The following is a 136,607-nucleotide window of genomic DNA, read 5'->3' as shown; positions in this document are numbered from 1 at the left end:
ACCACAGCTCACAGCAATGCCGGATCCCTAACCCACTGAGCAAGGCCAGGGATCAAACACAAGTCCTCACGGATACTAGTCAGGTTTGCTACTGCAGAACCATGATGGAAACTCCAAGGCAGCTTCTTAAACCTACACTGTTGAAAATAGACAAGTGCATAAAAATAAGTAAGGAAGATAAAATTATGAAGGCCTGCTGTGACAGTGGTCAAGACCAGGGACCACCTTTAAATCCCCCAGGGATAGCCCAAGGCTAATTGCCTTAATCCTACCAGTCCCAATCTTGTTTCTGGATGAAAGAAGAAATTGCTAATTCCTTCAGTGGCTACAAGTTTCTTTTTCCTTTGAATATTAAGTATCCCCCAAAGTGACTTTTGTCCTGTTCTTTTCCAGCAACAACATGGACTTAAGATTTCTTTGGTGTTTGAAGTTTCTCTGTTTGGTAATATTTATGGAGCCATCATCCACGAACAGTTGCCCTTCTTTTATGTTTTATTAGACTAAGTTCAGAGAAGGGACCAAAAGAGGAATTTGGGTACATGAAATGTGAACTTAGAGTGTTGTTCCTATTCCTTGAGAACGAAGAGGAGAAAGGAAGTTAACGTTCATTGTACATCTGTTACATGCTGCCCCCTGTGGTTGGTTCTCTGTCATTGAACAATCTCAAGTACACATTCCCATCCTTGTACATCTGAGGCAATACAATTCTTTCTTTCTTTGAGATGATTGCCAATGTGTACTAGTGGGGTTACAGTGATTGCCTCAAACTAGTTCTTGATCTTCAAGTTAGAAGACCCACTGCATTCTGCCCAGGTTTCAGCTGTCCTGGTTGGAATGGACAGAGGTTGACCAACAGATAAAAGCTAAAAAAAAAAAAAAATTGGGGGGAAACTCACCCAGTGACTTTGTTCCTGTAGGGGTCTGTTCCTCTCCAGAACCTATGCTTTTGTTTTCTCTTAGCATCTTCCAGCAATAGTTCTTAAAAATATTTTCCTCTGAGTTTTTAGTGGTTATCCAGGGGAAATTATATCTGATAAGAGCAGCTTGACCATTATAAAATCAGGTCTAATCCTTCGACAAAGTTTCAGGAAATATGGGTAAAGTTTCATGAGTGGTAAGCCCTTAAACTCAAGACAGAAATTGCATAGGAACAGTGACCTTTAGGTGGTAAAAGCAAGTTTAGAACCCCTCACTAGAAATCTCCTTTTGTGCCAACTTAGAAGTCACATAAGAACTTGATCTCATTCCTAAAGAGTCAGTTACCGTCTCAAATGGGAGTGTGCATTTTCATTGCCCTTTTATTCACTTCATTCATTCCAAACTTCTTTCAGTATGTATCAGAAATTCCATTCACTTTCACAAAGATGTCCCACCTTAGAAAATATTTCAAAGCCCCTGAGCTATGCACTTTGGTGGGGTGTCCAATGGTGATATAAGCCACAATCTCCCAGGTGAAGGGGTCAAGTCACTGCCTAAAGGTTTTTTTTCAAAGATACAAACAAAAACTAAAATAATTTGGGTAGTTTCACAGAAGCAGGCTTTAATTGGGAAGGTGTATAAATGCACCAAGTTTCTTGTACAAAATTAAATTATTGGGTGTTTTTTACTTGCTGCAAGTTTTAAGTCTTTCTTATAAGGCTCTGGTTTCCTGAACAACAGTAGATGGCATTTACACAGTAGCAAGTGTTTGGAGTCTATGCTGTGGTAAGTAACGCACTAGTTGGGTTTATAGACAGAATAAAATGGGAGTTCCCTGGTGGCCTAGCAGTTAAGGATCTGGCATCATCACTGCTGTGCTTGAGTTTGATCTCTGGCCTAGGAGCTTCCACATGCCATGGGCATGACCACATGTCTCCATCTATGACAATCAGAACTTGGGCTATGCCTAGAGATCAGCTTGAAGAAGACACAGAGATGGCTAATGCTGTAGCAAGCAAGAGCCCCGAGCAAACTCAAAGTCTATCTTTTATTAGGATTTTGAACAAAGGCTACGTGTAAAAGTGTGGGGGGTAAAAATTTCAAAGAGATCATGGATAAAGCTTGCTAAACCAATACAGGAAACATATCTTATGAGGGGTGTATGATTAAGAGAGTTTGCTCTAACAATCATCAGATCTTATCTCAGCAAAGCCTTAACTTCTACAGCAGCCCTATTTGTTCCCTTCACAGGGACCATAAGCCTTAACTATCTTAAGATTTTTCCTAGCATAAGCTTCTTGGCATTCCGAGAAGAGGTCATGTTTTTCCATGACCTCTATATTCTATTCTCTGTCCTTACTCTAGCTGCATGCTTTCAAGTTTGAGGCTTATGGCCCTGTTTTCTTCCATCCACAGCCACATACGCACACACAAAATTTAAATACCTTTGTTTAGCTCAGGAAACATCCTAACCAGGCCCACCTCTGAATGACTGCAAGGAAGAAAAACTTAACACATCCCCCTCAAAGGCTGACTAGGAAATTTTGACTTTACTCACGCCCCTTTTAGTATAAAACAAGCCTGAGTTCTAACTCAGGCAAGATGGTTTTTTTGGACACGAGTCCACCATCTTCTCAGCCTGCTGGATTTCCTAATAAGGTCACCATTCCTTGCCCCAACAACTTGTCTTTTGATTTATTGGCTTGTTCAGGGGCGAGTAGGACTGGCTTGGACTTGGTAACACCTGGGCACCATCAAGATGTTGACCCAAGAAGATAACCTTGGGGAATCTGGAGAACAACAAAGTTAGAATAAAATAAAAGTGTCTAGGATCTTCCACTGTGGTGCAGTGGAAATGAATCTGACTAATATCCATGAGAGTGCAGGTTCAGTCCCTGGCCTAGCTCAGTGGTTTGAGGATCTGGCATTGCTGTGAGCTATGGTGTGGGTCACAGATGCAGCTCAGATCTGGCATTGCTGTGGCTGTGGTGCAGGCCAGCAGCTGTAGCTCCGATTCGACTCCTAATCTGGGAACCTCCAGATGCCACTGGAGCAGCCCTTAAAAAAAAAAAAAAAAAAAAAAAAAAAAAAAAAAAAAAAAAGCTAAAATAAAAGAGTCTAAGACAGAAATGAAAAAATGAAAAAAAGCAAAAACCAAAACTTTTCCACACTAATGACGAGAGTCATGCAGGGCCTGTTCAAACATCAGGAATTGTGCTTGTGCTGACAGTACAAGCCCATCCAGCCTCAGGAAAGTGCTGTGAGAAAGATGTTCATTACCCAGAGCCCTTTTCATCTACCATGTCCATTTGAACGGGAGGAAGCCCTCTGCAATACTGAGCCCCTTGGACTGCTGATCAATGGCAGGATGCCGGGGGAATTCTTTGTCAATCTCATGTCACAAAAAGGGACATGTTTTTCTCTGGCCTTTGATCTACCTCCTGGTGGAACCCTTGTGCAAGACTGAAAGGTGAGAAACTATGTTTGCAGCCCCTTCAGTCATGTTCTGGCCCCTGAGCATCAGATCTCAGATAGCGGAGAAGACTTATACCAGGTCTACACTAGGGTTTGAAAAAGTGCTAGCAAGGAAGCATTTCCCATGAAGTCTGCCCTCCCATGGTTAGCAGAGTGACTGACAGTGACCTGACAGGTGCCCTGCTTAGGGTTCTAGATTTAGATGTAGTAAAGCCATAAATGCCTCTATTTTCCCATTTTAATTTACCTGGTGGTTTCTGTTATGGGCATGGATAAGGTAAAATATTTAAATTCTTTGAACTATAAAGTAAAAGATTTTTCTCAAGTTATGTATGTTTTTAACTCATAAATCTACTGTTTTGATAGAAAACCATAAGTGGCATAGGTGTCTCTGCCTTTGGCACATTCACATGATAGATGCCTTTCTGTTTGTTTTCTTTCCAAATTACAGACTAAGTTCCTGAAGGACAGGGAATCACCTTAGTTTTCTGGGAACTCCATGTTCCTAGTTCTGTGCAGAACACATAGTTTTCAGACAATATCCTTGACTAGTAAAATTACAAACTATCAGTTATCACTCTCTATTTTTGCAGCAACCATGGAAGGCATAATAACTTTATTTTTACTGTTTTTTTTTTCTTAAAGTATACTTGGTTTAAATGTGCCAATTTCTGCTATATAACAAAGTGACTTGGATATATATTATATAGTAATCTATATTATATATAGATTTTATATACATATAGGGTTTTTTTTGTTTTGCTTTTGCTTTTTAGGGCCACACCCATGGCATGTGGAGGTTCCCAGGCTAGGGGTCTAATTGCAGCTACAGTTACTGGCCTATACCACAGCCACAGCAACACCAGATCCGAGCCGCATCTTCAATCTACATCACAGCTCATGGCAACAATGGATCCTTAACCCACTGAGCAAGGCTAGGGATCAAACCCACAACCTCACAGTTCCTAGTCAGATTTGTTTCTGCTTTTCCATCATGGTCTATCCCAGGAGATTGAATATAGTTTCCTGTGCTGTACAGCAGGACATCATTGCTTATCCGTTCTAAATGTAATAGTTTGCATCTAATAACCCCAAACTCAGTCTACCCTATTCTCTCCTTCTCCCTCTTGGCAGCCACATGTCTCTTCTCCATGTCAGTTTCTGTTCTATAGGTAGATCCATTTTTGCCATATTTTAGATCACACATATAAGTGATACTGTATGGTATTTGTCTTTCTGACTTACTTCACTTAGTATGAGAATCTCTAGTTCCATCCATGTTGCTACAAATGGCATTAACTCATTCGCTTTTATGGATGAGTAGTATGCCACTGTGTGTATGTACCAAATTTTCTTAATCCATTCATCTGTCAATGGACATTTAGACTGTTTCCTTGTCTTTTTTCTTTTTTTCCTCCTTTTTCCTTTTTTTCCCTTGTCTTGACTATTGTGAATAGTGCTGCTGTGAACATAGGGGGTGCATGCATCTTTTTGAATGATTGTTTTGTCCGGATATATGCCCAGGAGTGGGATACTGTGGGAAACTATGTTCTATTTTAGTTTTTGCAGGAACCTCCAAACTGTTTTCCATAGTGGCTGGACCAACCAACAGTATTTTGTTTTCTCCACACCCTCTCCAGCATTTTTATTTGTAGATTTAATGATGATGGCCATTCTGACCAGTCTGAGGTGATACCTCACTGTAGTTTTAACTTGCATTTCCCTAATAATTAGTGATGTTGAGCATATTTTCCTGTGCCTTTTGGCCATCCATATGTCTTCTTTGGAGAAATGTCTATTTAGGTCTTATGCCTATTTTTTGATTGGGCTGTTTATTTTTTTTGTTGTTGTTGAATTTTATGAGTTGTTTGTATATGTTGGAGATTTACGCCCTTGTTGGTTGCATTGCTTGCAAATATTTTCTCCCATTCTGTAGGTTTCTTTTTTATTCTATTTTTTCTTTTTAGGGCTGCACCTGTGGCATATGGAAGTTCCCAGGCTAAGGCTTGAACCTGAGCTTCAGCTACTGACCTATGTCAGAGCCACAGAAACACAGGATCCGAGCCACCTCTGCAACCTATGATGCAGCTTGCAGCAAAGTTAAAATACTTAACCCAGTTAGCAAGGCTGGAGATCAAATCCACATCCTTAGGGACACCATGTAAGCTTCTTAACCCCCAAGCCTCCTTCCTAGGTGTTCTTTTTTTAGTGGTTTCCTTTGCTGTGTAAATGCTTGTAAGTTTGATTAGGTCCCATTTGTTTATTTTTGTTTTTATTTCTTTTGACTTGGAAAACTGACCTAATAAAGCATTTAACATTTTATGTCAGAGAATGTTTTGCCTATGTTCTCTTCTAGTTTTATGGTGTCTTGTCTTATGTTTCTTAAGCCATTTTGAGTTTATTTTTGGACACAGTGTGAAGGTGTTTTAATTTCATTGCTTTACATGCAGCTGTCCAGTTTTCTCAGCACCACTTGCTGAAGACATTGTGTTTTTCTCATTTTTTTTCTTTTTATGGCCTCATCTGCGGTATATGGCTAGGGGTCGAATCAGGGCTACAGCTGCTGGCCTGTTCCACAGCAACACTGAATCTGAACTGCATCTGTGACCTCCGCCACAACTTGCAGCAACACCAGATTCTTAACCTACAGAGCAAGGCCAGGGATCAAACCCACATCCTCATAGGACAATGTCAGGTTCTTATTCAGTTGAGTCACAATGGGAAGTCCTCTTTTCCCCCATTTTATACTCTTTCCTCCTCTGTTGAAGATTGACTCTAGGGTTTATTTATGGGCTCTCTATTCAGTTCCATTGATCCATATGTCTATTTTTGTGCCAAAACTATACAGTTTTGATTACTGTAGCTTTGTAGTATTATCTGAAGTCTGGGTGAGTTATGCCCCTTCTTTGTTGTGGTGGTAGTTTTTTCTTTGTTTTATCCCTCAGGATTACTTGGACATTTCTGGGTATTTATGGTTCCATCTACATTTTTGGATTATTCTAGTTCTGTGAAAAATGTCATGGGTAATTTGAGAGGGATTGCATTAAATCAGTAGATTGCTTTGGGTAGTATTGCCACTTTAAGAATACCAATTCTTCCAATCCAAAAGCATGGGATATCTTTCCATTTCTTTGAATCTCCTTTAATTTCCTTTATTAAGGTTTAATAGTTCTCATCATAGAAGTTTTTCACCTGCTTGGTTAGGTTCATTCCTAGGTATTTTTGGGGGGGAGGGTGATTTCAAAAGTATTTTTTTTTTTTTACATTCCCTTCCTGATATTTCATTGTTGGTATACAAAAATGCAACCAATTTCTGAATGTTAATCTTGTATCCTGCTACTTTGCTGAATTCATTACTTCAAACAGTTTTTGTGTGGAGGCCTTAGGGTTTTCTATATATAGTATCATGTCATCTGCATATAGTGACAGTTTTACCTCTTCCCTTCCAATTTGGATATCTTTTTTTTTTTTTTTTTTGCCTTTTCTAGGGCTGCTTCTGCGGCATATGGAGGTTCCCAGGCTAGGGGTCCAATCGGAGCTGTAGCCACTGGCCTACTCCAGAGCCACAGCAACGCAGGATCCGAGCCGTGTCTGCAACCTACACCACAGTTCACAGCAACGCTGGATCCTTAACCCACTGAGCAAAGCCAGGGATCGAACCTGCAATCTCATTGTTCCTAGTTGGATCTGTTAACCACTGCGCCACAATGGGAACTCCTGGATATCTTTCATTTCTTTTTGTTTGGCTGATTGCTAGGACTTCCAATACTATGCTGAATAAAAGTGGTGAGAGTGGGCATTCTTGTCTTTTTCCAGATTTTCGTGGGAAGGCTTTTAGCTTTTCTCTATTGGGTATTATATTGGCTGTGGTTTTGTCATAAATGGCTTTTACAATGTTGACATATGTTCCCTCTATATCCACTTAGGTAAGAATTTTTATCATGAATGGATTTTGCACTTTGTCAAATAATTTTTCTGCATCTTTTGAGATAACCATGTGGTTTTTTTACCTTTCTTTTGTTAATATGGTATATGATGATTAATTTGCATATGCTGAACCATTCTCGTGAACTTGGGATGAATCCCAGTTGGCCGTGGTGTAAGACCTTTTTTGTGTGTTGTAGGATTCGATTGGCTAAAATTTTGTTGAGAATTTTTGCATCCATATTCATCAAAGCTATTGGCCTGTAATTTTCTCTTTGGTATCTTTGCGTAGCTTTGGTATTGGGTGGGGGGTGGCTTCATAGAATGTCTTTAGGAGTGTTTTCTTCTCAGTCCTTTGGAAGAGTTTGAGAAGGACAGGTATAAGTTCTTTGTATGTTTGGTAGAATTCACTTCTGAAGCCATCTGGTCCTGGAGTTAGGTGTCTAGGGAGTTTTTGTTATTATTATTACATATTCTTTTTCACTTCTAGTGATCGATCTCTTCAAATTATTTCTTCTGATTCTGTTTTGGTAGGCTATGTTTCTAAAAGTTGTCCATTTCTAGGTTGTCAAACCTGTTGGCATCTAATTGCTCATAGTACTCTTTTATGTTTTTTGTGTTTTGGCAGTATCAGTTAAGGTTTCTCCTTCTTTCACTTTTTTTTTTTTTTTTTTTTGTCTTTTTGCCTTTTCTAGGGCTGCTTCCACAGCATATGGAGTTTCCCAGGCTAGGGGTCGAATCAGAGCTGTAGCCACCGACCTACGCCAGAGCCATAGCAATGCGGGATCCTAGCCGCATCTGCGACCTACACCACAGCTCACGGCAACGCAGGATCCTTAACCCACTGAGCAAGGGCAAGGACTGAACCCGCAACCTCATGGTTCCTAGTCGGATTCGTTAACCACTGTGCCACGACGGGAACTCCTCTTTCACTTTTTAATTTATTTGGGTTTTCTCTCTTTTCTTCTTGGTGAGCCTGGCCAGAGGTTTGTCAATTTTGTTTACCCTTCAAAAGAATCTGCTTTGGTTTTATTTTTTTTAATTTTTATTTTTTTTACTATTTTAAAAAATCTCTATTTTATTTTCTCTCTGTTCCTTATTATTTCCTATTGCTGACTTTTAGGGTTTTTTGTTGTTGTTGTTGTTGTTGCTCTTTTGCTAATTCTTTTAGGTGGTAGGTTTATTTGAAATTTTTCTTGTTTTTCAGGGGAAGGCCTGTATCACTGTGACCTTCCAAGAACTGCTTTTGTGGTATCTCATAGGTTCCCCCCCACCCTAGGCATGTGAAAGTTCCTGGACTAGTGATGGAAACTGTGGCACAGCAGAAACGCAAGCCACTGCAGTGAGAACTCTGGGTCCTTAATTCCCTGTATCACAAGAAAACTCCCCACAGCACAAATTTTATTGTGTTTTCATTGTCGTTTGTCTTGAGGTATTTAATTTCCCTTTTTTATTCCCTCATTGAACCATTAGTTTTTTTCTCCTTGTCTTTTAAGGGCCACGGCCACAGCATATGGAGGTTCTCAGGATAGGGGTCAAATCGGAGCTCTAACTGCTGGTTCACGCCATAGCCACAGCAACTCGGGATACAAGCTGCATCTGCAACCTACACCACAGCTCAGGGCAATGCTGGATCCTTAATCCGCTGAGCGAGGCCAGGGATTAAACCTGCATCCTCACGGATACTAACTAGTCGGGTTTGTTAACCACTGAGCCACAACAGAAACTCTGAACCATTGATATTTTAATAGCACATTGTTTAGTCTCCATGTAGCTGTTTTTTTGTTGTTGTTGTTTTGTTTTTCTCATTTCTTTTTCCTTTGGTTGGTTTGTAGTTTCATGCAGTTATGGTCAGATAGGATGCTTGAAATAATTTCTACACTCTAAAAAATTTGAAGTTCCCATTGTGGCTCAGCAGTAACGAATATGACTAGTAACCATGAGGATTCAGGCTCGATCCCTGGCCTTGCTCAGAGGGTTAGGGATCTACCATTACAGCGAACTGTGGTATAAGTTACAAACACAGCTCGGATCTGGCATTGGTGTGGCGTAGGCTAGCAGCTACAGCTCTTATTTGACCCCTAGTCTGGGAACATCCATATGCCTCGGGTGCAGCTCTGTAAAGACCAAAAAAAAAAAAAGTTTAGTTTTATGCCTTAGTATGTGGTCAGTCATAGAGAATGTTCCATGTGCAGGTGAAAAGAATGTATACTTTTTTTTTTTTTTTGGATGTAATGTACTGAAAGTATCAAATAAGTCTGACTGTTCTATTGTATCATTTAGAATTTGTTGCCTTATTGATTTTCTGTCAAAAGATCTGTCCATTGCTGTGAGTGGGGTGTTTAAGTGTCCTAATGTTATTTTATCCCAATTTCTCCCTTTATGTCTGTTAGGATTTATGTATTTGGATGTTCCTATATTAGGTCCATATATGTTGAGGAATATGATAGTCTCCTCTTCAACTGATCCTTTTGTCATTAAAGTGTCTTCTCTTTTAATGGCTTTTTAGTCTATCTTGTTTTTATGAGTATTGCAGTTCCCACTTTGTCATTTCTGCTTGCAAGAAACATCTTTTACCATGCCTTCACTTTCAATCTATCTGTGTCCTTTGTCCTAATGTGGGTCTCTTGTAGACAGCATATTGTAGGTTTTTTTTTTTTTTTTTTTTTAATCCAGTCCTCCACTCTTTTTTTTGGGGGGGGGGGGGCCTCACCTGTGGGATATGGAAGTTCCTGGGCCAGGGATTGAACCTGAGCCACAGCGGCAACCTATGCCACAGCTGTGGCAGTGCTGGATCCTTTAAACCACTGCCCCAGGGTGGGGATCAAACCCATGCCTCCCGTTGACCTGAGCAGTCAGTTTCTTAACCCACTGCACCACAGTAGGAACTCCTCTATGTCTTTTGACTGGAGCATTCATTCCATTGACATTTAAGGTAACTATTGATATATATGTGTTTTTCATCATTTTAAACCTTGTTTTCCAGTTGATTGTTTTTTTTTTTTTTCTTTTTGTGGTTTGATGATTTCATTTTCTGCTTATATCTTCTTTTTGGCTTCTGTGACTCTATTGTTTATTTTTGATTTGTGGTTGCTCTATTTTTTCAGGTATGTTCACCTTTTACCTGCCTGCTTTAGATTGATAGTAATATAGGCTCAAACACATTTCAAAGTGTCTACATTTTCTTATTTTCCTTCCCCATTCCGATTTTGATGTCCTTTTTTAAAAATCTTCATATTCATCCTTGTGTTACTTGTGTTTATCACTGTTTTCACAAATAGGTTTTTCTTTTTGATCTGTATACTGGCTAATTTATGTTATTACTTTCCAATTTAGATATTATCCATCCTATATCTTATTTATTTTATATTTAGAAGAGAACTTTCAGTATCACTTTTAGGAGTTCCCATAGTGGCTCAGCAGAAACAAATCTGACTAGTAACTGTGAGATTGCAGGTTCAATCCCTGGCCCAATCTGGCGTTACCACAAACTGTGGTGTAGGTTGCAGACGCAGCTTGGATCTGGCATTGCTGTGGCTGTGGCATAGGCCAGTGGCTACAGCTCCAATTCAAAACCTAGTCTGGGAACTTCCATATGCTACGGGTACAACCATAAAAAAGAAGCGAAAAAAGAAAAAATTACTTTTAGGATAGGTTTCATATTGCTGTATTCTTTTAGTTTTTGCTTGTCTGAGAAATTTCTATTTTAAGTGATAATCTTGCTGGACAGGCTATCTAGGTTGTAGATTTTTCCCTTTCATAACTTTGTATATACCTTGGGCAGTGGCTTTTTTATTTGGTAAGCTTATGCATAGACTGTTGCTAGCACAGGGACCTTAAGGCCACCTAGACTCGCCTCCCCACATGTGGAGGAATGCTTTTGGAAGCATCAAGGTTTGTGGCTTTCTGTATGTTCAAATCAAAGAACGTCAGCAGCTGCTCACTACCTAACTGAAATGCAAAGAAAACAGCATTGAAATGAAATTTTTCATTAATCGTATTAGTACAGATTAATAATTACTGTGGGTAATGATAAATTGAAACCTTTAGTCCCTTTCGGTGATACTATAAATGTAATCCCAGAATACTTAATGCTTTTACTTTAGATCCCTAAAATATTCCTGTTATTTGATCCAGTTAACCATGGGATATTCATGATAGCTATGTCTATACAACTAGAAATTTAGAAAACATTAAAAATAGGAAAATAGGTATATAAAGTATGTGATAGCCACTTAATATTTTATTATCTAGTTAATGTATATAATAGATATATAATAGCTATAATATTGTAGAGAAATGCTTCTGGTAAATTCTATAAAGAAACGTCAGTTGTATAGATTGTGTATATAGTTATTCTTTCACAATTTTATTGCCTACTAAGTTCACTGCTATGATACAGTGTTAATAGTGGGTGTCCACGTCTTGTTTCTGACTTTAGTGAAAATGCTTCTAGAATTTTCCTATTGTATCTGTTTTTGTATCAAGCTTTCCTAAAGCTAAGTTGCTTAAAACTACAACAATCATTCCTTTTGCTCACAAACATGCAGTTTTTGAGAAAGTCTGACAGGAATGGCTTTCATCTGCTCCACATGGCATCAGTTGAGATGGTTCTAGTTGACAATGGATAATTAACTTTCAGTACAGATCATCTACAGGGCCGTCGAGTTAACACTGTCTATTAGCTGGCAGTTCTGCTGGTCCAGGGCCTGGGGTAAAAGGCCTTGCTGCTTTTCTAAGCAGGATTCTCTTAAGCTGTTTGGACTTCCTTACTGATTGATGGCTGAGTCTCAGAACCAGTGTCCCAAGAGATACAGAAGGGAGTGGTACTTTCATGTTCTATGCTTGGAAATTACATAGCATCACTTCCACTGGGCCTTCTTAGTTTGAGAGTCACACAGTTCTACTCAGGTTAGAAGGGAGAGGACGTAGATTTCTTCCAGCCATGGGCTAGTAGAAAGGTCACATTACACAATGAACATGTGAATGAAATTTTTTTTTCTTTTTTTTTTGCTGTGCCCATGCCATGCACAAGTTCCTGAGTCAGGGATCAAACCCCTTTGACAGCTACAACTTGAGCCAGAGTGCTAACACTAGATCCTTAACCCTTGGAGCTACCAGGGAATTCAGACATTCTTAGATTCTCACCTCTCTCATAGAGACATTCAGACACTTCAACATGCCCTATGCTTTGTATTTTGTTGAATTTTCTTATTCTACTTGGCTTTTACCCCATGATTTAGACATTCTATTGATTTCCATGTTTCACACTAAGGACTACTTCTCTAAAGCATCTAGCATAACTTTGCCTGTCCTTGAACTTTACAAGTGGAATCTCATAATAGGAATAATTTAACATTTTTGCCCAAACTTACGCTTGTTAGATTTCTGCATATCATTGCATTTGGCTATGCTTTGTTCATTTTCACCATGGCATGGGGCTTTGTGATAGACATACAGCAAGCAGCTTATGACCTGTGCTCTAGATAGACCCAGAGCTCTTTCCAGGTTTGATTGGAATTCCTGTCCACAAACCCTAATGCAAATATGCAGAGGTTTCTTTGGTGCATACCCAAGAGGATGTTACATATGCTTGTGTTACTAAATAATGCTAAACTATAGCAACTTATGTTCCCACCAGCCAGTAGGAGTTTCTGTTCCAAAGCCCTCCTACCATAATCTGATCTTGCAAGATTTTTTCCCTTTTTTTTGGGGGGGGGACCCCTGAAGCATATGGAGTTCCAGGCCTGGGATCAGATCCAAGCCACAGCTGCAACCTCAGATACTTTATCCCCCTGCACCAGGCCAGGGACTGAACCTGCATCCTGGAGCTGCAGCAATGCTGCTGATCCCATTGTGCCACAGCAGGTACTCCAGACTTTTCTGTTAGGTTTGTAGTGAAAAACACCTTCTTTAATCCTACCTAATCTGTGTGCTGGCTCTCCATGGGTCGGCCCCTTCAAATTCTTAGCTCTTAACTGCTTGACAAGGTCACACATGTGTTTGGCCAAATATACTGAAGGCCAGACAGCACATGCCTATACTAGCAGAACTCTGCATCTTCCATTTCTGCTTACAAGCTGCCTAGGTTTAGAGTTATTTCTTACAGGATTTTGTTTAAAGCAGTCAAACATGCCCCATGCTTTGTATTTGTCAAATGTCAACATAATCCACTGTTCAGGATTTTCCTGACCCTGTCCTAATGCCACAGATTTGGTCAGATTATAGTCTACCCTAATAAAGAAAGGGAGTTCCCGTCGTGGCTCAGTGGTTAACAAATCCAACTAGGAACCATGAGGTTGCAGGTTCGATCCCTGGCCTCACTCAGTGGGTTAAGGATCCAGTGTTGCCGTGAGCTGTGATGTAGGTTGCAGACACAGCTCAGATCCCACATTGCTGTGTGGCCCTGGAGTAGGCTGGTGGCTACAGCTCTGATTAGACCCCTAGCCTGGGAATTTCCATAGACCACTGCAGCCCTAGAAAAAGACAAAGAAAAAAAAAAAAAAAAAAAAAGGCGGCCTCCAAACATGACTGAGCATCTTACTACCATGTAATGCCAGGCAAAAGCATCTTAGCCTAGCCAGCTAGAAATCAGGGCACCTGTTACTACAGAAGAGATAAGGGACATTGGTAAAATATCAGCACTCTTCCAGTTTTATGGTATCACTTTTCTTAAACTTTGTTTTCTGGAGAAATATGGTGTCCTAATTCTTGGATAACAGAGTTGGGTTAATAGGTCCTTCTCATTCTGTTGTCTTAAGCTGTCACTGTAGATGGGGAAGTCAGGGGTCATTCTTCTACCTGGTTAATTTCAACACTTTTATGTTTGGTTGTTTCCATGACTCAACAAAGGACAGGTTTTTCTTTAAAAAATAAATGGATCCTACTTGGTACACACTGGAATCCCTGAATTTGTGGATTCATGAGTACAGAAAAATTTCAGACTTTTCAATACTGACTTTCCTTTTCTTCCTCTGAAACTCCAACTAGCTGTATCAAATCATTTTACTCTGTGTATCTTCTCTTCTTATTTCATTTTTCTAGTTCACCAACTCAAGTCTTTTTAATATTCCAATTGTGTTAACCACTACATTGTCTTTTAAAAGCAGTTTACAACACATTTCTATATAAAATGATAAACACTAATACAAAAAAAATTTTAAAGCAAACAGCAAGCCAGCCCTGTCATTCCTCCAGCCTTGAAATCTTGAGAGGCCCCTGTGCAGAATTTCGTGTGGCCACCATGGTCTGGATGGAGGGCTACTTTCCCACACTCAGAGTTGTAACTCTCTTGAAAATGACAAACAGAAGACACCCCTTGTGTTGGCACAGAGTACTGGGTGGAAAGAAATTGAGACTAGTGGCTGCAAGCCTTCCAGTGAGGACATGATGGTGGTGTCCGACACCTCTGGCAATGTTGAGTGCTCTGCACGTGTGAACTGTGTGAGCCACATGTGGGGTGGGGAGAATGCTCCTTGAGACACTGCCTTTCAGTGAGGGTACAGCAGGGTACGGAGCTGGGACAGATGTCTGTGCTGATACTTTCCTCTCTGGTCCCCAAGTTACTTCCAGAAGTATCTAGAAAAGGAGAAAACCTTTTCCCCCATGAGTTGTCCATAGCATGGACTCAGGTAAAGGCCCAGATCCCCATGGGGGCAGAACACCTCCCAGAGCTTGTCTTGGTGAGACTTGACTGAGACTCCTCCTTCCAGAGGGGTTTCTTAGGGGCTCTTCTGATTATCCCCAGTGACAGTCTCCATTTTTCTCTTCTATATCCTGATGCCTATGATTCTCATTTTAAACAAACCTTCAATCTATATCCTCACCTTTAATCGTACAGTAAGTGGTGTACTTAGTTACTGCCTCCTTGACTGAAATCTAACTGCCACAAGGTCACAGGCCTTGTCTCCATTCACTGCCCTACCCCCAGTGCTTAGAATATCTGTTCCAGAGTAAAGTTCTAATATTGGTCATCTCATCTTTGCCTTGCACAAAGGGTCTGCATTGCTCAGGTATGTCAGAAACCCAAGGCAATGGGGACATTTACTACTACATAACCCTTATTTAAAATAGGATTTCAAAAGGATCCCTAATGCTGTATGTGTTAACACTACTCTAAATTTTTCTTTATGGCTGCACTCATGGCATATGGAAGTTCCTGGGCCAGGGACCTGCACCTCTGCAAGCCAGATTCTGTGCTACAGTGGGAACTCCTGCTCTAAATTACTGAATCAATGTAATCCCAACTGGCTTTACACTGGTATAGCACTAGGTTTAAACAATGTTTATGGCAATGTCAAAGATCCACTAATAGCTACAACACTTGGAAAAAGGGAAGGTAAGATTTTCCTACTCATTACCATAGTGGATCATAAAACTCTTTACTAGAGGAAGGATAGTGTAGCATCAGCAGGGGACTGACTGGGGGCAGTGGGGAAGAGGCCAGGACCACACCTTGCATGGATGGAGCCTGCATTTGAGAGACAACAGTTCTGAGCAGGGAGCAGTGTTTTCAATAGAAAGTGCTAAAGGTTGTGGCTGTATTCAGATTTTATGACTGTGAAACCATTGTATCTGGTGAAATTAAGAGTTTAAAACCCAAGAGTTCCCACTGCGGCAAAACAGGATCAGTGATATCTCTGCAGGGGTGAGTTTGATCCTCAGCCTGGAAACTTCATATGGCACAGGGGTGCCATTTTAAACCCAGGATGGGGAAATTTCTGTGTACCATAATCTATCACAAATGTTCAAAGTAAGCTCTGTTGATAATGGCCAGAACATGGAAAACCCAAACTGCCACTGGTACACTGAGGGAAAGACGCAAGACACCCAAGACATGCTATGATCCCATTTATAGAAACTCACAAACTATGCTTTGAGTCCATCTACAGGAAGCTAACAAAATAAAACAATTCCTGGGAAGAGACAAGATGGTAGAGTAGAAGGACTGGACTCACCTATCAGGAAAACACCAAATTACAACCAACTGGTGAACTGTAAGAAAAAAGACTGAGACCTACCAGTAAAGATAATCCAAAAGAAACCATGAAAAGGTAGGAATCGAATCTCATGCCTGCCAGGTGGGGTGATCCACAAGCTGGAAAATATTTGTATCACGATAATCTCCTATAGGAGTGAGAGTTCTGATCTCCCCATCAGGCTCCCCAGCCTGGGGGTCTGGCATGTGGAAGACGAGCTCCAGAACATTTGGAGTTAAAGGTCAGTGGAGTTTGAGCACAGTACCTCCACAGGAATGAGAGATAGACTCCACTCTGGGAGGGTGCTCAAGGTCTCACTGGGTCCCAGGGCAAAGCGGGGATTCCATAAAAATCTGGGGCAGGCCGTGGAGGGTCTCCTGTGGCTCAACGTGGGGGGAAGGATACTGGCGGCAGAGGTCCCAGGAGATACTGATCAGTACAAGCTGTGCTGGGATACCTCAGGCCAAATACCCAATACGGTGGGAACACAGCCCCAGTCCTCAGCAGACAGGTAGCCTAAAGTCTTGTTTGTAAACCCACAGCTGCTGCTGCTGGGTTTTTCTTTTGTTTGTTTGTTTGTTTTTTGCTTTTTAGGGCTGCACCCGCGGCATCTAGAGGTTCCCAGGCTAGGAGTCTAATCGGAGCTACAGCTGCCAGCCTTCGCCAGAGCAACACAAGTTCCAAGCCATATCTTCGGCCTACACCACAGCTCACAGCAACCCTGGGTCCTTAACCCACCAAGCAAGGCCAAGGATCAAACCTGCAACCTCATGGTTCCAAGTTGGATTCATTTCTGCTGCGCCATGACAGCAACTCCCCCACAGCTGCTGCTTAACACACCCCTTGACTTGGACCTGCCCACCAGAGGGACAAGACCAGCTCCACAGGACTGCTGTTGGCAGGCAGAAGTCCCTCCCACCAGTAAGCCTGCACAAGCCCCTGGACCAATCTCATCCACAGCACATCAGCGGGATGACAATGACATCAGAAGCAAGAGGTACTATAGCCCTACAGCCCATGGAGAGGAGACTACAAACACAGAAGGTTAACAAGACAAACACCCTAAAAGAACAACTAAGTTAAGTAGAGATAGGCAATCTGCCTGAAATAGAATTCAGAGTAATGATCACTCAAGTCCAGGAAGTATGGAGTCCCATACAGGATAAACCCAAGGAGAAAACACCTGAGACACCTATTAATCAAGTTGACAAAAATTCAAAACAAAGAGGAAATATTAAACCCAACAATGAAAAAGCAACAAATAACATAAAACAGAATCCCCATAAGTTTATCAGCTGATTTGTCAGCAGACTCTGCAGGCCAGAAAAGAGTAGCACAACCTATTTAAAGGATGAGAAGAGAAAAACTAACAACCAAGACACTCTATCCAGCAAGGCTCTCATTGAGTTTCCAAGGGACAAATCAAAAGCTTTACAGACAAAACTTAAGAGAACTCAGCATCACCAAACCGGCTTTACAACAAATACTGAAGAACCTCTCTAGGTAGAAAATTTAATGCCGCCACTATGAACAATTACAAATGGGAAAGCTAACAAAGGCAAACAGTGAAGGCAGGAAATCATCCACAAATATGATTTATCAAATACAGCAATGTTGTGGCTCAGTAGTAACAAGCTAGACTGGTAACCATGAAAATGGAGGTTCAATCCCTGGCCTTACTCTGTGGGTTAAAATGGCCTTGCTGTGAGCTGCAGTAGGTTGCAGACAAGGCTTTGGATCCTCTGTGGCTGTGGCGCAGGCTGCTGGGTGTAGCTCCAAATCATCCCCTAGCCTAGGAACTTTGATATGCCACATATATGGCCCTTTTTTAACAACCAGCACAACCAGCAATTGTGAGGTACAAATGCAGGATATGCCAAAAGCATTGGAATTAAAAAACCAACAACTTACAACAATGTTGCATAAAGAATGCTGTATCAAAACCTTGGGTAACCTTTAAACAAATATCTACAACATACACACACTGGTCACCCAAACAGATGATCATCAAATCATAGGAGAAAAGGGAAGAAAAAGCTACAAAAACTTATCAATTAACTAAATGGCAATGAAAATACACACATTGAGAATTACCTTAAATGTAAATGGTTAAATGCTCCAAAATAGTTGATTTAAAAGGTTAACATGGCCAGGAGTTCCAGGTATGGCACAGTGAGTTAAGAATCCAACAGCAGTGGTTTAGGTCCCTGTGGAGGCCGAGTTGAATCCCAGGCCTGACACAGTGGGTTAAAGGATCTGGTATTGTTACAGCTGCTGTGTAGGTCATAGCTGGCCAGGGAACTTCCACATGCTGGAGATGCAGCCATCAAAAGAGGGAGTTCCTTCAGCTGTAAGGAACCCAGCTTTGAGAGGTCAGCAAGAAGCCATGCTAGAGTTCCTGTAGTAGCTCAATGGGTTACAAGCCAGACTAGCCTCCGAGTATGTGGGTTTGTCTCCTGGCCTTGCTCTCAGGGTTGCTGACAGCTATGACCTGGATCCCAGAGTAGGCTTGGGTCTGGCATTGCTGTGAAGTAGGCCAACACTTACAGCCCTGATTGGAGGCCCTAGAGTGGTAACCTCCATATACTGCAGGTGAGGCCCTAAAAAAAGATAAATAAAATGGTCAAATCAAAGGAATGCAGGAGAGGAGTGTGTGCCTTCAGGGAAGGAGGAGCAGAGAGGAGAATGGTGAGATTTTCTCAGGTCTTGGCACCTTCCTAACTTGGATAACCTGTTACAGAGGCTTTAACTTGATTCTTTTAACATGGGTGATGTCTCTGTATGATCATCTGCATGTATGATGCATCTGACAAAAAAATTTTAAATTATGTGCTAACAAAAGACCCTTTGATAGCATCAACGTTTAGCATCCCAGGCCTGCCCAATAAACTGAAATAAACACAATTTAGAAACTGTTTATTTTACATCCAACTCACTTCTATTTTTAGAAAATAAGAGTTCATGGAAGAACTTAAGACCACTCAGTGGTTGTTCCTACCCATTCAGTGGCCTGCGCAGTGGGAGCTGCAGACCAATCTTCAGTGGTAGGCTGAGCACTCCAATCTTCTGTTGAAGGGAGAAAAAAAAAAAGCCATCAGCCCCTTCCAAGAATATTTTTGTCTCCCCACATTTCAAAAGACTAAAGAAAAGACAGCATTTCAAAAAGCACCTGAATTCAATCTATCAGGTTATTGGCACAGCTATAGCACACTGGGATGAAAACCTTTCAATATATACATACACAGCCATGGAAATAATGAGTTAGATTAAAAACAAGTTCCAGGGAGTTCCCATCGTGGCGCAGTGGTTAACGAATCCGACTAGGAACCATGAGGTCGCGGGTTCGGTCCCTGCCCTTGCTCAGTGGGTTAACGATCCGGCGTTGCCGTGAGCTGTGGTGTAGGTTGCAGATGCGGCTCGGATCCCGCGTTGCTGTGGCTCTGGTGTAGGCCGGTGGCTACAGCTCCGATTTAACCCCTAGCCTGGGAACCTCCATATGCCGCAGGAGCGGCCCAAGAAATAGCAACAACAACAAAAGACAAAAAGACAAAAAAAAAAAAAAAAAAAAAAAAAAAACAACAAGTTCCAAACTACCAGCCTGATGCCCTTAGATCATGATACATACCAGTAGGGAATTGCTGGATGGGCACAGAAGGCACCTGCACACCTTCGGACCAATCTGCCACCTCAGGTTGAGTGGCAGTGAACTCAGGAGCTGGCGCAGTCCATTCACCCTGAAATTCCTCCTTGGTCACAGCCTTCTCAGCTGCGGCCTGCTCTTCCTTTTCAATCTGGGTTGGGGGAGGGGGGTTTATAGTCAATGACAGATTTTACTTGCAAGAGTAACGATTGTGTTCAATTTGCTCTTGTGACCACAAACCTTTGTGGTGCAAGCTCACCTCTTCAGGATCTCTGTAGAAGTAGAGGTCAGGCATGACTTCCCATGGGTGTTCCCGGGAGATGGTGCCACGCATGCGCAGAACTTCCCGGGCGAGCATCCACCACATCAGACCCACTGAGTGAGCTCCCTGCAGGGGTGCCAGATTATTATAAAGTGACACTTGGCCATTTCATACAGCAAGCACCTCCCATTCCACCTAACCTGTCGCCGTAACATTGAGGGAGGACCGCCTTTGATACCATGAGAACAGACATGTCTCTTAATCTGAACATGTTCATACAAAATTATTCTATTAACTCTGGTTCTCAAACTTGATTGCCATTGGAATCGTGGGGATTAATCAAGATGCCATGCAAGGCAAAAAATTTAATTACTTGGGGTCAGTGCCCAGACACTGGTAAATTAATAAAAACACTTTGCCTGGTTCTTTTGTGGAATTGCTTGAGACCAATGACAAACTGGACCAATTCGAACCATATGCAACCCACCTTTGAAGGATCTTATAGCAGGATACACCTAGTTGCTCTGAAAACAAAGGTCAAGTAATACCTGAAAGGCCCAAGAGTAAGAAATAATAGAGAAAAAAGCCAAAGAAAACAGACCATTTAAAAAAATGTTTTCATCCCTCCTTAAAACTCTCATACATTAAAATCATACTTGTAGCAAGTATTACTATCCAACTCCACTCATTGGGCCAGAGACCCTTGTGGTGTTAGCGAAAAACTTGCCCCTCATGTAGCACACTACCTACACTTGAGAGCTCATCGGCCAGTGGCCTCAACTCCAAGCTCTAACAATGTGCAGAGGAATGTCCTTCTCTAGAGCGTTTCTCGTCCAGCTTTAGATTGTAAAATTGTTACCTTGTTGTTGCACGGGATGGCAATGTCCACATAACGCAGAGGTGAGTCTGTGTTACACAGAGCAATGGTAGGCAGGTTAACATAAGAGGCCTCTGTGAGAGGCTGGTGGTCAGCCCTGGGATCAGTAACCACCAGAAGTCTTGGCTCCCGGAAGGCTGCCTGGATCTGGTTAGTGAAGGTTCCAGGAGTGAAGCGGCCAGCAATAGGAGTGGCTCCAGTGGCAGCAGCAAACTTCAGCACAGCTCGCTAGAAGAATTAAGAGTTAGCAGTGTGCTAGAGATGGTCCAATAGGAGTTCTGCAAGTATAAATGTGCCAACACCAGGTTTTGTAATCACATGAAGCAGCCTCTTTAGTAGAACCCCCACCCCAAACCCCTTCCTCAACAATGAAAGCATCAAGTAAAACACCTAAAACATCCAGTAACTCTTCTATATCCTCCATTTATTACCTGAGAAATACAGAGCTAGAACCAAAAAACATGATAAGCAAAGCCCCACCCCATACCCTCTGTTGGGGATGCTCTCCCCTCAAGTACCCGACAGGCTCAGAAGCTTCCTCACTTCTGCAGGATCCAGAACCAAACAGCCTAGTTCAAGTACCAAGTAGGCCACTTGTAATAAGTAACTGGGGCAATGAACCATGTGCTTCCAAGGTCCTCATAGGATTATAACAATTACATGAATCAATACAACATAAAGGGAGTTCCCATCGTGGCTCAGCAGTTAACAACCACAACTAGCATCCATGAGGACACAGGTTCGATCCCTGGCTTTGCTCAGTGGGTTAAGGATCTGGCATTCTGTGAGCTGTGGAATAGGTTGCAGACATAGCTCAGATCTTGTGTTGCTGTGGCTCTAGCATAGGCCAGTGGCTACAGCTCCAAAGGGACCTCTAGCCTTGGAACTTTCATATACTGCAAGTGTAGCCCTGAAAGACAAAAAAATACACAACATAGAACAGTACTTGGTATCCAGCTGGCACTTCTGTGCTTAGGTCAATGGTTTTTCAGAGCTAATGTACATAAAGCAGGAACACCCACCTTTCTTTACCCTCCCTTACTTCCCCCAACCCCCAAGCTAATTTCCTGCCTCCCTTCAAAAAGATTGCTTGACTGCTATATTCCAAGCACTCAGCTAGCACTGCCTGGGCCAACCTATATACTGAGTCAAGTTTTGCTGAGGGAAGCATACAGTGGCCACTACATTCCCTCTACAGTGGTAATTAAAACCATTGATGACTTCCCTTGTGGCTCAGCAGGTTAAGGATCAGGTTGGTCAATCTGGACATGGGTTTGATCCCTGGCCAGGAAATACCTGAGTGCAGCAGATGCAGCCAAAAGAAAGAAAAAAAACTCCCAGGGAGTTGCTGTTGCTGCATAGCAGTAATGAACTCAACTTGTATCCATGAGGATGTGGGTTGGAATCCTGGCCTCACTCATTGGGTTAAGGATCTGGCATTACCGTGAGCTGTGTCGTGTAGGTTGCAGACATGGTTCGGATCCTGAGTTGCTGTGGCTATGGTGTAGGCCAGCAGCTACAGCTCCAATTTGACCCTAGTCTGGAAACTTCCACATGCTGTAGGTACGGCCCTTTAAAAACAAACAAAAAACCTCCCACAAAAGTTGTCATAAGCCAGCCTCTAGGGAAATAACCTCCTGTTAAATCACATTCAGGAATTCCCCTTTGTGGCTCAGAGATTAAGGAACCCGACTAGGATCCATGAGAATATGCAGGTTCAATCCCTGGCCTCACTCAGTGGGTTAAGGATCTGACTGACATTGCCACGAGCTGTGGTGTAGGCCAGCAGCTATAGCTCAGATTTCAACCCCCAGCCTAGGAACTTCCATATACTGTGGGTGCAGCCCTTAAAAAAAAAAAAAAAAAAAAGCCAAAAACAAAAACCCCATATCTTCAGTTAATGGGACTAGGTATCCAAACAAGGAACTCCAAAAGGACTATCTTACTACATAATTTTTAAAATCTGTCAGTTCTCTAGCAGCTCAACAGGTTAAGGATCTGATGTCACTGCAGTGGCTCTGGTTGTTGCTGCAGAGTGGGTTTCTCCATGTAGAGGGGCAAAAAAAGAAAAAAACACAACCAAAAAACCTGCACATCCTGCCCAGGCCCACTTATGAAATAGTAGTGTTATGAATTAAATTCATTTAGGAGCTTTAATGCATTTACGGATTTTTTTTTTTTTTTTGGTCTTTTGTCTCTTTACAGCCACATCTGCAGCACAATGTGGTTCCCAGGCTAGGGATCTAAGCAGAGTTACAGCTGTCGGCCTACACCACAGCCCATGGCAACGCTGGATCCTCAACCCACCTGGAGAGGCAAGGGATTGAACCTGCAACCTCATGGTTCCTAGTTGGATTCGTTTCCCCTGCTCCACAACAGGAACTGTACACTTACAGATTTTTAAAAACTGGCTTTGATATTAGTTTTCTCAACAGAAAAAGAAAAGGGGAATATAATTATCAAAACAGAAATGGGACAAAAAAGACAAAGTTACTTCACCTGCCATTAAAAAAAAATTACATCAATACTACAGCAGAAATTGACAGAACACTGTAAATCAACTATAATATAAAAATTTTTAAGGAGTTCCTGTCATGGCTCAGCGGCTAACGAATCCAACTAGGAACCATGAGGTTGCGGGTTTGATCCCTGGCCTCGCTCAGTGGGCTAATGATCTGGTGTTGCTGTGAACTGTGGTGTAGGTCATAGATGTGGCTCAGATCTAGTGTTGCTGTAGCTGCGGTGTAGGATGGCGGCTCAGCTCTAATTAGACCCCTAGTCTGGGAACCTCCATGTGCTGCAGGTGCAGCCCTAGAAAAGACAAAAAAAATTTTAATATTCAGTTATCTTAAAAAATAAAGACAAAAAGTAAAAAATAATTCTTTAAAAATAAAACTGGGGGAGTTCCCGTCGTGGCGCAGTGGTTAACGAATCCGACTAGGAACCATGAGGTTGCGGGTTCGGTCCCTGCCCTTGCTCAGTGGGTTAACGATCCGGCGTTGCCGTGAGCTGTGGTGTAGGTTGCAGACGCGGCTCGGATCCCGAGTTGCTGTGGCTCTGGCGTAGGCCAGTGGCTACAGCTCCAATTAGACCCCTAGCCTGGGAACCTCCATATGCCGCAGAAGCGGCCCAAAGAAATAGCAAAAAGACCAAAAAATAAATAAATAAATAAAATAAAACTGGTAGGAGTTCTCATTGTGCCATGGGTTAAGAACCTGACTGCAGTGGCTCAGATTAATCTGCAGAGGCAGAGGCAGTTTAATCCCTGGCCTGGGAACCTTCATATACTGTGGGTGTGCCCATGGAGGGGGGGAATATGGCGAAGATTATTATTCCTGTTTATGAGACTTGTGCTACCCTACTCTTGGAAAACCATCCTGAAAAATTTAAAAGTTGGTACTTACTATTTGCTCTTTTCTTTTTAATGGCAGCACCTGCACCGTAAGTTCCTGGGCCAGGCATCTGAATTCCACCAGATCCTTTAATCCACTGTGCAGTAACCTGAGCCACTGCAATCAGATCCTTAACCTGCTATACCACAGCAGGAACTCCCAATATTTACTATTTTCTAACTTAGTATTTCAACATTTTAAATACAAAAAGCTCACTGCAGCAAAATGTGACCCTCAGTATATAGTAGCACAACAAAATACCCAATGTGAAAACATGAACCTTAACATACCGTCAGAAAAAAGCAATGTCATAAATGTTGAATTCTGACAATTAGTGTGACTTGGGCCAACTTCAAATGGTACCTAAACAATAGAATTATGAGTTTTTTCTTTTCTGCTGAATCCACAGCATATGGAAGTTCCCAGGCCAGGGATGAAATTTGACTGAGCCACAGCTGCGGCAATGCCAGATCCTTAACCCACCATGCTGTGCTGGGGAGTTGAATCAGCAGTTGATAGAGATAGCGCTGGACTGTTAACTACAGGGGAAACCCTACTTTTCTTTTCTTATACTTTTCTATACATTTCAAAACATCTTTTATTATTTATTTTTAACAACAAAACCCAAGCACATTATTCCACAAACCTGGCCAGTATTCCTGGAGGATATGACACTGACATCGGCTGGGTTTTCAATGGCAACGATGGCACGAGCCGCCAACAGAAGTTTCTCCCAGGTTCTCTTCAGATTTATGATGTAGATGCCTAGGTGAGGACACAGGCTGCGTTAACACCAGACCAAGCTTTCCAAGTGAATATTCTTCTAAAAAGCTTAATGCATGTGGCAGAGAGTACTATCAAACTCCAGTCATAGAGGCAAGCTCTACTGGTGTTAGCGAAAATCCTGCCATTAATATAGCACACTTCCGACACTCAGAAGTTCATTGGCCAAGACTGGCCTCTACTCTGAGCTTTAATAGCGTGCAGAATTGATTCAGTATGCAAAGTCAATCAATCTTCAGGCACCCCACATGGAATCCTACAAGCCCTTACCTGCTTCCTAGCCTCTTACCACTCTTTCCGTTATCTGTCCTGATGTTAGATTCATCCCAAACTTGTTTAAACCATGTAGCATACCAGCTTAGGTCATTCAGTGATTCCATCGCTAAGCCAAAGACCTTAATGACTTCCATATTCTCATCACAACCTACCTTCCCTTTTCTGATACAAAGCAAGCTAAATTCTTTATTCCCATCTCTGGCTCTACCTTCCTCTCAAAATTCAGTTTTACAAGAATTCCCATCGTGGCTGAGCTCATAATGTACCCGACTAAGATCTATGAGCATTCATGTTTGATCCCTGGCCTCATTCAGTTTGTTAAGAAATCTGGTGTTGCCATGAGCTGTGGTATAGGACAGATATGGCTCAGATCCCATGTTACTATGGCTGTGGTGTATAGGCTGGCAGCTACAACTCTGAATCAACACCTAGCCTGGTAACTTCCATATGCCTCAGGCACAGCCCTAAAGACTTTGGGGGTGAGGGGAACACACCAGAGCACTTTTACTTAAGTTTTTTTGTTTTGGGGCAGGTGTCTGCACCTACAGCATGTTTAAGTTCTCAGGCCAGGGATCAAACCCACCCACGGCAGTGTCAATGCCAGATTCTTAACCCACTGCACCACGAGGGAATTTCACCTTTACTGGTTTGTTTTTTGTTTTTCTCTTTAGGGCCACACCTGCAGCAGTTCCCAGGCTAGGGTCCAATCAGAGCTACAGCTGTCAGCCTACACCACAGCTCACAGCAACGCTGGATCCTTAACCCACTGAGAGGCCAGGTATCAAACCTGCAACCTCATGGTTCCTAGTTGGATTCATTAACCACTGAGCCACAACAGGCACTCCCACCTTTACTCTTTTAAATCTTCTTACCAATCTATAGTTTAACCTAATACTTCATGAGAGATTTTTCATATTTTAGAAATCACATCACCAGCACTACCAATCAGAATAGGATGGTTAATAATTGTCCTTCTAACTGTAATAAAGAAGGGAAACAAAAAAAACCTGAAGTGATGACTGACCATCACTTTTCCTTTTGTAGATGTACTGTTCCATTTGGAAGTCAAGGTTGGTGCCACCAAGGTGGGTTCCTGCTGCAAGGAACTTGAGGACATCCTCCTCTTTCATTTGCAGGACATCGAGGGCTCCGGACATTGTGAAAGTCTCCCTTTAAGTTACGACGGGAATCTGAAAAAAATTAAAAGGCCTTTTCACTGAGTCAAATGGGATGGGGTAACAAGTGCATCCTAACACCCCTCGAGTTAAATGACAATGTTTAAATCTCACCATGGACCACACTTCCTACAGAGGGATTAGTCTAGTGGAATGAGACAACATTAATAGATATACCACATCTTAAAAAACTACAACAGGGAGTTCCCGTAGTGGCGCAGTGGTTAACGAATCTGACTAGGAACCATGAGGTCGTGGGTTGGATCCCTGCCCTTGCTCAGTGGGTTAATGATCCGGCATTGCCGTGAGCTGTGGTGTAGGTCGCAGACGAGGCTCGGATCCTGCATTGCTGTGGCTCTGGCCTAGGCTGGCAGATACAGCTGATTCGACCCCTAGCCTGGGAACCTCCATATGCCGAGGGAGCGGCCCAAGAAATGGCAAAAAGACAAAAAACAAACAAACAAACAAAAAATTGCAACAAATCCTGTGATCTTTCTTTAGAAAGAGTGGTCTAGGTGTGAGTAGAGAAAGGGGAGCCATGGGCCAAATGGCAGGAAACCATCCATCACGTAAACAACAGGATTCCCTTAGAAGACAAAGAAAAGCAGCAATCTCCAGAATGACAGGAAACCACACATCTTGGAGACATAAGTGCCCTGGAGAAAAACTAAGAAAGGTGGGAAAAGACAGTAATTTCAAGGGTCTGAATGTAACCAGTTTGCACATTATACCTTCATTACAATGAAATTAGCCTTGCGGGTAAAAAGTTTCCATTATGCACAACTTTATGACATTTCAGGTAAAAACTAAATAAGGACAAAAATCCCTTTCTTTGGGAAGGTGCAGCTGGAATGAAAATAAGAGAACATGACCCCTCATCCCCCCCCCCCCACCAATGACTGTAACACCCACTCATTTGTATAAGCGCTCACAAATGGTATGCCAAATGCAGGGCATAAAGAAAGAAAACCATAAAACTCAGAGCTTGGCCGAGCTTGCGCAGTACTTATACTCAGGCTGTAGGTGATCGCCGTTACTATTTTCCACATTTTGCGCTTGAATAGTAAGGTGAAATGGCTTTTAAAGCGCATGCAGTGGCTCCAGGAGACACGCAGCAACAGAACAGAACATGATGTAGCCAGGTGCAATCAAGAACCCACCACAAAGCTCCCAGCAATGCATCTTCCGCCCCTAATCAGAAAAAGCGTTCCGTGCGCTTCTCACCCAGGAAGCCGCCTACATTCTTTGGGAGTACTTTCGCCTCCGCCCCTTAATAAACTGCTTCATTTCTGTCTACCCCACAATCTCTGTGACTTCTAATTTGCATTCCTTGTCCAAATTCTTTTGGACAGAACCTGGACCTTTTATTTAGCCTGTCCAGCATCAGAAATTCTAACTCCTGAACGGGGAACAGGGAAAACCGACAAGCCCAAGAAACTGGAGAATATCGGCGGCTAAATCTCTGGGTTTACCGCCGAATGTTGAAGCGACAACAACGCTTTGCGTAGGCCTAACTCTAGGCATCCTGCCCATCGGCACCCGGGGTCGAGGCCCCAGTCTGCTTCCGAGGCCTTGTGGGAACACACGGGCCCGAGTCCCGCCACGTGCAGGCCGCCCGACCCGAAGGGGAGCGCGCCGGCCCGAGACAGACGCGCTCCGTCTGAAAACTTCCCCCCCCAGGTCCCCGCACTGCTCCTCTGAACGAGAAGCTCGCTCTGGTGGCCTTGGGGGACGCCGGGACACCCACAAACAACTCACCAAGAACAACGCCGTATGGACCCCGGTCTGGGCAGCGCGGAAAGGAAGGGTAAGCGGAAATGACGTCCTTATATAGTCTGCTGCCAGCCAATGACAACCAAGAGCCGAGCGGAAGGGCGAACTAAGCAGGCAGTCGTGGGGGCGGGCCTTCCTCCGGAAGACCGGCTGCGGCGCTGCGGTGGACGTCAGCGAAGTCCCTCGCGGGCTGGGTCCTGGGAGCGCACGGTTTGTGTGCAGGGACGCGTCCGGGAAACCAGCCAACCAGCCAGTCGGGCATCCGAGTTCCTTCGCAGCTTTTCGTACCTATCAACTTGAGTGGTCTCTCTTGTAAGCTGCAGTTTCCTTACGTGCAAAGGGGTGTTGAACACAAGCTTGTTTTGGGTAAACAAAAGCTGGAAAACTCATTTTGATTTTTTTGGAGGACAAGTTACTGTGTAATTCAGATTTTTAAAAAGTTATCTTCACAGCATTGTAAACCAAGTATACTCCAATATAAAATAAAAAATTAACAAGTCTCCTAGGAAAAAATTATTTTACAGAAGTTTGGGGGGGCAGAACAAGACTGCAGGAATAGTTTGCATACTTTTTTTCTTGTGGAGTGAAAATTATAATATCCATTAATAGATTAGTTAGTATTTATTCCACCCAATACCATAAAGTCCTTAAAAAAATAAAATACTTTAGTCCCCGCTTTGGTGCAGTGTGGTCCGTGGGCATCTTGGGAGCGCTGGGACAAAGATTTGATTCCCGGTCCTGGACGATGGGTTAAGGACCCCGCGTTGCTGCACCCAGGTAGCCACTGGATGTCTGATCCGATACCTGGCTAGAGAACTCCATATACCACCTGGTGGCCAAAAAAGGAAAAAAATAATAAAGTGCTTTAAAAATAAAATGAGTTCCTATTGTGGTTCAGTGGTTACCAACCCAACTAGTATGCATGAGGTTGCAGGTTTGATTCCAGGCCTTGCTCACTGGGTTAAGCCCAGCTTTGCAGAGGCTGTGATGTAGGCCGGCAGCTCCTGCTGCAATTCAACCTCTAGCCCAGGAACTTCCATATGCCACAGGTGTGGCCCTAAAAAGCAAAAAAGTTTAAAAATTAAAAAGAAATACATTCTATGGTACAAAAGGGAGTTGCCGGATGAGGGTCATTATTTTGAGAAATTGAAACCCTAGGCATTAAATTATTGTAAAGAAAACTGGAGTTCCCTCCTGGTGCAGCAGGTTTAGGTTTCCACGCTGTCACTGCTATGGCTCCTTTCGCTGCTGTGGTGCAGATTCTCTGTATGCCCTGGTCATAAAAATCAATCAGTCTATCAATCAATGCCTGATTATTAGGCGTATGAAGATTTAAGCCTGGTTGCACTTAGAATTACTTGGAGTTTTTTCTGTTTGCTTCTTTTTTTAAAGGCTGTATCCCCGACTTGTGGAAATTCCACCGCTGCTGCAGCAACACTGGATCCTTTAACCTACTTCACCAGGTTGGGGATCAAATCCAAACCTTTGCAGAGACCCAAGCTGTTGCAGTTGGACTCTTAACCCTCTGCACCACAGTGGGAACTCCTTGGACATCTTTTAAACATATGCCCAACTCCAAACCAAAAAAAAAAATCTAGATTAATTTTAATGTGAACTACAGATACACAAGTAGAGAAACTGGTAGATTTTTTGGCCTCATTTTTCATTTTTTGAGATTTCTATGAGGAACAGTTTTTTATTTATTTATTTATTTATTTATTTATTTTGTCTTTTTGGGGCCATACCTGTGACATATGGAAGGTCCCAGGCTAGGGATTGAATCAGAGCTGCAGCTGCTCACCTACACCACAGCCACAGCCACAGCCATATGGGAATCTACACCACAGCTCACAAGCAACTCGAAATCCTTAACCCACTGAGCAAGGCCAGGGATTGAACCCATGGCCTCATGGATACCAGTCAGGTTCATTACTGCTAAGCTGCAATGGGAACTCAAAGAACAGGTTTTTAAATTGAAAGAAAACAAACCCCACAGCATTTAAATAAAGAACTGATAGCCAAGAAAAGTCATGGCTTTAAAAGCATCCTTAGAAACTGCCGAGAATATTTGCAGACATTTTGGCTCTCAAAAAAAAAAAAAAAAAAAAAATGTCGGGGGTAGGGAGAGAGGCTTAAAACCAATAGATGGCTTTTAGGGGCAGTTTTCTGTCATTGCAGGACTCCAAGGGAGGGTGTTCTGGGTCAGTCCCAAACTATGTCAGCAAAGAACCTCCAAAATACTTCCATTGTTAACAACTATAAAATTGTACTATAATTATGTTTAGGGTTTTTGTGTGTGTGTGTGGTTTTTTGGTCTTTTAGGGCCACACAGAAGTTCCCAGGCTGGGGTTCGAACTGGAGCTGGAGCTGCCAGCCTACACCACAGCCATAGCTACAGCAGATCCGAGCCACATCTGCGACCCACAGCACAGCTTACAACAATGCTGTATCCTTAACCCACTGAGCGAGGCCAGGGAACAAACCTGCGTCCTCATGGATACAGATTTGTTTCCACTGAGCCACAATGGGAACTCCAATGTTTAGGTTTTGTTCCTCTAAAAATATTTTTTTCCCCACTAACTTTGTCCTTGAGAAGTGATCTGCATGAAGGAAATTTGTGGCAAGGAAGTGGGTTAATTAAGCCCAAAGAGTAAACCATGGTGAGGAGCCCTTGGCCTAAGAGGCACTTGGCAAAGAAGGGCTATTGCTCCCCAGCCATCTGTCCTCCCCACCTCTCAGCCTCCTGGTCCTCTGCACAAGTTGCTCCATTATTTTTAACTCATGCACATCTTGAGGGGCCACACCCATGGCATAGGGAATTTCCTGGGCCAGGGATGAAACCTGAGACATGACAGTGACAATACCAGATCCTTAACCACTAGGCCACCAGGGTACTCCATCAATGCACATTTTTAATGAAAATCTCAGAGCCTTCTTTTTGTAAACTTTGGTTTCTTGGATCTGTATGTAAGGAAAAAAAAATTTTAACTGTTGTGGTTCAGCAGATTAAGAACCTGACTAGTATCCAATGAGGATGCTGGTTTGATCCCTGGCCTTGCTCAGTGAGTTAAGGATACAGTATTGCCACAAGCTGCAGCACAGGTTTCCATGTTGCTGTGGCTGTGGTGTAGGCCGGCAGCTGCAGCTCCAGTTCAACCCCTAGCCTGGGAACTTCCGTATGGCACCAGTGTGGCCCTAAAAAGACAAAAAATTTTTTTCAATATAAAGCTGTGCCAGGGACTAGTTTTGGGGTCTACATTTGGGCACTGGATGGCTAGGAGAGTCTATTCTTACTTGAAGTGAAGAGAATATGGGGCAGCTGGCTGGTCCTAGGCATCAAATCCATCTTGGGCCACCTACCTTTCTAACCAGAAGTCCTCCTTGCCTGTCTGGTATCCACTTGTCCCACAGTTCTCTCCAGGACTCTGACCTGTAGTGATCTGAGCAGGGTTCCAAAATCACTCCCCCACCCTTGTCCCAAAGCCCTCATGCCAACAGTTAAGTGGTAATGAGATGGTCCCTTCTGTCCATCAAAAGCATTCTGTCTTAAAACTTTTCTCTATCATTTGGCACTTTGTGTCTTGTGAATCTCAGTTTCACACATGCTAACTGTGACTCTGAACAAGTCACTTAACCTCTCCCAGAAAATATGAGCTGTTAAGGGAGTTCCTTGGTGGCACACCAGGTTAAGGATCCGGCATCGTCATTGCTGTGCTGCAGGTTTATTCCCTTTCCTGGGAACTTCTGCATGCTGGCCAAAAAAATAAGAAAAAAAAAGACAGCTGTTGCTATTTCAGCTGTTGCTGCTGTCCCCCTGAAACAAGGCTTTGTGCCCAGAAATCTTCCAGGATCTAAATGGACAGAGAAGGCTCACCTGATATTATTTATGAACCAGAGACATTTCAATGCTCTATAAACCAAAGGTACATATCAAATGTCAGAACTCAGAGTTCCCATGCAGTGCAGCAGGTTGGGGATCTGGCATTGTCGCTGAAGCAGCTTGGGTCACTGCTCAGGTGGTGCAGGTTCGATCCCTGGCCTGGGAACTTCTGTAAGCACGGACAAACACCCCCCCCCCAAAAAAAACCACCCCAAATTTCATAACTCAAAAGTTTCCAAAGTAAATTACATGTATTAATATTTGAAACCACAATTAACTAAAAAGGACATAATTATCCCTGAAATGGAGACAGGGCTGGAGATTCTGGATTGCTGAAGTCCATTTGGCTCTCAATCTTCAGAGTATTTCACCAAATGCCTACATCCTCACAAAGGCCCAAAGGCCATATGCAACCGCCAGCTTGATTCCCAAGGTTCAGGAACAGCCATTTCTGGAGGGTGTTCAGGAGCGAGTTCACTAAGAAGTCAAAGTTCACTGAGGTCCAGTGCGATGAGCTCTCAGGATCTGCTGAGCCAAGTCTCCTTTTATACAGATGAGGAAACCCAGGTCCAAATACAGTCTAGAGTTACACCAAAAGTTAGAACACAGTAACAATTAAAATTCATGCTCAGTCCACAGTGTGTCACTCTAAAAATACTAGTTTACATACAGGTTTTCTTTGTGGTGGGATGCAACCCAGGTTGCACCCTGAAAAATGCACAGTGAGAATGAAAGGCCTTTCAGGCAGAAAAGAGAATGAACCACAGTACGATGACATATGCAAGAGCATTCATCCACATTCCTTAATCCGTGAGCCCAATTCTGTGAGAGGATTATTAAGGGAAGGCAAGTTACCAGGACAAACATTAGTACATGAGTAGTGTAGGATAAGTCTAACAGAAAGACTTGGAATATTCTTCCAGGGGACTTGGGGGTAGTTCCTGCAGGCAGTGGGGAATCAAAGGATTATAAAGAAGGGGATAGGCTATATGAAGAGAATAGGGGAAACTGAAGTTAACTTCCAACTTGTTGAGTTAAAGCCGTCATGAGACATCCATGGCAGGGGGGAGGGGGCATGGGTAGCAGATGACTAGATAAGCACAAAGGTAACAAATAGGCAAGGTCTGAGTGATGGATAATGTTAAGACAGTGATCAGTCACTCACTGAATGTTCACTGCATGGCCTGTGGCCTAAGGCAGGTGGAGGCTAGGATACAGCCATGAACAGAACATATGGCCTCTGCCGCTGGCAGTTTACGACTGAACTGGAGAGACAGATTAAACAGCCACGGCACAGTTATTCCAATGCTACAGAAGAGCAGTAGAGGGTCTCTGAGCACTTAGAGCTGACTTAGCATGAGGGCTTGTGGAAAGTTTCCTGAGCAAGTGATGCTTAGACCAAACTCTGAAGGATAGAAAGGATTTACCTACGTGGGGTAGAACAGAAGGTTCAAGGTAGAGAGAACAGCAGTTCAAAGGTATATGGAGACAAGGGGGAAGCTGGGCAATGGGCAGGAGGTAAAAACATGAAGGCCTTAAGGGCACAGAGACATCCAGCTAAGACTAGAGAAAGGCATACAGAGTCAAAGAGATCAGACTGGCTGCAGACAATAATCTGGGGAAATAAGGAAAAACAGAGGACAAGGCCACACAAAGACAATTCTCGACTAAGCCAAGAAAATGAGGCTTAACACCAGCACCAAAACCAAACTGAGAACAGAGAGGGTGGGGAATAAGCAGCAAGAGAAGCACATGATCAATAGAACGCGAATGGAGCTGGACTTTCATGGTTTTCCTTTTTTTCGGGTCACACTCTTGGCATATGGAAGTTCCCAGGCCAGGGGTCAATCGAAGCTGCAGCTGCCGGCCTATGTCGCAGCCACACCAATACCAGATCCAAGCCACATCTGCAACCTACGCCACAGCTTGGGGCAACGCCAGATCCTTAACCCACTGAGTGAGGGTAGGGATGGAACCCACATCCTCATGGATACTAGTTGGGTTCTTAACCCAGTGAGTCACAGCGGGAATGTCTGGACTTGCATGTTTTGATAAAAGTTCAGGAAAGTTTTTTCAGAAAACAGTGATCTTAAAAAAAAAAAAAAAAAAAAGTCAAATTATTTACAAGTATCAAATAAGCATAGTTAAATTGTAGAAAAATAACATACACATATATTTACAGAACAAATTTGAGAAACACAGCTAGTGACAAGAATAATGCAAAATGGCAACCATTTGTACAATGCTACAAATGCTCCCAGCTCTTTACAAAGTCTGTTGTAAGGCAGGCCTTGTTTCTTTTCAATCTTCCTGATGTCAAAAGTATACAAACTTGGTTAAAGTTGATTCCATTACAAGTGTTACTTTTACTGGTTCCTTTTGGAGATTAAATTCACTGTGCACCACCCTGTTATTCACCTGTAAAATAAAAGCACAAACTGTCCAAAAGAATGTAAAGCTCCTAGCGAAAGCTTCTTAGTAAACCTCATAGAAGGAGATGGCAGAGTCCTTCGACTGCACCAAGAAAATGATGCAAACTGCACGCAGGTCCCAGCAAATGCTTAGAAGGCAGCACTGCGAGCTGGAAAGGGCACTGAAGCACACACAGACTTGAGTTTGAGGGTCAACCTGCCCCTGGGTCATACCGGGCAACATATTAAGCTTCTCTGAGCCTCATGGTAAAATGAAAGGGGTGGATTATGTTACGTACCAAATATACAACTGCTCTATTAATTCCAGGCTTGGTTGTAAGCACACCTGCCATCTGCTACCTCACTAAGCTATAAGTGCCTTTAATGCAGAGGCCACATTCTGCTCATTTTTGGACTTTCATGCCAGTGTCTACTCAGAAAGTGCTTAAAAAATGAACAGTGCTTGGAGTTCCCATCGTGGTGCAGCGGAAATGAATCCGACTAGGAACCATGAGGTTTCAGGTTCAATCCCTGGCCTCGCTCAGTGGGTTAAGGATCCCGAGTTGCCATGAGCTGTGGTGTTGGTTGCAGACGAGGCTCAAATCTGGCGTTGCTGTGGCTTTGGAGTAGGCCAGTGGCTACAGCTCCGATTAGATCCCTAGCCTGGGAACCGCCATATGCCACAGGTACGGCCCTAGAAAACAATAAAAAAATAAAAATGAACAGTGCTCATACCATATGACCCAGCAATTCCATTCCTGGGCATTTGTCCAAAAAAAAAAAAAAAAAAAAAAAAAAAAAACCCAAAAACGCTAATTCAAAAAGATACAGGCACCTCAATGTTCATAGCAGCATTATTTACAATAGCCAAGGTATAGAAGCAACCTAAGTGTCCATCAATAGAAGAATGGATAAGGAAGATGTGGTGCATGCATACAATGGACTATTACTGAGATTTTGCTATTTGCAGCAACATGGATGGGTTGTAGAGTATTATGCTAAGTGAAATAAGTCAGACAGGAAGATAAATATGGTATAATACCACTTATTTGTGGAATCTAAAAAAATATAACTAGTGAATAAAACAAAAAAGAAGCAGAGTTCCTGTCATGGCTCAGCAGAAACGACTCTGACTAGTATCCACAAGGATGCAGGTTTGATCCCTGGCCTTGCTCAGTGGGTTAAGGATCTGGCATTGCCGTGATGGTGATGTAGGTCAAAGACATGGCTGGGATCTGGCGTTGCTGTGGCTGTGGCGTAGGACAGCAGCTGTAGCTCCAATTTGACCCCTAGCCTTGGAATCTCCAAGTGCCTCAGGTACAGCCCTAAAAAGACAAAAAATAAATAAAGACGCAGACTCACAGATACAAAGAATGAACTAGTGGTTACCAGTGGGGAGAGGGAAGCAGGGGAGGGGTAATATAAAATTAGAGAGGCAAAAAGAGTTATAAAGGGATTGTATAAAATCATGTGTGTGAAACTTTTGGAAATTGTAAAGCACTATAGAATTTAAAGAATCTTTCATTCAATTAAAAAAAATCAGCTTTCAATTAAAAAAAGAATGAGGTTTAATAAAGACTTAACGAACACTGGTCAGCAAAATAGTTTTTCAGTTAGCTTTAACTAAAATGGATTTCTATTTATAGTTGGTTTAATCTGTCTTTTTTTATTACACATTCTTGAGACGCCGAGAAGAAACTATTTTCTCTTAAAAATTCTTTTTCTGTGTCTGACTTTTTTTTTTTTGCATTAATTTTTTAAATTAAAGTATAGTTGATTTGGGGAGTTCCCATCATGGCTCAGCAAAAATTAATCCAACTAGTATCCATGACGATGCGGGTTCAATCCCGGGCTTCCTTCAGTGGGTTAAGGATCCAGCAATGCCGTGAGCTGTGGTGTCGGTTACCGACAAGGCTCAGATCCTGCATTGCTGTGGCTGTGGTGTAGGCCGGTGGCTACAGCTCTGATTCGACCCCTAGCCTGGGAAATAATGTTGTGCCAGTTTCTGCTGAATAGCAACGTGATCAAAGAAACTATTTTCTTAAAGAGATAAACTGAGCAATATAAGAGATATGGGAATATGGTCGGAAAGACTGTCTATACATTATCTATAGTCCTTCCTGTTAACATTTTTCCCCCCAAGAGCTCACCTCAAAATGAGGTGAAAAAGTTTTGAAGGATCTTAATCATCATATGTAAACCATTAACATTAAATCTTTTTTTAAAGAAATAAGAGTTACTATCCCTCGGGGAGGTAAGGCATAAGTAAAATACTCCATAATTGTGATCAAGGCATGAGCTCCAGCAGCACTCTGCCTGGGCTGGGAGGCCAAGGCTGCCACTTCCGAGCTGTCCATCTGTAATAGGGGACATGAATCCCAATACCCACCCTGAGGGCTATTGTAAGACTTAAATGGATTCACATCTGTAAAGCGCAGGGAACAGCTCTTGGTGCAGAATGAGCTGTGCAGTGGGTAATAGTACTACTATTACTGTGCTCATTTACAACCTTTTCTCTCTTTTCTTTTCTTTCTTTTTTTTTTTAAATGGCTGCACCCACGGGATATGGAAGTTCTCGGGCAAAGGATCAAATCTAAGCCACAGCTTCAACCTACACCACAGCTGCAGCAAGACTAACCTACTGTACTGGGTGCGGGATAGAACCCACGCCATCACAACAACCCAAGCCGCTGCAGCCAAGTTCTTAATCCACTATGCTACAGTGGGAACTCCTACAATCTTTTCTAATTAGCTCTCTTTAGGTATAAAACTCCCAGATCAAGAAGAAAATTACTCTTCAGAGTTCCCTTCGTGGCTCAGAGGTTAATGAATCTGACTAGGATCCATGAGGATACAGGTTTGATCTCTGGCTTTGCTCAGTGGGTTAAGGATCCATTGTTGCTGTGAGCTGTGGTGTAGGCCAGCAGCTACAGCTCCACTTTGATCCCCAGCCTGGGAACCTCCATATGCCACGGGTGTGGCCCTAAAAAGCAAAAGCAAAAAAAAAAAAGAAAAAAAAGAAAAGAAAAGAAAAAGAAAATTACTCTTCAATCTTGATATGATAAACCACTATCATCGGGACCTTCTCCAAACTATGGTTCCTATATTAACCCACCGCAGTCCTTGGCCACTCATATTCATTCAGTGAACATTTACCATGGGCTGCAAGCTGGGCAGACAAATGTGAGCCAGTGTCAGTCCTTAAAGAAGCCCTCGGGTTCTCCCCTCCCTCGGGAGAGTTGAGTCAGGCAGGCAGGACCACTGAGCAGGGAGGATCTTCAAAAGCTCACCTGATATCCACCTCACTCATGTACCAGTGAATAGAGTGGCCCTATCAGTTTCCCTCGGCCGAGAATTCTGAACAAGGCTGCCACGGTTCTCTAAACTTCCCATCAGCCCACTGTTTCCAAGCAACTCAGCAGCATCACTCATGTTCTCATGGCTAAAGTCAATCTTCTCATGAAAATGTTCTCAAGGGTCTTATTCGCTTTAGACTGATTGGAGCACACGTTTACTTGGAATTTACTTACTTTGGTGAAGAAGTCAGCAATGTGCCACTTATTTCCATACTCTTGAAAGACGTTAGACATTGCTCTGATCATCACAGAGCCGGTATGGGGGTCCCGTAAAGCAACATGAGCTACAAAAGAAAAAAAAATTTCGTCCATTTTCCTTCTCTAACTAGCAAGTTTGCATTTGTTCTTTGATCCACAGTTAAAACCTAGAAAATGGCTTTGAACTGAGAATAAACACTTGCATTATGGAAAAGAATCTAAAAAAGAGAAAAATTTACTGTACACCTGAAAATTAACAGAACATTGTAAATCAACTATACTTTAATAAAAATTTTTAAAAAATAAACACTTGCCTTAAGACATGAGACTCATGTGACCAATAGCACATAACCTCAGAAGGACATTTTTTTTTTTGGCCACACTCTTGGCAGGCAAAATTCCTAAGCCAGGGACTGAACCTGCCCCACAGCACTGACAACTCTAGATCCTTAACTGCCAGGTCACCAGGGAATTCCTAGAAGGACATTCTTTTTTATGTGCTTTTTTGTGTGTGTGGGGGGTGCACCTGTACCCAATGGACATTCCCAGGCTAGGGGTAGAACTAGAGATGCAGTTGCCCAACTACACCACAACCACAGCAATGCCAGATTTGAGCTGCATCTGCAACCTACACCATAGTTCACGACAAAATGCCAGATCCTTAACCCACTGAGAGAGGCCAGGTATTGAACCCGCATCCTGATGGATACTAGTTGGGTTCATTTCCACTGAACTACAGTGGGAACTCCCTTTATATGCATTTTTAAAGCATAAGTTTTCAAATATACACAAAAATAGTAAGCAAAGTTTAATAATCCCTGCCCCACATAATCATCCTTCAGATTTAAGAGTTATCATTTTGTCATATTTATTTATCCCTTTTCTTTCTTTCTTTTTTTTTTTAATTTTCAGGGCCACACCCAAGATATATGGAACTTCCCAGGCAAGGGGTCGAATGGGAGCTACAGGTGCCAGCCAACACCACAGACACAGTCACAGCCACAGTCACGTGGGATCTAAGCAGCATCTCTAACATATACCGCATCTCACAGCAAAGCTGGATCCTTAACCCATGGAGTCGGGTCAGGGATCAAACCCATGTCCTCATGGATACTAATCAGGTTCATTACTGCTAAGCCACAAGAGGAACTCCCCTTTTCTATTTTTTTATTGCTGACTTTTACACTAGAATTTTAAGCTAAATAGCTGTAAATACATCCATATGGAATTGATTTGGAGGTACTCAAAAATTTAACTACTATTTTTGTTATTAAATTAAGAAACATAAATGTGTCTAGTATGGAAACTCAATGGGAATATCAAAATTGCATGTTTTCATAGTAATTCTGGGTTGGCATAGAAAAAATATGGGACATCTTTACAACTTCAAGGTAGTCAAAGGTTTCTTAGAACACAAAAAGCATAAATCATAAAAGGAAAAACTGATAAATTGAAGTTAAAATCTAAAATGTTTGCTTTTTGGCAGCTAAGAACTCTACCACTGAACTATCAATGCTTCAAAACTTTTGCTTTTGGGAGTTCTCGTTGTGGCTCAGCAGGTAAAGGACCAGATGTTGTCTATGTGAGGATGCAGTTTCAATCTCTGGCCTCCATCAGTGGGTTAAGGATCCAGCATTGCACCTATGCCATACCTGTGGCTTTGATCTGATCCCTGGCAGGGGAACTCCATATGCTGTGGGGCAACAAAAAAAAAAAAAAAAAAAAAAAAGAGAAAGCCAATCCAATATAAGATTGGGCAAAAGAAGGCCATCAATGGCCAACAGGCACATGAATAGGTGATCCAAAAAAAACCCATTCAAATTGAAAGAAAAATATTTTTATTTCATTGCTAAATTACTAGTGGGATGTGTACCCCTGTTGGGCACTGCAGGACTTCTCAAGCTAGGACACCACCATAACACTGGCTCTTTATCTCAGCAGTCCTCCAAAGCCTAGCTACCCCTGAAAATGATAACATCTAAAAGAGTATATGGAGTTCCCATCGTGGTGCAGTGGTTAACGAATCTGACTAGGAACCATGAGGTTGCAGGTTCAATCCCTGGCCTTGCTCAGTGGGTTAAGGATCCGGTGTTGCCGTGAGCTGTGGTGTAGGTCACAGATGCAGTTCGGATCCCACGTTGCTGTGGCTCTGGCGTAGGCCAGTGGCTACAGCTCTGATTAGACCCCTAGCCTGGGAACCTCCATATGCCGCGGGAGCGGCCCTAGAAAAGGCAAAAAGACACACACACACACACAAAAGAAATAAAATAAAATAAAATAAAATAAAAGAGTGTAGCACGATCTAATTTTTGGAGCCATAAATTACCTGAGCTAGTGGTTCAGAAAAGTAGAGCTCAACTGGGGGACCACAGCACTAGTGTGTATACCTGGAAGTGAAACTGCTGGGTCTTGGAATAAACATACTTTTTACTTTCTAGGATCACACACTGCTGTCCAAGGAGGCAGTATACCTGTCTCTCGTCGATGGGAGATAAAGGAACCCACTGTCCCACCTCCCCACACATATTTGGTACTGCCTCATCCGATCAGGTAAAAGCGGGGGACCCATAAAGTTTCACTTTAACACACAGTCCAGTTTCCCACTTTAGGCACTAGAACTTTTATATACCCCTCCAACGATAAAACCTGATTCTTTTTATATTTTTTCTTTAGGGCCACACTTGTGGTATATAGAAATTCCCAGGCTAGAAGTCGAATCAGAGGAGCAGCTGCCAGCCTACCACACAGCCACAGCAGCAGAGGATCTGAATTTGGTTCGTGAACTACACCACAGCTCATGGCAATGCCGGATCCTTAACTGACTGACCTGGGCAAGGCCAGAGATCTAACCTGCATCTTCCTGGACACTAGTCAGGTTCGTAACTGCTGAGCCACAATGGGAACTCCAAAACTTGATGCTTGACTGGAACAAAATTTTAATGCTATTCTGAGCTGAGAGGAATTAATGGAAATCCCCAAAGCATTCCATTCCTCCAAATGAGGAAGTTGAAACTTGAGCTAGGAGCAGAAAGCAAACCTAAAAACCAGAGTTGCACTGTGCCTCAGGGGAAATGTCTACTCCAGTGGAAAGTAAAGCTGGGAAAATGTGCCTGGGAGGTAGGGAGATGAATTTAGCATTCCTGCATTAACCAAGAGACCCTGAAGAGAGAGAGCCACAGAGGTCCATGTGGTCGATGATCCCCTTTAAAAGAAGTATTCCCAATGTATGCCCCCAGGAGTACCAGAGATTAAAATTCTACAGAAGGAGCTAACAGCTCAAACACACAAACTCCCACAAGTGACAGGCAGCAGAAACAACCAAAAGAGCAACCCCCCCCCCAAAGACTTTAGATATTGGAAACATTAGATATAAAACATAAAATAACTGCATGAAATATTTAAAGAAATAAAAGATGGCATCACAAGAAGGAAACGAGCAAAGATACTGTCACATGATCAGCCACATTTGGGTGTAAAATGAATTTACCACCTACAAATCTTCCTTAAATGAATTTCTTTCTTTTCTTTTCTTTTTTTTCTTTTTAGGGATGCGCCCATGGCAGATGGAATTTCCCAGGCTAGGGGTCCAATCCAAGTTGTAGCTGCTGGCCCCAGCCACAGCCACAGCCACAGCCACAACAACTCAGGATCCGAGCCACAACAGCAACCTACACCACAGCTCAGGGCAATGCAGGATCCCCCCACACACATCCCCCCATCCCCCGCCCCCAACCCACTGAGCGAGGCCGGGAATCAAACCCACATCCTCATGGATACTAGTCAGATTTGTTTCCACTGCACCACAATGGGGAACTCCTCCTTGAGTGAATTTCTAAAAGATATACTTTAAGTAAAAAGAAAATGACCCCAGAAAAATGATCTGAGATTCAGGAAAGAATAGAGAACAATGAAAATGGTAAATACAGGGGTAAACAAACAAAGACTGTATAAAATGTTACAAAAATATTCTAAATTGTGGGGTTTTAAAAAATGGACAGGCATTACCTAGAATAATGCTTGCCACCTTAGTACATGCCAACCTAGTTGATGAAAATGTGTTGATTTAATGTCATTTCAGAAGAAAATCAGGGTGGAAGGAGTGTAAGAATACATAATAATTTCATATACTAAAAGTTACAAAAAATAGGGGATAAGAAAAAATGTTAAATAATAGTGCTTAAATGTGGAAGGTGGTAAGACTTAGTGTTCTAAGATTCCATGTATCATCAAGAAGTACGGATAAGCTTTGTATTAACTTGAGACTAAAGACATGTGAATAAAATTTCATGGGGAACCATAAGGAGATATGAAATGCATACCTTCCAAGTCAGTACCAGGAGAAAATTTAAGAATAACAACATAAATTCATAATCAAGCAGAAATAAGAGCAATAAGACTAACATAATATTGCACACAGCAACTTTACTTCATTGTTTTAAGTGGAATAAAGGGGGGGAAGAAAGCAAATAAAAATAAATAGCAAAAAGTAAAATGGTAAAAGTGTAAATATTTGAATGCTAACAATAAAAGTAAATTGTCCTGGATTTCCTGCCATGGCATAACGGGATCAGTGGTGTCTTGGGAGCACTGGGATGCAGGTTTGATCCCCAGCCTGGTGCAGTGGGTTAAGACTCCAGCATTGCCACAGATGTGGCTTAAGTCGAAACTGGGCCTACATCTGATCCCCGGCCTAAGAACTCCATATGCTGCAGTGCAGCTAAAGCAAAAGAAAAAAAAAAGGAGAAAAATGGAAATCTGGGCCCAAATGAATGAAATAAAAAACAAACATAATACTAGAGAGGATTAACAAAACTAAAAATGGATTCTTAACAGAGTTCCTGTCGAGGCGCAGTGGAAACAAATCCGACTAGAAACCATGAAGTTGCAGGTTTGATCCCTAGACCCCCTCAGTGGGTCAGGGATCCAGCATTGCCATGAGGTGTGGTGTAGGTCGCAGATGCTGCTCAGATCTAGTGTTGCTATGGCTGTGGTGTAGGCAGCAGATGTAGCTCAGATTCAACCCCTAGCCTGGGAACCTCCATGTGGCGCAGATACAGCCAAAAAAAAAAAGGATTCTTAACTAAGTAAGCCACTGACAAGACAGATCAAGAATAAAAGAAGCGGGAGTTCCCGTCGTGGCGCAGTGGTTAACGAATCCGACTAGGAACCATGAGGTTGCAGGTTCGATCCCTGGCCTCGCTCAGTGGGTTAAGGATCCAGCATTGCTGTGAGCAGTGGTGTAGGTCGCACACAAGACTCAGATCCAGCCTTGCTGTGGCTGTGGCGGAAGCCAGCAGCTGAAGATCTGACTGACCTCTAGCCTGAGAACTTCCATATGCTGCAGGTGCAGCTCTTAAAAAAAAAAAAAAAATACACGCACTTTCATCTCTCTTGGGTGAATAAAGTTACATTTAACTTTAACATAGACATTTTCATTTTACATTACTGTCTTTATTTTGCTTTGCTTCCATTTATTCACTAACATTTTATCTTGAATTGCACACATATTTGCAAACTGCTTCAATTCTTTTTTTTTTTTTGCTTTTTAGGGCCACACCAGAAGCATATGGAGGTTCCCAGGCTAGGGGTTGAATCAGAGCTACAGCTGCTGACCTACGCCAAAGCCACAACAATGCAGATTCTGAGCCTCATCTTCGACTTACACCACAGCTCATGGCAACACCAGATCCTTAATCCACTGAGCGAGGACATCAAACCTGAAACCTCATGGTGCCTAGTCAGATTTGCTTCCACTGCACCACAATGGGAATTTCTACTTTAATTCTTTTTGAAGAAAACCAAGAAACAAACAGCTAAATAAATGCCCTTGACCACATCTATCTTCTCTCTAGATTTTCCTGTTTCCCTTCATGACTGAGTCAAGTCCACCCCTTCAGCACAGAAGATTCTTTGGGATTTTAACTTAGTACTAGTAATATTACTAGCAATAATAATAATATTATCAGCATAACATATTGGTTAATTTCTTTTTAAAACTTATTATGCCAGTTATTATGATAAGCACATCTGTATTACATAATTTAATTTATATAATATCCCAATGACATAAATATATTTTATCTTATTTTGCATAAAGAAACTGACACATCTAGAGGCTAAGGAAATTGAAGGACTCAAAGACAGCAAGTGACAGAACTGGCTTTGGATCAAGATCTTTTTCACATGAGAGCCAATCATCTTATTTTATTATGTGATACTTTGCAAAGAGGTTGGTGTAGTCCCACAAGAAAGAGATGAACAGATGCAAACCTGCCATCTCTGAAAGTGGGTCAGTCCCTTCCCTTCCTTTCCCTTTTCCTCCTTCCTCCCTGTCTCTCTCCCTTTTTTCTTTTTTTCTTAGGGCCACACTTTCGACATACGGAAGTTCTCAGGCTACAGGTTGACTCGGAGCTGCAGCTGCCAGCCTACACCACAGCCACAGCAACACCAGATCAGCGTCTTGTCTATAATTTACACCACAGCTCATGGCAATGATGGATCCTTAACCCCATTGAGTGAGGCCAGGGATACAACCCTCATCTTCATGGATATTAGTTGGGTTTGTTACTGCTGAGCCACAATAGGAACTCTCTTTTTTAAAATTTTTTGGCCTTAAGGACCCTTAACCCAGTGTCCCAGGCTGGGGATCGAACCTGCATCACAGTGCGCCCAAGATGCCACCAATCCTGCTGTGCCACAGCACGAACTCTGTGGAATAGTTTCTAAAGTGAGATGGATGGGTTAATGAAAATTTCTCCTTACATACATCAATTTGTAAAGCACAGATAATATCTTTTTAAAAGGATGAATATGTTTCTCACTATCATCAAACCTCACTGTCTTACCTGCCCGGGTGGGGTAAATGATGAAATAATCACTGAATGTAGGCAGCCTCTTCTCAGATACATCATCTGAGTCCATGGGTTCATCATCCGTTTCCACACCAATGTCTCTTCTCTCTATTTTTTGATAAATGAAAATACAACCTATGATAACATACCATTGATACCAGTAACCATCGACAAAAGTTTCAACAAGCCTGTGTCTCCACAAGAGAGAGAAATACCCACTAAAGTTACATAAGTTCAGTATTAGTCCCATGACCCACCTAGAATCACACAAAGGATGGGACATCCCCCCTCCCAGGAAACTGCCCACCTCTCTCTCAAATGTGAGGTTTCCTGATCTGCCTCATGAAGTTAATGACTTACACCTTCCTTGGCCTAAAGTAACTATCCTATCCCAGGTACATTTTCCCACTGTCCCTTCCTCCCAGCTCAAAGTCCCTAGCATACTACACAATGAAAGCTGTGCCTGTGGGTCCACTAATGTAAAATAATTTTATTTAAAACTTCCTTTTCAGAGTGTCTGTCATGGCTCAATAGAAATGAATCTGACTAGTATCCATGAGGATGCAGGTTCAATCCCTGGCCTTGCTCAGTGGGTTAAGAATCTGGCATTACCAAGAGCTGTGTTGTAGGATTTGGCTATGGCTGTGGTGTAGGCCAGCAGCTGTAGTTCCAATTTGACTCCAGCCTGGGAACCTTCATATGCCATGTGTGTGGCCCTAAGAAAAAAAAAAAAAGACATCCCCCCCCACAAAACCACAAAACTTAATTTTCTTCCTCAGTCATCAATATGAGAATTTCCTATTTTCTAGAAACAGAGCTATTACAAAGAAGTCTCTATTTACCTCCTCTGCAGGCCTGGATTATAAAGATTTTTGGTTTCTCATGAAGTGCTGGACAGTTTTTATTGTTAAACATTTCAAAGATGCCTTCCAGGCTGACTTTTTCACCATTGTTCATTTTAAGAAAGCCTTCTTCTCCATGGGACATAAGAGTAACAAGGCAACAGCCAACGCCATCTTTAATTTCATTTAGTCCATCACGAAATGATCTTATTTTTTCAAGTAACTCCTGTAAAACAGGGTAGTGTATTAAAAAGAACTGGAGGTAGGAGGGAATTCTCTGGTGGCCTAGCAGTTAAGGACCTGGCACTGTCACTGCTATGACAGAGGTTTGATCCATGGCCCAGGAATTTCCACATGCCATGGGCACAGCAAACAAAGGAAAAAGGAACTGAAGGTAGAAAAAGTCAGAAATACCAGAGATGGGAGTTCCCATTGTGGCATAGTGGAAACAAATCCAACTAGGAACCATGAGGTTGAGGGTTCAATCCGTGGCCTTCCTCAGTGGGTTAAGGATCCAGAGTTGCCGTGAGCTGTGGTGTAGGTTGCAGACGTGGCTCAGATCTGGCATTGCTGTGGCTGTGGTGTAGGCCAGCAGCTACAGCTCCAATTAGACCCCTAGCCTGGGAACCTCCATATGCCCCAGGTGCGGCCCTAAAAGACAAAAAGACAAAAAAAATAAAAATAAAAAAGAACTTTAGTGAAGAGGCAACATAAACAAACCATGACATGCAGATGTTTTTGAGATGACTTAATACTATTAATTTGCCAATTAACTCCAAATTAACCTCAATTCAGTGTCATGTCAATCAAAATCTCAAAGGATTTCTGTGAAACTTTACCAGATGATTCTCAAGGTCTTAGAGAACAGATGCTCAAGAACAGCAAAACGAACATTCACAAGTTAAAAAGAGGAGTTGCCATTGTGGCTCAGCAGTAACGAACCCAACTAGTATGCAGGTTCAATCTTGAGCCTCATTCCATGGGTTAAAGATCCCACATTGCTGTGGCTGTGATATAGGCCCGCAGCTATAGCTCCGATTCAATTCCCATCTTGGGAAATTCCATATGCCTCATGTGTGGCCCTAAAAAGACCAAAGAAAAAAGAAAGAAAACCAAAAAACAATGAATGGGGGATAGATCATATCAGACATCAAAATAAAACTATAAAAGTCGTGGTGAATAAAACAGTGATATACTAGCATAGGTATAAACAAATATATGATGGACTATTTTAATATTTTTTATTATTATTATTTTTTAGTCTTTTTGTCTTTTTAGGGCCGCACCTGTGGCATATGGACGTTCCCAAGCTAGGAGTTTAATCAGAGCTGTAGCTGCTGGCCTACACCATAGCCACAGCAACACGGAATCCAAGCCATGTCTGCCACCTACACCACAGCTCACGGCAATGCTGGATCCTTAACCTACTGAATAAGGCCAGGGATCAAACCTGCAACCTCACGGTTCCTAATCAGATTCGTTTCTGCTGCGCCACGATGGGAACTTCAGAATGGACTATTTTAGAATCCAGAAATTGATCCAAGTATACACAGAGATTTAATTAATGGTACGAGTGGAATTTCAAAAACTTAGGAAAAAGATGTATCATCAACAAATGAGTTCCCTTTGTGGCTCAGGGGTAACAGACTTGACTAGTATCCATGAGGTGGGTTTGTTCTCTGGCCCCACTCACTGGGTTAAGGATCCGGCGTTGCCATGAACTGTGGTGTAGGTCACAGACTGGGCTTGGATCCTGCAGTGGCATAGGCTGGCAGCAATTTGACCCCTAGCCTGGGAACTTCCATATGAAAAAGAAAAAAAGAAAAAAAAATGAGATGACTGGCTATCCACTCAGAAATAAAGTTAGACCACCCACTTCACTGTCCCCAAAAATTCCAGCAAGTAGAAGGCTGACCTTAAACTATTTTTTTTTTAAATGTAGACAAAATAATTTAAAAAAATTTAAGTTGGAAAGGCATGGGTTTAATCAAGACAAAAACCAAGAAGCTGACAAAAAGAAAGACTGACAAGTTTCCTCACAAAACCTCAAAGAATTCCATATGGCTTAACAAAATGTCAAAAAGCAGGTAACGAGGTAGGACAAAAATATTTACATCCTATTTTGTCTAAATGAACTACAGAATAAGAAAAAAGAAAATCCATCAGGAAAAATGGCTAAGAATACAAATGGGTAACTCATAGACGAAAACAAATAGCCAATAATGTTCAACCAAAACTAATAATCAGGAAAATGAAACTTACAACAGTGAAATAGGAAGTTCCCTTGTGGCACAGCCAGTTAAAGATCCTCTGGTGTTGCCACAACTATGCTGTGGGTTTGATCCCTGAACTTCCACATTGCTGCGAGTACGGCAAAAAAAAAAAAGTGAAATAATTTTACCAGTAACATTGCTCAATTTTTTTCATGCTGTTTTTTTTTGGCTTGTTTTAGCTTTTAGTTTTTTAGCCACACCTGAAGCATGTAGAAAATTCCCAGGCCAGGGATCAAACCTAAGCCACAGCATAACAACGCCAAATCCTTAACTACTAGGCCACTGGAAAACTCCCAAGATTGTTCAATATTTACAAATAAATGTTGATAGGAAGTAGAGAAAAGAGGCTGCTTCTGGACCTTTGGGAAAATAAACCAGAACACTGATAAGATTTGCCATGTGAATGGAAGACTAGATTTAAAAGACTGCCTAATGTGGAAGAGATTCTGGTACATCCCTTGGGAAACATGAAGGGATCTGTTTTTAGCTTTGAAATAATAAAATCAAAATTTATTGAGCATTTACTATCTCAGTTACTATTCTGAGAACTTTTATACAAAGCAGCTCATTTCATCCTTACCACAGCCCTACAGAATCAACTACTATCATCATCCCCATCCCCATTTTAGAGAAGAAAGTAGTCATTTAATTTCAGGCAGAATTTCTAGAATTATTGCACTAGTGACACTTCAAGTCTGGTCACTCTTCACTGTGGGTGCTGGCCTGTACACTGTAGGGTCTTCAGTAGACTCCCTGGCTTCTATTCTGGCATCCAAAAATGTCCTCAGACACTGTCAAATGTCCTGAGGGCAATGGGGACAAAATCACTCTCAGTTAAGGTAACAACTAGGAAGGGGCAGGATTCCTCCTCTGCTATGCTGTTCCTTGATATTCCTGAGGAGTGACTCCTGGGGTCTATCAAAGACTTTCCTAAATTATTATCCCCAGATAAGGGCAAGGCTAAGCCAGGATTCAGCTGGAGTCAGAGAGGTCAAAATGGAGTTCCCACCCACCTCCACTTCTTTGTATTCCCGTGTCACCTCACCTAACTCAATCCCAATGTAATTCTGCCCAGGGCTCTCAGCAATCCCTCTCCCTGTTCCACCCACTGTGCCAAGGAAGTCCTATTAGGACCTTTCAAAGCCCCTAGGCTACAATGCTGCTGGGATGCTGAGATTCCTCTGGGTTTTTTTTTTTTTACTTTTTAGGGCCAAACCCATGGCCCTAAAAAGCATATGGAAGTTCCCATATGGGGTTGAATCGGAGCTGCTGCTGCTGGCCTACACCACAGCCACAAGCCCAAGTCAAGTCTGCAACCTATACCACAGCTCAAGGCCATGCCGGATGCTTAACCCACTGAGTGAGGCCAGGGATCGAACCTGTGTCCTCATGGATACTAGTCAGGTTTGTAACCGGCTCAGCCCTTAGCCAAGACTGAAACCCAAGAGGTCCCTGCTGGGCTCCAAGCAGTATCACACACTTAACATGACAAAACCACCTATATCTAATAGGTAAGCTGGAGAATTTCATCAGGACATTCACATCCATTGCTCAGCAGGCCCTGGTTCTAACCAGGTCATAAAACTCAATTTTTTAAATTTATTTTTAAATTATTTATCTTTTTACTTTTTCTCTTTTTTGGCTGTCCCTAGCATATGGAGTTCCTAGGCCAGGGTCAGATCCAGGCCACAGCTGCTACCTATGCTGCCACTTCGACAGCTCTGGATCCTATAACCCACTGCACTGGACCAGGGATCAAACCTGTGTCCCAGCACTGCAGAGACACTGCTGATCCCATTGTGCCACAGCAGGAAGGCCCCCAAATGTTGTAAAAAAGAAGAAAAATTATCATATCCAAGCTACAAATTTTTGCTTTTGTATTTAACTTGCTACCATCTTGTTGGGATCGATGCACAATGTACGTTCAAAATGGCACTGGTCAAGCCATTCCTCCATCCACTGGATATCTTGCTCAGCACCTGGCCTGTTCTTCTGCACACACATGAGGAAGGCCTTCCGACTGCCACTCAGGTCATAGCAGTCCTGTTTTCAAAGACAGCCAAGAAACAATATTTAAATGAAACCAAACTCAGAAATCCAAATATGCCACATATGTGAAATGAGTGTTTTCTAAGGTTAATGATGAGGTTTCCCAGTTCAGAGAAGGAGCATAACACCGATTTCCTCTCTCATCAGTTCTGGGGCGAGGCCTGGCAAGATCTGTATTTCTTTCAAATACCTTCTCAAACTAGGATGAATAAGCCGATCTCATTTTTACTTATTTATTTATTTTTATCTTTTGGCTTTTGTCTTTTTAGGGCCACACCTGCAGCACATGGACGTTTCCAGGCTAGCGGTCCAATTGGAGCTGTAGCTGCTGGTCTATACGACAGCAACATCAGATCCGAGCCATGTCTGCAACCTACACTACAGCTCACGGCAATGCCGGATCTTTAACCCACTGAGCAAGGCCAGGGATTGAATCCGCAACCTCATGGTTCCTAGTCAGATTTGTTTCTGCTGCACCACGACGGGAACTCCCAATCTCATTTTTAAATGCCTATACACACCCATTACCACTAAAGGAAAATAGTAAATGACAACACAGGGCAACAGTTATTAAAATCCAGAATGTGAGACATTTTAAAAGCGAAATAACCTGGTTTTGTCAACAAATAAGAGGTTAAAGGGAGAGATATCATAAATTAAGAGTCTCTTAAGAGACAAACCATCAAATGTAATTGTATAGACCTTGTTTTAATCAGATCCTGACTCAAAACAATCCAAATGTAAAAGGAACCAGCCAAGGAAATCTGAAGGCAGAAATCTCCTGGTGGCTCAGCAGGTTAAGTTTAAGTACTACTTTCTCTCTCTCTGACACTACTGTGGCTCGGATTCAGTCCCTGGCCTGGGAACTTCCCCATGCTAAGAGCACAGCCCAAAAAATAGCATCTTTTGCCAAGTTTAAGGAATTTGTTTCTAGGTAGAATAATGGTATTATGGACTTCAAAAAAAAAAAATCTTTCTTTAGATACATTCTAAAGTATTAATATGTATGAAAGTGATATGATATCTGGATTTGCTTTAAAATAATGGGGGGGACAGAAGAAAAAAGATTGGCCACTTGTTGCTAATTGTAGAAGCAGGGCAGTAAGTAGGTTGGGCTGGAGTTTGAAGATTCATTTTTCTATTTTCTCTACTTTACATTTCCTCTACTTCAGTTTTACATGTTCCTAATAAAAGAGGCAAACAAAAATGAAAAGAGCCCGAAGCCAGCAACTTCTGTAGTTGCCCAAGGCCATAACAGCCTGCAAAGCCCTGATTTGTAAAATGGAGATAATAACAGTGCTTACCTCATTTGGTTAATGTATGCAAAGTGGTTTAACTGGCTCATGTTTTGCTTTTACTATTGATGACAGGAAGCATGGAGATCTGACCACTTGAGAAAACCCCACAAATACTTGCCTTCAACCCAACTGAGGCAGCACAAAAAGTGCAAATGGTGACTGACCTATCTGCTGACCTGTGTATAGTGTCGGGGTAAGAGTCAAGAAACTTACCAATTCATCTTCCATACAGTCATAACTTCTCTTTGCCATCTTTCTTGGAATCACTGAATGAATTTTCATGAGAAAACAATAAAACAGAAAAAAAAAATTTTTTTCCCACATTTTTCTCTTTTTAATCAAGATCTGCTGTCATTCCTGTTAACAAGGTGCATCTCCCAAGGAATTCAGTTGCCTCTTATGTTTTGGGGCCCGGCAACCTTCAATCTTGCTTTAGAACCGTTTTCTAATAGCCTCTCCCAAAATCAGGAGGATGGAAACTTAACAAAACTCCCTTAGACCCCAGTCAGGCTCAGGGACAGGGAGACCCAGAGCAGAGGTGAAAAGGTTAAGGACCAATGAACACGACTGCACATGCGCCTCCTGAAAAGGAGACCAAGACATCAATAAAGAGAAAAATGAAGTCAAATAAACTGGACCCTATTTGATTTTTTTAATTAAACAATCTCTTAGAATTCAATTCAAATATTTATTGGGTTTCTATAGTGTGTAGTCATCGTACTGGGCAGTTTGATTCTAAAAATAAACAAAGGAACAAAAGAAACCACTGTAATTGCAAGAGACTCACAGTCTAAAGGAGTGATGAGAAAAGCATGATACATCAACTAAGCCTAGAGAGATACTATCATAAGTGCTGTGCAGCTGAAGTCAAAGGAGAATGAAAGGCTTCACAGGGCAGGTATTCCTCCTACTGACCATGTTTTGAGGTGGTTTACAGTTGTCATCTAGTAAAAACCTAAAACAATTGGCAAAGGAACAAACCTCAAAACTCAACCAGATCATAAGCACGGGACTGGCAGAGACCAGCAACGGTTTATTTTAGTGTCTACCTCAATGCGCCCGGTTTAAGAACTGCTTTCTCTCTCTCTCGCCTTCTATGTATACACACATACACACACTCGCATATTACAAACGCATACGTTTATTAAATTTGTGGGGAGAAACCCTAACCTCCCCAGCTTGTTACTATTCCTTGATCCTAAGCCGCAACTTCCCAAATTTATGGCAAATGTTCTAATGGTATGAACGTGTTTCAGAGGGATTCCAACACTGGGTTTCTCACATCATCTTTCCCTTCTCCTTCCCACAATCGTTAAGAGGAACTTGTTTAAAATGCATTTCAAGCCTGCTGAGTCAGTGATTTCTAAGCCCGCTCCAGAAGGAGTTGGTAGACTCTAATGGCTACTCTTTGGTCACTTGTATTCGGTGCCTGGGAACCATCTCTCTCCTGGCCGCTTACCCAGGGCTCCCATCTCCCATCGCGCTTTCACTCGGTCCCTAGCAGCCCGCAATCTTCCAGCTCCGCTCCCTTGGCGCTCACCTGGACGCCAGGGCCTAACCTGGAGCTCACATCCGACCCTTCCCCCGCCAGTCCTTTCTCCCCTCTCCAGTTCCCCTTCCCTCAGCCCCAGAATCCCCGGGCTGTGTGGCCTAATCCCGCGGTCACCGAGGACCCGCTCCACTGCCCCCGCCCCTGGAATCCCCGCGAGCTCACCCTGGCCAGCCGCGACCACAGCAGGGGCGGCGCTCCGCCAGCGCGGCAGCAGGTCGGCGCGGGGCAGCTGTTGCAGCACCTGAACCATGACGCGCCTGGCGGCCTCCGAGTCGTAGTATTTGGCGAGGAGCTGGGCCAGCCCCGACGCGTTGCCGCCCTCCAGCTCCAACCGCAGCTCCTTCACGCGCGGCTCCGCGTCCACATTCTTGAGGATGGTACGGAAGTCGCGCAGCTCCTGCGGGGACAGCTGGTCCAGCGTCTCCTGCAAGCGGATCGGCAAGGGCGGGAGCTTCAGAGGCGTCCTCCAAAGGTTCCTCTCCAAGTGCCGGCCGCTTCCCGGGCTTTCCTCCATTGTTAGCCTACGATGCCGAAGAGCCTGGGTGAGACGAACCAACGTGAGCCCTGCGCGCAGCACACGCCTCCCGCTTCTCTTTGTTTTGAAAAATAGAGGCGTTTCCGCTATCCTACAAAGCCCCGCCAGAGGTAGGTTGTCCGGCGGCCTAGACGCTCCCGCCTTATCCTCTCAGGCCAAAGACACGCCCCCGTCCCGCCCCCGTCCTGGAGCCACGCCCCGCATCCCCCAGTCCCTCCTATGCCGGCCCAGAGAAGCTCCTGCTTTAACCCTTGGAGCAGCGCTAGGCTGAAGCTGAGCTGTCAGGCCTTGCAGGCTCCTCAGTGGTTTTCTACCTTGGCAGCGCATTAGGACCACTAGGGGGCGGAGTTCCCGTTGCGGCTCAACAGGTTACAAACCCGACTAGTATCCCAGAGGATGCGGGTTAGATCCCCGGCCTCAGTCGGTGGGTTAAGTATCTGGCGTTGCCACGTTAGGTCACAGAAACGGCTCCCATCCCGCAATTGGACTCCTAGCCCAAGAACTTCCATATGCCATAGGTGTGGCCGGTAAAAGGAAAAAAAAAAATCACCAGAGGGACTTTTGAAACTCCTCATAACCAGGCCACAATCCAAGCTGAATTACCCTAGAACCTCTGGGCGGCAACCCCCGGCACCAATGATTTTCAGAGGTCTTCAGAAGATTCCAATGTGCAGCCAAGTTTGAGAACCATTGATTTTAGACTCCAGACCGGGATGTGGTGAGAAAAGCTGTTAACCTGACAATATGAAGTCAGCAAGAAGTTAGAAATGCACACTGCTCTGGCCTGGGGACCCTGGTAGGAGCACTGCCTTGGCCAGCAGATCTCAGCTTTGCAACCCCCAGAGTCCTTAATTGCTAGGTTCCCTAACTTGATTGGGCCCTTAGGAACTAACTAATCCTGGATTGCCTCAAAATCACTTACCATTTAGAACAGCCGGTGAAACAATCTCAGAACTTGTTTGAATCCTGACTCAAATAAGCCAACTGAAAAAACCATTCTTGAGACTATCAAGGAAATGTGAATATGGGCTGAGTGTTGGATAAGCAAGAAAATTGTTAACTTTTTTTCAGGTGGGATAAGAACGTTGTAGTTATGTAAGAAGAATGTCCATAATTTTTAGAAATGCATTGACGTGTGAAGAGTGGAATGGTATGATGTCTGCAATCTCCTTAAGGAAAGAAAAAAGGAGGTGGGGGAGAGGAGAAAGACAAGCAAAAGTGGTTAAATTAAATCCTGATAATTGTTCCATTTGAGTGACGTGAGTGAAGGGGCAATGTATCATTTACTCTTGTGATCTTTTGAGGTATTTCATAATATATTCTTGGAAATTGAGTATAACACAACTTGAAAGCAGTGTTTCTGTCCTTGTTGCCTGGAGCCTTACTAGGTCTTATCTCCAGCTGCCAGATGACTGTTTACTCCCACAAAGCCCCACCCCTAAGTAATTTGCTTCAAGTCTGAGGCAGCCAAGAACGAAATCAGTTTTTTTTTTTTTTTTTAATATCTTTGTTTTCTTAGGGCCGCACCCACAGCAATATAGAGGTTCCCAGGCTAAGGGTCAAATCAGAGCTACAGCTGCCAGCCTACACCACAGCTCACGGCAATACCGGATTCTTAACCCACTGAGTGAGGCCAGGGATCGAACCTGCAACCTCATGGTTCCTAGTCGGATTCATTTCCGCTGTGCCACAACGGGAACTCCAAAATCAGTTTTATTTAAAAGGGCACTGGGCAGTGTTCCCAAAGCCAGCTGAAGCTCATCAACCACTTCCTTTCTCAGCTTTAATAATTGTGGGAGACTGCGGGAGCAGAAAAAACAAATTCTTGAGGACTGGGATATGCAGACCACAGACTTCATAAAGGCAAGTTTCAGATTGACCCCATTTCGAGAAAATGAGACTATTTCTCCAAATTTTAAGATTTTTTGGGGGGAGGGGATGTGCCTGGGCTGTGGGATGGAAATCCTGTGAAATCAGATTGTTATGATCATTATACAACTACAGATGTGATAAATTCATTTGAATAATTAAAAAAAAGAAAAAAAAAGATTTTTTTGCCCCCAAAAGAACAAATGCGGAGCAAGGAAGGGGACTCTGGTGGCTGGAATCCACCAGCTGTGTATGAGATAAGCTCATCTGCATTGGAATGAAGCCTGTACCTCCAGACCTCAGGCCTCATCTCTGCCCCAACCCCAGCCCCCCACCCTAGCCCCCCAGCTCCCACAGGGCCCTCAATGGCATCAGCCTCCCATCACCCCAAGATGAGAGTCAAGGAAGACTGAAGAGATCAAGACACCTGAACACCCTGCCTCACAGGCAGTGATGAATCATATAATACATATTTTAAAAATTTTTAGCTTTGAGGACCTACACAGATCAAAAGCCAGCCACCTTAGACTGTTTTGTTATTTTGGAACAGTGATGACACTTGAGGTTTTTCAGTGATAAAGTGCTTCACTTTATTTATCGCAACTTCAGCTGCAGAAAAGTGGCAGAACAACTAGGAGTTGAAGCAGTGCAGGGGCCAAGATCAAAAAGTATTATTTGGATACGTAGAGGCTAGGAAGTCATGGTCTCCCTGCACTGGAGCCTCTGAGAAATTGATTAGGAACCAAGTGGTGCCATCTTTTCTTCCTTATCCTAACATCCCCTCAGATGCAGATCCAGCCACTGGTGACAGTGGCTCCTCTCTGTAGATCCAGATCCCTGCTGGAGTCCTCAGCCCACAGCGTCCTTGGTGTTGCAATTCCTTGCCCAAGAGCAGTTCCAAAGAGGAATCGTGGTGTAGGTGGCTGTGCAGAGCCACCTGACAGAGCTCTCTCTGGAAATACCTTTTCAAGTAGCATTGCAGGGCATGCAAACCCTTCTCTTAACTCCCCACTGTGTGTCCGTATCAGTGACTCCTCTTCTGGAGATTTGGAAGGCTTGAGTCAAGGCCCACCAATTCTCTGTTTGAACTGGGTAAGTGAGGGTGACATGTCTGCCTGGCTTTCCAGGTAGGACTTCATCCTGTTCCTGGCTAGTGAGATGAAGTGGCCCTTGGCATAAAACAATATGGGCAATAGATCCCATCTCTGCCCAGTCCCCACTTGGTCAGGACTTTAGGCCCATCTTGGCCATCATCTCTTCATAGACTGTCCACGCCATGGCTGCCACCAGAGTCCTGCGGAGGGTCCGAGGAACACTGCCTTGGAAGAAGCCACGCAGCCCATAGTCCTGGGAAGAAAACGGAAGCAAAAAATTGGGGGGTATCATTGCTAAACTTAAGGTGTCTTCTATCCAGGGGAAATTTATTTCTTAGATGACAATCTTATAGGGTTACTATATACACTGTACAGTGGTACAGCTTATACAAGGCACAGAAGCCCCAAACCCCAAGCGGCAGCTGAAATCCAGATGCAGGTCTGCTTGCCAAGCCCTGGGCCCTGGCTCCAGGCTAAAGAAGAATGTGCCTTTTTGGCAATTTGCTTGTCTGGGGGGAGAATCTTTTTTTTAAATTCACTGCATGTTCTTGGTTGCCTATATAGGAATTAAAGACAAAATGCCTCTTAATCTGGATGGTTCCTTCCTATTGTTATCATTCCTGCCATTTTCACATATACTGAAAAATAAATTTTCAAACTTCCCGATTTTAGGTATGAAGAATAAGAAATCAGGCAACCTAAGCACTTGTGAGGAATATGATCAGATTCACAAATATTTGCTGATATCTAAGGTAAGACAGATACTTGCTGCATATGCTTACATGTTTCCTCTGCTATGTAGAAAATTTTGAGAAGTACAGAAAAATCTAAAGATCTAGGTGGCAAATTTACCTTGAACAAGAATATCTGGGAGGTCCCATTGTGGCTTAGCGGGTTAGTATCCATGAGGATACAGGTTCAATCCCTGGCCTCAATCAGTGGGTTAAGGATCCAGCGTTGCCTTGAGCTATGGTGTACGTCACAGGTGAGGCTTGGATCTGGCGTTGCTGTGGCTGTGGCATAGGCTGGCAGGTGCAGCTCTGATTCAACCCCTAGCCTGGGAACTTCCATATGCCGCAGGTGTGGCCCTTAAAAAAAAAAAAATCTGTTAAAAGTACATGTTTCCAAAGGGCCAACTGGGTGGCTTTTAAATAGCATTTTAGTGTCCTTTACATCTACTGTACTTTTTATCTTCAGTACCATCTGTCCATCTGATTTAGAGCAAACTCCAGAAACAAACAATGTCCTTCTGGGTTTTTTTCCTCCTAGCTCCTTAATTAGGTTAGTAAGTCTGCCCAGATCTCCTGATTCAGTAGGTCCGGGTAGAGCCCAAGAATATGGAGTACCCTGGTGGCTCAGCTCTGGTTACTTCTGTGGCTGTGGCACAGGTTCGATCCCTGGCTCGGGAACTTCTGCATGTGGTGGGCACCACCACAAAACAAACCCATGTGCATGTTTGTTTAGCAAACATCTCGGGCTATCCTGATGAAAGGCTCCCTCCCTAAAAATCCAAACAAACAAACAAAAAAAACAACCCATAACTATAGATTTTTAGCAGTGATTCTCAACCTTGGAAACATATTGGAATCATTAGGGGAACTTAAAATATTGACACCAGGGTTTCATCTCCCCAGAGAATCTAATATGATGAGTCCAGGTTCCACCCTGGGAGGGGGATTTTTCAAAGCTCCCCAGGTGATTCTAATGCGTAAAGGCTGTGAGCTATGGCTTTAGAAAGCAGGTCTTAATATGAACCAATATTTATTCTTTCTTTTTTTTTTTTTTTTTTGGCCTTTTTAGGGCTATACCCGTGGCATATGGAGGTTCCCAGGCTAGGGGTCCAATCAGAGCTGCACCCACTGGCCAACGCCACCGTCACAGCAATGCCGCATCTGTGACCTACACCACAGCTCAGGGCAACACTGGATCCTTAACTCACTGAGTGAGGCCTGGGATCGAACCTGTGTCCTCATGGATACTACTCAGATTCATTTTCACTGAGCCATGGCAGGAACTCCCCAATATTTATTCTAAAGCCTTACTTTGAAAATGAGTGTCACTGCCTGGCCAATCCACCGAAATTTCACCGGGGAGAGCTGCATGTGCGTCTTGATAACATCTGCGGGCTGAGTGACCAGTGAGGCCAGAATACCAGCAAATATCCCACAGCTGAAGTTTGCAACAGGTACAAGGACTGCATCCAACTGGTCTGAAACGAACAAAGGCAACATTCAGCTATAGATAAATCTCACAGTCACAGATAAATAGCAGTGCCAGTGCCCATTAATTCTTCCTCAAAGCCAGGAGGGGCTGGGATTCAAACAAAGCCAAGAATTTAACATTTAAAGGTATAAATAGAATGCAAATAGAAAAATGGGACTAAAAATTCACCTTTTCACAACCATGCACATCATCATTGATTCAGGCAAGAATTGTTGACTGATGCTAAAATATATGGATGATAAAACAGGGGGGTTTATATAGATTTATATAAATTCAAAATATCTCCCCACAGAGATACTTACAAATTACAAAAGAAAAAAACTATTGGGCTTTCAGAGGAGATACAATTTTTATCGTGTGATAAAAAGTGACAAAAAGTTAACATCACCCACAGTGGGTCAAATGGATGTCCTTAGCTTCCTGATATAAGGTACTGGGATCAGTTATGGCTCCTCTTGCTAAAAAGGTACAAATGACTCTAGTCAAGAGCAAATATCAGATAAACCCATACTAAGAGTATGAAGTTGGCTTATACGCTTGAAAATAAATAAAAATTGCTACAAAGTACATTATTGGGAAAACTGGAGAAATTAAAGACTATAGGTTGGGGAGTTCCTGTCGTGGCTCAAATCCGACTAAGAACCATGAGGTTGCGGGTTCGATCCCTGGCCCCACTCAGTGGGTTAAGGATCCAGCGTTGCCGTGAGCTGTGGTGTAGGTTGCAGACGCGGCTCGGATCCTGAGTTGCTGTGGCTCTGGTGTAGGCCGGTGGTACAGCTCCAATTCAGCCCCTAGCCTGGGAACCTCCATATGCCATGGGTGCACCCCTAGAAAAGACAAAAAGAAAAAGAAAAAGAAAAATATAGTCTCCCAGGTCTTACTCCAAAGCTTCTGACTTAGGAGGCCTTGGGTAGGACCCAGAAATCAAGATCGAGCAGATGTGGGGAGTATCAGCACAAGGCCTGTGCAAAACATGCTTCATTCCACCCCCTCCCTGACTCAGGAATTACATCAGTCCTCTGCCTTAGTAAGCTATCAACACAGAAAGGTGGGGACCATGCCTGTCATGGCCACGGCTGTATCCCAGCATTGGCCCCATGCCTCACACAATGCAGACATGGCTTAATTCCTAAGACTAGGCTTAGAATCTGGAGCTGCTAAGAACAGGGATAGTCTCCCATCTCAGAGAAAGTGGTGAGAATGTGATCTCTCAAGGCGTATCTCTTCCCCCCACACCTTCCTTTAACCGTACCATGGAGCACAATGTTTTTGGTCTGGTTGTAAAACATCAGGTAGATTCCAGAAAAGGGGGCGTCACGAAGGAGTGTTGCTGTCAGGCCACTGAAGAGGCCCCGGTACCCCTCGCTGTGATAGATGCTCCTCAGGGCTGAGTAGATGCTCTCATAGCCGTACCGCCCACTCTGCAAAGGAAGCACAGAACCAGCAGCTGGTAGGTGGACCTGGTTTGCGCCCTGAACCATGCCACCCTCAGGGTACCTCCCTGGACCAAGGGGGCTCCGGTTCACTTGTGGCTTGGCCTGACTACATAGATGGGTTCTCTGACCATGTCGGCCTTTCTGTTGGGTTCTAAATTGGGAGTTGGCATCAGTGGCCACTTGACTCAGAGCCCGGTGTCTTGTTTACTCATCCCAAGGGCCCGAAGTTGTCGAGCTCACCTCATACCGTGTCTTGATCACAGTGATGGGTGACATGCAGACCCCTGCAATTGAGCGGGAGCCCACCCCCAGGATAACTGACTCCAGGGCGGTGGGGGGGTGGCCTCGCAGGAAGTACTGCTTCAAAGAGTAGAGCGAGCCGAAGTAGATTCCAACTCCAGGGACACACCTGACAATGGACTGCAGGAAGAGCCAGAGGGAGGAAAGGAATCAAAGACCAACGTGGAAGACCCCAAGCTGAGCTGGGGCTTCCCCCAAAGACCCAGGATGTGCCTGCAAGCAGTTGATTGAAGGTGTGCCGGGAACACTAAAGGCAGAAGGGAAAGGAGATGGGAAAAGGGTGCAGCATCTAATCAGTTATCGCCCTGGGCAATCCCCTTGGGGGACACTGGGAATCAGTGTTGAATGCCTGGCTTATCCCTCCACTTGAGGGAAGGGAGGTTTTAAGAGCCTCTTTCACAGGTTAGGGGTTGCTGTGGGGTTGGGGTGAGCGTGAATTCCTCATTTCTGGCAAAGTGAGTTCCTAGGGCAGAAAAAGCCTTCCAGGCAAAGAAATGCAGGTATAGAAGCACTGGATGGGGGAGGGTGAGGCCCTGCTGACGCCCCTGCCTGCCAGCTGCATCTGCTCAAGAGACTAAGTCATGCCCAGGGCACCCAGGGTGACAGTGAGAGAGCCAGGCAGAACCACAAAGGCCCTCCCACCACCTCCAACTCTAACGCACCCTTAAAAGAGGGTATGTGCAAGGTGGGTGAGGAATGGTTAATTATAAAAGGAGAGGGTGCAGGAGAAGACCCAGAAGGCAGCTTACAGGAGACATCCCTTTCCAAAGGCCCAGCAGACTCTCTGTGCGAACCACATTCAAGAGCAAAGCCAACATCCCAACGCGTCTGGATCTGAAGGCAGACAAAACAGAGGCAAGGAAGGAAAAAAAACACTTAGATCAGGTCCTCATGCAAGAACCCCCCTCTCAAAGACTTCTCTGTATGGACTTTTTTCTGGAACACTTGAACTTGAGAATCTCCACAATGCATCTTGGAATTACCTGGAGTTCCCATGTGTTCAGGATGTGGCTCGTACATGATTATTTGTCTATCCACAGTGCAAACAATGGGATGATCTCTCATTTGACACACATTTGGCACAGTGCTGAGCCCAACAAGGGGGCACACAAGAGACAATATTTATGTTATTTCCAGAAAACCACCCACTGCCTGTACTAGGCAGCTCAATTATAACATTGCAGGCTAGCACAATAAAATACAAATGTCACCAGGGCAGATCCCAGGAAGCTGCTCAGGGTATGACCCCACTTAACTAACATGAGATGTAAATGTGTATATATCCAGGAATTCCCTGGTGGCCCAATGGTAAGGAGTCAGCATTGTCAGTGCTGTGGCTTGGATTTGACCCCTGGGAACATCCACATGCCATGGGCGCAGCCAACAAAAAAGAATATATACAAAGCACAGGAAAGTTGGGCCAGGCCTGGGTTTCTCTTTGAGCATCCAAGAGAATGGAAGTTGACTTAACCCACTAAAGATACTCCCATGTCTGAGAGAAGTTGTTGAAATCAGTTCCTCAGTGAACTCGGGGACAGCAGGCCTTACCCATGGGCTGAGGGCTGGACAGTCTGCAGGCGCGTTTTGAGGAGATCCAGGGGTTGGAAAAGGAGGGCGGAGAAAGTCCCACTGATGGAGCCACATAAGAAAGCTTTGACCACTGGCTGCAACTGCAGGGCAAGAGAACAGCATGTCAGCATTCTTTGCCCCACCTTTTCCCACACCTGGGCAAGTCCTTTCTAAGGAACTGTTAGATACTCACCTGGTGGCACCCTGTATTATCTTCAGACTTCAGAGAAGGGAAAAGGGTAGCCAGGAATGAACAGAGTTGGAAAGTTGTTGAGAACACAGCACACTCCCAGGGGTATCTCTCTGGTCTTATTGATAACAACCTTAGTAATTACCTACAATAAAATCTTACTGAGAATAACTTTGCACCTACTAGACACCATGGCTATTTCCATCTGTGAATGATGCCATAGGCCACAACCCCCTATTTGTCCTGATGATAAGTTATCAGCCGACTCCTTCCCAAAAGCAAAATCAACTGAACACGGAGTTCCCATCATGGCACAGTGGAAACAAATACAACTAGGAACGATGAGGTTACGGGTTTGATCTCTGGCCTTGCTCAGTGGGTTAAGGATCCGGCATTGCCATGAGCTGTGGTATAGGTCAAAGATGTGATTCGGATGTGGTGTTGCTGTGGCTCTGGCATAGGCTGGCAACTCCAGCTCTGATTAGACCCCTAGCTTGAGACTCTCCATATGCCTCAGGTGTGGCCCTAAAAAACCAAAAAAAAAAAAAAAAAAAGAAAAAAAAATCAATTGAACAGTGTTTGAACTCTGAACTGCTGGTTTCAGGTTCCCTTGGTGGCAGGACCCGCAGATTTTTTAGAGGAGTAAGACAAAGGAAGTGAAAGCATAAGTGAGCAAATGCATTGTGAAACCTATGTACCACTTCCTGTAAACCCAAGCATTTCCAGAATTTAAAACTTTCCCCTCTGGAGTTCCTGTGGCTAGTTGTTACCAACCCAACTATTATCCATGAGGATGCGGGTTCAACCCTGGCCTCGCTCAGTGGGTTAAGGATCTGGCATTGCAGTGAGCTGTGATGTAGGTCGCAGATGAGACTCGGATCTCGCATTGCTGTGTCTGTGGCGTAGGCCGGCAGCTGCAGCTCTGATATGACCCCTAGCCTGGGAACACCCATATGCCACAGGTGCGGCCCTTATTAAAAAGAAAAACTTTCCCTTTCTCATTCACCTGACTGAGACCTAAACAGATTGCAGAGGCACTGTAAGCCTGGGTTTCCTCTACTGTGCTTTAAGTGTGGAGAGTCACACATTCCAGCTAATTTAGAGGCACCATCCAGAAGGGCAGGACTTCCTCTCGGACCAACTTCCCAAACACACTCTCAGTGGTTGCAAAGCAATCTAGCCTCTATCAAATGGTTGTGAAAAAGCACTTTGAAAAATCCAGGCATAAAGAAAAGCCCAAGGAGACAGACACTTGGCAAACACCATCCAAAAAGCGCTCTCCTCATTAAATGGCATTTGCACTAATATTTTCTTTCTTTCTTTCTTTTTTTTTTTCTTTTTTTTTTTTTTTTTTTGGTCTTTTTGCCTTTTCTAAGGCCACACCCGCAGCATATGGAGGTTTCCAGGCTGGGGGTTGAATTGGAGCTATAGCCACTGGCCTACGCCACAGCCACAGGAACACAGGATCCGAGCCGTGTCTGTGACCTATACCACAGCTCAGGACAATGCCAGATCTTTAACCCACTGAGCAAGGCCAGCAATCAAACCTGCAACCTCATGATTCCTATTCAGATTCATTAACCACTGAGCCACGACAAGAACTCCTGCACTAATATTTTTTGATAGATGGCATGCTGTTGGCCTAAAGATGAATTAAGATGAATTCTCTCTCTCTCTCTCTTTTTTTTTTTTGTCTTTTTGTCTTTTCTAGGGCCACACCCATGGCATATGGAGGTTCCCAGGCTAGGGGTCTAATCAGAGCTACAGCTGCCAGCCTACACCACAGCTCACGGCAATACCAGATTCTTAACCCACTGAGCGAGGCCAGAGATCGAACCTTCAACCTCATGGTTCCTAGTCGGATTCTTTAACCACTGAGCCACGACAGGAACTCCATGAATTAAGATGAATTCTTAAGATGAATATGAAGTTGCCTGTTATACACATCACACAACTACCTACCAGAACCAAAATGTTTGTAATCTGTGGTATTTGTTGCACCGAGAAGAGAGATTATTCCACATTCTACCAAATGAGCAAAGTCTTAAATTATAACTGGAGTCCCTTAAAAGGACTAAATGATTTCACATTATGTATGTGGGAGTTTACAACCACATTCAAATAGCTTTTAAAGCACCAGAGGAAATTAACAGAACACTATGAATCAACTATACTTCAAAAAAATTTTTTTTCAAAAAAGCACCAAAGGTTGATAGAATGGGTAAGACAAGTATAACCAAGCAAACTGGGTATTCTTTGTCAGGTGCGCCTCAGAAGGGGCCTGCTCCTTCTGCTTAACCCATATTCCTGTGAGTCTTTTGTTTCTCAGCCTCATCCTAGATAGATTTTATGGCATCAGTGAGTCCATCTCCCCTGCACACTCAGCCTCTTACTTCCTACGTCTTCTCCTCTGACTGGAAACAAGCTCAAAAGCTCCCCATCTTTCCAGCCTGATACTACATCAGCTCCACTCCCTCTTCACTGCTCAGCCCTCAGGTCCCCAAAATTTGCCATCCAGCGAAAGCCTCTCGGCTAAAGCTGCCCCACGTGCTCACAAAGGCCCTGCTGCCTCCCAGGACCCCCTTCCCATCCGTGGCCTTTTCTTACTTGGCCTCTCTGGTGCATTTGAGACAGCTGACTGCAGCTCCTCTTTTTTGGTTTCTCTCTCCTCTCCTAGCTGCCCTTCTAAAAGTTTCCTTTTCTCAGTCCACAGATGTTGCTGTTCCTCTTATCTCCTTGCAGCTGCAGCTTCTCGGGGGAACCTCAACCCCACCCATGCCACGCTTCACACACACATGCTGGCAACGCCCACATCTACAGCCCGGTCCAGCCTCTTTCCAGACTTTACTATCCCCACACCTCCCCCACCTCCCCTCCCATGGTGTGCAGCCTTCTCCAGCTCCACAGCCAAAATGGAAACTCCACAACGTTCTCCACAAGCTTGCCTCTCCAGTCCACACTGAGATGTTCCAGCAGGACATTCAGGAGACAAATAAGACTCCTTGATCTGCCTACTGTTTCATCCTCTCTTTCCTCTCACAGCCTGCCTCCCCACCCCCACCCATCTGCCCCAGTGACCTCCTTGGGGAGTCTCCAGCCTCAGCAGTGCCAGCCTCCCTCCCAGAGCAGCACAGTGAGGCATCCATACACATCACCTGGAAACCTTACAATACTTTTTTTTTTTTTTTGCCTTTTTTCCTAGGGCCACACCTGCAGCATATGGAAGTTTCCAGGTTAGGGGTCAAATTGGAGTGACAACTGCCAGGCTACGCCACAGCCACAACAATGCCATATGCAAGCCCTGTCTGCAACCTACACCACAGCTCACAGCAACACCAGATCCTTAACCTACTGAGCGAGGCCAGGGATCGAACCTGCATCCTCATGGATACTAGTCAGGTTTGTAACTTGCTGAGCTACGACAGGAACACCCTTACAACACTCTCAAGAGCTTGATGGTCAAACCCACTTTACAGTTGAAACTGGAGCTCAAAGAGATGACAATGTGTCCTAAGTCCCAGGGTTCGAAGCCACTGCCTAGGACTCAAAGCTCACACTTTTTTCACCCAGTCTCAGCAACAGTTCAGGGCATTTGCCAGGGAGCTCAGCACTGTTCCACTGTTGGCTGTTGACCACTACCAGCTCCTCTTTGAAGTACACTCTGCCTCTGGCTTCTCAGATTAACACTGTCCAGGTTTTCCTCCTACTTCCCGGGCCTCCCCTCCTTCACATGCAAAGAAGCTCTTCTTTTCCACTCTTCCGTCCACGTTAATTCACCCTGGGAGCCTCTGCTTAGATCTCAACTGACTGGGAGAGACCCTAACACGGCATTCTGCACTCCTCAGTGCTTCCACTGTGCCCTGGCCCACCTCCCTTAGGACTGAGGGTCCAGGACAGAAGAGGCACTGACCATGGAGGCCGGTCCACTGCAGGTGCTCAGTAGTCAAGAGTGAGTGAATCCTGTCATCTAACAGGAAATCTGCACATGGCTCTCTGCTGAATACAATTCCACAGGATAAAGCTGAACAGGCCCTGCATACCCCATCCCTGGACAGGGTACCTCTCTATGGAGCCCTTTGCTCCAGTAAGGCTGTAGGAATAACCTGCAGTTACAGCTTCTAAGCTGTTCTCTTCACTGGTGCTTTTTCCCATGCTCTTTTGGGGATTGCAGGGACCTACCCATACACACACACACACACACCACACCCTTTCCCATTGCAGCAACTATCTCCTTTATGTTTTTGTTTTTATTTGCTTGGACATATTACTGGCTCAATAAATATTTGCTGAATACATGAATAGAGCCCATAACTTTTTAAACTTTGTGATTTTCTAGGTTCATTAGCATAGAGCAGATGCAAAATATATAACAGCAGTATAGACTGACCTCTAATAGTTAAAATTCAAAAAGCACCTGGCAATATAAGCGTAAAACAAAACAAAAACAAACCCCCCACTTTTTTTCTTTTTTTTTGCTTTTTAGGGCTGCACCCCTGGCATATGGATGTTCCCAGGCTAGGAGCTGAATTGGAGCTGCAGCTGCCAGGTATAGCCACAAGCCATAGGAATACAGGATCCAAGCTGAGTCTTTGATCTACAACACAGCTCATGGCAAAGCCAGGGCCTTAATTCACTGAGCGAGGCCAGGGATCAAATCTGCATCCTTATGGATACTAGTTGAGTTTGTTACTGCTGAGCAACAAAGGGAACTCCAAAAAACAATTTTCATTTTGAATAGTCCTTTTTTTTTTTTTTTTTGGCCTTGTCTGCAGCATGTGGAAGTTCTCCAGCCAGGGATCAAACCCTGGCCCCAGCACCAACTCCAGCCGCTGCAGTGTCAACACTGGATCCTTAACCCTCGGGGCCAAAAGAAAAGAAAACCCCGGAATAGTCTTAGCGTATTGTCAATGGTAGATGGCACATCCTTTAAGCTGTGCTTGCTGTTTCTTTCTTTTTTTTTTTTTTTTCTAAACGGCCCAAAGTTATTCAAGGTAAATAAACTAAGTGATACATCTGGGTTTTGTTTTGTTTTGAGAGGGGGTGGGCAATAAATACAACCAAACATGATGTTTCGCATGATGCGTGTGCAGCACCCCCAAAAAACAAAAAAAACGAAAACTAAAACAAACAACCCAATCCAACAATAATACACGGATACATAAAGGCAATAAGCAGCACTTAAGTAATTAGCAAATAAGTTCCCAAGCAACTCCTATCCTCCTTTAAAAAAAAAGAAATCTCTAAATCCAATTCAAATCTCCAGGCCGGAGCTGGAAGACCCAGAGAAACAGGTAAGCATGTGTTCAAAGATATAGACGTAGAGAAGACACCACAGCCTTGGCTTAAAACAAAACAAAACAAAACAAAAAACCACACTCCAGCCCTGCCCTGAGCGCAGGTGGACCATAACCTTGACCTCAGAGAGGAAAGCTTCCGCCGCCGCTGCAGACCAGCGCTCCCAGCCTAAGGCCAAGCGGCAACTAAGCCTCGTTTCACCACGAGTAGTAACTCCGCGGGACCTTCCTCCTAGCCCCGCCTGCCCAGCCCCGCCTCCGCCCCCACCAATAGCAGCCCCGCGACACGACCATGGCAGCCAATCCAGACATGGGAGGGGCGTGGCTTGGAGGCTCAAGCAAACAGCAACTGCTCCAGGCAAGCCGCGAAGTGGGGGATACCCAGAGGGTCCTCTCGTCCAGCTTGTGGGAGCGGTACAGTCCGAACCCACCTCCCTCGAGGACCGACCGCTTCCTAGGCTTAGCGCTACTACCAGGCCTTGCAATGGTCCAAATATCTACCCAGGTGTCCTCCCATCTGTCACTTTAGACTTCCAAATCAAAGCAACTTCCTGTAGCACTCGCACCTCATTCCGGGCCACACGGGCACATTCCCCTCATACCTCCCAAGGCCCCAGCAATTCCGCCTATCTCTACCCAATGTAGTATCGAGACCTCTGCTTGCCTGTCCCAAGGGTTGGACTGCAACTTCTTTCCTTCTCCCTCCCTCTTTTAATCTTAGTCAAACTCCATTTCTGCTGCCAGGTCCCCAACCTGTTATGCGTGTATCTGGGGCGCAAAAAAAAAAAAAAAAAAAAAAGGTTCACCGTGGGCTGCTGAGCCTCGGCAACCTTCCACATTTCCCTCCCCAAGCCGACGATGCAGGAACCCCTGCCTTCCCTTCCTCGCACTTTACCATAAGAGTTTCCACTCTGTCTCCAACATCCTGAGGCTGCAGCAGCGCCGGGCGTGACTTCTGGATCATTGGAGGGGAGGCCTGCGAGTGTACTGGGCCCGGGTTGCCGACCGTGGGAACTCAGGTCCGACCCTGGAGGTCCTGGAGAAGACAACTCGATGGCGGTAGCCAGGCGACGCGTTCTACTGCGGGGGCCTCTTTGTAGTCTGCGCCAGTCAGGGGTCCCGGCCTGCGAGCCCACTGCCCTTGTGTGCTCCAGGCGCCTCTCTTCACTCGCTTCGCAGACTCTGCGGCCCTGCTGTCCTGCCCATCATGCCCTGCTGCCGACTTGATGACTTGAGAATATTAGCCTGGGTGCGACCGGGAGGTGGAGAAAGCGGGAGGAACTGGATAGAACAGCTGGATTTAGCTTCCGGGGTTGGAAACGCGTCACGCGCTGGCGAGGGTGTGCTCTTTAGTGCCACCTGGTGGAGAGATCTGAAACTGCAGGATTTGTGGCTTTCTTGTGCCCAGAGCTTACTAGGTCGGTCATCTGCGCCGACGTATGCTTTTGAGGGCCCGGTTGGAGAACAGCTACGGTCGAGACCTGCTGTGACCTATAGGGTTGCCAGTAGCCATCTATGGCTGTATAACACTTGAAATATGGCTAGTGTGACTGAAGACCAGAATTTTACATTTCATTTAATTTTAATTAACTTTTTTAAAAAACCAAAGCAATGTGGAATATTTTCCGGTTAAACAGGAGTTTTTTGTTTTGGCACATCCACATTTCCCTTTAAACGCTGAAAACTTCACCTCAGAAATGTGCTGAAGAGATTTTTTAAAACATGGCGAGGAGTTCCCATTGTGGTGCAGTGGTTAACGAATCCGACTAAGAACCACGAGATTGTGGGTTCGATCCCTGGCCTTGCTCAGTGGGTTAAGGATCTGGCGTTGCATGAGCTGTGGTGTAGGTCACAGACGAGGCTCGGATCCCCCTTTGCTGTGGCTCTGGCGAAGGTGTCTACAGCTCCAATTCGACCCCTAGCCTGGGAACCTCCACATGCCGTGGGAGCGGCCCAAGAAATGGCAAAAAGACAAAAATAAGTAAATAAATAAAACATGGCAATAAGATAAAATAATCTCCTGAGTAATCTTTACATTATTACATAATGAAACTGATACTGGAAAGATGTTACCTGAATCCAGGTTCTTATTCAAGGGAGGGGAAGAATGAACCTCACTAACACACAGGTAGCAAGCCAGCCAAGTCTTTATTACAGGAAAGCAAACAACTCCCAGGACAGCTGGGAGGGAGAAGGAGTCCCCCCTTCCTATTGTCCTATAGGGGTTTTTTATCCCTTAAAGATAGGGGTTACCAACATGGGTTCCAGAAAGATGCAGTTTTCTCTCATTGGCCTTGCCCAATTACTTATATCAGTCCTTGTCCAATAGGGGTTTTAGGGGTGGAAATGTCCCATAACGCTCAAGGTTTCTTTGCCCTTCTCTTCCCATAGACTGAGTCACTTGGGGTTAGAGATTAATGTCCATCTGGGCATAGGTACACTCCCTGTAGTAAACAAGGTCTGTGGGGATGTTACTCCCTGGAGCCCTTAAACCGTAAATGTTAATCGATAGCCATATCAAAGAATGCATCGAAGCCCATACTCCTATACTGACTACCTGAGTTATTATTCCACCTCAAAACGACATTTTGGGTGTATTGAATGAGGTGAAATAATTTTCAAAATTAATTTTACCTCTTGCTTTTTTAGTGTGGCTACTAGAACACTTAGGATTATACTAGTGGCAGAGTTCCCGTCAGTGGTTAATAAACCCGACTAGTGACCATGAGGTTTTGCATGCAGCCCTAAAAAAAAGATTATACTAGTGGCTTGAACTACTTTTCTATTGGATAGCAACTGGTCTAGATTATTAAGATTATGGTTTTATCTCTTACCTGGACCCCCAACTTCCCATTATTCCCGACTGGCTGATCCATGGAAAACTCTTACTGCTGGGGATTCTGATCCTCTTGTTGGAAAAGACAGGCACACACCTCCTGTGGTCCTGGTTGTCTGCAGGGTAAAGTCCAGTCATAGTGACAGCCTTCACCGCTTTCCACCATCCATTCTTTACCTGGAAATCTAGGGCATTAGGAAAGAAATTGATGAAGCAAGATGCTGTTTTCTGGCTTTGTTTGTTTGTTTGTTTGTTTTTGGCCATTCCCACAGCATGTGGAAATTCCTGGGCAAGGAAAGGACCAGGAATGGGCCAGGAATTAAACCTACACCACATCTGCCACTCAAACCGCGGCAGTGACAATGCTGGGTCCTTAACCAGCTGTGTGAGTCACAGAGGAACTCTAAGATGCTGGGGTTTTTTGTTTTGTTTTATTTTTGTTTTCTTTCCTTTTAGGGCCACACCCGTGGCATATGGAAGTTCCCAGACTAAGAGTTGAATCTGAGCTATAGCTGGAGCCTATACTACAGCTAGAACCACGCCAGATCCAAGCCAGATCCTCGACCTACTCTGTAACTTGTGGCAACACCAGATCCTTAGCCCACTGAGCAAGGCCAAGGATCAAACCTTCATCCTCAGGGATACTAGTCAGGTTCTGAATCTGCTGAGCCACAATGGGACCTCCTAAGATGCTATTTTTTTAAGGTTTAAATTCCCGTGCTACTGAGGCACAAGTGATAGGCAAGAAAGTGGATCTTTCTCTCCAGAGGGGATTAACCAAGTCCTAAACATTAAATATACATATACAGGAGTTCCTGCTGCAGTGCAGTGGGTTAATGATCTGGCATTGCCACAGTTATCTCAGATGAAGCCCAAAATCCATACCTGGCCCAGGAATTTCCATATGCCTTGGGTGTGGCAGAAAAAGAAAAAAAAAAAAACTGTTTAGTGATCATTGTATACTTTGCTACCCCTAGTTCTAAGCAGCAAGCCTCATTTTCTTTGTGCAGTATTGAGGCTTAAACATCTTTTTATAAGAAAGAACTATTTATAAGAAAGACCCCATAGGGGAAGAAAGACCTACTTTCCTACTTATGGTGTATTTTATTTTACTTTTTGGCCACACCCACAGCATGCAGATTTTCCCGGGCCAGGGATCAAACTCTTGCTACAGCAGTAACCAGAGCCACAGCAGTGACAAGACCAGATCCTTAACCCAGTAGGCCACCAGCAAACTCCTGGATTTGTGGGGGGTTTTGGGCTTTGGGTTTGTTTGGGCTTTGGGTTTGTTTCTTTGGGCTTTGGGTTTGTTTCTTTGGGCTTTGGGTTTGTTTTTTTAGGGCCACACCTGTGGCATATGGGAGTTCTTAGGGTATGGGTCAAATCAGAGCTACAGCTGCTGCCCTACACCACAGCCACAGCAACCCCAGATTCGAGCCGAGTATGTGACCGACACCACAGCTCATGGCAAGGCCGTATCCTTAACCCACTGAGCGAGGCCAAGGGTCAAACCCGCATCTTCATGGATTCTAGTTGGGTTTGTTTCTGCTGAGCCTCAATGGGAACTCCCGGATCAGTGTATTTTAGAGGCTGTTCTTTGCCACTTTGGAGGTGGTGGCAGAGGTGGGGCACAGATTGAAAGCTTACTGCCCACTGCCCCACTCTCGGCAGGTCTGTTGGCTTGGCTCTGGGTTCAGCAGAAATGGGCTGGCTTTCAAGGACAGTCAGTGCCTGCCAGGTTTTCCTCTTCTGTATTTGTTCCTGCCACACTCACAACCCCAGAGCCCAGAGTTTCCCCCATCCCCTCAATCCTCCCCCCAAGTCCCTGAGGATGCAGAAATATACAAGGTTTTGTGAAAGGAGCATTACTGTGGGTAAAAAGTGCTGCCAGCCATGTCAAGTTAACAAAGGATGTTTCGGCCATCAAGCCTGCAGCCAGTGCAGCGGCCCTCAATTGTGTACCTTCAGGAGGTTCCAGATGAAGAAAAGCAGGATACTGGCCCTAAATAGTAAAGGTGCATATCAAAGGAATAATTTCAATGAACCTCAACTCTTACATTTTCCCCATACATAGAAACACATTCCATTCATTAACTTGAGATGTCTGCTTTTCTTTAATAGTAATATTTGGACTTTCCAATGACCTGGTTTTTATTGCAAAACTCCTATGTATCCTAGCTCCTCCCTAAACTCTTCCCCGCAGTCCCTTGGAGTTGTCTGAAAGGCTGTCTTCCAGGCTAAAGTCCTCAGTTTTTCTGCTGAATAAACATAATTCTCAACTTTCAGGTTATGCTTTTTTTTTTTTTTTTTCCCAGTTGCCATTGCTCATCAGCACATGAGTGCAGGTTTTGGAGCAATGCTGCCTTAATGACTGAACTTAGAGGAGTGAATTAAAAATAAGAGGAAAAATATCTGGTAGAAACATGCTGTGTGACTTCAGTTCAAAACTGGGTCGTTAACATCAGGCAAGACTTCCCTGACATGTTTGCAGCTGGTGGAAGGTGATTTTGCTTCTGTGACCTTACTTCCTCCCACTGCAGTTACACACTGAGTCTCTCAATCCAGTCTGGTCCTTTTTCTTTTTTCTGAGTTGAGTGTAAATGCTGCATGATGCTTTCCCATCTCAGTGACCACAGACACTCTATCCAGGGAGAAATACACACATGTCAGTTGGCATATATGACCCCCTTTTTTTTCTTCTTTTTTGGCCACATCCGCTGTATATGGAGCTCCCCCGGGGAGGGATGGAATACGAATTGCAGCTGAGACCTATGCCACAGTTGTGAGGACAACGGATCCTTAACCCACCCCACCGGACTCAGAAACAACGCAGGATTCTTAACCTGCTGCACCTCAGGAGAGCTCCCACAGGACGCCCTCTTAGAACTGTGCACAACAAGCATTGACATCTGGAGGCGTTTCTACCATCCAAGAAGGAAAGGGCCGTAGTAAACATTGGAAGCTGGAGATGAATGGGAGAGACAGAGTCTGGGACAAAGGAAGCTTTGGTTTCCCGTCCTCTGAGATAAGCTTTACGGTGCCTGGCACCTGTGTCACTTCATTTGGAAGAAGATGACTGGGATGGCGAGGAGCACACAAGGGAGATGCTCCCTCCTTCCCCCACCGGTGCTTCCAGGAAAACTAGTTCAGAGAGACCTTTCCTGTCTGCTTGGAGCCAGAGCTGCCTCTGGAAATATTTAAGTCTCCTCTATTCTTGTCAAAGCAATGAGCCTGCTTTTGCCCTTTGGAAGCCAGGAGGGAGTCAGGAGGGGGAGAGCAAGCACTGTCTGCTGCCACAGCCCCTCCCCTCCATCTTCATAAGCCCCTTTGTGATCTGGGCCTCCCAGAGAGGTACATGGCTGTGTTATAATGGCCTCTATCCTATAGCCAGTAGAGGCACCTCTCCATATAAGCACTCCTTCCAGCCCCAAACACTAAGCCTTAAGAATCTCCCAGTGCTGGTAGTTCCCATCGTGGTGCAGTAGAAATGAATCTGACAAGTATCCATGAAGATGCATGTTCAATCCCTGGCCTCACTCAGTGGGTTAAGGATCCAGCATTGCTGTGAGCTATGTTGTAGGTTGCAGATGTGGCTTGGATCTAGTGTTGCTGTGGCTGTGGCACAGGCTCGCAGCTGTAGCTCCAATTCAAACCCTAGCCTGGGAACCTCCATATGCCTTGGGTGTGGCCCTTAAAAAACAGAAAAAGAAAAAAAAGTCTCCCAGGGCAGGCACTGCTCTCAACAGTGGAAGTCACCCTCTGTGCCCTTGGTCAGCAGTGGGCACACAGAAAGGGGAAAAAAGAGTTCTAATGGCTTTACCAGAAGCTTCAGCAAAGAGGACAGTCCTGTCACTGCTTTGGGCTTTGCAAGAGAGAAATACCTTTCTTCCTTCCTTGCCAGTGACCTTGGCCTGAGAATGAGCAGGCTGGGGGGGAGGCTGGTAGGCTAGTCTCCGAGAAAGGTGTGGAGGGCCCTTTGAGGGGAGGGGCTGCCAGAGTGGGGGTCCTGGGATTCTACTTCAAGGGCTGAGATATCAGGGGCAGTAGAAGAAAGGGGCCATAAAGCAATCCGGGTGGTGTGGCATTTATGTTCATTATCATATAGAAGCTATAAACCACACCACCAACATGGGAAAAACCTCCTCTCCATCCACTGAAAATATCAAGCTCTTCTCAGTAACCCTGAGAAAACTGCTCCCAGGAGGCAAGGGGGGAGCTAAGACAGAGTTGTGCAGCAAAGGGCAGTTGGTAGGAACAAAAGATTACTGCTAATAATAGAAAACCAGGTATCTCACTTTTCTATCTGTGGGAAGATGCAAGGCCTGGGCTCAGTGAAGTCATTCCTTTGACATGCACCTCAGCTATCCTATGTTTTCACATCCTGAGTTTCCTTACGGCTTACTTTGGGAGTGGCTGCAGTCTGGTGGCTGCTGGATGGCAGGTATTCTTTGTTTCCTTTCTGGGTTCCCTCAGGGCTCACTGGCTCGTCCTTGGAGGGGGCTGTAATGGCTCATGACTGGTGAGGACCTTTGTTTACTCATATGACAGGCAGTATCTTATTTCTCACTGTCATGGTCCCAAGTGCACTACTGTCCTGCAGGGACAGACAAGGGGAGAAAAGGAAAGAAAGAGTCACCCAGGACTCCACGCTGCATGACAGGTTCCAGTGAGTTGATATGCTGAGGGGTTTCCCATCATCCAGGAACAAATTCTTCTTTTTTTTTTTTTGCTTTTTTTTTGCTTTTTAGGACCATACCCGCGGCATATGGAGGTTCCCAGGCTAGGGGTCATTTTGATGCTACAGCTGCCGGCCTATGCCACAGCCACAGCCACGCCAGATCCAAGCTTCCTCTGCAAACTACACCACAGCTTATGGCAAAGCCAGATCCTTAACCCACTGAGCGAGGCCAGGGATCGAACATGCAACCTCATGGTTCCTGGTTGGATTCGTTTCTGCTATGCCACAACTGGAATTCCAAGAACAGATTCGTGAATAGCTCAGGCTCAAGCAGAGAAGTGAGAGCAAAACAAACGCAGGGGAAGAAAGCAACGTGTCTGAAGCAAGTTGCACCTGCTTAGATGAGAATGAACTAAAAGCAGAAGGCCCCCACCCCACTGCCAGCCCCAACCACAAATTCTGTCCAATCTTGTGTTCCCTCTGGGTTGGTCTCCAAGGGAAACTAGAATGACACAGTGAAGAAGCATGGGCTTTGCCGGCAGAGAGACCTAACCCTAAATCCCACATTTCTAGCCACATGACTTCAGTCATACAACCCCTTGGGCCATCTGTTTTTTCATCTATAAGATAGAAACAAGGAACATCTCCTAAGAAATTTTGTGAGCATTAAATTAAGATAGCCAAAGCTCTAAGTACAAGGACTGGTATATGCTAGCTACCGAACAAGAATGCTTTCCCCCCCTTCTCCTTTCTAGTGTCCACTGTTTACTCCATTGCCATTTAGGAGGTTCATATCAGTGAGGAAGAAGTCCCTAACAGGGAGAGGCCACACCTCTAGTGGGTGCCTGAGGGCCTGGTGGAGCGCCCCAGCCCAGGGAGCCAGTAGGAATGCGGGTTAGGCTCCTCTGGGCTGCAGTAACAGAGACCCCGCTGAAGGCAGCCATGGACTCGCCAATGGGTGTCTCAACTCCTCCCCCTGCTCTTTGACCAAAAAAAAAAAAAAAAGTCCCTCTGAGCTGCTAGCTGGGATGGTCCTCTGTGCCTCACCCAGGCAGGCCTGCCAGAAGGAGTCTGGGCTGGAGCAAGCAGACACACTTCTCCGAGTCACTGTGCAAGACGACACAAAGCTGAGTGTCTCCATTTCGTGATCCAGAGAAAGAGGTGAGCAGGCAACTTCTACCATTTGAACTGAAGAGAAGGGTTGAGTCAATGGGGAAGCCCTCTTCTTGGGCTGGAGCTGGCGTTCTCTAGGGCAAAAAGCATCGGACCTGAGGAGGTCCTTGGGAAAACCCACTGCCCTTAGCCTTCTATCTGCACCCCCTGGGTTGGCCCCATAAGCCTCTGGAGGCAAGGAGCAGCTTCGGAAGAAGGAGTAATACTTGCAGTGTGAGGGACAGTAAGGAGGAATAATCAGCCCAGGGATTCCGGGTACTACGTATAGGGACAGAAGAGAATAGTTACATAGGTGGTTGGAGAAGTCCCTGTAGGTGACTATAGATAGAGAGGGAGACCAAAGGAACTGTAAGTTCACAATTGCTCAAGAAAGCCATCAGAACATCTTGGAATGAAGCGAGCTTGCTTAACTATAAAACCACAAGTGAAAATACAAGATATGCCTCAGGTCATTCAGTGAAAGATAAAATGAGGTCTGCATTGAAGTTTAGCAAGATAAGGATCCTTAGGACCAAGGACAGAAATTTAAGGGAAGGATGACATTCCAAAGTAGGAGACCTTCATTATACAGAAATCTGAGATGATTCAACATATTTTAATGTATGTTATCACCCTTCTGCTGATTTGAATAAGCTCTATGACAGTCCTAGTTTGACCTCATAAGGTCAAATACTCTCTTACCCAATATGAAGGAGGAGCTAGCGATGTAAGCCTGACATCTACTTGAAAAACGAGGAAGAAGGTGGTCTTTTCCTGTTCCCCACTTTCCTTAGATTACAAAGTGGGCTGACGGTGGTAGATCAAGGAATAAGCAGGCAAGAATATTTTCTGTAAAACAAGCATATAATGTCTGCTCCTCCTGCCATAGGTCTGAGATTTCAGTGGGATTTGTTTGTACAGTGTGACCTCCAAGGGAAATGGGGAGTTTAGAGGCCCTAACTGAAGGTCAAGGGTAAAGCCTCTAATACACTGAATCCAATACTCATCAAACACTTGTATTTTTCCCAAGATTCTCAAAGCAGAATTTTGAATGACAGCTTAGGTATATAAAATTAGAAGAATTGCAGCTAGTTCCGACTGTCTCTTTAAGACAGGATCCCATCACCTACCATTGTTTTCCAGCCATTATCCTTCACTTGTTCAGGCGCTCTGCTCAAACTCACCACTAGAGGGAGTGCGAGTCTTGTTCTCAACAGGTTCTGGCTCCTGGCCTCAGGAGTCACTGGACAGCAGCCCACTAGCTACAGCCTCGAGGTACCAGGCAGTGCCACTTCCCTCCATCCCAGGCAGTGCCACTTCCCAATTCCTCCCTCATACCGCACCTTTCTGGTCCACAGGAGATGGTGGGGCCAGCAGGTATAAGGAGACACCATGAGTGACTGCAAGCAGGGGTGGAGAGAGCCCTGACCCGGGAGTCAGGAATTCCTGATTCTAGTCCAGGCTCTGCCGAAAACTCACTTCATCACCTCTCTAGGCCTCAGTTTTCTCATTTGTCAAAAGAGCAAGTTGAGCTAGGTGGCCTCCACGTTCCTTCTCTGGCCTAATGCATGTGAGTCTGGGATCACCATGTCTAGACTCTCAGACCAATGCAACCTACGCAGGAGGTGTGGGAACTGGGCTGGGGCACAGAGCTCCTCATAGAAAATGCACACATGTGAGCAAAGTTTTGCCAACAGTTCCGCATGATCCTTCCAGCCCAGGTTAAGCACTCCTGGTATAGGGGTGTGAACTTACCTGGGAAAGCGTTAGTGATCCTAGCAAAGACTGCCTCTTCGAGGAACTGCACAGAGAGCTAACAACCCAGAAGTCATGTCCATGTCCCTTCCATGGTCTTCTCCATGAATTCATTATATAGCCCCATCATGATGGAGCTCCAGCTGGTACCGGGGAGGGGACACATTTTGTATCAGAATGGAGGTGGCTACTTGAGATCTGAAAAGTCCAAAAGAGGTATCAGACTATGCCTGGTCTGATTCCAATTTGATGTATTTATTCAAGTATGTATTTAATAGAAGGGCCCATTTTTACCAGGCAGAGCAAGTATAAATGGCCAGAGATGAGAGAGAGCATGTCAGGTTCCCAGAACCGAACAAGTGGAAATGTCTGGTTGTAGGGAAGGAGGGCGAGAGAGGAGGACAGAGGGAAAGACTGGGGACCTGAGCTGCCATGTTAAAGGATTTGAGTTTTATCCGGAAAAGTTATAAGTAGGAGAATGAAACAGTCAGATTTGCACATTAGGCGGTTCCCTGCTTGCACACCGGAACTTGTACTCTGGTCAGGCCTCAATGACATTGGAAGTCTGGCTGATAAACAATTTGAAGACACAGTCTTTTCCTGGCCGTTTCCCTCTCCTGCTCCTCCATGTCCTCCAGGCTCTTCTCTCAAGATGGTTACACCTCGGCTGACTCTCTGGTTTATTATGCCGCTTTGCTGTCTATTATAACGGGGCTCAACCAGAGATCCCCATTTCTGGCAGATGACAAGGAGACTAGTTCTAGGTGCTCAGCCCTCCTCCCAGGATTTTGGGTAATCTATCACATGGCAACATCTTCTCGTACCTTCCATTTGGTTGTCGTTCATATTTACCTGTGCCAAACGGTCCTTCCTGCTCTTGGAGTTTCTACTTTTTTCTGCCTCAATTATTGGCTTACTCACAGTTCCCTGTGTATGCCTTTCCTTACCCACACGGATGGAGGAAATATAGATTCTTATATTGTTTACCAACAGAAAGACTCTTAAGTGGAAGGGGGTATCTTACAACTAGGAACAGTTCCCCATCCTTATTGTCCTCCTGCAGGGAGCTCTTTTGCCAACTAGTAGAGAGTAGAGTGGCATTTGAATTCCATATTCATAATCTCTTTCCACTAATACACTGCCCCTAATGCTATTTGCCCCTTAACTGCTCTGAACATCAGTTTTTGTTTTTTGTTTTTTGTTTTTTTCTTTTTTTTTTTTGCTGCACTCATGGCATATGGAAGTTCCCAGGCCAGACACTGAATCCTAGCCGAAGTTGTGACCTGCACCACAGCTATGGCAATGCCAGATCCTTAACGCACTGCACTGGGCCAGGGATCAAACCCGCACTGCCACAGAGATAACACCAGATTCTCAAACTGCTCCACCATAGTAGGAACTCTTGAGCATCAGTTTTTAAATCTGTGAAATGAGAACAATGCCACCTGCCCTATAGTTTGCTGTGAGGACTGCATGAGGTCATGACATAGGAGAGTACATGGCCCAGAGCAAGCATTCCAAAATGTTCGTTCCAATTGAATCCAACAGGATAAGTCTCCTCTTCTCTAGTTTGATCTCAAAGAGTTCTTCTCTAGTGCTGACCATGTAAAACCAAGCCTGGGCTCAAATATTTTTGGAATGAGTTTACTCATCTTATAACAATGAAAGGGGTGACATCCAAGTGAAGCTACTTTTTAGCACTTAATTTGTACACAATTCACTTTTTTGGGGGGGCTCTTTTCAGGGCAGCACTTAAAGCATATGGAGGTTCCCAGGCTCGGGGTCAAATTGGAGCCACAGCCATTCACCTACACCACAGCCACAGCAATGCCAGGCCCGAGTGCATCTGTGACCTACACCACTGTTTATGGCAATGCTGAATCCTTTAACCCACTGAGCAAGGCCAGGGATTGAACCCACATCCTCATGGATAATAGTTGGATTCTTAACCCTCTGAGATACAACAGGAACTCCCACAATTCACTTTTAATTATGCTTCTTTTTTTTCTGTTCAGAAAATGTCTCATTAAAATGTAATCAGTTTCCCCTTGAGTTGCTACTAATCAGATTCTCTTTGCTTGATTCTGCTCTTACTGGGAGTCAGCAACCCAGCTTTCCAGATGGGAAATGTTCTGCAGAGTCTGGAAGCCTGGAGGGGCCCCCAGATGTTGTCTCTAAGCCCCCGTTTGATGGCCCCTCCCTTAATATAGGACACAGTGGCCAAGAGGAATGAGCGTTTTCTAAGAATCTGGAGTCCTGGCTCTAACGCTCTGGTGTGGCCTTGGGCAGACCATCTTGTATCTCCAGGCCTCAGATTTCCCACCTGTCAAAGGAGAGCAGCAGAAAGGATGATGTCTAAGCTCCCTTTCATCTCCCTCAATCTGGAACACAGACCATACTCACAGCTGCCTGGCATCTGTAAGTGATGTGGGGACTTACTGTGATGGGTAGGGCTAGCATACAGACTGACCTGAGGGCTGGGAGAAGGGGTGCTCCCTGTCGGTGCCTCTCTAGCCACCTGAGACCTCTCTGCAGCATGACATCCAGCTGAGATGGCCAACTGAACCTCCTTACCTTGGTAAGACTTCTACCTAGGTGGCATTGGCCTGAGGCTCAGACTCAGCCACAGGATGTGTTGGTATCCTGAGAGGCAGAGAGAGGAGGGCAGCAAAATCCCCTCCCTCTGCCATGCCAGGCAAAGCGGCAGGGAGCAGAACTACAGGGGATATTAGGCAATCATGAGTTATTAAGTTACATAAGCATTTGATGTGGGGAGCTGCCAGATGCATTCTTGGTTGCCTAAACCAGGTGCCTGGAACAACTGCATCAATCTCAGAATATTCTGCAGGCCAGGGTCACCAAAACAACCAGCAATGACAGGAACTGGAGTGAATAACCTGGGTCTCTGCATGAGAACAGGGGGCCCTGATACATCACCCAGGTTCTTAACTCTGTCTTCTTTCAGGGGCCAGTTCATTCATTCATCCAACAAATGTTAATTTAGCATCTATTATGTGCTGGGACTGTTCCAGGCTCTGGGGATACAGCAGTGAATGAAACCAATGAAGCTGCTGACCTCCTGGGGCTTACATCCTCATAGGTGATGACATTAATGTTCTACTTTCTATACCCAGGCACTGCCCCAAGTGTTTCTCTGTTTTATCACTTTTAATACTTATTTATTTATTTATTTATTTATTTATTTATTTATTTATTTATTTATTGGTCTTTTTTCTATTTCTTTGGGCCGCTCCCGCGGCATATGGAGGTTCCCAGGCTAGGGGTCAAATCGGAGCTGTAGCTACTGGCCTACACCAGAGCCACAGCAACTCGGGATCCGAGCCACGTCTGCAACCTACACCACAGCTCACGGCAACGCCGGATCGTTAACCCACTGAGCAAGGGCAAGGACTGAACCCGCAACCTCATGGTTCCTAGTCGGATTCGTTAACCACTGCGCCACGACGGGAACTCCACTTTTAATACTTATCTAACTACTTAGGCTATCTCATATACAGTCCAAATTCAGACTTCACCAACTGTCCACAAACAGTTCCTCATAGCATTTCCGCCCCCAAGTCCAGAATCCAATTTAGGACCATATATTTCAGTTAATTGTCATGTCTTTTGAGACTTCATTAATCTGGAACAATTATTCAGCCTTTCCTTGACAGACACACCCTTTATTTTTCTTTTTCCTTTTTTTCTTCTTTTTTTTTTTTTTTTGACTGCACCCACAGCCAGCAGAATTTCCCGGGCCAGGGATCAAGCCAACACCACAGCAGTGACTTGAGCCACAGGAGTGACAATGCAGGATCCTTAACCTCTAGGCCACGAGGGGACTCCAACAGACACATTCTTTTTCCTTTTTTTTTTTTTTTTCTTTTTTGGCCACCCTGCAGCATATGGAATCAGGAATCAGATCTGAGCCACGACTGCAAACTATGCCTCAGCAATGCTGGATCCTTTAATCCACAGTGTCGAGCTGGGTATGGAACCTGTATCCTGGTGCTGTGGAGACGCCAATGATCCTGTTGCACCACAGTGGGAACTCCGACAATCACATTCTTAACACACCACACATACACCCAGATACACACAGGAATGAGGTCCCATTCTTTCTGTCCTAACTTAGGCAATTCTTGTTACTGCCAGTGAGTGAAGAGTTGGTGGCATCTGAACACAGCTTCATAACCTTGTATAACCAGCCATCTCACAGGAATCAGAGATATGCATTATCACTACCTGTATTATACAGGTAAGGAGACCGAGGCACAGAACAGGTGAGGTAAGTTGCCCCAAGTTACACAGCCAGTAAGAGGCTATACGCTGTGTATTTTTATTATAGTAATAATAATTAACCTTTTATGTGCACAAAGATGTTTACAGGTTACAGATGGGACATGAGGCAGTTCTATAGAGCAGGCAAAACAGGAGGCACCACAATCATTATCTTCAATATCCTCTTACACATGGCTGCCTTTGACACTTTAGGCAGGTGTGTAAGTGAGAAAAAGGGTCCAGGAAAGGAATTCCGAGGTGTACTTTGCAATGCTCCATCAGGAAAGGATGATATGGTTCAAAAAACAGAGGTATATTCACTCCTAGCCTGGGAGCCTCCATATGCTGCGGGAGCGGCCCAAAGAAATACAACAACAAAAAAGGAGTTCCCGTCGTGGCGCAATGGTTAACGAATCCGACTAGGAACCATGAGGTTGCGGGTTCGGTCCCCGCCCTTGCTCAGTGGGTTAACGATCCGGCGTTGCCGTGAGCTGTGGTGTAGGTTGCAGACGTGGCTCGGATCCCGCGTTGCTGTGGCTCTGGCGTAGGCCGGTGGCTACAGCTCCGATTCGACCCCTAGCCTGGGAACCTCCATATGCCGCGGGAGCGGCCCAAGAAATAGCAACAACAACAACAACAACAACAACAAAAAGACAAAAAGACAAAAAAAAAAAAAAAACAGAGGTATATTCTACTTCACAAGTGTTGTCTGGGCCTAATGGTTTCTGCTGCCTTGGAGAGAGAAAAGTCCTGGCAGGCAGCAGCCCAGCAGCACCTAGAGGAGACCCCAATTCACACACCAACCACATACCAACCACAGAGCTGATCCAATCTGGCAGTGCCCTGTGTGGTGGCCCCTCCCAGGGGACTGGCTGAACTCAAGAGTCGTGGCCTGCAGAACTCAGTATGCTCCAGACCAGGCAGTGGGGCAGCCCAGCTGAGGAGCACGGGGCACCTGTGAGGAGAAAGTTTATACCCAGAATAGGCAGTTCCATGGAGAGAGAGAAGATGAGGGCTTGGGGAAGGGGGCGAGGATGAAGAGTGATCACTTAATGGGTTTGGGGTTTCCATTTGGGGTGTTGAAAAGTTCTGGAACTAGGGAGTTCCCTTTGTGGTTCAGCAGGTCAAGAACCCTAGTTCCATGAGGATGTGGATTCGATCCCTGGCCTTGCTCAGTGGGTTAAGGGTCCAGTATTGCCACAAGCTGTGGCATAGGTCAGGGATGGAGCTTGGATCTGGCATTGCTGTGGCTGTGGCTGTGGAAGCTCTGACTGAAACACTAGGAGGTGTGCCACCGCCCCCCACCCCGCCAAAAAGTTCTAGAACCAGGTAGTAATGATGGTTGCACAACATTGTGAATATACTAAAAGATACTAATTGTACATTTCAGAATTATTAAAATGGTGAATTTCATATTATGTGAATTTTACCTTAACAATAAAAAAAAAGGAGGTCCCGTTGTGGCACAGCGGAAATGAATCCAACTAGGAATCATGAGGTCGTGGGTTCAATCCCTGGCCTTGCTCAGTGGGTTAAGGATCAGGCATTGCCGTGAGCTGTGGTGTAGGTCGCAGACACGGCTCAGATCTGGTGTTGCTATGGCTGTGGTGTAGGCCAGCGGCTACAGCTCTGATTGGACCCCTAGCCTGGGAACCTCCATATGCCATGGGTGTGGCCCTAAAAGGACGAAAGACGAAAAAAAAAAAAAAAAAAAAAGGAGGTAGGAGGTCAGGGTGGCTTAGCAACTCAATGATATGAGATCTTTGGGTTGGTATCTATTATTGACAGGATTGGATTCCAGTCTACCATTTTGCTATTTCTTTTGTATTTAGTTTGTTTGTTTTTTGTTTTTTCTAGGGCCGCATCTGCGGCATATGGAGGTTCCTAGGCTAGGGGTCCAACTGGAGCTGTAGCCACCAGCCTATGCCAGGGCCACAGCAACGCGGGATCCGAGCCACATCTGCGACCTACACCACAGCTCACAGCAACGCTAGATCCTTAACCCACTGAGCAAGGCCCAGGATTGAACCCATAACCTCATGGCTCCTAGTCGGATTCATTAACTGCTGAGCCATGACGGGAAGTCCTCTTTTGTATTTATTACAGCTGTTTCTTGTTCCTGTCCTGCCTTCCTTTGGATTAATCAAGTACCATTTTAATTCATTTCCCTTCATTGGCCTATAAGTTATATATTCCTGTATTTTTTATTGATTATCTTAGAAACTTTAATAGTCCTCTCTGTTTCATTTCAGCTTGCCTTAAGGTAGGACTTAAACACATTATTATTATTTGGCTTCACACTTGTTGAACTACACAAAAACCGTATAAATGTATGACTCCATTTACACTCCCATTTTGTGCTATTGCTTCATATATTTTTATTAAATGTAAATGAACTAAACACTCCATTTTAAAAGACAATGATAAGAAATACAGACTGTGCCACCCTCGAGTTTCTAGTTGGAATGCTCATAGATGGGGCTATTGTGAATGTGGGGTTCTATGTGCTGGGGTGCTAAGTCCGTCGCTCTTCTGCCCACTCACCAAGCTCAGGAGATCTGCAATGGCTAGGAGTTGTGCAGGCTCCTTGTGCAGGGGCACATGGCTCCAGGATCCAAAAAGTGTTTCAAGTAATACACCAATCAAATTTGGAAGGATGGGAATCTTCAAAATGTCTGAGAAATCAGCTTGGACACTGAGCATCATAAGATTCATTTCTAAATATATGTACTGGTATAAATATAAGAAATTAATCCAAGAAAACAGAGGCGTTAACAAGTACTGAAAAGACAGAAGAGATCATAATGAAGGTTGTACAAAGACAGATTTCAGAGATGAATAGAAAAGGGAGTACTTCCCAGCATATTTTTGGAGGCCAAACCAGGCCAGGACATTATAAGAAAGAAAAATTACAGGGCAATATCTCTCATGAACACAGATATAAAGATTCCAAGAGAATCCAATTATTTTTTTTTTTTAAATGACCATAGCCATGAGGTCATTTTTTTCCGGGGAAAATACAGGTTGATTTAAAACAAGAAAATCTATCAATGCGGTTCCCCAAAAAATTAACAGAATAAGGGAGGAAAACTACTACATGATCACCTCCATAGATAAGGGAAAAGTAATGGATCACATTTAAGTTGGTATATGATAAAGACATTCCAACAAGTAAGGGGAAAAAGTCTCTACACCCAACATTACAATTTGGGGTTAAAGACATAGACTGTTTTCACAAAATAGTAACAAAGCCTTTGAGAGTTGAGAAGGTCCATTTGCAACAGTGGGGATTCATTTAATGTCATGAAATAAATCTTGTGTCTGCAGCCGAGTTTCCTGGAGTCTCCCTTCGTGTAGCCTCAGACTGCAAGATGAATCATTTTTAGCTCCTGCAAGAACACAGGTGATGAAGCCAGAGGCCCGCTTGAGGGCAACCTCCTCACAAAATGTAGTCTACGCTGGAGGAACGGGAGGAGTGCTGACAGGAGGATGACCTTTCGAAGGCCTCCCTAGAGATGCTCCTCCCTAGGTAGAGGAAGACGTGGCTGCGACTTTTCTGGAATATTTCTGAGAGGTGTTTCTTGAACTTCTCGCCCATGAAGGCATAGATTATAGGGTTCACACAGCAGTGGGTGAAGGAAATGGTTTCTGTGACATGGGTGGCATAGATCAACCGCTGGCTCATGACACATCCATCCAAGATGTGCATGCTGTGGAGGGAAGTAAGGAAGAGGACCACATTGAACGGGACCCAGAAGAGTAAAGAGGCCACCACCACGATGAGCACAAGCCTGATGGCCTTGGTCTTGTTGTGGTTCTGGCAACTTTTCAGCTGGTGCAGGATGCTAACGTAGCAGAACATAAGGATGGCGAATGGGATCAGCAGGCCTAAGATATTCATTTCAAAGTGGATGAAGATCTTCCACTTCAGAGTCTGTTGATTGTAAGATGAATAACATTGGAGAACGCCATCTTCAGAGGCCACTTGGTAAAACACGAGCAGCGGGCTGGTGGCCACAAGGGCAATGAGCCACACAGCCAGACTCAGGACAGTGCCCACTCTGATGGTCCTCACCTTCATGGCATACACAGCACGGACAATGGCCAGGTACCTGTCCACACTCATGAGGGTGATAAAGTACATGTTGCTGAAAAAGCCAATGTAGTAAAAGCCAGAGACCACCTTGCACATCACAGACCCAAACACCCATTGGTCCAGCTGATAGTGGGTCTGAAAGGGGAAGGAGAAGACAAAGAGCAGGTCAGACAGAGCCAGGTTCAAGAGGTATATGTCTGTGATGCTCCTCAGCTTCTTGCAGGCGACAAGGACCAGGATGACCAGGCTGTTTCCCAGAAGACCACATACAAACAGGAGGCAGTAAAAGACAGGAAGAAGCAAACTGTTTTCTTTCTGGATAAGTTCCCCATCGCAGGGGCTTGAGGTGATGTCAGGATAGTAGTAGTCGTCAGTTATTGCTGCCACATTGGACTGGAGTGTAAAATCCATCAATGCAGGAGGACCTTGCCGCAGAGGCACCTAAGAGAGACACATTTCTTAAAAATATTTTTGCTTAACAATAAGAGCTGAGACTTCCCGTTGTGCTCAGTGAAACGAATCTGACTAGCATCCAGGAGGACACAGGTTCAATCCCTGGCCTCTTTCAGTGGTTTAAGGATCTGGCTTTGCCGTGAGCTGTGGTGTAGGTCACAGACACAGCTCGGATCCTGCATTGCTGCCACAGCTCTGATTCGACCCCTAGTCTGGGAACTTCCATATGCTGTAGGTGTGGCCCTAAAAAGCCAAAAACATAAAAAAATAAAATAACGAGGGCTGAATTGTGCCCCCGCACTCAAGTTCATAGGTTGAAGCCCTAAAGCCCTGTTCTGGAATCAATGTGTCCTTCCAAAATTTGTGTGTTGAAACCCTACTCCCATTGTGATTAGGAGCTGGAGTTTTTGAAAAGAAAATGAATTAGAGGTCATGAGAGTGGAGCCCTTATGGATGGGATGAGTGCCATTATAAGAATCACAAGAGGAGTTCCCATCGTGGCGCAGTGGTTAACGAATCCGACTAGGAACCATGAGGTTGTGGGTTCGGTCCCTGCCCTTGCTCAGTGGGTTAACGATCCGGCGTTGCTGTGAGCTGTGGTGTAGGTTGCAGACGCGGCTTGGATCCCGTGTTGCTGTGGCTCTGGCGTAGGCCGGTGGCTACAGCTCCGATTCAGCCCCTAGCCTGGGAACCTCCATATGCCGCGGGGAGTGGCCCAAAAGAAATAGCAAAAAGACAAAAAAAAAAAAAAAAAAAAAAAAAAAAAGAATCACAAGAGAGGAGTTCCCGTCGTGGCTCAGTGGTTAACAAACCTGACTAACATCCATGAGGATGCACATTTGATCGCTGGCCTAGCTCAGTGGGGTTAAGGATCTGGCATTGCCATGAGCTGTGGTATAGGTTGCAGACAGGGCTTGGATCCCACATTGCTGTGGCTGCGGCATAGGCTGGTGGCTACAGCTCTGATTTGACCCCCTAGCTTGGGAGCCTCCATATGTGTGGGTGGGGCTCTGAGAAAAAAAAAAAAAAAGAGAGAATCACAAGGGAGGAGTTCCCTGGTGGCTCAGCAAGTTAAGAATCTGGTGTTGTCATTGCTGTGGCATGGAATCCATCCCTGGCCTAGGAACTTCCACATGTGGGGCCAAAAAAAAAAAAAAAAAAAAAAAACAACAACCAACACAAGAGAGCTTGCTTCCTCTCTCTGCGCTAGGCTTTGTGAGGATACCATGAAAATTTGGCAGTTTGCAACGTGGAAGAAGGCTCTCACCAGAGCCTGACTGTGTACGCCCCATGATCTTGGACTCTGCAGCCTCTAGAACTGTGAGAAATACATTTTTGTTGTTTATCAGCCATCCAGTCTGTGGTATTCTGTTATAGGAGCCCAAACTGACCAAGACACCCCTAATGTCACTATATTTGGAGATAGGTCATTAAGGAGGTAATTAAGTTTAAATGAGGTCATCGGGTGAAGCCCTAATCCACCTGGACTGGTGTCTTTGCAAGAAGAGGCCAAAGTGAGGAGGTAGCCAGTGGGCTCTTACCAGGAATCCAATTTGTCAGCACCTCACTCTTGGGCTTCTAGCCTCCAGAACTGTGGGAAAATAAATTCCTGTCATTGAAGGCACTCAGCCGGTGGTGTTTTGTTTTGGCAGCCTAAACAGACTAATACAGGAGCTTAATGGGACCTCTCTGACTTTTCTACTCAAATTTTCTCTAAACCTAAAACATCTCTAAAAAGTAAAGCCTGTAAGCACTTTTAAAATTAATTTTTTAAAATTTTTTTCTTTTTTATTAGAGTATAGTTGATTAACAGCGTCATGTTAATTTCTACTCAACAGCATACTGGCTGGCAGATATATATATATCTTTTTCTCATACCATCATCCATCGTGTTGTATCCCAAGAGAATGGACATAGTTCCCTGTGCTGTACAGTAGACCCCCATTGCTTATCTGTTCCAAATGTAACAGCCTGCATCTATTAGCATTTTTTAATAGTTGAAAACTGCCCAGGCTGACAAAGATGGAGGGATTGGGTGGGATAAGAAAAGCCAAAATTTGCAAAGTACACTTAAATACCTGCAGTTCCTTCTCCCAGAATTAGCAACTGCTAACATATTATATTTGCTTTGGATGCTTTTCTTTCCTCCCCTCCTCCCTCCCTTCTGCAACAGAGATGAGGCTAAATTCCCTTTAACTACACAATTTACCCCCCACACCCCAGGGGGTTTCACAGTTTAGCAATTACAACCAGTTTGGGATGTATCATTCCAAACTGTTTCCCCTTTTGCTTGTGCATGTTTATATGTATCCATAAACAATATAAAATATTGTTTTGTGTTTGCTTTGAACATAAATGATGTACTATTACAACTCTCATTTTGTATCTTGCCTTTGTTCTTCCCACATGTTAAACAGTTACAGAAATACAGCCACACCATACTAAAGAGTTCAGTTCCTTAACTGCTTTCATAAATAGCTAATTTAAAAATGCAATAGAAAAAATAATTCCAGTCATACTAGCAACAAAAATGACTAGGATTCCGCGGAACAAGCCTGATAAAAACAGCAATTCAATTATATAAAATATCATAAAACTTTGTCGGAGGATGTAAAGAAGACATGATTAAAAGGAAAATATGTACTATATTTATGGAAAGGAAGACAACATTTAAAACATGATCATTCTGCTCAAACTGATATTTACATTCAAAAGCAATTTCAATCTAGACTTATTATTTTTCCAAGGCATTTGATCACTGGACATTCAGATATTCCTTCCCACCATGCTACTTTTCTATAATTTGAAACGCCAAGCAAGTGAGCCATTTTTGATTATATTAATTTCATTTAAGTATGTATGCAAAATAGATTTTAAAAACAGTTTCTGAAGTATGGAGGTGGGCCTCCTTTTTGTGTGTGTGTGGGCAGCATCTTTAAAAACAACAGTTTCCCCTCCTACATCTTCCTTCCTACTTGTCTCTTACAGGTTTTTTGTTTCTTTTTTTTTTTAAATAATTTTCAATTCACTTTCCTTCTGTTCTGCTCTCCTAATATCCTGGAATAGAGGAGATCTTCAACGCATTCTTTCCCCAGATCCTTCCTACTGACACCCACTTCACACTTCCCCCATCCTCTTTTATCATTAAAATCTATAAAAAGTATTAACAGTCTCTACCATTTATTATACTTGCAGAGGCATCACCTCATTTATTCTTCTTCATTCCCTCTGAAGCAGGCTCTAATATCTCTCCTTTCTATTTCTGGAGTTACTATTATACCTCAACCTCAGCCTCTATCCAGAGCCGAAAGTGACACAGAGACTGAAGCAATAGAGCCAGGACTTGAAACCACATCTATCTCCAACCTTGTTCTTTTCCACATTTCTCTGTTTTGTGGCTTAAAAAACAAACGAACACAGTAAAAAGCTCCAATCTTTTGGAATCCAGACCACTTGACTTTCAAATTCTAGATTACTTTGTAGCAGAGTGAACTTGGGCTTATTTTTCAAACTGGGTTTCAGTTTCCCCTTCTGTGAAAGGGGGTGAATAACGACGTGCCTGAGACCCCTAAAGTGAGCATCTAGTTAGGGATGCCTTTCAGTTCGTTTGCTTGCCAGCTTTGTTCCTTGAGAACAATACCCACATGCATTCCCTTTATCCCACAGATGCATCATATGCAGCACAGACTTCCCCCAGATACCCGGTGAGAGAAGAGATTTTATCTATCTTCCCCTTCTTGGAGGATCCTACAGGGAATCCTCCCAGCATCCTGCAGAGAAAAATGGCATGGCTTGCTTTTCTTGGCCCTGGGCAGCCACTAAGACACAGGTAGGGTTGGTGGACCCTGGGGATACCCAAAGAGAAAAAAAAGTCACTACTTCTGACAGGTTTCTTCCCTTTATCTCCCCACTGAGGACATAAAATTGTTCCTGCTTCATCCCATCCTTCTTCCCCAAGGATGCTTATTAATACATACCTTAGTTAGAGCCTTCCTTCTGGAGGGGTTCAGTGTTGCTAATTCTTTGATCTCAGAGTCCGCACTGTCATGTGTGTGCAGCTCAGTGGAGAACAGCTCATCGGCAGGTATCTTATCTCTCTGTGGTGAGTGACAGAGTAGGGGTAGGTCTACTATTGCACCCCACAGTGATTTAAAAAGTTAAAAAAAAAATGATCTCACAGAGGACAAACCAGTGGTTACCAGTGGGGAGAGGGAAGTGGGGAGGGGTAATACAGAGGCAGGGAATTAAGAGGTATGAACTATTAAGAAAGCTACAAAGACATACTATGGTAAAACATGGGGAATAGAGCCAATCTTTTATTTATTTATTTTTGTCTTTTGTCTTGTTGTTGTTGTTGTTGTTGTTATTGTTGCTATTTCTTGGGCCGCTCCCGCAGCATATGGAGGTTCCCAGGCTAAGGGTTGAATCGGAGCTGTAGCCACCGCAACCCAGAGCCACAGCAACGCGGGATCCGAGCCGCGTCTGCAACCTACACCACAGCTCACGGCAACGCCGGATCGTTAATCCACTGAGCAAGGGCGGGGACCGAACCCGCAACCTCATGGTTCCTAGTCGGATTCGTTAACCACTGTGCCACGACGGGAACTCCCAATCTTTTATAATAACTATAAATAGAGTATATCCTTTAAAAATTGTGAATCATTATATTGTACCCCTGTGACATATAATATTGTACATCTACAGTTCAATTAAAAATGCTTAAAAGTAAAATCATGGACTTGCAGAAGAGACTTGTGGCTGCCTGATGGGAGGGGGAGGGAGTGGGAGGGATCGGGAGCTTGGGCTTATCAGACACAACTTAGAATAGATTTACAAGGAGATCCTGCTGAATAGCATTGAGAACTTTGTCTAGATACTCATGTTGCAATAGAACAAAGGGTGGGGGAAAAAATGTAATTGTAATGTATACATGTAAGGATAACCTGACCCCCTTGCTGTACAGTGGCAAAATAAAAAAATTATTTAAAAAAATGCTTAAAAGTCACACATAGTGACAATATGTACGACTTTTACACACCAAAAATTAAAAATTAAGAAAGTTATCTCATCGAAGAACACATCCAGATGGCAAATTAGCATATGACAAAAATGCTCAACACATTATTTCATTACGGAATTGTAAATGAAAGCAACAGTTAGTTACCACTACACATCTGTTAGAATGGCTAAAATCAGAACACTAAATGGAGGAGGTGGAGCAAGAGGAACTCTTTTTTTTTTTTTTTTTTTTTTGCTTTTTAGGGCCACACCCATGGCATATGGAATTTCCAAAAAAAGTGGTCATATCAGAGCTACAGCTGCTGGCCTATGTCACAGCCATAGCAACGCGGGATCTGACTTGGATCCTAGTCGGGTTACTGCTGAGCCCAGATGGGAACTCCGGAACTGTCATTTATTGCTGGCAGGAAAGCAAACTGGTCCAAACTGGTAGACACTTTGGTACTTTCTTATAAAACTAGAATAGGCTTACCATATAATCCAATAATCACGCTCCTGCAAATTTACCCAAATGAGTTGAAAACATATCCACACAAAAACTTGAGCATGAATATAGCAGTTTTATAACTGTCAAAAAGTGGAATCAGCCAAGATGTTCTTCAACAGATGAATGGATAAACAAACTATGGTAATGTATACAACAGCATGAGACTCAGTAATTTAAAATAACCAGCTATTATCTGGTGCAACGGGGATTGTGGTGTCTCTGGAGTGCTGGGACACAGCTTCCATCCCTAGCCAGGCTCAGTGGGCTAAGGATCTGATGTTGCCACATCTGTGGTGTAGGTCACATCTGATCCCTGGCCCAGAAACTCCATATGCGTGGAGTGGCCAAAAAAACCCAAAAGCCAAAAACCAAAAAACCACATGCACAAAAACCCCAGCTATCAAGCCACACAAAGACACCTTAAGTGTATATTGCTAAGTGAAAGAAGCCTGTCCAAAACTACTATATGTTACATGATTCCAATTATAGGACATTTTAAAACAGGCAAAACTATAGAGTCAGATATGATCAGTTATTGCCTGGGATTCAGAGGGAAGGGGGGCTAATGTTTCTAAACCAAGAGCACAAGATGTCTTTCCATTTCTTTGAATCATCTTCAATTTCTCTCATTGATGTTTTACAGTTTTCAGAGTACAGGTCTTTCACTTCCTTAGTTTAGTTTATTCCTAATTCAGTTTTAAGTGGGATTTTTAAAAATCTTCTCTTTCTGATATTTCATTGTTAGTGTGTAGAAACGCAGAAGATTTCTTGCTTACAATGATGAGACTAGGCATTCCAGGAGCAGAATTGTGAAGTGAAGCATACGTGGCTTATTCCTGATGGTTGAAACCTGGCCAGTGGGCTAAGTTCAGTCATGAGCACGGAGGACAGTATTTTGCCTCAATATCAAGAGGCAAGAACCTAACTAGTCCTGACAAAACCAGATCCACTTGGTCAACTTCCAGAAAGGTCTACAACTACAAACACCTTTCCTCTGGAGTTCAGTGTATCCCAAGAAGGCAACAGAGAGATGGGGCCCATCCCTCTGGTTTATGTGGTATAATGGATAAGTTAACAACCATGGAAGCTCATCCTCCTCCAGTGAGGAGAGGTGGAACCAGAGCTGGTCCTTCCACTACTGCGCCCCCTCCTGGAAAAATGTGGAAGAGCCTCACAGAAACAGTGAAGAAAGAGTTCCTGCCAGCACTGTTAACATTTCAACTTCTTTCTTCGGATGCAATTTTGAATGGTTATGCATTCTTCCACATCTTCCTTCACGACCTCTAAATCTAAAGTTTCATCTCTTAGAAATATCTGCTGGTGCCTGAGTTAATACCTAGGTAACTCCCCTCACCCACATCATTCATGCGCTGACGCAGTTTGAGGAAAACCTCAGGTGTTTTATAAGAGTTTTGTATGTGATAAGCAAAGAGCAATGGTTCACAGAGAGTGGAACTCAGGGCCCACAGATACTGCTGATTCACATCATGAGGGTGGAAATTATGATACCTGTTTCACCTTAAGTTCTGGAGGAGCCGTACCCCTCTCTGGCTGGGCAAAGTGGGCCTAAGGGTCTGACGTGGAATTCCCCAGAGCTCAGCTCCCGGGTTGGGCTAGAATGACAGCACAGGACTTGGCACAGACGTCCTTGCTTTGTGCAAGGTAACTGAGCCCGGGCCAAGGGAGGTTGAGGGGGAGTGGGCTGACCTCCACCCTGCATGTCTCCTGAATTCCACAAAATTGGTCCACTTGCTAGAGGCCGAGTTTGCACAACCTGACCTGGGCAGAAGCAAGCCCTGTAAGCAGAAGGGCTTCTGGGGCTGATTTATACACCAGAATCCCTTGAGATCCTCTTATTATTGTTCTTTCTTTCCCTTTCTTTCTCTCTTTCTCTTTCTCTCCCTTTCCTTTCCTTTCATTTCCTGGGCCAGGGGTCGAATCAGACCAGCAGTTGCTGACCTACGCCACAGCCACAGCAATGCCAGATCCCAGCTCCATCTGCAACCTACATCACAGCTCATGGCAATGCTGGATCCTTAACCCACTGATGGAGGCCAGGGATTGAACATGTATCCTCACCAAGACTATGTCGGGTTCTTTACCTGCCAAGCCAAAATGGGAACTCCAAGATCCTTTTATCTACTGCTCCTCCACACTCGGCACGCTGCCTGGCGAACTGAAACTTCTCAAGAAATTGAATGACATAGTAGGCCCAGAGGAAGATGTGGGAGTCAGGTGCAGAGTTGGGGAGAGGATCAGACAGCTGGGACTGAAGGACCTCCCCTTGCTGTGGTTCCCCAGCCATCGCACAGGGCTGGTGGGGGCCCATGTAGACCTCTGTCCGCCCTTGCCCTGTGTCCCAGTTTTGTATGTGCTTATCACATACAAAATCATCACATACTTATGGTTTAAAACAACAAAATTTGGAGTTCCTGTCATGGCGCAGTGGTTAATGAATCTGACTAGGAACCATGAGGTTGTGGGTTCAGTCCCTGGCCTTGCTCAGTGGGTTCAGGATCCGGCGTTGCTGTAAGCTGTGGTGTAGATCGCAGACACGGCTCGGATCCCGAATTGCTGTGGCTGTGACGTAGGTCAGCAGCTACAGCTCTGAGTAGACCCCTAGCCTGGGAACTTCCATATGCCAAGAGAGTGGCCCAAGAAATGGCAAAAAGACAAAATAAATAAATAAAACAACAAAAACTTATTCTCTCAAAGTTTTGGAGTTCAGCCGACTGGCCTCTCTCTGGGTTCCCAGGGAGAATACTTCTTCACCTGATGTGGCTCCTGGTGGCTGCCCAAGCAATCCTAGGCTTGTGGTTACATCACACCAATCTCTGCCTCTGCATACTATGTGAACCCTCCCTCTGCATCTAGCTCATAACGACTCTTGAGATTGCAGTTAGGATCCACTTGGATAATTCAGGATAATCTCCCTCTCATAAGATCCTTGACCTAATCATGTCTGCAAAGACTCTTTTTCCAAGTAAGGTTACATTTACATATTCCAGGGATTAGGACTTGATAGCATTGGGTGGCCTTTATCTAAACACTATATCCTGGTTCTAAAGATACAGTCAATGATGGAGTTAAACAGAAGCCTTTGTTCCTCACCTTTGGGGCCACAGTAAGGATCCCAGCATCCTAAAGAAGGTAGCCAGAACTGAACTACACAGCCAAAATCATGCAAGACCCCCAGAATCAATGGTCTCTCCAAGTCCACTTTCTGCTGCACAGAAACATTCACTGGGTTTTGGAAGGAATATCGCAAGGGACAGACATGTTTAAAAACCACCTTTTGACAAAGGTAAGAATTTTTTTTTTTTTTCTTGTCACACCCATGGCATGCAGAAGTTCCCAGGCCAGGGATCAAATACACGCCACAGCAGCAACCTAAGCTGCTGCAGTGACTCCAGATCCTTAACCCACTGCACAAGAGAACTCCAAGAATTTAAATTCTCCAGGACACAGATGCTGGACTGGATCTACCAGGAACATCCCATGTAAATCCAACTCCATCATGTACCTCCTAGAATCCAGAAGGCTCTCCTTCACCTTTAAATGAAAAAGATGGATGAAGGAAGCCCCAAAATCTTTATAAGGTGCCATGCTGGGGACTGACTGACGTTGAAATGGGCTCCCTACACCAAAGTCACAGGGAGCAGGAAGAGTCTGGGGTGTCTGTCATTGTTAGGACAGACTGTGGGGTGGGCATCTTGATTGCAAATTGGGAGATAACATGTTGGGCTGATGTCTGCGTAAGTGGTTTAATCATGGGGTTTACAGAAACAAACTGTTGGACAGTTATGGACAAATCTTACTTGATTTGTGCATCCAAGGAATTCTATCAGGCAAAGAGATCTGGCTTGAGCTTTATGTGAAAGATGCAATCATGTGGTTGGTTCCCAGAGGTGTGTCAGCATTCCTTTAAAGACAGGAAAGGGTGTTCCCATTGTGGCTCAGTGGGTTAAGAACCTGACATAGTGCCTCTGAGGATTCAGGTTCAATTCCTGGCCTCACTCAGTGGGTGAAGGATTGGGTGTTGCCATGAGCTGTGGCACAGGTTGCAGATGTGGCTTAGATCCCGTGATGCTGTGGCTGTGGTGTAGGCTGGCAGCTGTAGCCTGATTCGACCCTTAGCCTGGGAACTTCATAGGCTGCAGGTGTGCCTCCCCGCCAAAAAAAGACAGGAAAGATAGGAGGACACATATTCCTAAATGTGCATTATCTTCCTAAGCATGTAGGAACCTTGAATAGCTGGTTCCCCTTGAGCCTCCTTTGCTGTCAGAAGCAGCTCCATCTCCTCTGACTAAATAGGCTAGCCCTCTCTTGCTTTCAAAAAAAATTTTTTGGCCACGCCCACAGCCTTCGGAAGTTCCTGGGCTAGGGATGTAGCCTGCACGGCAGCAGTGATAACGCCAGATTCTTAACCACTAAGCCACCAGGGAACTCCTAAAGTCTTATAGTTACCTTTTTGGAGGGTAATAGTGCAAGAGAATATCAGTTCTCCACTTGGCAAATAATAGATTACAGCATCTTCTGTCTCCTTTCCTCCAAAATGAAAAGAAAGAAACAACAATGTTTAAATCAACTCTCTGTGTAAACGTACAAATTACTACTATCACAGATACTTGCCATAGAACATCAGGGAGGAAATGATCTCAGGTCATCTATCTGAATTCTTTCTTTACAAATGGGAATATTTAAACCCCAAGAGGTGAGGTAACTCCTTACCAAATGCACAGTAAGGTAGTGCTAGAGCTGGAGCCAAAACTTGGGTCTTGTGAAGCACAGCCTACGGGTCTTTTCATATTACACCTTATTTAAAAAATTCTCATATGATAATATTACAGAGTTGTAGATAAGACTAGTGGGAATCTGTATAGGTTTTTTACATTTTCCAACTGTAAGTCTACTAATGATTTTCAGGGTACAAAAGCATTTGCTGAACAAAAACTGGTAGACAGAAGCCTGAATTTAATAAAAGCATATGTTGATAATAAAGTCAGTTTATCAGAAACATTTTTGCCACCTATAGAATTAATTTCCCATATAAATTACCCTCCCCTAAAGCTGCCATAAACAGATTTTTTTCTTACTGCTAAATATTTATTTCCTATATAAGAGTAGTCAAGAACATTGCCTGCATATAATCAAAGGTACAACCACAATATTGCTTTCAAGGGTTAAATATGAAGAAAAATGTGTGGTCAATAGCATAATATTCATATTTTTAGTTGCATTTTTCAGGAAATGTATGCTATATTATACACAAGAAGAATTGATTAGATCTCTTAGCATTTTACGTGGTCTTTTATTCCCAGAACTTGTCTTCTAGTAACATTTTTTTTTAAGGCTACAAACACTTACTGAGGACCTACCTAACATGTTCCCAGCACTGATCTAGTCATTAGAAGAGATAAAAAGGTGAAATTTTATGATTCCTCCCTTAAGGAGCTTAGCAAGCAATGGCATTTTCATCACAGGAGTCCTAAGAGATAAGGTCTCTCTGAAGAATGATGAATAATGAAAGGAAGAAGTCATTATGAAAACTATGCAGAAACTCAGAAGAATCGCTAAGATTAAAAAAAAAAAAAAACAGATTAAGAAGGTGTATATGCTACAGTTGTCTGTGCCAAGACACGGATGTACGTGATTACATTCCAGAAGGAAGTAGGCAGAAATTAAAATAGGTATTAGACTACTTCTCTTTATTTTGAAAGTTTCCTTTAAGAATGATACGTTGTTGGAGTTCCTGTCATGGTGCATACGAAACAAATCCTACTAGGAACCATGAGATTTCGGGTTTGATCCCTGGCCTTGCTCAGTGGGTTAAGGATCCAGCGTTGCCATGAGCTGTGGTGTAGGTTGCAGACGCAGCTTGGATCTGGCGTAGCTGTGGCTGTGGCTGTGGTGTAGGCTGGCAGCTGTAGCTCCGACTGGACCCCTAGCCTGGGAACCTCCATATGCCTTGGGTGCAGCCCTGAAAAGCCAAGAAAAAAAAAAAAAAAAAAAAGAATGATATGTTGTCTTTTCTGTGATGTTTTTGAGTAGAAAATGGCTGTCAGTGACAAATTCAAAGCAGAAAAGTTTTCATTTTGTTAAATGATTTACTGATGACAATTTACATTTTGTAAGTTGTACATTTACTAATCCACACTAGGAATTCTCTCCCAAGGACAGAAAGCATCTACATGACAAAAAGCAGTGCACCAGGAAAGTTTGAGTTTATCATTATTAAGCATGTTTCCTCTACCATCTCGTGTTTCATAATTGGGGGAGTCTGTGAATAAAACTAACAAAAGGCAGATTAACAGGAGAAAAGACATTTTTTTTAGAATGTTTAGATGCATAGGAGTTCCCAGAAAAGAGTGAAACACAAAGAAGCAGTTAGCCTTAGGGGCTTATATACTTTTTTAACAAAAGAAAGGAAGTCTGGGCTTCAAGGGGTGATAAATTATGGGGAAGTAACAAGGAAATACATGAGGGAACTAATGAAAGATAAGGGCAATTTTAGTACAGTCTGTTTATGCAGACTAAACTTGGTGCCAGTTTCTCATCTTTGGTAATAAGAGGCACTTTTCTTTTTCTGGCCCAGTGTGGGCATCTTTTTCTCAAAGGGAGGGCTCACGAGGGAAGGGCAGAGAACACTTCCTATGTTAATTGACTGTCAGGTGCCTTTAACTCAAAATAATCCTTGTGCCAGAGTGGCATATTCTGACTTCACATAATAATGATTATCTCCATTGTCGTGAGCACCTCTTCTGGACCAGCCATTGCTTGTGTACTTGGCCCTCGGTGGGGTTGTGGGAGTGCCCCGAGCTCTTCTTCTTTTTAAAAATTTTTTATTTTTTGCTTTTTAGGGCCGCACCCGTGGCATATGGAGGTTCCCAGGCTAGGGGTCGAATTGGAGCTACACCTGCTGGCCTACACCATAGCCACAGCACCACCAATCCTTAACCCAATGAGCAAGGCCCAGGGATTGAACCTGAAACCTCATGGTTATAGTTGGATTCGTTTCTGTTGCGCCACAACGGGAACTCCCCTGGGCATTTTTCTTAAGCTTCGGTGGCCTGAGGTTGAGTCTGCCCCAGGGTTGAGTATGAGCCTTCAGGCAGTGGGCATTTCCACCTCTAGTGAAACTTTGCTCAAGCTGTGTTGTCTCAGGGTGGGCACCTTTACATCTTTGTACCTATGGGTACTGTCTATTGTATTGAGGGCAACTTCTGAGAGAGGAATCCAGAATGTGTAGCAAAGACAACTCAGGGGCATCTGAAGAACTCTTAAGGGGAGTTAGGAAAAACACCCCCATATTAAGATTGAAGGTATAGTGTAATGATGCTTCTCTTTTTCTCTCCTTGATACTATTCATCCTCACTCCCTGTGTACAAGAATTTGTGAAATAATATATTACTTCTCTTTTTTTCCCTGTATTATTTAAGTTTGGTTCAGAATCTCCACTTTGGAACCAGGCTGGGCACATGTCTATCCTGGTTTCCTTGATGAGCAGAAGACACAGTAACATCAACATGATCTCCACCAGCCCCTGTCTTCTTTGTAGCTACTCCCAGGTCCCCAAAGGTCATAGCTCCTAAAAGAGAACCTGAACCAGTCACACCGGCATTTCATTCACCCCAAATAAATCCAATCCTCAGAGCAACCCTGCAGGTTTTGTTTGTTTTTTAGGGCCTCACTAGCATCACATAGAGGTTCCCAGGCCACGAGTTCAATCAGAGCTGTAGCCACCAGCCTATGCCACAACCACAGCCATGCCAGATCCAAACCATGTCTGCAACCTATACCACAGCTCACGGCAACACCAGATTCTTAACCCACTGAGAAAGGCCAGGGATCAAACCCATGTCCTCATGGATACTGGTCAAATTCATTGCCACTGAGCCATGCTGGGAACTCCCCCTGGAGGTATTTTAATAGCAGCTTTTCCAAGATCGGCACCACTCCTAAGAGGCAGAACTGGTACCAGTCCAGGTTATACCATCCACTTGGACACCGATGCCCCTTGCTGGAATTCCATAACCCTCCACAGAAATGGAGTGAGCTACTTAAATCTACCCAAAGCCATCAGGGTGGTCAGAACCAACTTCCTTCTCATCTGGGCTGCAGAAACCCTTCTTTCTCACTGTAGATCTTGTCCACATCCACCCTCCTCTTCCTTGGACTGGCTTCCCCACCAGACTCTCCTCACATCTTGTCCCTTCTTTTGGGGGCACTGTGTCCAAGGTACTGCCTGGCATGAGGTAGGTCTCAGAAAAGGCAGGATGATTAAGACCCAACAGTTCACAATGAAGAGGACATAAATGCCTCCTTCTCTTCTGGTCAGTTTTTGTCAGGGTTACATCCCAGGGAATTTGTGGCATCTGAAGACTTTGGAGTCACCCGGACGAGGGTGAAATCCCAACACGGCTGCTTATTTGCTGGGTGACCTTGAATGTTTTAGTTCATCTCTAGAGACCTCATCATTCTCATCTGTACATGTAGGGTGATGATCCCTTTCTTAATGGGTTAAGAAGATAAGCAATTTCCTCTCAAGATATCTGGCACCACATATGTGTTAACAACTACACTTTATATTCTAACCATCAAGGTGATCCTTATCATTTTATCTTTGTGGTTTTCCATTTACTAGACATGGAAGCATTTTTTTAAACTTATTATTTTTGAAATAATATCCAGAAAAGTTGCAAGAATATACAAAGGTCTCTGTTATAGTCATCTCTCAGATTCACTATTAACATTTTGACACACTTATTGCTTTTTCTCTATATATGTGATATACACACACACGTATATTCTTTCCCCCTGAATCAGGTGAGGAAAATTTTGGCGTCGTGTTCCTTCATCACTAAACCCTTCAGTGTGAATTTCTTCAAAACAAGGCCATTCTCTTATGTCATCATAATTTGTAAATTATGTGTAAATTGAACATTAACACAATGTGACTCTCTCAGAAGTCTATTTTACAATCTTACCAACTGCCTCAGTGATGTTCTGTATCCCTTTTTATCCCCTGGCTCAGGATCCAATCTAGGATCATGTACCATCAAATCCCTTTACTCACCTTTGATTAGGAACCATGCCTCTGCCTCTTTTTTCTTTTTCTCGTTTCTCTTTTTATTTTATTTATTTTTATTTTTTGTCTTTTGTCTTTTTAGGGCTGCACCCAAGGCATATAGAGGTTCCCAGGCTAGGGGTTGAATCTAAGCTATAGCTGCTGGCCACAGCCACAACAACGTAAAATCTGAGCAGCATCTGCGACCTACACCACAGCTCACAGCAATGCCAGATCCTTAACCCACCGAGCGAGGCCAGGGGTCAAACCCACAACCTCATGGTTCCTAGTCGGTTTTGTTCCCACTGTGCCACGACAGGTACTCCCTGATGTTTCCTTGTGACTAGGTCCAGGGTAAACATTTTTGGCAGAAACACCAGAGAAATGATGAGTCCTTCTCAGCGGACCCATGATGTAAGTTGGTCCCAGTGTTGGCAATATTAACCTTGTTCATGTCATTCAAAGGTCCACCAGTAGTAAAGCTGTCATTGATTTCCTTTGCTGTTAATAAGCCACTTGTGAGAGGTTCTTTGAGACTATGTAAATATCCTATTTCCCATCAAACCTTCAGGGGTGCTATTCTGGAAGCTTTTGTGGAAAAAGTTCTCTCAAAGATGAAACACTGAGAAATGTCTGTACTGCCTTGGTTCAAGAGGCATGAATTCTCATTTTCACCAGTTTCCTGTGTGGGAGCACTGTGGTTAGTGACTCGGGGAGGGGTGAGTGAGCTTGAGCCTTGTGGTCCAGGAGCTCTCCATCCTGCCCCAGCACCAGCAAGAGGGTGGGGACTGGGCGCCAGGAGAGGAGCCCCCAGCAGCAAAGTGGAGGCATGCTAGAAACATCCGGGGCCATCATGGCAGAGTGGGTCTCAGGTTCATGAATGCAGCGGCTCTCTTCCTCGCCCCCTTCAATCAGGCCCTCCATTCATTCCTGTGAGTGTGTAAGAGCTCATTTAATCCAGGGGCTTTAGCAGACACATACATATCGCCGAGGATTCCCAGGAGGATTACTGTAGGAGCCGTGTTTCATTCCTCTGCCTGGGCTAAGCCCTTGCCAGGTAAACAGGGAGGAAATTAAATGTGCAGTTTTCTGAACAGTATGGGAGAATCTGGTGATAACATTTAGCATGTTTCACAAAGCAAGTGAAACTCTCCAGCTCTGCTGGTGGGAGTACAAAACTATTGCAACCATTTTGGAAAATGGTGCAGTATTTTTCTGCTACAGTGAAACATGTTTTATCCTTTCTACTCTGAGGTATATATCGAACACAATGTATATATTTCACAAAAGACATGTATTAGAATATTGATGGCAGCACTATTCATTAACAGACCATTGGAAACTACCCAAATGCCCAGAAGTCAAAGGATAAATAGATTCCAGTATATTCACACAATAGAATACACCACAGCAATGAGAATAGATGATCTACAATTGTAAACGATAGTACGAAGGAGTCTTACTAACAAAAGAAGCCAGACACAAAGGCAGCATAATATGGTTCCACTTAGAGAAAGGACTGAAAAACAGGTAAAACTTGTCTATGGTATGAGAAGATAGGTTACCTCTGTGGGTTGAGTGATAAGATGAAAAGAGGCATCTCAGGAGCTGGTGACATGCTGCCTCTTGATCTGGGTGCTGGTCACACAGATGGGTTCAGTTCATGGAAATGTATTCATTTATGATATAGGCATTTTTTTTTTTCTTTTTTTGGCCACCCTGCAGTATATGGCGTTCCCAGGCCAGGGATCAGATCCAAGCTGTAGTTGTGACCTATGCCACGGCTGCAGCAATGCTGGATCTTAAACCTATTGCTCTGGGCTGGGGATTGAACCCGCATCCTGGCACCGTAGAGATGCCACTGATCCTATTGTGCCACAGTGGGAACTCCAACAGAGGAATTTTCCACATGTATATTTCAGTTCATTTTTAAGAGGAAAAAAAAAAAACACTCTGCATGAAAAAATTCTTAATGATAGGACTTCTTTAACCTGAAAATATAGCTATAAAACCATATCACAAATACCACCATCAAAAAGGAAATATTGAAACAAATCCTTTTGAGGAGTTCCCTTTGTGGCGCAGCAGAAATGAATCCGACTAGGAACCATGAGGTTGCAGGGTCAATCCCTGGCCTCACTCAGTGGGTTAAGGATCTGGGGTTGCCATGAGCTGTGGTGTAGGTCGCAGATGCAGCGTGGATCTGGCGTGGCTGTGGCTGTGTCGTAGGCTGGCGGCTACAGCTCCGATTCGACCCTAGCCTCAGGTGCAGCTGTTAAAAAAAAAAAAAAAAAAAAAAAAAGGCAAAACCACCCCCCCCGCAAATCCCTTTGAAATTAGGAATAAGAAATATATGCCTTTCCTATCACCACTTTTACCTGGAGAAGATACAAATCTGTATAATATGAAAAGAGGAGGTCCCTGGTGGCTCCATGGGTTAAGGATCCAGTGTTGTCACTGCTGTTGCGCAGGTTCAATCCCTGGAACTTCCGTGTGCTGCGGGCATGATCAAAAAAATAATAAGTCAAGGAGAAGAAATAAATAGCATAAAGACTAGGCAAGAAGAAAAAAAAGATATTGTCACTTACAGAGGATGTGAGGGGGAAAACCCAAATGAATCTACAAATGTGGGAAAACCAAAAGAATCTACAGGCAAGATATCAAAGTTAGCAAAAGAATTTAATAAGATTGCTGAATGAAAAGTTAATAACACACAATTCCACTGCGTTTGTAGGTCTCAGCAACCAACACATAAATGTAGTTTTTAAAAATTTCTTTTATTATAGCATCAATAAATATGAAGTTTTGACTTATAAATCTCACTGAAATGAACAAGAACTTTTACAAAGAAAATTATAAAACTTTAGATGACATAAAATGGTGCAGGAGCGGCCCAAGAAATGGCAAAAAGACAAAAAAAAAAAAAAAAGACATAAAATAATTTCCAAATTGTTGTAGAGAAATTTCCTGTTCACATTGTAGAGCACTCAATATCAAAAGATGGGGGAGTTCCCATTGTGGCTCAGTGGTTAAAGAATCCGACTAGGAACCATGAGGTTTTGGGTTTGATCCCTGCCCTTGCTCAGTGGGTTAAGGATCCCGTGTTGCTGTGGCTCTGGCATAGGCTGGTGGTTACAACTCCGATTAGATCCCTAGCATGGGAACCTCCATATGCTGGGGGTGCGGCCCTAGAAAAAGGCAAAAAGACAAAAAACAAAACAAACAAATATCAAAAGATGGGAAGAGGGAGTGGGAGGGTCTGGGAGTTGGGGTTTGTAAATACAGACTATTGCATTTGGAGTGGATAAGCAATGAGATCCTGCTGTGCAGCACTGGGAACTATATCTAGTCACTCGTGAAGAAACATGATGGAGGATAATGTGAGAAGAAGAATATATATGTGTATACGCCTGGGTCACTTTGCTATACAGCAGAAATTGAGAGAACACTGTAAATCAACTATAATGGAAAAAAATCTTAAAAAAAAAAAGATGTGCGTTCTCCCCCACACCGATTCAAGGATTCCATATAATTATAAAACATCCTCACGATATTTTTTTGTGATTGACAAACTAGTCCTAAAATTTACTTAGAAATGCAAATACCTATAAAGAGTCAAGATACTGCTAAAGAAGAACAAATAGCAGGTTGATCAAAGGAACTGAAGGTAGAACCCAGAAACAAACACACTCATAGTTAGAATTTCTTTTTTTCTTTCTTTCCTTTTTTTTTTTTTTTTTTTTTTTGCTTCTTAGGGCTGCACCTACAGCATATGGAGGTTCCCAGGCTAGGGGTCCAATCGGAGCTGCAGCTGCTGGCCTACACCACAGTCACAGCAACACAGGATCCGAGCCATGTCTGTGACCTACACCACAGCTCACAGCAACGCCGGATCCCACTGAGGGTCGAACCCACAAGCTCATGGTTCCTAGTTGGATTCGCTTCCACTGCGCCACAAGGGGAACTCCGTTAGAATTTCTTTTATGACCAAGTTGGCATTGCAGCTCAGTAAGAAGAGGAAAATTTTTTTCAACAAATCCTGAATCAACTTATTATCTATATAAAAAAAAAATTAGCCTCCTACCTCATACTTTACAAAAGAAAATATTTCCAGGTGGATTAAAAATGTAAACCCAAGAGGGAAAACTATAAAACCTTTGATGTTCTGTTTCTTAGTTTGGATGGTGAGCATACTGGTGTCCATATCGTTATTATTTTTGAAACTATGTATTTGTATTTTCATGTTGGAATGTTTAATATATCATTAAAAATTAAAAATCAACAATATGCAGAAATTTTAAAAAGAGAGAACTGGACTGGATAATATTTATGGATTTCTTCAGCTCTCATTCATTCAGAGTCTCTAGAAACTCTGGGAATGCTGGTCTGGGGACTTCAAGAAGAGCAAGAGAAAGGCTAGCCCATACCTGTTACTATGCAGTCCCAGGGCTCACTGAGGCCTCACGTGGCTCTTGCACCATTCAGTTCCAAGCTTCATTGTGCCACTCTAAGCTTCCACTTTGTGCAAAACACAGTCCATTCACCGTTCTCCACCAAAAAAAAAAAAAAAAAAAAAAAAAAAAAACCACACAAACAAAAAGCAATCACTTCCCACTAAGAATTTACAAACATTTACTGTACCACCTCCTACAAGGCTTTTTTTCCTACTCTCCTTTCCTCTGTCCTCCTAATTTCTCTCCACACCTTGGTCTTCCTATTCTCAGGATCAACACAAATTCCCCCTTTGGCATTGCAGTGTGTTCCTTTTGCCCAATACCTCTCCCACCCCCTACCCCCACCACTCAAGCATGCCACCCAGGTGATGTAGGTAGCTCATCTGGACAAATCCAGTGCCTGCTCCAAGAAGATGTTTGATGAGTTGGTTTTCTCCTCCTTGTTACAAGGCTCAGTGCATTTACCACCGTGATAGAGGAGCCCTTCAAGGATTTGAGGAGCAAAAGCAGTGGCATCTGACTTGCTTGGGTCTTCTCAGTGGACGGGGCCTGGGGACTGATTTAAAGAAGGGGTATGCTGGAGTTCTTGTTGTGGCTCAATAGGTTAAGAACCTGATGCAGTCAGAGTGCATGAGGATGTGGGTTCAACCCCTGGCCTTGATCAGTGGACAAAGGAGCTGGTGTGCTGCAGCATAGGTCAGGTAAGTTCGGATTCCACATTGCTGTGGCTATGGTGTAGGCCTGCAGCTACAGCTCTGATTCGAGCCCTAGCCCAGGATCTTCCATATACTGCAGTGTGGCCATAAAAAGAAAAAAAAAAAAAAAAAAAAAAAAAAAAAGGATGGGTGTGCCTTTGAGCAGAGAGCATTTCTCTGAGAAGCTCAGAGCCTGGGTTCTCATCTGTGCCACCACATTGCCCTGGGACTCTGGGAAGGTCATAGAATCTTTCCAAGTTTTATAGTCCAGTGCTTCCATGCTTTAATGTGCACACAAATCACCTGGGAATCACCTCAAACTGCAGGTCATGATTCAGCAGATCTGAGCCTGAGATTTTGGCTGTCTACCAACACCCAGGCAGTGCCAATGCTGCTGGTCCACAGAACACATTTTGACAAGGGGTTAGTATCCTCATCTGTAAAATGGGCCAAAAGCCTCCATGAGGCTATTGCAACTTAATGAGATAATATGTGTGAATGGGCTTGGGAAATTTGGGTGCCCCTTAAAAATGTGATGGCTTGTTTCTATTGTGGAGATGGGATGTTCCAAGGCTTGTTCCATAACTGAGAGGGGGTTATCCCCTATATCTCCACCACTTGACCTCTGAAAAGACAGTCATACTCAGCTGATCTGGCAGATGAGCCCATTAGAAGCATCAGCTATGCCAGGAGGACACACCATCCCTCATCAGAGAGTCCCTGGAGAAGACAGCAAATCAAGAATGTGGTGTGGTAGCTGACATATTTGCACAAGTGACCAGAGACTTCCAAAGCTAATGGGGAGCGGAAAGAGTCTGCAGAAACAGGAAGTCCTGCAAGAGAGCAAGGAACACATGAACACAAACACAAACACATACATTATCCAAACCCAGAGAAGGACCATTCTGTTTCACATCTTCTTTAAAGGCCAGAAGCCAGTTAACTCTTGGCAAATCGCAGAGAGCTTTGAACACAGTCCAGTAAAGATGAGGGCAGGTGCCCTCAGAGGACGGGGCACAGGTTAGCTCAGGACAACTTTGGTGTTGGCCTCAGGACAGGACACTCCTCAGCCCACGAACTTTCTCACCTGCCATGCCCTGGGCCTCCACTGCCCACACTGGCTCTTGGATGCTGCTTGAGAAGGCAGCAGTGTCAATTGCTGGATGGAGAGTTTAAGTGGCTTGCCCAACCCACAGTGGATTTCCTGACAGAGCTGACTCCCAAGTCTCCCACACCAGGTTGCCCATCAAAAATGCATGGGTGGGAGTTCCCACGGTGGCTCAGTGGAAGCGAACCCAACTAGGATCCATGAGGATGTGGATTCCATCTCTGGCCTCCCTCAGTGGGTCAAGGATCTGGCATTGCCATGAGCTATGGTGTAGGTTGAAGACACAGCTCAGATCTGATGTTGCTGTGGCTGTGGCACAGGCCAGCAGTTACAGCTCTGATTCAACCCCTAGCCTAGAAACTTCCATGTGCCTCGGGTGGAAACTTCCATATACCTACAATGAATTAGGCTACATGCTAACTAAATTGTCTTCACAGCTTCATGAGGATGATATTTCTGTTAACCAAATAACATCTCTAAAGTTCTTATCTGGTGTATAATAAAGAAGAAAATGCCCAGAGACGTCTAGTTAGCTCCCCTCTTGCCACATTTTACAGATCACGCAATCCAAGGGAGTATAAGCAACTTAACCACAGTCACACGGTTTAGTGGAGATTGATCAGGTTCCATGTTCTGCATCCTTTCCATTATGCTGTGCTGCCCAAGAAGTTGCTAGAAAGGGAAAAGGGTGTGCTCTGGGTGTAAAAAACAAGATTCCCGATGATGGGTCATTTCACAAGGTATGTGGGCAAGGTATTTCTAATATGTGCCTGTGATGGCCTCAGGGATCTTTCCCCCTTTAGGTCAGAAGAGTGTACTAGGTTAGACAGTATCCTCACCCAAATTCATGTTCTTCCCAGAATTCCCAAATGTGACCTTATTTAGAAATAGGATCACTGCAGACCCATTTCCGGCAGTGGAGGTGGCGAAGCGAACAGTTTTCCAGCCTAGGCTTCCTTCCAGTCCATTGCCTGGAAGCAAGAGCGAGGAGGTTCTGAGCACTGTGGTGGGAATGAGGGAAGGTCTGCTACTGGATAAGTATCTATTTTTGCAGCGTGACTGTTCTCTCAGAGTTGCCGAACTTCCCAGCTTTTCCTAATGACTTACTTTTCCATGCCTGCCTGGTCTCCTCTTCTTCTAGAGGTTTTTCAGTTGTTCCTTAGATGTCAGTTTTCAAGACTGTGACCTCAGTCCCCTGATCTCTTTACTATTTCCCCCCAAATAAATACCATTTTGTAACAAGACTTAAAAGAAAGAAAAAAATAAAGAAGGAAAAGTTCCCATTGTGGCTCAGCAGGCTAAGAATCTGACTAGTATCCATGAGGACACGGGTTTGATCCCTGGCCTCATTCAGTGGGTTAAGGATCCAGCATTGCCATGAGTTGTGGTGTAGGTTGTAGATGTGGCTCTTATCTGGCATTGCTGTGGCTGTGGTGTAGGCCAGCAGCTATGGCTCTGATTCTACCCCTAGCCTGAGAACCTCCATATGCTGAGGTTGTGGCCCTAAAAAGAAAGAAAGAGAGAGAGAGAAAGAAAAAGAAAAAGAAAAGAAAGAATAAAAGAAAAAGGATAACTTCAGATATTATCAGTTAAGATGAGGTCATACTTGAGTAGGGTGAGCCTTTATCCAATAAGAATGGTGTCCTTAGATGAAGAAGAGAACAGACACAGGGAGATTTCCATGGGATGACAGAGGCAGAGACTGGAGTGATAGGTCTACAAGCCAAGGGCTGCCAGCAACCACCAGAAACCAAGAGAAATACCTGGAACAGATCCTCCCGCAGAAGCTTTGGAGAGAGCATGGCCCACCTACACCTTGACTTTGGACTTGAGCCCCTAGAAATGTGAGAGAATACATTTTTGTTCATCCGTTTGTTTTAAAACACGGCCACACCTGTGGCATATGCAAGTTCCCAGGCTAGGGGTTGAATCCGAGCTGCATCTTCGATCTACACCATAGCTCACAGCAACGCTGGATTCTTTACCCACTGAGCAAGGCCAGGAATCGAACCCACATCCTCACGGAGACAATGTTGGGTCCTTAACCCACTGAATCACAACAGGAACTCCCATTTTTTGTTTTTGTTTTTTTTTTTGGCCTGGCTCACAGCATGTGGAAGTACCACAGCTGCAGCAATGCCCGATCCTTCACTCACTGCGCCACAAGGGAACTTCCCATTTCTGTGGTTATAAGCCACTCAACTTTTGGTAATTTGTCATAGCAATCCTGGGAAACTAATACAAAAACTACGTAAGAATTTTACAGAGCAACTATCCTCAAAGTCATGATACTGCCATCATCACCTTGGGTCAAATGAGAAAAACTACTTTTTAACTGTAGGACTTGAAAGGAAGGCTTCATATATCAAGGGACATTCTAGTCGATGTGTCCACACAGACTTTGCAGCGCAGAGGCACAGATGTCTCTAGAACACTGGCACTCACACGTACCATCTCCCCTCCTTCTTGCACAGACAATTTAGAGCAACCACAATCCACTGGATGGGGGTGTCCTCGACTTTCTGCAAGAGGTGGGTGTAGAAGGGAGATTTTATCAGCAGCCGTTTCCTGCATTGGCATGAGGTACCAGGGGGCAAGTGGGGGTGACACTTCCTAGGTGTTTTCAACCTCACCTGGAGAGAATTAAAAGAATGACCATCCTTTGTCCATGCAGGCATTAATTCCTCAACCACGTTTAGCTTCCCTTAATAAAAAACAGTTACAAAATAAACTGATAATAGTTACAATTCTTATTCTTTTTTTTTTTTTTTTTTTTTTTTTTTTTTGTCTTTTTGCTATTTCTTGGGCCGCTCCCGCGGCATATGGAGATTCCCAGGCTAGGGGTTGAATCGGAGCTGTAGCCACCGGCCTACGCCAGAGCCACAGCAACGCGGGATCCGAGCCGCGTCTGCAACCTACACCACAGCTCACAGCAACGCCGGATCGTTAACCCACTGAGCAAGGGCAGGGACCGAACCCGCAACCTCATGGTTCCTAGTCAGATTCGTTAACCACTGCGCCACGACGGGAACTCCACAATTCTTATTCTAAATCAGTATTTATCGGTCTTCGCAGTTTATAGAATTATAGGGTAATTAAAAAAAATATCAGGAGTTCCCATTGTGGCTCAGTGGAAACGAATCCGACTAGGAACCATGAAGTTGTGGGTTTGATCCCTGGTCTCACTTAGTGGGTTGAGGATCTGGTGTTGCCGTGAGCTGTGGTGTAGGTTGCAGACATTGCTAGGATCTGGCGTTGCTGTGGCTCTGGCATAGGCCGGCAGTTACAGCTCCAATTAGACCCCTAGCCTGGGAACCTCCATATGCCGTGGATGCAGCCCTAAAAAAGACAAAAGAAAAAAGACAAAAAAAAAAAATCAGCGTCAGGATCCCACTCCAGATCAGTGAAATATGAATCTTAAGAGTTTTTTGCAAATCCCCCCATGTGATTCTAATAGCCAACACTGTTCTGGATCTTTGCTGCTGGAAATGTGGTCCATGCACCAAAGCACTGACATCAATCACCTGAGGAACAAGTTAGAAATGCATAATCCTGGCCCCATTCCAGATCTAACTCTCATTTTGACAAGAGCCCAGGTGATCTGTTTGCACAGTAAATTTGCAAGCCGTGAGCTAGACTGTCCTATCCTTCTATCCCCTTAAGTCAGAAGGAGAATCTCATTGGTACCCAACACTGAGGCATCGACAAGCATTGGGGTCCAGCTTTTCTCCGAGACAATGTTCAAGCTATTTAATAATGATGCTGGCTATAGACAGCTGGACAGCAGTAATGTTGAGCACGATGTCAATTCTGGTCTTACTATTAATATTTTAGTTCTTTGAGCTTCCTGTCTTGGCTACTGTGATTTTATCTCAACCCCTGGGGCCTCTCTAGGGGGTGAGGCTGCAGCAGACAGTACTGAGGTGGCTTCTCAGCTCCCAACAGTCCCCTTGTTTTGGAAATAGCATCAAGACAAAGGAGCCAGGTCCCTGCTGGCTGACGGAGTAAGGGGGGGGAGGGGGGCCAATTAACCACGTCTCACTTCCAGGTTCTGAACAAATTCTAGAAATACAGATAGAATTTTAAAATAGTGCCATTTTGGCACATTTGGGCAAAGCTAGAATGGAGGGCATAGGTTTATCAAATGAAGGAACCCAGGGGGACAATAGCAGACTTTTTTCTCTCCCATCATTGCCCTGCTGATCTATTGACTCATTCTTCCCTACACGGATGACTGCTCAGACCCCACACAGTCGTGAGTCACACTTGGGTGGGTTTTTTTTTTTAGGGTATTTTTAAAAGTCCACTCCAAATAAATATCAAAGTGTAGATCTCTTATCCACTTAACACTTTCTGGTCCTCCAGCCTGGGCCTCTCTGGGCTGAGAAAACTGCCCTGGATGGAGGGCAGAGGGTGGCTTCTCATCCTTGTCCTTCTGTTTCTTCTCTCCACTCTGTGACCTCCCTCCTCCAGGGCTGGGCTGGGCTGGGACAGAGAGGCAGGCTGGGGAGCAAAGAAGGTCTATCAGGGCTGCTCTGGTAACAGCCTGGCACTGATGCTCTCTGTATGGCAGTGCCCGGGACTGTCTCTTTGCCATTGAGCATATTTGTGGGTCTTTTAGGACCTTCCATCACTGCCCTGGGTGATACCCTTTAAACCTGGCTGCTACCTCTCCCCGTCCCAGGCTTCTGACAGTGCATCTCCCACGGACGCCCCTGCTGGTGGGCCTCTTGAATGAGATGTTCAGGATATCTGAACTCTGGCTGCCCTGGTTGGGGTTCATCTCTGGCCTGAGAAGCTCCTGCATCCTTCAGGCAAGTGTGAGCCTTTCCCAGGTAGCCCATCTCTTACTCTGCTGCAAAGGCAACTCCTCCTGAGGACAGCACAAGCATGAAGAAGCCCCCAACCCTGGCATCTCCAGCTTCCAGGAGACACAGCCTTGGAGTTTCCATTGTGGCTGAGCGGTAACTGACCCGACTAGTATGCATGAGGATGCAGGGTCAATCCCTGGCCTTGCTCAGTTGGGTTAAGGATCTGGGGAGCTGTGGTATAGGTCACAGATGTGGCTCTGATCTGGCGCTGCCATGGCCGTGGTGTAGGCTGGCAGCTGCAGCTCTGATTCAACCTCTAGCCTGGGCATGTCCATATGCTGCAGGTATGGCCCTAAAAAGCAAAAATAAAATAAAATGAAATGAAACAATAAATAAAATATCCAGGAGACATAGTCTAGCTATCCAAGGGATTCTTTGGAAATTTTCCTTCTTTGGCTTCAAACATCAAAAAAACAAAAAACGAACAAACAAACAAACAAAACAGAAGGGGCTGGGGCTCTAGGGAGAGGAGGGGGAAATACTCCAGCCTCTCTGAACTCAGGTTCTAAACCATCCTCCCCGTCTATAGCAGGTGGTGCTGATGTCCAGGCCTGTGTGCCCTCGGCTGACCCCTGGGTTCGTCTCATCCATGGTGGGCAGTTCCTGGAGGACCAGTAGTTGCCTCCCTGCCTCAGGGCTGGAAGTGGCAGGATTTAACGACCCAGGAGGAACCACACTAGAACAGTGCAGGACGGGGCAGTGACAAGATGCCCCAGCTCCCCGTTGTTGACGGGACAAATGTAAAGTGAGTTCTGCATAGCCTCACAGAACAGGGCAGGGACTAGGACAAGGCTGGAGAGATCAGGGGATAGAATTAAGGAGGTACCTATAACCAGGGTTGTGGGAGAGCCAGTTCCTCCTTAATCTGGCACCCTGAGTGCCTCACCCAAGTCCTGGCCCCGTCTCAGAGGGTCCCCAGCTGGATTAAGCCCCAGATGCAGAAGCCATGCAGTAACATCTGGGTCAGTTTCCTTCCCTTCCTTGTCTCACGTCCTCAGTTCCTCATCCCTGCTGCCTGGGACCACCTCCCAGTAAAGCGCCTGCACCCGCATCCCTGTCTCAGGTCTGCTTCTTGGGAACTCAGGACCCTTTCCTGTCTATTTGTCGACTGTCAGCATCATCTCATCTACCATTGAGGTGGTGGGAGTGAGAGTTCACAGGGCTGGGTGTTTTAACCAATTTTGCATTTAGGTCTCAGGCTCCCTGACCATAAGCTGGCTCTTCCTTGGTGGCAGATCCCTGAGCCTGTCATTCTGCCTGAAAACCCAACAGGTGGGAGAGTCCTGGCAACACTGGAGCCCTGCTTCCAGCTGGGAATGGAATCACAGCAAATGTGGTCTTCCTTCAGTTTTAAGAAATAAACCCCTACACATGCACTTAAAAATTAACCTTAACAACAAATGGAGGAGTTCCTGTTGTGGCTCAGCAAGTTAAGAACCCGACATATTGTCCTCAAGAATGAAGGTTCAATCCCTGATACAAAGACGGAAGGGAGCAAGAGAGGGAAGAAGGAAGGGAGGAAGGAAGGAACCCACAGCAGAGAGGTGGGCTGAGAATGGGAGGGGACTTTAGCGCCCTCCTTCATGGCTTTCTTGTCCCCACAATCTCCAGTTGCTCTGGCAGCCATGAGTTCTGACCTGTCTCTCGGCCCAGAATACAAGGTACCAGTGTGACAGAAGTAGGCACAAACCCCCATGTCCTCATGCCTACCCAAGAAACAAGGCCTTGGTCCAGAGATTGGAGAACAGAGGATAAAGCGTGGGTACAGCTTACACTTGAGGAAGAATGTGGGCTTGAGGCCCAGAAGGTGACACATGCCATCATGATTTTGTAGAAGATGAAGAATCCAGGGAAGGGATGATTTCAGGGGACTGGTGTGGTGTTAGTGCTCAGTCAAGAAAACCAGTTTCTAAAGGTAATACAATCTCATCTTAGCATGCGCTTTCTTTGTTTTTCTTCTTCTTCTTCTTTTTTTTTTTTTTTTTTTTTTTTTTTTTTTTTTGCTTTTTAGGGCCACACCCACAGCATATGGAGGTTCCCAGGCTAGGGGTTGAAACAGAGCTTTAGCTGCCGACCTACACCACAGCCGCAGCAATGCATGATCCGAGCCATGTCTGTGGCCTCCACCACAGCTCACGGCAACGCCAGATCCTAAATCCACTGAGCGAGGCCAGGGATCGAACCCACAACCTCATCATTCCTAGTCAGATTCGTTTCCACTGTGCCACGATGGGAACTCCTTGGCATCTGCTTTCTAGGTTCTCTCGTGGCACCAAATGTTGCAAGTTGGGTTCCCTGGAAGAAGATTCTGAGAGGCAGATGAGGGTGCAGGGAGTTGATTAAGGGGTGCCCTTGGGGTTAACATCTGTAGAAGGGAGGGGAGGGGGGCAGGAACTGGGGAACCGAAAGGTAGAGCTATGAAGTCTTCAGCTCACTGCCCAGCGAGCTCTGAAACTGCAACAGCCCCTTCTGAGATGTCTCAATCTGGGTTGAGAAATTACCTTAATAATCTGGAGGTGACCAGTCATTGGATGCAGGCTGCCCCAGGAAGGAGCCAGACCTTTGGCTAGGAGGCTATCTTCAGCTAAAATCGTTCCTGAGAGGGCGGACAGCAGGGACCATCTGCCTACAGCACTCTCAAGAGCTGGGGGAAGGATTCTTCAGTCCGAAGGGAGGAAGTGGGCACATCCCAACATCCATTGGGTGACAAGCTCCGTACAGAAGATAGCCGAGGGGGCCGGCTCTGAGACCACCTTCACATTGTACAACAGACTTGACAGCAAGTAAGCTTCAGGCTGCACTTGCTGCTGGCCAGATGTATTGCTGAACAGAATTTCCTCTAACTTCAGGGAGCCTGCATTCTAATAAAACCAGCTCTGGCGCTGGCCTGCAGGAGTCTTTGTCAAGTAGAGAAAGTCACTATTACTCTGACCTTTGAAGGGCTGGTTTCAGTTCTTCTGGCTGAGCTGGCTTGGGCTCACCATCTCAGGAGAGAGAGGAGGCAGGAGAGGAAGAGGGGGAGGCCTAGGGGGATGGATGGGACGAGCAGGCAGGGAGATGGACAAGGAGAAAAGAGACAGGGAAGGCTACACCAGCACTGAAAACTGGACTCAGGTCTGGGGGAGTGAAAGGGAAGCCCATTCAGAGACCTTCTCATCATCTTTCTCTCTCACCCTCGCCCATCTGGACCTCAACTCTCCTAAAACTACCTTCTGTCTGCTCCACACGGCAGCTCCTGGGTGACACACATGTTACCTCCTGCCTGGTCGCACTTGGTTCCTGACAACAAGCCTTGAGCAGGCTTTCATCACTGTCAGGCGGAGTTCCCGTCATGGCACAGTGGTTAACGAATCCGACTAGGAACCATGAGGTTGTGGGTTCGATCCGTGGCCTTGCTCAGTGGGTTAAGGAGCCGGCGTTGCCGTGAGCTGTGGTGTAGGTTGCAGATGCAGCTTGGGTCCCACGTTGCTGTGGCTCTGGTGTAGGCTGGTGGCTACAGCTCCAATTCGATGCCTAGCCTGGGAACCTCCATATGCCGCAGGAACAGCCCTAGAAAAGGCAAAAAGACAAAAAAAAAAAAAAAATCACTGTCAGGCGATACTGCTCACTATCGCTGATTAACTTAGTCTCCCAGCCTCCAAAACAACCATTTCACCCTGATGCTCTGTCTTCATTTCAGCCAGTGGCCTTGCTTCTGATTTCATAGAAAAACTAGAACCAATCAAAGGAGCTAACTCACACACTATATCCCCTTACTCCTTTCAGTCTGTCTCAGGGGGCCTGGATTCAACCCATGGACCTCTCCTCCTCTCCTGTCAACCCCACTAGGCACGGTTGTCCATTCCCATGCTTTTTCTTTCTTGAACCTGATTTGTACAGGCAGAAGCCTACTCAGTTTCATTTGAGGCATCCATGTGTAATGTATCCCAAATAAAACTCTTTTCTTTTCTTTTTTTTTCAGTTTTAGGGCTACACCTGCAGCATATGGAGGTTCTCAGGCTAGAGGTCTAACTGGAGCTGGAGCTGCCAATCTATGCCACAGCCACAGCAACGCCAGATCCGAGCCATGTCTGTGACCTACACCACAGCTCACGGCAATGCCAGATCCTTAGCCCATTGAGCAAGGCCAGGGATTGAACCTGTATCCTCATGGATGCTAGTCAGATTTGTTTCTGCTGAGCCATGATGGGAATGTCCCAAATAAAACTCTTGCTTCTCATTCTACAAACCTGGTAAATGATATCTACATCCCCAGCTGCTCAGGCCAAAACCATAATCCATTAACTCCCCTCCTTGCCTCACACCACACATCCAATCCACTAGCACATCTTGTTGCTTCTACCTTCCAAATATACCTGAATCCACAGTGTCTGTCTCTCAAACTATAGTGAGCTTCCTCACACTCCCCAGTCACTCGCTCCATGACAACCCCACCCTGGCGACACTGTCTGCTCTCAGGTCTGTCCTACACAGGCTGTGTCACCCGGAGGTGGTGTGAGGCAGGGGTGAGGGAGGCACTGAAGCCAGACGACCTGATTCAAAACCTTGTGTATTATTAGCCATGTACCCTTGGGCAAAATTGCTCAATGTCCTCCTCCCTCACACCCCTCACTTACAATAAAAATGGGAATAACAAATATGCATTTGCCTCATGAGGCTCTTATGGGGAATTAAAAGGGCTGCTTTTCCTGATTGGCTCAAAACTGCAATCATTACTAAGCACCTGTGAGAGTCTAGGCATCCTGCTCAGCCCAGTGGATATTCTAGTTTCTCAGACTGGATAAACACACACCTGGTGACAAGTGGCAGTGGGCCAGGTGCACTTCAAGCCACTAGATAAATGTAATAAAGCCCCCCAAAAGCCTACCTCTTTTACCACACCCTGGCATGTGGTCATGGTCAAACCTGGCCATAGCAGTGACCAGAGCTACTGCAGTGACAACAGATCTTTAATCCACTGAGCCATCAGGGAACTCCTAAAAAACTATATGTATATATATATGTGTGTGTGTGTGTGTGTGTGTGTCTTCAACAGGGTTGACGATAGGGAAACATGTTTCCAGGTAAAAGGGACCATTTGTGTCACGGTGTGGAAAGGACAGCAAGGGCTTAACTGATAGTTTCTGTGCCAGCCATTGTTCTAGGAGTTTTACAAATATCAACTTACTTAGTGTTCTAAGAGCTCTATGAAGCAAGTCTGATATTAGTCCCATTTTATCAGGAAAGAAGGTGAGGGAGAGGAGGTTGAGTAACTTGCTGAGTTCCCCTGACTCATCTGGACAGGACTTTGAATCAGGCAGTGTGGCTCCTGCCTGTGTGCCTCTGACCTCCACTTTCGTCATCTTGCTGTGAAATAGCTGCTAGGGGACAGATGAGAAAGGACACAGGTGTCACCTGAAATGAGCAACTGAAAGGAGAGGAATGGATAAGAAGCGAGAAGGGAATGAAGTGTTTCAGCTTTGGGTGCATTCAACCAGGGCTTGAATCCCAGCTCGGTCACTGTGGAACCCAGTACACAAGCTCCTCACCTACAAAGTGAGTTCAAGGCTATCAGGTACAGAAAAAGCACCTACTGCTTATTAACCGTCCTTCTTCATCTTTACGATCATCTTCCTATTATAAAGGAGTTGAGTTCTTCTATATCCTGATTTTCTGTCTAGGTGTCTTAGCTATCGTGGAGGGAGAGCTGTTAAAGTCCACAATTATAATTGTTGATGTGTCTTTTTCTCCTTTAGTTCTATCAGGTTTTGCTTCATATATTTTATAGCTCTGTTGACCAGTGCATCCACGCTTACAGATGCTATTGTTACTGAAAGTGGGGTCCAGCTGCTTAACACTCTAAAGCCAATAAAGACGCAAAGTTGGTGGAAAGGAAAGTTTGCTTTGTTTGGGAGGCTGGCAACTGGAGGTGGGGGCATGCAAGACTCATGTCCAAAGGCCGACTCCCCCAACTGACAACCAGGGACAGGATCTTTTAAAGGGGAGTTTCAGGGGTGTATAGGTGGAGGGAGGGGGCTACATGCAGGAATACCAGTCAGCTGTCACAGACAGGCATTGTGTAGTCAGTCATGTGGAGGTCTGACCAGAGTCATCGTTACTGTTTTTATTTGTTAACTTGTTTGGAAGATGGCAGAGTAGAAGGACTGGAGCTCACCTTCTCTCATAAAAGCAACAAAATTACAACTAACTGCTCAACAACCTTCAACCAAACAGACTGCAAACTATCAAAAAAAGATATCCCACTCCAGAAGACAAAGAGGAGGCCACATCAAGATGGTAGGAGGGGTGATTACGCAATATAAGCAACCCCATACCCACCAGGTGGGCAGCCCACAGACTGGAAAGTACCTGTATCACAGAGACTCACCTATAAGAGTGAGAGTTCTGAGCCCCATGTCAGGCCCTCATGCCTGGGATCTGGCTGTGGGAGAAGGAGCCCTCAGAGCATTTGGCATTGAATGCCAGTGGGGCTTGTGTGCAGGAGTTCCACAGGACTGGGGGAAATGGAGACCCCATTCTTGAAAGGCGTGCACAGGATTTCACGTGCACAGGGTCCCAGGGCAAAGCAGAGACTCCGCAGGAATCTGGGTTAGACCTAACTGCAGTTCTTAAAGGATCTTCTGGGAAAACAGGAGGTGACTGTGGCAGGTTATGGGGGAAGGACATTGGAGGCAAAGGTCTCTGGAATAATCATCAGCGTGTGTTCCTCTAGAGGTGGCCATTTTGGAAAAATCTGGCCTCACCCATCAGTAAACAGGCTGCCTAAAGACTTCCCCAGGCACATAGTGCCTCTAATATTATCCAGAGACAAAGCTCCACCCACCAGAGGGATAAGAATCAGCTCCACCTACAAGTGGGCAGGCACAAGTTCCTCCCATCAGGAAGCCTACAGTAAGCCCTTGAACCGACTTCAGCCACAAGGGGGTGGACATCAGAAGCAGGAAAGGCTACAACTCTATTGTCTGCAAAAAGGAGACCATACCAAAAATCTGTACAAAATGAAAAGGCAGAGAATTATGACTCAGATAAGGGAGCAAGAAAAAAACCCAGAAAAACAGTTAAGTGATCTGGAGATTATCAATCTCCATGAAAAAGACTTTAGACTGATTATAGTGAAGATGATTCAAGACACTGGAAATAAACTGAAGGCAAAGATTGATAAATTACAAGCAACACTGAGCGAAGAAATACAGGATTTAAGTATTAAGCAAGCAGAGATGCAAAATACAATAACTGAAATAAAAAATTCATTACAAGTAACCAACAGCAGAGTACAGGAGGCAGAAGAAAGAATAAGTGAGGTGGAGGACAGACTAGTGCACATCACTGATATGGAACAGAAAAGAGAAAAAAGATTGAAAAGAAATGGAGACAGTCTAAGAGAATTCTGGGACAACATCCGTTTTATAGGGGTGCCAGAGGAGAAGAGAGAGAAAAAGTCCAGAAAAAATATTTGAAGAGATAATAGCCAAAAACTTCCCTAACATGGGAAAGGAATCACTCACTCAAATCCAGGAAGCACAATGAGTACCATATAAGATAAACCCAAGGAAGACACATATAAATCAAACTGACCAAAATTAAAGACAAAGAGAAAATACTGAAAACAGCTAGGGAAAAGAAAGAAATAATATACAAGGGAACCCCAATAAGGTTATCAGCAGATTTTTCAGCAGAAACTCTGCCGGCCAGAAGGGAGTGCCACAATATACTTAAACTGATGACAGGAAAAAAACCTCCATCCAAGATTATTCTACCCAGCAAGGCTCTCATTCACATTTGAAGAAGAAATCAGAAGCTTTAGAGACAAGCAAAAGCTAAGAGAATTCAGCACCACTAAACCAGCTTTAGAACAAATACTAAAGGAACTTGTCTAGGTGGAAAAGAAAAGGCCACAACTAGAAACAAAAATATTACAAATGACCAGGTTCACCAGTAAAGGCATACATACAATAAAGGTAGGAAATCATCCGGGCACAAATATGCCACCAAAACCAGAAATCGTGAGAAGAGGAGGGTACAAATGCAGGACACTGGAGATGCACTTGCAATTAAGAGACCAATAACTTTAAACAATCTTGTGTATATATAGAGACTCCTACATCAAAACTTCAGGGTAACTGTTTGCTTGCTTGTTTTATGGTCACACCCACAATATACGGCAGTTCCCCAGGCCAGGGACTGAAGCTGAGCTAAAGCTGTGAACTACATAGCAGCTGCAGCAATGCTGGATCTTTGATCCCAGGCCAGGGATCAAACTGTGCCTCTGCCACAACCCAAGCTGGTGCAGCTGAATTCTTAACCCACTGCACCACAGTGGCAACTCCAATCTCTATTGCTTTAAGTAATGTTCCAGGGTCGGTTCATTCCCATTTCTTTGAGGCCAGTTCTCAGAATTGTGGTAGCTTATGTCATGGTTACAGTCTGGTCATGATGTATTTAACTTCTCCCATCAGGTGGGGGTTTCAGTATCTAAAAAAAAAAACAGCTCAAAGGTTATGGCTCAGAATTTGATTTATAGACTTTGGGGAGGAACTAAATGTCCTTGAGTTCATTTGATGACTAAACTATCATTACTTGGTCTTGTTTGACTGTTTTCCTTTGCTTCTGTATGTTCTCACTTCTCTGATTGAATTTATTCTTTGGCTAAAATTTTCTACAGGAGTTCCCGTTGTGGCTCAGTGGTTAATGAATCCGACTAGGAATGATGAGGTTGCGGGTTTGATCCCTGGCCTTGCTCAGTGGGTTAAGGATCCGGCGATGCCGTGAGCTGTGGTGTAGGTTGCAGACGTGGCTTGGATCCTGCGTTGCTGTCGCTCTGGCATAGGCCGGCGGCTACAGCTCTGATTCGACCCCTAGCCTGGGAACCTCCATATGCCGTGGGAGCGGCCCTAGAAAAGGCAAAAAGACAAAAAATTTAAAAATAAAATAAATAAAATAAAATTTACTGCAAAGGGCAGGTGGAGGACATTGGGCGTTGGGGGAAGGACCATAGGGTCCTGCTCTGTTTCAGGGTCAATCCACCAAGAAGACATAGATAGCATCTGCAAACGTGTATGCACCAGTCAACAGAGCTATAAAATATATGAAGCAAAACCTGATAGAACTAAAGGAGAAAAAGACACATCAACAATTATAATTGTGGATTTTAACAACCCTCCCTCAACAACAGATAAAGCAGCTAGACAGAAAATCAGGATATAGAAGAACTCAACTTCACCCTTGACTAACAGGATCTAATTAACATTTATACAACACTCAACAACAGCAGAATACGCATTCTTTTCAAAATGTATCCAAAGATCAAATACTATTAAAGACCAAATTCTGGGTCATAAAATAAATCTCAACAAGTTTAAATGAATTTAAATCATACAGAATGTATTCTCTGACCATAATGGAACCTAACTAGAAATCAACAGAAAAATTTACAAACACTTAGAAAGTAAATAATATACTTTTTTTTTTTTTTCTTTCTCTTAGGGCTGAACCTGTGGCACATGGAAGTTCCCTGGCCAGGGGTTGAATCAGAGCTGCCTACGCCATAGCTATAGCGATGCTGGATCCAAGCTGCATCTGCGACCTACACCACAGCTCACAGCAACACCAGATCCTTAACCCACTAAGCGAGGCCTGGGATCGAACCTGTGTCCTCATGGATACTAGTAGGATTTGTTACCACTGAGCCACAATGGGAACTCCTTTTTTTTTTTTTTTAACAATATACTCCTAAATAACCCATGGGTCAAAGAGAAAGTCTCAAGGGAAATCAAACACACACACACACACACACACACACACACACACACACACACACACACGTGTGCATGAACACACATACTGAATTATTTTTGGTACATTCATGCTAAATGCATGATCTGCATAGAGTCCCAACATTGTTCTTATAGATAATACTGATCATAGCCAACATACTGACAATTCCAAATCAGTACACTACAAATATGGTCACATACAATATTCCATTTAATCCTCACCAAAACTCTAAGAAGGAGGAGTTCATATTACTATTCCCATTGTGTTTCTGTTTTGGCTGTGCCCATAGCATACAAGTTCCTGGGCCAGTAATGGAACTCAGTGATCCAAGCCACAGCAGTGACAGGCCAGATCCTTAACCCACTGAGCCGCCAGGGAACTCCTATTCCCATTTCGTTAAAGAAGTAGAGGCTTAAATCAGCTAAGTAATTTGTCCAAGGTCGCAGAGCTAATAAATGGCAAAATGTCAAGCCCAGGTACCAAAGCTCTATGAAAATGCTAGATTTCCAGGAGCACTAGGGAACCTGCTACAGATCACAACCCTACCCTAACCAACCCCTTTATAAGAAGTCATACCTCAATGCTCTTACAAAAACACTGCCCACTGTTTGGTGTGGAATAACCATTCTCCCCAGCCCCTGAAACCTGCCAGGAGGTGGGAGATTCAAAAAGAGAAAGGAGGGCCACAAAGTCCTTCACAAGAACAGGAGAGGTGTAGAAATCTCTGAGGTCATAAACACTAATACCTCTCCAGGTATGAGTCACAGGGTTCATTGAAAACATCAGAATGGTTTTATTTCCAGATAAACATCAGAAGAGAAATAAAAATAGCTATCTGACCTACGAAATACGGAAAGGTCAGTTCATGTGATTTTTCTGGGGTCGGGAGGGAAAGTGGTACGCAGGGGATTTTTAAGTTGTAATTAATTCTTATTTTTAGCCCAGTAATATATGCAAAAAAATTAAATAGCAAGGTTTATAACAATATAGCTGCCCCTTGTCCCCAACCACCACACTAGCCCCATACTTGACGGAAGATCACCACAAGTATTTTGAGTTGTTTTTCTCCTCTGATATTTACCATTGAAATTTATAAATAGTAGGCTTATCCTGCTATTTCTCAATTCATAACTTTTATTTTCTATTGGTTTGCTGTTGAGAAGGTTGAAGATTTATTTCTCTTACTCATCATGCCTCCTTTAACCTCACATAACATGATTATAGTTACAACATAAAAAATATTATTCCATTTATTTTATTAAACTATTTTTTGTTTTTCCTTTGTTGGTCTTTTATTTATTTGCTTAATTTTCTATGTGCCTAAAATTATTTTTTTTTACATGTTCCTACCAATTATCCCAATGACTTGCAATAATTTTTCCAAATGCCCAATATTCCACTGGTTACTTCTCTCCTTTTCTCCTATCCCTCCTGTCCCAAGTTATTATCCTTGCATCTCCCTTTTCTACCCTCCTGGCTAGAATGCCATTTTCTTGACCTCTATGTCTTGGTTTCCTCTCTGTTTGGCTGAAGCACACCCTGCAGTAACTTCCTATGAAAGGAACCTAAGCAGTGCTTTCATTTAGTTCTTGCATGACTGAAGTCTTTTTTTCTGCTCTTACACTTGAGTGATAATTTGCTGGGAAAAAATTCTAGGCTGAATATCATTTTCTTCTAGAATTTTAAAGGCACTGCTCTGCTATTTTCAAGCAATTCCATCTGCTGTTGAGAAGTCTGATGGTTTTGGATTCTTCCTCTTTCTGAAGTGACCTCTCCCCACCTCCCCCCTCCTTTTTCCCCACCATGCTGTCCCCTCTTCTAGGATCTTTCCTTTATCCATAGACTTTTGAAATTTCACCACGTCAAATCTTAGTGTGACTCGTTTACTAGGGTGCACAAGATGATCACATACCCTGGGGTAGCCCTCCTCACCTTGCCTTTAAAAATGCCTCCCTGAAATCTAGCAGGGAGTTGGGGTTTTTTGACCCTGGACTCCTTACCTGGTGCCTTATGAAAAATGCTGCACTTCCCTTCATCACAACCCTGTGTTAGTAGATTGACTTTACTGCACATGGTCAAGCAGATCCAAGTTTGGTTTGGTAACACCTCAACAATGGCACTCTGCCATGATGACATTAATGACTGCCTCTGGATGGAGTGGAATCCACCTGCTAATAAGGTGCCAACTCATGGTTTTTTATGTTGGAGACTGAAAGTTTGTGTATATGCCCGGCCTTAAAATCTCAGGCTTAGTACCTACTTCACCCCGCTCCTCTTCAGACTCTCTTTCAAAGTATGATCATGGCATCTTCTTCAGTCTTTTGCTAGTTTAATGGCTCCTAAACATTAGAGATACCACTGGAATCTTACCCATGTCTTGCATTGTCCTCTCCCCAGCTGCTCATCATATCTTGAAATTGAGGTGATTCTCACCTTCTGTCCTCAAACACTTCTTTCCAAGATGCATCAGCTACTTGCTCGATCAAACCCTGTGGGGAAAGAGTCTACTGAGAGAGGGTGCTAGCAGGACAATCATTGTAGTACAGTGTGACATAATTCACAGAAATGATATCGCATCACCTTTGCAACATCCGTAGTCCATTGGTTAAAAGCAAATTGCAGGTCCTGTCCAGCTCAAGAGAAGGGGATCACACAAGAGAGTGAATAGCAGGAAGGGGGAGCACTGGACCATCTTAAGAGTCTGCCCACCACGGTCTTCCAAAATCTTGGTTAGAGAGAGGCTCACACTGCCTCAATTGTGTTCCATGCGCCCTAACCTCTCCTTCATATCTTTCTCTTTCTCCTTTTTTTTTTTTTTTTTTTTTTTTTGCTTTTTAGAGCCGCACCTAAGGTATATGAAGTTCCCAGGCTAGGGGTCTAATCGGAGCTACAGCTGCCAGCATATGCCACAGCCACAGCAACATGGGATTCAAGCCTATACCACAGCTCATGGCAACAGTGGATCCTTAACCCACTGAGCGAGGCCAGGGATTGAACCCGCATCCTCATGGATCCTAGTTAGGTTTGTTAACCATGGAGCCACGAAGGGAACTTCCACATCTTTCTTAAAGTTCATAAATTATTCTCCTGTATTTAATCTCAACTCCTCTGTTGCATTTTATATCTTCAGTTTGTAATTTTCATTTTCAGAATGTCTATTGCTTTTCATATGACACAAATTGTTTTTGATAGATGGCTTTATATCTCTTCATCATATTCCACTACCTTTCTTTATTTCTTTAAATACATTGACATATTCATTTTAGAGTCTTTATTTACAATTTCTGTATCCAAAGTCCTCATGGGTTTGGTTTTGAGGCTTGATTTTTTTGATTAATTCTGATTCATGCTGGCTTGGTTCTGTGTGCGCTTCGATTTTTTTTTTTTTTTTTTTTTTTTGCTTTTTAGGACCACACCCATGGCAGTATGGAAGTTCCCAGGCTAGGGGTCAAACTGGCGTTTATAGTTGCCGGCCACAGCCACAGCCACAGCAATGCCAGATCCAAGCTATGTCTGTGACCTACACCGAAGCTCATGGCAACACCAGATCCTTGACCCCCTGAGTTAGGCCAGGGGTCAAACTTGCATCCTCAAGGATACTAGTTGCATTCGTTTCTGCTGTGCCACACGGGAACTCCTGTGCTTTGATTTTGATTGTGAACTCATATGACTTGGAGTGTTACCTATGGTTATGCCAGATAGCTTCAGTTTACTCCTCTAGAGTAAACCCTTTTCCATCCTGCTCTGCCCATTTGGATCTACTTGACCACATTAGGTATTTAACCTTCTGGATCCCTTCCTGTGAAGTTGCCTCAGCTTGACTGGGCTCCTCACCACAAGATCCCTGTGCCTCTCAAAGTTATCTACTGCACTCACTCTCTGCTTCTAGTTCTGGAAATCTCTCCTTCCCTTTGTCCTTTTAAGCCTAAAGGTAGTAGCTCACCTTGCCCTTATAATGTGGGGTCCAGGTTACTGCACTTGTCCCTGTGGTGCATCTACGTGCCCATACCTTTGTAAATAGCAATTTATAAATCAACCATCTGTCTCTATAGATTTTAACCTGGACCCAGCTCAGGTGCCTCCCCAGGACTGCTCAGCCTCGCTGGCCTTCTGAACACTGGCTGCCTCCCAGCCAGAGCACCCCAGTGGGGGCCCATACGGTCCCCAGCATTCTAAGTGTAGGTCTCCACCTCCTGAGCCTCAATTCCTGGTACTGCCAGCATCTCAGTTTCCCCGGGGATGAGGTAAAGGCTGTTGGGCAGCCCCAGTCATGCCCACGGCACCAGGGACATGACAGCTCTGCTTCTAGGTCTGACCTGCCTACACCCATGGAGCCTCTGGCTTTCCCATCAGCTGCGCAGAGAGCTCAGGTTACACAACCCACAGATGCAGGGATGTGAATGCCAGGGGAAATGTGGACCAAAGAGACAGAAAGAACTGATGATTAAACTGCTTGTCTTTTGTCCTTGCAGGCAATTGCTCTAGGAGGCAGCAGTTCCCTGGGGCCCTAGCAAAAGTCCCACATGACCAGGGGACCAGTCTGACTTTCTCATGAGGCTGTAGCCAGCTCAGGAATAAACCACTTTGTATTGCTTTTTCTCTCCTAACATCACTTCCCTTGAATCACATGCCCCAATATGGCATTTCTACACAGGCTTTGCCTAGGCCTTTGTTTTCTAGGGAAGGAGTTAAAACAGGCATTGAAGGGGCTGTGCTTTGGGGAATCAGGCTCAGTGTGGGCCTCAGACAGAGGTCATATCCTTCCCAGCCCAGACCTAGTCTCCATCCTCCTTGGGCAGGGGTGTAAGCCACAAAGACCAGGCTCCAGACCTGAGGGACCACAGGGTGCCCCAGGCCATTCAGGTGCCACCTCCCCTCACCTCTCTGGATCGGCATCCTAGGCTCTGGGGACTTCCCTTACCTTTCTGCCACATTGGTCATTGATTTTAAAAGGTGTTTTAAAATAATTATCCAGTGTCTTAGGTGTTCTGTACCAGGAGGGCGCTTCTAGACCTTCTCATTGCCTAAATTACCTGGAAATTCTCCTTCTTTCTCTATTTATTTCTCTCCCTCTGTTTTTTCCTTTCATCCCTCCCAGGGTTTGGCATAGGTGTGTCTCTGGGAAGCCTCCAGTGGAATTCAAAGTTCTGCATGCCTTGTCCCCAGTCCCAGCTCAGGGCTCTGTGGAGTACATCTACAAGAGAATGTCATAAATCTGCTAGAACTGGGTAGTCAGTCAGAGAGCAGGCACACTAGGTGTGCAGCCTGGAGAGGTCCTAGAGAGGACCTGGTCCCTCCTTCAAGTCATGCAGAGCAGGAAATGGGCAGGCACGCACGCGTGGGCTCAGCCATCCAGCCAGCCAGCTCTGCTACTCACACAGTTAGAGGGAGGGTAGAAAGAATGACTCAAAAGCGGTTTTGAAAATATCTGCCCACAACTACGGTTGGTCAACTGTTGCATGGCTCTGACTCACTGTACGAGGAAGCGTGTGTCCTTCCATCACAGTGAGGTTCCAAATGACATCATCTGTGAGATGTGGCATCAGCCTATGTGCCTCGAACATACTGTTCAGAATCAATTATCTGGCAAATAGAGGGTCAGGAAAAAAGCAGCTGCCAATAAAGACAGAGAAGAATGAGCAGTTTTCAGGAATCCTCTGTGTGCCAGCTGCCTGCCTTTCTGCAGGCCCTCCCGACTGTTCTTCCAGCCCAGGTTGTAGTCAAAACCCAGCCTCCTGTACACCAGTACCAATTGACTCTCAGAGACAGAGTTTTGGGTAAAGCAGAAACAACAGCAGGCTTACACCTTCAAAACTGTGTCCTCCCTTTAGCAAGGGGTTTTATAGGTTTAGCTAAAAAAAAACCCCAAAAAACAGAAAACAAAAAACAAAAACAAAACAGGGCTGGTGAAAAGGATTAGGGTGCTTGCTTTCTTCTCCCTCCGTAGATTATTTCAAAGTCATCAAGGCTGGAGTCTGGTGGTCTAGTGACTGTTTCTGGTGGTTCTTAGGGTTATCACACCTTGACTTTCTCCCTGCAGTGAAATTTGCTCACAAAAGGAAGGGGACTTTAGGGGGTGTTTCAAAGGAAAACACTAGGCCCACAATAAAACCCCAACTAGAAAGTAATCATTAGTAAAAGAAAGTATTTAAGCAAGGAAGAAATCATTTGTAAAAAGCCAGTTAGAGGAAGTTAGTGGGCCAAGGCAGGGCATAACATAACACAGACTGTTTTAACTAGTTTTTAGCTGTTACAATATCTCGTAGTCATCAACTTTTTTTTTTTTTTTTTTTTGCACCCACAGCATATGGAAGTTCCCAGGCTAGGGGTCAAATCTGAGCTGTAGCTGCCGGCCACAGCCACAGCCACAGCCACATGGGATCCAAGCCGTGTCTGCGACCTACACCACAGCTCACAGCAATGCCAGATCCTCGACCCCACTGAGCGAGGCCAGGGACTGAACCCACATCCTCATGGATACTAGTCGGATTTGTTTCTGCTGTGCCACAGCAGGAACTCCCTTAATCATTAACTCTTGAGTCAGCCTTTTTAAGACTGAGGGAAGGCCTGGGAGACTAAAGGGAAAGCCTTTTGCTTCACAACACGAGGACTCAGGGGCTTGTACACAGTCACTTAAGTGGGTATCCTGGGACCAGGTGCAGGGTCTCCAAAGATCACCCTTGGGATGGGAGCACAACTGCATTCAAGGAACTCTCAAAGCAATTCAAGAAGCTTTTCCATGGGGGCCTCCAGCAAAAAATGCAGACAGTTCAGGGGCGAGTCAAAGGTTTTTAAAACACAACAGGTTCAGAAGTTCCTATAGTGGCTCAGCAGTAATGAGCCCAACTAGTATCCATGAGGACATGGGTTTGATTCTGGCTTCCCTCAGTGGGTTAAGGATCCAGCGTTGCCATGAGCCGTGGTATAGGTTGAAGATGCGTCTTGGATCCAGCGATGCTGTGGCTGTGTTGTGGGCTGGCGGCTACAGCTCCCATTCGACTCCTAGCCTAGGAACTTCCATATGTTGCAGGTGTGGCCATAAAAAGACAAATAATAATAATTAAAACAAGCCTTTTAGGTCGTATACATTTTTTAAGTCACCACTTCCTACTATCCTACTGTGTACTGAAATGTTTCTTTATTATTTCTATTAGCTATTTATTTATTTATTTGCTTTTTATAGCTGCACCTGTGGCATGTGGAGGTTCCCAGGCTAGGTGTCAGATCAGAGCTGCAACTGCTGGCCTACACCACAGCCACAGCAAGGCAGGATCCGAGCCACATCTACAACCTACACCACAGCTCACGGCAACTTGGGATCCTTAACCCACTGAGTGGGACCAGGGATTGAACCCTCATCCTCATGGATACTAGTTGGGTTTGTTACCACTGAGCCACAATGGGAACCCCAGAATCCTCAACCCTTTTTAAGAAACCTTAACTTTTAGTGAAAACTAAGAAGTAATTATGGACTGTCTTTTACATTAGTATTCTGCAGATTGGTGAATATTATCTCTGTATCAAATGCCAATGATAATTTCTAAAACATTTGTTTTCTTATAGAGAACATCTCAGGGTGGCTCCAAATATAGTAAGTAATAGTCCTAAATACCTTTAGTCTCTGTTTAGTAATTAATGTCTCAGTATCTTATTTTATTTGGGAATGACCTAGCTATTCAATAAATTTTCATCTCTTAAACTGGCACAACTTTCGAACTTTAAGTTACCAAATATCTGGAGAGATCAACTTAAGCAGACATTTTAAAAATATAATTATTTTAAAGAGATTACCCCAAAGCTCTTATCTTGTTTACCTTTACTTTAAAGTTTCATCATATCAAGTGATTTTCCTTACTGAAAAATTTGCAGCCGATAAAGGTCTTATTTGACTTCTATTAAACCTGGGTACAATAAAAATATTATGCTTAGTGTTAATGACTCTACAGACATGTGTTGATTAGACCAACAAACTTATACTAACTTTAATAACAGCTATTAACTTATTGATTATAACCTGTGTTTACTTTTCTTTTTTTTTTTTTTTCTATTTTCCCACTGTACAGCAAGGGGGTCAGGTTATCCTTACATGTATACATTACAATTACAGTTTTTCCCCCACCCTTTCTTCTGTTGCAACATGAGTATCTAGACATAGTTCTCAATGCTGTTCAGCAGGATGTGTTTACTTTTCAATCAATTAAATAGAGCTCTTTATAAATTCAATTTTGAAAACACCTCCCAGAGATAGAAATATCTCATGTATATTGTGCACACAAACATATTAACAAGAAAAACTACAGATCTTGGGAGTTCCCGTGGTGGCTCAGTGGTTAATGAATCCAACTAGGAACCATGAGGTTGTGGGTTCGGTCCCTGGCCTTGCTCAGTGGGTTAAGGATCCAGCGTCGCCGTGAGCTGTGGTGTAGGTTGCAGACGTGGCTCGGATCCCACGTTGCTGTGGCTCTGGCGTAGGCTGGTGGCTATAGCTTCGATTTGACCCCTAGCCTGGGAACCTCCATGTGCCTTGGGAGTGGCCAAAGAAATGAAAAAAGACAAAAAAAAAAAAAAAAAAAACAACCTACAGATCTTATGGCTGTACTTTTTTTGTGTCTTTCTGTCGCACCTGAGGCAAATGGAGGTTCCCAGACTAGGGGTCTAATCAGAGCTGTAGCCGCTGGCCTACGCCACAGCCACAACAACGCCAGATTCAAGCCACGTCTGTGACCCACACCACAGCTCAGGGCAACGCCAGATCCTTAACCCACTGAGCGAGGCCAGGGATCAAACCCACAACCTCATGATTGCTAGTCAGATTCATTAACCACTGAGCCACGACAGGAACTCCTATGGCTGTACCTGAAAAAAGGAAAACTTACTTATGAATTAGGAATCACAATATAAACTCACTAGTTTACAAAAAACAGTTGTAATATATTAAATTTGCTTGCTCTGAAGACTAAGGCTTTACTATCAGTAAGGTTTGGCTGAGGGAGCATTTCCAGCACTTTGAATTTTAAAACTGCCACTTTTTCAATTTTTTTTCCCTTGGTTTCAGATGCTGCCTGATTGAACTAATTAGGCTCAGTCTCAGGCCATTGTGGTATATATTTATATTCTGGTTTGTAGAGATTTGTAAGAGAAAGACTGTCGCTTTAGTTTAAAAAAAAACAAAAACAGGAATCTGTTACCTAAACTATACTAAAAGATTGATTTGCCAAACTATATTTTTTCTATCATGGAGATATCTAATGAAACTGAAATTAAGAGTTCTGTGTTTTATTTTAGGTTTAATTTATCGTGTCTTCAAAAGCTTGTATAGAGCATTCAGCAAAGGGCTTCTGAATTTACAAGATAAACCTAGAGCAAAATCACAATTATTTTTTTCTTTTTTGGCCACCTTGCAGCATATGGAGTTCCCGAGTGAGGGATCAGATCTGAGCAGCAGTTTTGACCTATGTTACAGCTGCAGCAACACCTGATCCCTAATCGGCTGTGCAGGTGGCCAGGGATCAAACCTGCAACCCAGTGCTCCAAAGATGCTACAGATCCCACCATGCCACAGTGGGAACTCCCATTATTTTTATTTTTTTAATTATTATTATTTTTTAAGCCCTGAATATTAGTTCTTGGTTTTTACTTATGACTCAGGTAACCCAATTGGTTTCTTTTTTTTTTTTTTTTGTCTGTATGTTTTTGGTTTGTATTTTGTTTTTATGGCCACATTTGCAGCATATGGAAGTTTCTGGGCTAGGGGTTGAATAGCTGCAATTGCAGGTCAATGCCACAGCAACACTGGATCCAAGACACATCTGTGACCTGTTGCCATAGCTTGTGGCAGTTCCAGATCCTTAACCTACTGAGTGAGGCTGGGGATCAAGCCCATATCCTCATGGATACTAGTTGGGTTCTTAACCTGCTGAGCCACAAAGGGAACTCTTCCTTTAGTATGTTAAATTAGTATTTCCTAAAGGGCAAGTATTTCCTAAAGGGCAAGTATTTCCTAAAGAGCAAGTATTTCCTAAAGAGCAAGTATTCCCCAGTGAAATGAATATCTATCCCATAATATAACTAAAGTGATGTAGCCATCTTATATAAAGCATATTTAAATATACTGATTTCATATACTTTCATTGCAGTTCTGTCAACTTATACCTTAAACTTTAGCTTTCATTAGGATCTAATCGACAAGATTTTGATCTTACATGAGGAGTTTTTAGAAGACTTTTTTTCCGTTTATTCCTGTCCATTTAATCTATTTTTATATAAAGCTCTGGGGTTCCCTAGAGGGGATGTGAGCCAAGGAGCTCAGATCCTTGGCCTAACTATTGCCCCTGTCACCAAGTAATCACTGGTCAGGTATCTCAGTATAGAATTTTTCCCCATCCCCTTAAATATATATTCTAAAACTGGGGTAAACAGAGCAAAATTGTTTGGCTGTTAATGTTGGGGACAAGTAAGGGGCCCCTTTTGACCCAGCTAACCTTAGGTAGTATAATAGTAAAATCTTATGTTTCAATTCCATACATGTCAATTTTTATTTATCTCATTTTAAATAACCATCTAAAGATTTCTTTATTCATTTACACTATTTCAAAAAATTCTACCTTGTTGCAAACAAGTACCTAGACTTTCCTTAAAGGTTTTTTTTTTTTTATGTTAACACTAATTATTCTAATGTTTTCATTAGCATTTATAAGATCCACTGAGGGGAAGCAAAGACCACAAATAAGCTTCCCAAACTGGTTTTTCTGTTTGATTAATTGATTTTTAATTTTTAAAAATTACAGTTATTTACAATGTTGTGACAATTTCCTCTGTATAGCAAAGTGACTCAGTCATACATATATATACATTCTTTTTCTCATACTATCTTCTATCGAATTCTATGCCAAGAGATTGGATATAGTCCCTGTGCTGTACAGCAGGACCTCATTGCTTATCCATTCTAAATGTAATAGTTGGCATCTACTAACCCCCAACTCTCAGTCCATCCCACTCCCTCCCCCTCCCCGTTGGGAACTGCGAATCTGCTCTCCATGTCTGTGAACCTGTTTCTGTTCTGTAGATAGGTTTGTTTATGCCATACTTTAGATTCCACATATAAGTGATAACATGTGGTATTTGCCTTTCTCTTTCTGGCTTACTCTACTTAGTATGAGAATCTCTAGTTGCATCCATGTTGCTGCAAATGGCATAATTTCATTCATTTTTATGGCTGAGTAGTATTCCATTGTGTATATGTACAACTTCTTCTTAATCCATTCATCTGTCAGTGGACACTTAGGTTGTTTCCATGTCCTGGCTATTGTGAATAGTGCTCCTATGAAAATATGGGTGCATTTATCCTTTTGAATTGTAGTTTTGCCCGGATATATGCCCAGGAGTGGGATTTCTGGGTCATATGGTAATTCTACATTTAGTTTTTTGAGGTATCTCTATATTGTTTGCCATAGTGGTTGTACCAATTTACATTTTCACCAACAGTGTAGGAGGGTTCCCTTTTCTCCACACCCTCTCCAGCATTTGATTTTCGCAGACTTATTAATGATAGCCATTCTGACAGGTATGAGGTGGTACCTCAATGTAGTTTTGAATGCATTTCTCTAATAATTAGTGATGTTGAGCCTTTTTTCATGTGCCTGCTGTATATCCGTATGTTTTCTTTGGAGAAATGTCTATTTAGGTCTTCTGCCCATTTTTCAATTTTTTTTTTTCTTTTGCTGTTGAGTTGTATGAGTTGTTTGTATATTTTAGAGATTAAACCCTTGTTGGTTGCATCATTTGCAACTATTTTCTCCCATTCTGAGGGTGTCTTTTGGGTTTTTTTATGGCTTCCTTTGCTGTGCAAAAGCTTTTAGGTTTGATTAGGTCCCATTGGTTTATTTGTTTGTTTATTTATTTATTTACTTATTTTAGGGCCATACCAGCAGCATATGGAGGTTCGCAGGCTAGGGGTCGAATTGGAGCTGTAGCCGCTGGCCTACACCACAGCAACTCAGGATCTGAGCTGTATCTGCAACCTATACCGCAGCTCACAGCAACACTGGATCCTTAACCCACTAAGCAAGGCCAGGGATGGAACATACGTCCTCATGGTTACTAGTCAGATAAGTTTTTGCTGAGCCATGGTGGGAACTCCCCATTGGTTTACTTTTGTTTTTATTTCTATTGCTTTGGGAGAATGACCTAAGAAAACATTTGTATGGTTGATATCAGAGAATGTTTTGCCTATGTTCTCTTCTAGGAGGTTTATGGTGCCTTGTCTTACATTTAAGTCTTTAAGCCATTTTGAGTTTATTTTTGTGTATGGTGTGAGGGTGTGTTCTAGTTTCACTGATTTACATATGGCTGTCCAGTTTTTCTTTTGTTAATGTGGTATATGACATTGATTAATTTGCATATGTTGAACCACCCTTGTGAACTTGGGATGAATCCCAGTTCACATGGTCATGGTGTATCATCTTTCTTCAGTGTTGGATTTGGTTGGCTAAAATTTTGTTGAGAATTTCTTTGTTTGATTTAAACTAAGGAAGTTCTTGGGTATATTTCTTTTTTCCACCTTTAATTTGACTTTTGTTTTTATAGGTACCCAGAAAACAGTTGTTTATAATGAGAGTACTCTAGAAATTTATGAATTTAGAAGTTTCTCCAATATAAAGGATACATCAACTTGGCCATTACTGAAATATATTAATAATGATTCAAATCAATAAGACACAACAGGCTTCCCTGTAAGTGTGTGGGGGAGGAGGTCACCTAAGTAAGATCCAGAGAATTTACTCTCAAATAGGATGGCAGAGGTCAAGTTTTCAAAACGCAAGGATACACAGTCACATACACATACACACACGCACACACAGTGCAGTATTATGAAGATTAGGTAGAACATTTACATCCCAAAGACACAGGAATGCAAGTTCCCCATAGAAGGCCTCTGTTTAAAGTCAGAATTCTGATTTTTTTTTTTTTTTCTTTTGGCTGGACCTGTGGCATATGGAAGTTCCTGGGCCAGGGATCAAATCTGAACCACATCTGCTACCTATGCCAAAGCTGTGGCAATGCTGGATCCTTAACCCACTGTGCCAGGCCAGGGATCAAACTGGCAATGCCACAGAGACAAGCCAGATTATAAACCCACTGCACCACAGTGGGAACTCTCCCGAAAACATTTTTATCAAGCCAGCTTTTTAAACTTAACTGCATATAGCCCCCTCATTTTTAGGGCAAGACTTCCTTCAATTCCCAATTAAGTGTAAGTTCTGTGCATACATAACTTGGCTGGAGTAGGGTTGGAGGCTGGCAATCTGTCATTCCTTTTTCTTTTGTTTTAAAAGTTTTATTTCCCATTCTGAAGTTGGTTTGTCCAAATCAAGTTGCTAGTGAGGATCGTGTGGTGCCAGGGTGCTGCTTGAGAGCTTAACTCCTCTAGGTTTTTGCCAGCATTGCCTTAGCTCCCTCTTATGTGTCTCAGGTTCTCCCATTGGCACAGCAGACACCATGAATGCTCAGATCAAAGAATGGCTGGTTGAGCAGGTTGTTAATGAAGTCAGTGGGTTTCCCCATAGGGACAGCTGCAGGGCATGAGGCCTTGCCTCCAACCACTCCTGCAAGTTTCTCAGTTGCCTGAGAAAGCTGCTGCTGACCTGGAAGAGAGAGGCCCTTCTTCAGAGTGCAAAAGCTCTCCTATGATTTTGGTTTTATTTCAACGAACTCTATTAAGATAGCCAGTTCAAGGAAAAACAACATGAGGTCTCCCCTCTAACTGCCCAATCCAATCTTCCTTAACCCAGGTAAGATCTTCTCAGTCCTTTGAGGATAACCCGCTCAGTGTCCAAAATGAGCAAACCCCCTCCCAGTGTCAGTGTCTCTTACAGTGAGGATAACCCAGGCACCTCTTCTTGAAAGTAAGTTTCAAGGATAACCTACTCCTCCAGAGAGGTGTTAACACTACTGAATAAAACGTAGGTTCATCAACCAATAGATGGAGATCCCAGCATCAAGAGAGACTCACCCAAATTCGTCTGGACTCCCCAAGGAGGTGGAATGACCCAAAGTGCCTCTGCTGGTACCAAGACTCTGGATTCTTGCAGAGTTCGGGCGAAGAAGAGAAGATTGCTCTGGTTCCTTTGTCACTGGTCACCGTAACTGCCGACTAAAAAAATATGCACAACCTAAAAGTTGAAAGTTA

The 136,607-nt window shown here is 44.2% G+C and overlaps 4 protein-coding genes, 1 long non-coding RNA gene and 2 other non-coding genes across 13 annotated transcripts; 1 reads left to right on the top strand and 6 right to left on the bottom strand.

The window, feature by feature from the left end:
* Positions 1–19,200: 19,200 nt before the first annotated feature.
* Positions 19,201–28,483, bottom strand: RPSA (ribosomal protein SA). The gene is given in 7 exon segments (NM_001037146.2): positions 19,201–19,361; positions 19,921–20,086; positions 20,195–20,323; positions 21,057–21,302; positions 25,113–25,231; positions 26,550–26,715; positions 28,459–28,483. Coding segments are annotated over 6 exon segments (888 nt in total). The 5' UTR covers positions 26,683–26,715; positions 28,459–28,483; the 3' UTR covers positions 19,201–19,266.
* LOC146397266 (small nucleolar RNA SNORA62/SNORA6 family) lies at positions 20,852–21,001 on the bottom strand. The gene has a single exon (XR_014825370.1). It is a non-coding gene; the product is annotated as a small nucleolar RNA SNORA62/SNORA6 family (small nucleolar RNA).
* Positions 25,304–25,454, bottom strand: LOC146397265 (small nucleolar RNA SNORA62/SNORA6 family). The gene has a single exon (XR_014825371.1). It is a non-coding gene; the product is annotated as a small nucleolar RNA SNORA62/SNORA6 family (small nucleolar RNA).
* A 4,102-nt stretch (positions 28,484–32,585) lies between the features above and the next one.
* Positions 32,586–53,870, bottom strand: LOC641352 (caspase-15). 4 transcript variants are annotated; one of them, XR_014822493.1, is made up of 7 exons: positions 53,346–53,870; positions 51,845–51,897; positions 47,499–50,327; positions 46,012–46,541; positions 45,164–45,277; positions 38,295–38,404; positions 32,586–34,771 (listed from the first exon to the last, which is right to left on the bottom strand). XR_014822493.1 is itself a non-coding variant. In XM_021068629.2 (7 exons), exons 1-7 carry the CDS (start codon positions 53,695–53,697, stop codon positions 32,721–32,723), a joined length of 1,218 nt encoding a protein of 405 aa, XP_020924288.2. In that variant the 5' UTR covers positions 53,698–53,870; the 3' UTR covers positions 32,586–32,720. The 4 variants fall into 4 exon arrangements, 2 of the variants coding, with proteins under 2 accessions (XP_020924288.2, NP_001032224.1); XM_021068629.2 differs by having other exon boundaries at positions 32,586–32,933; positions 46,012–46,237; positions 50,178–50,327; XR_014822494.1 differs by having other exon boundaries at positions 33,027–34,771; positions 47,734–50,327.
* A 2,282-nt stretch (positions 53,871–56,152) lies between these two features.
* Positions 56,153–68,973, bottom strand: SLC25A38 (solute carrier family 25 member 38). Of its 3 annotated transcripts, none has more exons than XM_084987822.1 (8): positions 65,007–65,086; positions 62,403–62,544; positions 62,189–62,310; positions 61,390–61,474; positions 60,581–60,760; positions 60,157–60,325; positions 58,724–58,890; positions 56,153–56,934 (listed from the first exon to the last, which is right to left on the bottom strand). In XM_084987822.1, the coding sequence occupies exons 4-8, from the start codon at positions 61,456–61,458 to the stop codon at positions 56,812–56,814; spliced, it is 708 nt and encodes a 235-aa protein (XP_084843948.1). In that variant the 5' UTR covers positions 61,459–61,474; positions 62,189–62,310; positions 62,403–62,544; positions 65,007–65,086; the 3' UTR covers positions 56,153–56,811. The 3 variants fall into 3 exon arrangements, with proteins under 3 accessions (XP_084843948.1, XP_005669428.2, XP_003358423.2); XM_005669371.4 differs by having other exon boundaries at positions 62,403–62,429; XM_003358375.3 differs by lacking the exons at positions 62,403–62,544; positions 65,007–65,086 and adding an exon at positions 68,589–68,973.
* Positions 57,354–67,416, top strand: LOC146397264 (uncharacterized). Its single transcript, XR_014822767.1, has 2 exons — positions 57,354–57,433; positions 67,172–67,416. It is a non-coding gene; the product is annotated as an uncharacterized LOC146397264 (long non-coding RNA).
* A 15,775-nt stretch (positions 68,974–84,748) lies between the features above and the next one.
* CCR8 (C-C motif chemokine receptor 8) lies at positions 84,749–91,068 on the bottom strand. 2 transcript variants are annotated; one of them, XM_084987821.1, is made up of 2 exons: positions 90,922–91,068; positions 84,749–90,789 (listed from the first exon to the last, which is right to left on the bottom strand). In XM_084987821.1, exon 2 carries the CDS (start codon positions 86,900–86,902, stop codon positions 85,835–85,837), a length of 1,068 nt encoding a protein of 355 aa, XP_084843947.1. In that variant the 5' UTR covers positions 86,903–90,789; positions 90,922–91,068; the 3' UTR covers positions 84,749–85,834. The 2 variants fall into 2 exon arrangements, with proteins under 2 accessions (XP_084843947.1, XP_020927342.2); XM_021071683.2 differs by having other exon boundaries at positions 84,749–86,932; positions 90,922–91,062.
* Positions 91,069–136,607: the final 45,539 nt, after the last annotated feature.

This window comes from Sus scrofa, chromosome 13, assembly GCF_054392235.1.
Source record: "Sus scrofa isolate SSC_HxYL_T2T_F1_AM1 chromosome 13, Sscrofa_HxYL_maternal_Yorkshire_Landrace_v2.0, whole genome shotgun sequence".
Classification (NCBI taxonomy): domain Eukaryota; kingdom Metazoa; phylum Chordata; class Mammalia; order Artiodactyla; family Suidae; genus Sus; species Sus scrofa.
This window is presented reverse-complemented; position numbering and strand designations above follow the sequence as displayed.

Coding starts and splice junctions, on each gene's coding strand:
- SLC25A38 (XM_003358375.3), bottom strand. CDS start 68,657: ATGATCCAGAAGTCACGCCCGGCGCTGCTGCAGCCTCAGGATGTTGGA. Junction 60,761..61,389: donor TTTGGAAAGGGATGTCTCCT/GTAAGCTGCCTT, acceptor CTCTTCCTGCAG/TCCATTGTCAGGTGTGTCCC. Junction 56,935..58,723: donor CAGTGACACTCATTTTCAAA/GTAAGGCTTTAG, acceptor TTTTCTTCCCAG/GACTATGGGCTGCGTGGCTT.
- CCR8 (XM_084987821.1), bottom strand. CDS start 86,902: ATGGATTTTACACTCCAGTCCAATGTGGCAGCAATAACTGACGACTAC.
- LOC641352 (XM_021068629.2), bottom strand. CDS start 53,697: ATGGAGGAAAGCCCGGGAAGCGGCCGGCACTTGGAGAGGAACCTTTGG. Junction 38,405..45,163: donor CATTTACCCCACCCGGGCAG/GTAAGACAGTGA, acceptor TTTCTTTTGTAG/CTCATGTTGCTTTACGGGAC. Junction 32,934..38,294: donor TTGCTGACTTCTTCACCAAA/GTAAGTAAATTC, acceptor GTGTAACTCTAG/ACTGTATTTGGACCTGGGTT.